The 109,957-nt window shown below is 40.4% G+C and overlaps 1 protein-coding gene and 1 pseudogene across 1 annotated transcript; one reads left to right on the plus strand and one right to left on the minus strand.

Annotated features, from left to right (window-relative positions):
- Positions 1 to 5,811: 5,811 nt before the first annotated feature.
- Positions 5,812 to 10,322, minus strand: LOC138609719 (piggyBac transposable element-derived protein 4-like; annotated as a pseudogene).
- Positions 10,323 to 22,815: 12,493 nt separating this feature from the next.
- Positions 22,816 to 64,402, plus strand: nsmfb (NMDA receptor synaptonuclear signaling and neuronal migration factor b). Its single transcript, XM_069683587.1, has 16 exons — positions 22,816 to 22,893; positions 37,108 to 37,169; positions 37,703 to 38,467; positions 39,326 to 39,398; positions 41,355 to 41,360; positions 44,177 to 44,245; positions 47,437 to 47,489; positions 50,055 to 50,144; positions 51,548 to 51,675; positions 51,799 to 51,882; positions 53,285 to 53,318; positions 53,646 to 53,716; positions 54,095 to 54,174; positions 54,903 to 55,005; positions 62,977 to 63,052; positions 64,305 to 64,402. Exons 1-16 carry the CDS (start codon positions 22,823 to 22,825, stop codon positions 64,400 to 64,402), a joined length of 1,863 nt encoding a protein of 620 aa, XP_069539688.1. The 5' UTR covers positions 22,816 to 22,822.
- The last annotated feature ends 45,555 nt before the right edge of the window (positions 64,403 to 109,957 follow it).

Below are 109,957 nucleotides of genomic sequence, written 5' to 3' on the forward strand. Positions count from 1 at the left end.
GGATATCACAGGCCCCTGCTCAACCCTGTGCAGTTAGCCTACTGGACAAACAGGTCGGCGGACTCGGTACATCCTGCAAGGCTGTTGCTCTCCAGAGTCCTATGCAGGGATCCTTTTTGTGGACCTCAGCTCAGTGTTCAACACCATCGTCCCTGCAATCCACCACTGTAAACTCGCACAGTTCACTCTGCTCACTCTGACCGGCACATGCCACTAGGGGGCCAGTGGCATGTGCCGGTCCCTGGACTGGTATGCCAAGCTTGTTCGTGGCATATCAGTCATTTTTTAACAGAAGGTGGCACTCGAAAGCGATATGCTATTATTAGACTGTCACACCAGTACCGCCCATGTTCCACCCCCATATCAAAGTACTGCACTCAAGAAACTCACTGGCAACTGGATCTCACCCATCTTCCAAGTGGGAACTGTGTACAGATCCATGATGTGGACATCCATTCCCTAATTTTTATTATAAGTCAGTATTTTAAAAATTTTAAAAGTACATGAAACCCCAAAAAATAATATTGTATGGGAAAGTAGGATTGACATACGTGTCTTTGGGCAGCTTCCTCGATGATCTTGAAACGAGCATTCCCAATCTAAAAGTACAGAATGCAAAGGATTACAAAATCCAATAAGCTATAAAGCCACCCAATGAAAATACAAAATGCCATAAAGAAAAAAGTAACAATAACTTCCAAGCATAGCAAATATCAACTTACATTGCATTCCATTTTCTGATTTAAGCCTAAGCTCCAAAAGTCCTCCCTCGTCAGGCAGATGGGGCCATCCCGCACAATCAGCTCTTGTGCTGGACATGTTTCATCCAGCACATAGTTCAGCTAAGAATAAAAATGAATGACTATGTGATTATGACAACACTTATGTAATCATGCATTGTGTCCTTAAAGCAGGCCAACATACTGCACATTACAAGTCACTCTATGGAATTAGCACTCACCAGTTCATTCTGGAGAGGCCCCAAATCGTTGAGCCACAGTGGCCCATAGCTTGGATACTGGTGGTCTGTCAGCCTGTCACTTGCTGCATAACCATGGTCCCCCACTTGTGCTTTGCCGTGACCTTGGACAACATAAAGTGCTTTTAAACTGTTACTTGCTTAAATAGTATATATACCTCCTCAGAATACAATTACATAAATGTGATTAATCTAACCTTTCAACCAATAGTATGGCCTCAGTCGCGACACATTCAGTGTCAGGAGTTTGCCATTGCCTTTCTTCACAGTTGCCACACCTTTAGTTGTCACTGAGGTCAGGGTTAACGGTCCTTGATGCCGGTTCTGGAGAGTGTCTCCCACTCTGCGTTTCTTGGAGTTCTCACCAATCAGCACCTCATCACCAGCCTCCAGGGAACATTGTTGGACCAGCTTTCTTTTCCTTTCTGAGTAGCTTTTTTTCTGCTGACTCTGTGCCCTCTCGAAGTTGCTAAGAACCTAAAAGATCAGTACGTAGAACTTATACTACACTCTTACTACAACACATGCAGTTGCTGGTGTCTTCTACAATAGACCCAACCTTTTAGTACAGACTGTATTTTTTAGATCTCTAATTTTTAAGAAAGTTTTTGAAATGCATGAAGATTTCACTTTTAAAATGCATGAAGATTTCACTTTTAAAATGCATGAAGATTTCACTTTTAAAATGCATGAAGATTTCACTCACTATACAACGCTTATGGTAATGTTAGGAAAATTGAGTTGAACTGAAATGTTACATGCAAAAAACAAAAAGCTATCCCACTAAAATGTGTTATCAATAACTGGTTTCCCTTTATATACACAAAAAAGCACCTGTTTTGCTGTGTTGATCCCGTGTACAATGGCTTGCAGATGCACGTCCCAATCATCATGTTCCTCGTTAACATATTTCTTCAGGGCCCGCTTTATGTTTTGGTTGGTGCGCTCATCCTTCACCATAAAAATACTCAAGGAAATAAGTAAACACACATTCCAAGCCCACAAAACATTAGACTGTTTGAAAAATTATGACTTTCTTATTATTTTTTTCTTCATGCCAGTGTCCCAGCACAGTGAAAGAAATGCATGTATGCGATAACACAATTACATGAAAATATTTCCCATCAGGCATAGCGCACCCTACTGTAAACAGGAAATTACATGTTTTACTCTACAAGCCCCTCCTCCAAGGTGTTAAGACACATCAACATCAAACTTGGGCCAAGAAAGCCTTAAGACCTCGATCAAGGTTTGTAAAAAATACAAACAGAGGGCGTGACCTTGGCAGCGCAGCAAATATAACCTTTGCCTTGATGACTCGCCATAACATTTAGGCTGTGATAACTCGGCTGTACTTCATCATATCTGTACCAAAGTGTACCGAAGTACTTTTAATGCAAACAGGTTGCTACACCGGAAGCTCCAGCAAGTTGTCCGTCACTCACAGAGGCTATAATGTCGTAAGATGATGGTTGCTGCTCTTCCTCTAACTGACTAAGATGTGGAGAAGAAGCCAACTTTCAATGTTGTATTTACAAACAGCAACCAACAAATCCTAGTCTTTGTATAGTTAAGTCAGGGTGGAAGCAAGATAGATCGACTAACGCTTTCCGCAGTGGTTGTCCCAGAGAGGTGGCGAGGAATTTTGCCAAGGAATCGTTTGAGCGCTGTAGCCTCACAGCTGCGTTCCTGGTTCGGATCCTGGTTCAGACATAGGGGGCCTTTCTGTGTGGAGTCTGCATGTTCCCTGCGGGTACTCCAGATTCCTCCCACATACCGAAGACATGCTTGATAGGTTAAGTGGTGATTCTAAAATTGCCCGTAGGTGTAAATGTGAGCATGAAGGTTGTCTGTCTCTATTTGTCCTCCCTGTAATTGACTGACAACCAGTCCATGGTGTAGCCTGCCTCTTGCCCAATGACAGCTGGGATAGGCTCCAGTCCCCTGTGACCTTCATCAGGATAAGCGATATAGATGATGGATGTATGGATAATTTTTTTGAGCGATTCCAGAATTTTTTTTTAACTCAAAAGCATCTTAGATCTTGCCAGGATAAGCAGCCACACTGAGCTGTTAGATGAAGAGCTGCAGGTGACAGGCTCTAACTTATCAGCAAGGGGACCAACAGTGTAGAAATTAAATTAGCAGTGACTGAATTCTTTATTTAAACAGTATTAATTAGTTTGCACTGTAATTAGATACACCAGTTGCTCCCTACTTACATTTAAGCCAAAGTAGCTGCTATGGAGGCTTTACTGAAGTACAACAGTTCACTTGCTGCTACCATGGTAACCATGAATATTGCCTTAATATTCAGGCCTGAAATCTTCAGGTTTACAACTTTTAGCGAAGGGTCCCAAAACAAATACCACTTAGAAGCTAAGAAGAATAAACCCTTGTTTTCTTGGCTGACTTTTGGAATGCATTAAAAGGATAGCAAAGTGGATGAACATCGTATAAATCTGTAAATGAAAACTCAGAGTTCAGGGAATATTGCACTGGGAATGCACATTAGGTTGAATGTATAGTATTACAGCTGGTTCTCACTTCAAAGTTGTCAAACACTTTAAAAATGTGACATTTGATATAAACATAACTAAAGTTATATGAATACCAAGAATTTCCTATTTTGAAGCAAAGGGCAACTGACCAAGCTACCAAATTTGGAAGTTGGAAATGAGAATGTGTTTATTATTCAACACAGGAAATGTCCTCTATTGTTACCAACTGGGTTGGTATCTGTTGGTGCAGGCCACATTTAATGTAATTGCTTCTTGAAAAAAGTTGTCTAAATCTCTATTTGTGCATTTCTAACCATTTCTAATGGTAAAATCAGAGCAAGATATTACTGAATGCATATTGCATCTGTAGATAACTATTACATTGATTAGGAATTAAAGAATCAGAAGTAATAACAAGTAAAAAATCTTATCTTTCTTGATAAAATACATACAGGACACACATTGCCTCTGTTTGCTGGTAGCTGCAGTGGGAAATATAGGTCAGGATGATCTAGTGCGTGCCTCTTGAGGCAGGCAGGAGGAGACTGAGCTCTTGCTAATAGGAGGCCTGCCTAATTCTCTTGGCAAGCATCAGTTAACAGGGATGATTGACTGAAAATGTAGGAATACTGCTTGTTATAGCCAGTTTTTAGGTTCACTATGAAACACAAATTTAATTTAAATTAACATCACCAAATATTACTTCTTTTGATATTATACCTGTATGATATTATTTTTGAAGCAGGGCCTTTAATTTGATCTGCATATGATTCAGCATCTCCACCCACCTTCACCTTCTATGAAACATCTCTACTATCCACTAGCATCAACAACAAAGGCACCACATCCTTAAAGTTATTTCTACCATACAGAGCCCCGAAATGATCAATATTTAATGAATATAAGTAATTGCATCAATAAGTTGTAAACATGTATAAATGAAACAATGATTTTGAAGTACTTGTTACTATTATTTTAGAATTCTTTGTTTCATGATACAGGACTTAATACAATTTCAAATTATTATTATTTGGCATTTTATCACAGTTACACTTTATTGTAGAAGGAAGAGACAGAAACAGAGAGGCATTTTGAATCCATTTTGACATTTCATAGTAATCAATTGAGCTGTAATAATAACAATAATTACAAAATAATTTTTGTACAAATTATAAGTTCATTGATAGATTTTGTGCTTAGTCATTTGATTAATCATGTGATTATTTGATGATGACTTCTATCAATACTGAACACTTTGGGGTTCCACATCATCCAGATAAATGTGACAGTTACCATGGTTTGGATTGCTGGTGATATGATCCAGCCCTAAACTTAAGGGCCAATATCATGATTGTAATGCTTTATTCTTTTATTCTTGTATTTGTGTACAGCCTTCGGTTAACACAGGTGAAGTATGGTTTAGTATGGCACTGTACTTGTAAACTCGGACTTTGTAAAAGCTTCAACTAAATTTCACAACAGACTCTACAGGTGGGCATTACGAGGCCAGACCCACCCTGGATGACTTAAGCCTGGTTGTTTTGGTTCTTTTAGACGGGGCATTTTGTTTGCAGACGAAAATCTGTGTGGATTAAATTCCAAAATTGCAGCTACTATTCATTATAGTCATTATGATCTTTCCAAATGTTTTCAATGTAGCCCAAGCATCTTGGAAATTGTAGAATGTTTCCTCTTCATTCCTTTTTACTTTTATTAGTTTCATGATTCCACCACATGGCCACCACTGGAAATCTAATGCCCCCCCCCCCCCCCCCCCCCTCCAAATGATCTTGGCTCTGGCCTTGCCCCACTAACCAGTTCGAACCAAGTTTCAGCCTCAGGCATCTGAGAAAACTTGTCTGAGTGTTTGTTAGCATGAACAACAGTGAAGAGGTACGAATGATTGACAGTGAGATGTGTCCATGAGTGTGAGACTACAGCTAATGGGTGTTTGAGAGGGAGAGAGAGAGAGAGAGGGAGAGGGAGAGGGAGAGGGAGAGGGAGAGAGAGAGAGAGAGAGAGAGAGAGAGAGAGAGAAGTGGATTTGATTGGTGCATTGACATTGATGGCCCACTGACTTCCAGGCCTGCCAGAGGGCTTAACCAATTATCCAGACCACACTAAACATGATAAGCACCCACTGGTTGGGTAGCATCCTGCATCTCAGATCTGTTTATGCATATGTATTTTCTTGTACGATTCTTCTCCCACCTACCCCCAGCTGTCCTCTGCAATCCCCTCTAATCTCACCATCCCCATCCTCCGATCCCATCCCTCGCTGTGGCAGTTAAATCAGGAGCGTCAGGAAAGTCAGTGGGGCCCAATCCATCACTAGGAGGTGTTGGCTCGATTGGGAGAAGAGATGGTGGAGGTTGTGGAGGAGGAGGAGGAGGAGGGGCTTTATGAGAATATGGGATAGGGGGAGTTGGAATGGCTGCTCATAATGTTCACCTCCAAGCACCTGACTCAGAGAGATTGGATTGGAAAGTGTCCTTGAAGAATGTCAGAATCGTAATGAGCCAGAATTGAAAATAACTTTAATGTGCAGATCAAAGACAGCCGGGCAGTGCTAACACAGATCCTTTAGCATGATGTGGAGACACTTTGTTCTTCTTCCTCAAATAGATGATTTTGCCTGGAGGACACACTTGGGGTGGGATCTAATAGACAGTTGCTTTGCAACTGGAAGGTCTACTAACTAAATGCAATGTAGTTTGCGATTTAGGGTAGTAGTGGGGTGTGCAGAGACACTCTCAAATGAATATAAAGCATTTCTTTAATGGATACTTTTTGACATTCAAAAGAGCAATTATAAATAATATCATAAAATATATAAAATACTGTGTTTAAGAAATTAATACACAAACAAAAAACTAACTAGATACAGATTAAGTGTATGTTTACCTCAAATGATACAGTACAAAGCAAGTTGTTTTTGTCTATGCATTCTGGACCAAGGCCTCTTTCAGTGAGGTAAATCCCTGCATGACTTACATGTGATTAATCTGCAATTACTTTTACTAATTAAATTACGTCACCAGGCTGCTGCAAAACAACCCCATGCACATGCATCAGAGTGGTTGGTAACACTTTCTTATATTACATCATTTTCTGTGGGAGATGGAAGATTACTGGAGCTCATTAACCCTGTGCATCATTGCCTGTCTTCTATCCAGCAGTAGTGGTGTTTCGTTCTTGCTATGTATTACAATCAATCCGTTACAATATGATGTGACCATTTACGATGTTAGCGCCGGTAGACTTATGACTGAAACTCTGTCAGATTGATGTGATCATAATAATTGTTCTGCCTCTGGCTGTAGAATTGTGGTGCAGTGTTCACATTTGTGTTTGTGTTTCAATTATTTTTCTAGAAGCTAATGTCAGTTGGTTGACAGAGAGCAGAAAGGGAAGGTCACTCCACTAACTAAACTTAATAAAATGGTGCAAAATGTCTTTTTTTTTAAGATAAGCTTTTAGGCCCTTTCCCAAGAGGGAAGGTTTCCCAAGTCCTACTCCAATATGTTCTGCTCTGATTTCCCATGTATGCAGCCGATACACTCACAAACATTTTCATTACTGTCCTATCTCCTGCGAGCATTGCTTTTTACAGCCATATATACCTCCCACAGCAGCATGGCATTACACAGCTATAAACTTGTTTTATTATAGGACAGAGTTGTTCATGGCCACACAGTATAACCCTGTCATTGTTGACTCCCCTGTGCTACACAAACCCATTTCCATGTATATTATTATTTTGCCAGGGTTAACCCATGTATTAATGGCTCGACTGGGATTTTAGATGAAGCTGTTATGAAAACTGATGTAAGAATGTATACAATGTTTGCACAGTAGGGAAAAGTGGAAAGCCGTTACTCTGACCTAAAAGTGTTTCATTCCATAAAGTAAATTAACACTTTAAGGCAGTGGTTCCCAACCTTTTTTCCTTTCCTTTCCTACCAAAACAAATGGTCGAACAAAGGAAAACCGTTGAACTGGCGACAGGGTCAGCACCCAAGGCTCATTTATGCATGTAGGTAGTGAAGGCTGGCCCGTGTGGTCCAATCTAACAGAAGAGCTACTGTAACTCAAATTTCTGAAAAAGTTAAAGCTTGTTCTAATAGAAAGGTGTCAGAACACACAGTGCATTGCAGTTTCTTGCGTTTCTTTGTGCTAGCACGGAAAGTAAAATAGAGAGAAAGACATACCTCAAATTCAGCTATAATATTATTATTTTTTTGGGCAGTGTTGCAAAGGTGCATTAACTCTTGTAGTTTACAGATTACTAGCAGCTGTTCAACCCTTCGTCTTAATTCCCATCATAATTGGTTGGTAAGGACAAAAATGTCCACCTCCATAAAACTACATAAAAAAATACAGATTCATATTTTTTTCTACTTTTTTCTGCATAAATCTCTCAAACAACTTCAGCCCTGCTCAAAACTAAAAATTTAATAATTTTGAGAAGTCTAACCCTTTAAATGCCTGTTTGATTACTCAATATCACTGTTATTATTTATGAAAAAAAGCAAAGAAATTAGATATTTTCCATCTAACAAATGTTGGGTGGCTGGGGCATTTTTTTTTATTTTTTATCAGTCTTGGATATGTCAAGGATTAACCAAAATATTGACTTTGATGCATTATTAGTTTTTGTGTAGTATCAGATTTAAAATGTACTACCCTATTTAGAAGTTAAGGACAAAAATGTCCCATTAACTCCAATTCATTCTGTAATGTTAGGGTTTCATCTTTGAGAAAAATAGTAAAATTTGTCATTTTTACTGTTCACCACTAAAATCAGCCATTTACTCATTATAGGCCTATGCATACAATTCTTGTTATTTCTTGGTGATAAAACATATGTAAAATACTGCAGTAATACTATTTCCACTTTTTTTCCACGTTTCCACTGAAATATTTTTTAAATCAGCATCAGATCTTTCAATTCTTATTTATTTAACATACTTGAACATTCAAATTGAACATTCAAAACAGAACAATGTGTTACAAAAAATATAATGGATGTACAAATGATGGAAACAAACTGTGTGTGCGTGTGTGCAGAAAAAAGATGGATGTGCAAATTATTTAAACAAACTACATACATTTTAACTTTTAGAACAATTTATAAAACAAAAAGTGTGTGTGTGCATGTGGAGGCAAGATTAGTCCATCCAGCAGAACTTGCAGCATGAGACTGTGTGCTCTTTGCACGCAAAGTTGTCACACCTGATGCAACAGGTGTAGAATTTTTTTTTTTTTCCTGTGCAAATTGAGCACGGCCCCCTCTTTTTGGAGTTGCTGGAGCTGCTGGCGGTGCTCGCGGTGTCAGGGGCCTCTGTGGGAGCAGCTGCTGTGGCCCGTGACTCCTGCACCAGAGCAGCAGCAGGCAGTGTGCGGGGGAGGCGATCTCTCCTCGCCATTTGCGGAGCGACCAGGCTTTTCCCCAACGCCTCCAAGAAGAGTCTCCTCTTGTGGGTCTTTCCACTCTCCCAGGAGGGATCCACGGTCGTGAACAGGACGAAGGCATTGAAAGCCGACACATCAACCACATTGAAAAAGAGGACCTGTGGCCACCGACTGGTCTTTCTTCAGCTATAGGTGCCGATAACCTACAAAGGACCAAAATAACAAATGAGCCTATTGAATGCTAAAAAAGTAAAATCCCGAAATACAGTATCTCTCAGACAAACCCATTGTTTCAGTAAAAATATTCGGTAGGATAGAGTCCTGGTCTTTGCGTCACGATGCTTGCTGCTTAGGAGAAGGACATTTTTCCCCCGTTTGGGAACGTAGCTCACTGAAGTCATCGTTGTGGTGAATGCAAATTTCGAGGAGAGGACAGGTCTCCCTCTCAGCTGCAGGAGTTTGGGTGGAAGCTCAGGCTTGTTCTTTCTGATGGTGCCAACCAGGGCCACTTTCCTTTTCAACAGTTCCTGCACCAGTGAATACGTAGTAAAAAAATTGTCACAGGTGACTGTGACCCCAGGGAGATTTTCGGACATCTGGAGGACAATTCTTTTACCCTGGCCGACCTCCGCAGCGTCACCAGCAGCTTTCCCTGGGTATACTTGGCACTTCCAAGCATATGAAGTGGAAACATCCGCAGTCACCCAAACCTTTAGGCCGTATTTTGCCGGCTTGCTTGGCATGTACTGCCTAAACTTGCATCTGCCTTTGAATGGGACAAGTTGCTCGTCGACACACACATCTCTCCCAGGGTTGAACAGCATGGGGAGGCAATGTGTCCACATCTCCCAGATGGCACGGATGGGGGCAAGGTTATCTTCCCTGAGACGGGCAGGTCGGTTCTGCTGGTCATCAAACCGGAGCACTGAGTTGATAAGCTTGAACTTACTGTGGCTCATGGTGGCCCGGAAGATTGCGCGACCACTGTGGCAATCCCACATGCAGGCAGTGGATTCCCCCTTAGACTTGAACACCCCAGCCAGAATCAGGACACCAATATAGGCCCTCACCTCTGTACTGTCAACATTGATCCAGTTGCGAAGGTTTGTCATGCTGACAATTGTGTTGATGACCTCTGCAGTAAAAAATAATTCAAAAGAAGATACCAGGCTGGAAATCCTGCTGACTGCGTACCGTGTCGGTCCAGGAATTAAACCTCCAGCAGCTGGCACATAGTGGGTGGTCTCCTCATTAGTCGGCAGCCAGATTTGACCACTTTTCGAGGTCCACTCAGATGCAGAATTCTCCTCTTCACTCTCAGTGGAAAGGTCAGGACAAGCAGAAGAGGAAACACCATCTGACTCCACCACAAAATCCACGTCAGACTCTCCTGACGTGTCAGATGTCGATAACTCGCTCTCCTGCATCTCGCCTGGAGATACAGGCTGCATAATTTGATGCAGAGCCTTGCTCACTGAGAAGTGCCTCTTCATCCTGCTCTTTCGTTGTCCAGGAATGAAATGAGCAGAGATGCGAGCTACACCCAGTTTGTAACAGGTGCAGAAATGTACTGGCCGTTGTTTTTGTTTTCTCCACAGTGACCTCTTTGAAGTGTAAGAGAAGGGGGCCCATGTTTTATTTACTTGAAAGAGAGCATGTATGACTGTGTATGACAAGTTCTACAATAAGGTCAAATTAAGGTCAATCTGTCTACTTCAAAGAAACATGAAACAGCACACACACACAAACCACACACGTTCTCTATAGGCCTATAATGAGTAAATGGCTGATTTTAGTGGTGAACAGTAAAAATGACAAATGTTACTATTTTCTCAAACATGAAACCCTAACATTAAAGAATGCATGATTACAATCAGTAATGGCATTGAGATCATAAAATGTGGTTTGAATTGGAGTTAATGGGACATTTGTGTCCTTAACTTCTAAATAGGGTAGTACATTTTAAATCTGATACTACACAAAAACTAATAATGCATCAAAGTCAATATTTTGGTTAATCCTTGACATATCCAAGACTGATAAAAAAAAAGAGGCCCCCGCCACCCAACATTTGTTAGATGGAAAGTAGCTCATTTTTTGTGTGTTTTTTCAAGAAATATGATTTTCATGTTTTCAAACTGGCATTTAAAGGGTTAAAATCCTGATAATTATTCAATATTTGATATTTTTAATTTTATAAAATATTAATCCGTACTATTTTTATAGCAGTTCTTGTAAGTGGACATTTTTGTCCTTAACTTCTAAATAGGGTAATAAATTCGTATCACAGTGTTCTATTGGTCTATAGAAAATGTATATTTGAATTCCAAAATTCCATACTTCCAAAATTTTGTCACAAAAAATTGTGCCATATGCATTAACACAGGCAAAATGGTGGCGAGACGACAAAAAAAAACGTCCTAAGAGCCACAGAGGGTTAAATATGTCACAAATAAGGAAACTGGTCAATAAAGGTATCAATTCATGAAAACATAAACAAGCTTTACACTTGTTTAGACCTCGTAATTTGTCAAAAACAAAGAGTGGCCTACAGGCCAAACCCAAAGCCTGAAACAAAGGAAAACCACATGAAAAACACCAAAAGCGCGCCGAAATCAGGCCCTGCCAATATGTGAAAAAAAAGTTTGAGACCTAGTTGAATTCTTGAATTTTCATTGTGGCACCGTTTGCTTTATATGCCTCGTCACAGTTCCCAACATGCACAGACATTAAAGGCCGTGGAAACTCGGCTTCAAATAGCAAAAATGCATATATGATATCAGAGCTGAGTGTGTCATGAAGCATCCACAAAAATCTGAATGAAAATAAATGTTCAGAACCACGAGAAAACCTTGTTGAAAAACAGCTCATTAAGCTCTTCAGACCATTTCTCAGGACTGTGTAGGCGTGGCAGATCCCATGGTGATTGACACCTGCCGGGGTCCGCCTGTCCGAGTTCTCATGGCAACTGTCAACACAACAATGCGCATGGGAAAGCAGTGTTTCCTCTAGGATTTTTTTCAGCAGGAGGGTAGAGGGTGTTGTACCACCCAGGTATGTGCGCATGTGCACATCATATCAAAACTATTGCTGTCAGGTGATTAAAAAAAGGAATCTAATTAATTACAGGCTTTGTAATCAATTGATTTCAATTAATCTCATATATCAATGATTTCTGTGAGAAGCACATCACATGTAGACTGACCCTCTTTCTAGATGGTTATTTCTTACTTAGAAACATTAATTGTTCTCTCTTCACCTCTGAACATTTTACCCCACCCACTCCTAACCCAATTCAGCTCTCACAGCACGTGAGCCGCGTGTGCACGAGGGACGTTATTAATGACGTAGCGTTTAAAACGATCGATCATTACCAAATGACATCACCTTTTATAAGCTTTATAAAACGCGACAATCAATGTATTTACAGTAGGGACGTACGGAGTTCGATAGACAATATCTCCTCATTTCAGTATAATATTGTGCAGCTTGCTGGAGGGAGATTGACAGGGAGCTGAGAGTTTGATACTGAGCACACAGCTGATGTAGGCACGTGGATTGTTCACACTGCGTATTAGAACTGCATATGTATGCTGATGTCAGCGATGCGGAGCGGACCCTCTTTTGCCGTTAGAAGTAAACTGGTCCCGCTGTTGTTTATTTGGTTGCCAAGACTTTGTGAGTTCACTGTTTCAGTGCTCTTCCTCAATGAGGAGAGGATGGACGATCGTTGATTTGAAGCTGAAATATCCAAAGTGTGGTCAGGCAAACAGGTGGTGCGTTGCTATCTTGATAATGCAGAAAGCGACCGCACCATAGACCACTAAAAACCTGGTCTACAGTCTAAAGTCTAAGGCACAATGTGTTCCTAGTATTTAAAGGGCACATTAGGGGCATAAATCGGCAAGTTCACAACACGAGTCTCTGTTTGTCACTCACATGGGGACACACAGAAGCGCTGAAACGCAGTGTATTTACAGATGAAGTAACACTGTTTATGGGACAGACCGCAAGCTTTTGTTTCCCTCGTTTGTTACCGATCTGGTGAGAAGTGCCGGAAGATGTTGACAGGCTCACCACTGCCTCCACACACACCTGCTTCACCTAAGGGAGATTCCTGCTCGAGCCACACACAAGCCAAAAATTGCAGAGACACCGAGCTCTCCATCATGCGCCTTCATTCTGATGCACGCTCTCTCTAATAATAATAACTTTATTGATATAGCACTTTTCAAAAACAAGTTACAAAGTGCTTTACAATTAAAACAAAGCAAATAGTAAAAGCAAATACACAAATAAATACCGGTAAGATCCCATACATCAATAAAAAAATGTAAAACAAAGGTTAAGAAAAAGCCATTACACATCATATGAAAGTAAAGTGCAAATATCCTGGATGTGTCTCTATACTCAACTGTTTATGCCATAAACATAAAAATAAAATGTGTAGTGTTCTGTGTCACTAAAGAAAGACAGGGAACTAAAATGAAAATAATATAACATCATGTCAAAATAAAGTGCATATTAAAAGTATTCTGATGTGCCACTGAACTGAAATAAATATGGCTGCTTTGTTATCACAGTGTTTCCCACACAGATGATACCAGGGCAGGTTGCCCAGGTATATTATTGTTCCTTATTTTATCTGTCCGAGATCTTTATCCACAATTGATTAATACTCAACATAATAATCCATTGGTGCTGTGCCCCTCCTGTACCCGTTGCGTGCAGCGCCTTCACGCATGCTCCTCAGACAAACACACACACACATACAAAGACAACCCTTAGGCAGGTTGCCCAGGTATGTTTGCCGACCAATTCTGCCATGTTTCTTTTTTTATCTGTCCAAGATCAACATCAACATCAACAATTGATTAATTACTGAACATCCTCCCTGCTGTGCCCTTTCCACACCTGATCCGAGCAGCGTACATGCTCGTCAGACAAACACACATAGACACATACAGAGAGAGACCTCTGCCATTACATCCCTCCTGTCTTCTGTTAAATATGGACCTTGTTATTGCGCTGTTTTAAAGCTTTAAAGTGCCGTGGCGTTGTGCCGATGTCATACGGCAGAACTGCATAGACTTTATATATATATATATATATAGACTATATAAAAACATAGTGTTTTTAAAGAGCCTCCCTCACAAAACAGAGTCGCGGTGAAAAATGCAAAACTTTTTTGGGCTACTTTGCAAAACGTAACTTGTGATAATGCAAACAGAGCAGACATATTGTGATCGAGACACAGGAAGAGGGACATGCCGCTGTGCAACAACAACAGTCACAGCAGAGCTGCAAGTGTGTGGAAACAAAGAGTTATCCGCACGGTGTCTTGTTTGTGCAATCGCAGGTTGATTATCTACATCATTTGTCTCTGTTTTGGTTGCTAAACCGAAGTACGGTCCGACGTCTGCTTTGATTTTTCACCCCTGGTCTTCTGCAGTAATGCTGGCAGTGACTGATGCAGGGAAGAAACCAGCGTTACAGCGACATCTACAAGAGCGGAGGTCATTATAATCACAGGAATTGGATGGAAATATGAGGGCGTCTTAAAACCATTAAATGTATCGATATGAGGGTCAGGAATATCGATCGTGAAAATGAAATATCACGATACTTTGAAGCATCGATATTTTTGCACAGCCCTAGAAAAAAGGATAAGTAATTACCAGAATACATTACGTATTGTATTTATCATAATGGATTTATGGTACAAAGTTTAAAGAGAAAAAAAAGCAAGCAAGAAAGAAAAAACAGTTTGTGGTCAAATTATTAATACAATGCTTTCAAAAGAGAGACCAACTGTCCTGAGTTATTCTAGTTTAGTTATGGTTTTGATTTGTATTCTGGTGTTCAGATATTATTTCCTGATTTCCTTGTCACTTTGTCTCTTGTTGTCATGAGTTCTTATTGTTTAGTTTGTATTTAGTTTATTCCATGTTCTTGTCACAATTTAGTCTTCTTTAGTTAAGTATTTCATTTGTGTTTCATTGGTTAGATCATTTCCTATTATTTTGTCACTGTGTCTCTCGTGTTGATCCACTTCCTGCCTTGTGTGTTTCATGCTTGTTTGAGTATGTGCCCTGTCCTTATTGTTTTCACCTGCCCCTTGATTGTCTCACCTGTGTCTTATTAGCCTCACCTCATAGTTTAGTTAGTCTCTGTGCGCCCCTGTCTCATTGTCAGTTTGTCGTTTGTCATATATCTTTCATGTCATCCTTCTACCCGAAACCTTGTTCCCAGTTTGGATTTTCTGTGTGGATGTATTTTTTTTTTGTTTCCCAGGACACTTAGTAAGCCTTTGCTTGTTGCCTTGTTTTGTATTTTTTTGTTATGAAATAAAGAATTTGACTGCATCTGGGTCCTCTACCTTTTAGTTTGAACTGAACTGTGACAGTACGAACTGAACAAGCATGGACCCGGCAGACCCTTTTTATTTAGTTGAACTGCATGAGGTGGAATATAACCGACTGTGTATGCATATTGACTTTAAACATGCCTGTAGTGTTAAAGACAAGGATAAAGTCCTCTCTATGGCACGCCAGAAGGTTTTTTCTAGGCCTTGGCTAAGGACACCGCTACCTCAGTGGGTGACTGACTCAGGTTTCCAGGCCTACTATCCTTCAGCCTTTTTCTGCGCCTGCTCTCCAGTTGTCTGCCTGTGCTGATATGCTGTTCCGGCCCTGCCAGAGGTTCCATCTGGTTCAGATCCTCTTCCTCCTGGTTCTCCGTCGGCATCCCGACCAACATCTTCTCTGGCCCAGCTGGAGGATTCCCCTCCTGGTTCTCCGTCGGCGTCCCGGCCAACACCTCCCCTAATCCAGCCTGAGGATTCCCCTCCTGGCTCTCCATCAGCGTCCTGGCCGACATTTCCTCTGGTCCAGCTGGAGAGTGGCCCCCTTGGCTCTCTGTCGTCGACCCGGCCAACACCTGCTCCTGGTTCCAGGACGAAAAAGGATTGACTTAGAAATTATTTATTTAGTTAAGAAATGATTATATTTCCATTTAAAAATAGTGCGTTACACTCACAGTGAGAGCTGCGTCCACAGCAATGGTTAACTCTGTAGCCTTCTTAAAATGAGCTAACCAAGATGTTATCACTCATATTAAATGGAAGCACTTCCACTAATTGTGAAATAAGACAATGTGAACGGGACTGCAGAAAGCAGCACAGCACCTGATTGAGGTATTCTGTCTTGTCACTGTCAGAGATGTTGACAGACATGTTTACTTCATGTGCCGTCTTCAATTCTGTAGATCTCTGTCGTAGCTTTCAGTTTTTGTATCTTTTAACCTCTATTGCTTTCTCGCTGCTGTTTTTGTCTCTTTTCTGTGATTAGATTCCAATCCCTAGCAAGAGTCTGTTCTTTATAGTAACGGTCTGCTATCGAGAAATAGCAGACCTCGGGATGCCATTATAAACCAATCAGAATCAAGTATTTGACACAGCAATGTAATAAGTAATATTCACACACTTTTGTGTTCCCCTCTAAATGAGAGATCAGATAATCCCTTCTGATCACTCATTTATTTAGTGCAACCTAATTTTTATGTATCCAATGCTGGGTTATGACTAAATACTGCAGAACGTGTGACATTCCCCTCAGCCACACCTGTACTTTATGTTAAGAGCTAACAAGCAAATTAGCAACATTACCATTACATAACTCATTAAACTGTAAGTGCAGCCTCATTGCGCTGCTAGCATGGCTGCAACATGCAGTCTTGTTTCTTTGTCTTTGGTAGCCAATTGCATGAAAAAATCTGAAAGATCAAACTGGGACACTACTTGGCTAATGAATTGAATATTGAATAACTTACCCTGCCCAACTGATACCCATAGCATGAAATACTTAAAGCCGGAATTTTACTAGTGCAATGAATTCACTTAAGGCCTATGTCATAGCCTATAGTATAGAGAGCACTGGTTGCTGCTCTGCAGTTACACCAGCTAAACCCAGGTTGGCGGTGGTGTTTCTGCGCCACTGTGTCATACTCATTCTGCGGTTATTTGTGTACTTCAAACGACAGTTTCTTTTACTATAATCACAGCAACTTCGCAAACATGCACACACAATATGCCTATTGAAATTGCAACTGGCAATCGCAATTCAAGTTTTTGCTTTATGTGGAAACTAACTACAAACAAGCCTTGAGCACATTGTCCTACGGCATAGATGAAACACTGAAGTATAAATCAGGCTTAACGTGTACCTCTGTGCTGCTGTTTACATTAATGTACATTTCAGGTTATCTGGCTTGGTAATGGCAGACACAGGCACAACAACCAAAAAACACTGGACTGAATTTGTTGATATTTAGGAGTATGTTTATCATCAGTCATGTTTCATTGATGTTGATTTCATACATTATGTAATGTTTCTTATAGCACAGTGTATAGTGTGTGGCCCTGTGATTGAATGACAACCTCTACAGGCTACTCTGCTGTTCTCACTCAAAGGCATACAATTATTTTAATAGCAGAGATGAATATAGATTCAAAGCTCAGATGTGGCAGGCAGAGGCTGCATGAAGACACTTAGGAAACCTGGCTTAAGGCTACACTGCTTTTTTTTAACCTGAACTCAGCCTTCCAGGCAGGACTTTCTCCTGGCTGTTTACTGCCCCCTTCATAACCTCAAGCTACAACGTGCTGCTGGCTCTTTTTTTTCGCCCCCTCCCCCCCATGTTTGGATGTCTGCGTTGCTCTACATAAGGTGTCTTCTGAGCCAGACTGTCTGCCTCACTTCTCTTTCCTCATTACTCTATCTGCACGTGGATGGTGATCCTCAGTGATACGCTACCATTTAACAAAGTTGAGCTTTGGAGTGCTGTGAAATTCAAGGTTCAATCAAAATTGCCACTCACTTGCATTCTATCCAAAAAAACACTACCATTTTGAGATTTCAAAGTCTGACTTTGTGCAGTCACATGTCTCGGATCAGAGTTGTTTTTATTCATATATAACTAACCTGCATTTGTTTATCAGCTATACTCACACACATCAGCCAAAATCCTGTACTGTGTCCTCTGACTTTCCTTTACATGAGGCAGACTGCTAAAGCAACATAGAAGATTTTATGTGTGTTTGTGTGTGATTGCTTGCGCATGGGTAGTGAAGAACTCTTACTGTGGATGGGCGTGGGAGCTGCAAACTAGCAGCAAAAAAACAGATGGATGCTTAAATATTCATGCAGTCGATTTGTAAACGTGCTCCGCTCAACGCTGCCTGACCGATCTCACGTGCTGGAGGAGGAAGAGGAGGAGGAGGAGGAGGAGCCAAGAGGAGTAAGAAGGCGAGAAAACAAAGAGGGAGGGCAGAGGAAAGTAGGAGCAAGGAGGAGTGATGGATGGGGGATTGACGGTTATGGGATCTCACATGCATACATCCATACAGTGAGGACTTGAAATGACCCTGCTTCATGGAGGTCAGGTTTGATGCTTTGTCAAATTCCTCATTCTGGGATCCTCCCAGCTCATTAGGATGAAGACACATTGATATTTCTGTCATTTCTTCTAACCAAAGCCAGGGCAGCAGACAGAACATCATGCAAGGCTTTAAAGTCTAGCCACAGAAGGGAGCTTCCTTTGTCTGCTCATCAGTCAGCATCTGAATCTTTTGCAGGGGTGTAAAACCTCTCTCCCACTTGACTTTATGTTTTTGGGCTTCAAATGTATATCTGGTTTGATTTTTAGCGGCAACATGTCTTATTCAGTGGTGCCTGCTGCTGTCTGACCTCCTCAGCTGTGACTAGAAATCCGATGAAGAAAATTCAGGCACTACACCTAATGATTTATCACTCTGATAAAAAAAAGAGAACTTTATGCAGCAGCCTCTCAAAGAGTTACAAAATCTTTTCTGGATATGAATAAAGCCATATTGGTAGTTTTATTTATTGCTGTCATTATTTCATAGTTTCATTGTTTTTCTTATGAGACCATTTTCATGATAGAGTGACTTTGGTGTCTCAAAGGACAAGGCGGAAGTGATCTAACTTTATAAAGCCCCTCTTAACAATGGAGATCCACTGAACGCTGTGTGGATTGTTCAATTTGCCTGAAAGTTGTGTGGTGGTTTCCAGCAAAACCTACAAAAGATATGATGCATAAGTGGAAAAGTAAGATTAAGTAGGTGAAAAACTTTTACTCACAGACGATCAATTTGCCAGCTCAAAAGTGTTAACTTCTGTATACTGCTGCTATTTTTGCCCATGGAACTTCTCATTTATTTCGGTGAAATTGTCATAGCTTGTATCGCCAACACTACTTGCATAGGTTCAGGAAAGTTCATAGTTTGTACTAAAATAGTTGAGACGATTGCTAAGATTTTAGGGCGCCCCTGACACTACAGTCATGCAATGACCTGATAGTCTTGATAGATAGTTGAGCTGAAAAATGGGTCAGTGACCCTCAAATTCCACAGGATCCGTCTCTGTTGCGTTCCGTGTACTTGAATGGGTTTCCATTCAAGTTGATGCTCGTGATTCCACAGCACGCGCCACGGTCCGTCTCTGGTGCGTCCCAGAAGCGTCTCTCCACTCTGCTCCGCCAAAGATACGCGCCGGGTCTATTTTTGATGGAGGCCGCTTGTCAAGCTGAACAGAGCAGATTGTTCCAAACAGGAAATCACACGAAGACAGCATACAGCATCCGGTCATTTCAAAATAAAACACCATGTTCAGACCAGTACAGACTCCCGTTTTTTTCCATTTTCATAACAACAACACATCTTTATTCAAGTAGTGTACTCCTTCATGGTAGAAGCACAAAAATCACAGAATGATCTCCAAATGAGCAGATAATCAACCTCGGAGGTGCAAACTGAACTGTTGTTTGTGTGTTGCTCTGTTTAACATTGATGTTATTGCGTGATTTCGCAATTCTCGCTCGAACCCAGCTGCTTGGGCCAGCGCTCCACTGCGGATCAGACATGCTTCCTGTGGGTGAGGGCTCGTGCCCTCTGACGGACCAGAACCCGGCGCAGACGGAACATGTGGCATCCAGGCGTAATACATTTTTGAAACTGTGACTTGAGGGATTCCCTATTTTTTATACATTACTGAGCTAATGTGGAAATATTTGGATCTTTGAAAATGTGACCTATTTAATTTGAGTGTTCATTGCCATTTACCCCCATATCCTGTACATCTGCCATAATGAAGCAGGGAAAAAGTCTCTAAAGTCTAATCCAGTGAGACAGATCCATGGTACCCACCCCTGTTCTATTCTTAACCCAGCGTCATTATAGCTTGCTGCTATTGAAATCATGCTGAAGGATGTTAATGACTGCTTTCTTTGGGATCAAGGAAGACCTTGCTTTTTCGTTTGTGGAGATGAGGTTTTTCAGCTGGAAGCTCACCCCATTTGTCTGGTTTTTAAGATACCATTTTTGCCCTGTTGCAAATCTCTTCTGGGTCTGTTTTTCAGAAACTGGTACCACTATCCTGTCTTATACTGGCAAGACTGACCCTGTCATTATATGCTGACTTGGTATATGTTGAAGAAGAAGGAGGTTTTCACACTGCCAGTCTCGTCCAAGTGCAGGGTTTTCTTCCTATTAAAGTTAGGGCTACAGAGCCTCAATGTCGGACTTGGGTGATTATGACGGGCTAAGTGTCAGACTGGAGCTGAACAGTGTCTGTCACAGACACTGCCTGCACCTGCAGTGAGGGGTAGACAGATTCTGTGTGAGTTCCTGATATGTTAAACGTGATGAGTATTATACTGTATATGTAGTTTGCTCTGTGTGCATGCTTTCATAATCACAATGGTTACAATGAGTCTCAAAGGACAAGTTGCTTGTATTCATTTCCCATGATTGAGTATTGACATATATTGATTTTTTTTCCCCTGGAGAAGAACAAATATTTTGCATAATTCAAAGTCAATAAACCCCTTCTTCGGAATTGGAAATGAAAGTCAAATGATCCACTTCATTTTTTACCATGCTCTGCATTGTGAATCTGCAATGAGATCCCTGAGTTATCTACTATTCTTTCACTGGACTGATCCACGAATGGACTCTCAACCTTTTTCAAGAAGCCAGTTAGCAGTATAATGGTTTGCAAGCCCAAACAAAAAGTGGAGCAGGATTAAAGACAGAAGGATGTGCGAAGCTAACGTAATAAAATGAGATTCTTTATCTGATACTAGCAATGTAACCATGCAGATGGAGAATAGCTTTAGCTCGTCATTGCATCTGACTCCTAGCCAAAGCATCAGTAGCCAAAGGCTCAGAAGTTGGATGTGGCTGTGCCTGCAGTTTGTCCTGCAACGATTCCCTCCACAGATGGCATTTTCTTTTACTTTGGCCACAGGAGTTTGAGACTGAAGATATTTGTTTGTGAATCACATGCACAATCTCCAGTTCATGCAGTGGAAGAGAAACGGGAGAATTCATGAAGAGAGGTATTTGAGCAAGTTGTAAATATTCTAATGATACTGATCACTTGTAACTTGTCCTGGGGAGATGGGAAATGAACCAAACCACCGTTTGTTTTTCTGTTGTTATGGACACAAATAAAGATTGTTCCAAAAGAGACCACCTGAGCCAGGTGTGTAGATGTGTTACCATACATAGAGGGGAGAAACATGACTAATGATATCCTAAAAGACTTTCTTGGTTAAACAATATCCCCTGAGCTACAAAAGGAAAATCCCGGACAGTTACAGATTTGACCTGAGCAACTGTTGGGGGCAGGGATATGATTTTGTGGCCAACTTGAGTGGGTTAATTCCGTTGTTCAGCCCAGGATCATGGGGATGGAACTGCTTGCCAGAAATGCACACTTTGCTGTACACAACCCAAATCTGACACTCAATGTATAGAATATAGCAGAGCACCTTTTTTTGGTAAGATTGAGGCTATCATTATTTTATTCAGCCAGAGTATCAAGAGAGTTGCTCCCTTCTGGTTTAGTTTCATCTCAGAGCATGGTATCATTATCCAAACATACTGACTGCACTGTTTCCTTTGGTCTCTGCTGAGGTATAAACCATTTATAAAGCCGAACAAACAAAAGAAAAGATTGCGACTACCATGAGATCTTAAACAACAAGTGAAAATACAAAGACAAAGAAACAATGCTATCTGATCTCTGGTAGAGAGAGGAACAAAAACACATCTGCATTTGCAGCTTACAGCCATGATGCACATCTCCACAGAGAAATGTCTCTACAGTGAGTAAATGATATAAACGGTGATGTTGCTATCAATGACAAACAATGCACTGTATTGCATGTTAGTAGAATCGATTAACAACACAGAATTATGCCTCCACATTGTGTTTTTTTATTTAAAGTGGCCGTTTTTTTCTACTCATACATGATGTGACCAATAGAATGCTACTGCAGAAAATAAAAGTTGACGTTAAATTACAACTTTGAGATACAATTTTACCTGTATATTTACAAAGCAAGCCCACAACATACAAACTGCATGATAGGGGATTAGGTGCAGGCTTATTCATGGACTTAAGTGGCCACATCTCTTTACATCCAGTTTACACCCTTGTAGCCTTTTAAACATTTGTATATTCGCCTGTCTTTGCCCACCCCTCACCTGTCCGGGCCGTGCACGCGGAAGGCGGGCTGCTCTTCCTTTTATGGTCTCCGCTTCCTCCCAGGAAGCGTCACTTGGATGAGGAGTGAAGAGGAGAGCAGAGCACAGCGCACCACACTACGTTTATCTCCAAGCAGTGCTGCGCTCAGCCTGCATCCTTCTGGAACATTTTGTTTTTTTTATTCATGAGTAATGATAGCGAAAACTATGAAATAAATAGGCTATAGTCGCCGATGGTTGAGTCCATATGATTATTACTTCCCCGTGGTGTTTTTTTTTTCTCTCTTGTTTGTTTTTCTCGCCGATCAGTCTGTGGCATGGTCTGCGTTTTCTCTCCGGGGTCGTTTCCACTTCAGCATGGGAACTGCGGTGTCCAAAAGGAAGAATCTGAGGAGTGATGCGATATCTTCCGTGGCCGCAAAAGTTCGGTGAGTGTGTCCGGAGATGTGTTCACGGGGGAAGCGGACGCTTTCAAGCACTGGTGAGGAGATGTGCACCGCGGAGCGCAGATGAGACGAGTCTAAAGAAGCCGGTAGCCTACTCTAAGATGGCTTTAGACAAATTGCACTTTTATATAAATCGTTTATTGATGTGAAGTAACAAGGGAAGTTTCCAATTAGCTTCAAACACCGAGAAAAGAATGCTATAAAGGCAATGCTTCCACATGGAGAATAAAATGCTCCTCTTTAGGAGACGAGCAATCTTTGCAGTCCAGGTTTGTCCAGGTTTTTTAAAGTTTGACTTTACTTCTGTTATTCTCAATGCTTGTTGTGTAAACTATGAAGACAATATGAGTATAAAAAACATCTCTCTCAGGTTTCAGCTGCTTTTTCTGCTAAATTATCAGTCTCAGAAAATGAAAAGCACTTCAGTCAGATCGTATATATTAATATTAAATATCAAAGAAAGCACTTATATTTAGCATTTATAAAGGTGAACGGTAAAATCCAGAATAGGTTGCTACATCATTTTAGCCTGTAAAAATAACTAAAAAGAAGAAGAAGATAATCCTTTATTGATCCCAGGCAGCAGTACAAAAACAAGATAGCAAGTAAATACAGTATAACAATAAGAATAGATAAATAGATAATACGAGGTATATACAGCTGTTATACAGTAGGAGTAAGTGACAAGATGAAGTGACAGTTATGGGATAAAGTAACATGGTATGCAGGAGTTAATACAGTAAGGTATGAGGTCTAAGGTTTATAATATGGTACAGTACAAGGTGCAGTATATAAGTATGTAATATAATGGTAAAAGAAAAATACAAGTATATACTATAATATAGTATAATGTACACAAGTATACAGTATGGTATGGTAACAATATCGTAATAATGTACATTAAGAACATATACATATAGAAGAATATAATACTCTATATAATATGCTATGCTATATAATAGTGTTGGTTATGATGTCAAAAAAATAGATTGTGGCCACTGAACATGTTAAAAATGCCAAGGCATGAACGTTTCGTTGCATGCAGAGGTCATTTAACCATTCCCCCCCCTGAATTGTGATGTACATAAAGATTTCAGTTTCGAAACACTTTGCAGAGTCGAATCTTTTTATCATTATAACATAAGAAAGAGCTTCGATTTGAAACTGCTTTTCTCTCCTTGATATCTTTGTAAATATTTTGTTTGAGCTTTTTGTCAGGCAGATAAAGACCCGTGAAGATGGTCACACTGGCCTCTTGGGGTATTTGATAATATAAGATAAGCCTTTATTGATTGATTATAATTTTTAGACAAAACAATGTACTGCTTTAATTAATTGAGATATATATGTACAGATAAATAAATATCTACACATAACCCTGACATTTGAAGCCTTTGTGGCTGTTTAACACAGTCCATAGTGTAAGGACCGCACGTCAGTTTGAAAAATGTAGCAATATTTATCTTTTGTGTCTGAGCTAATTCAGCTCTGTTTTTGAAGATGTCCCTCTACATAGTTAAACATTTGAAAAGCACTTCAGCTGGATCTGTGTGTGCTTTTGTTGTAAGCCGTGTAACAGAGTGTGTACTTCCTTTGCTTTAGTGACATCCACAAACTTCCAGCTGGATTCACTGGACTGGTGATTTATTGTAATGACATTTAACTCTAGATGTATGAGTCATGCCATGAAAGGTCTCTGTGTCATGGGTGTCAGAGCAGTGTGTTCTCGGTCTGAGGGCTGCGGGGTGACTAATGTTCAGTGGTAGGAGCTTCAGTCTGTATCGCCCACTTGCTGACCTGAGAAGGCAGAATGCAGACGAATGAAGCACTTCTGCTCTCGGTTGTGTGCTTACACCCACTTTCTTCCCCAAATGCATGATCTCGTGCACAGTAAAACAAACACACACATGCTTAAACGCACAATTTATAACCTTTAGAACTACTTGCACAGTCACAGCCACACTCCGTTATGCACACATTCTCCAACTCTATTTGTCTCTGTCTTCCTTTCTCTGTTTATCTGCTTATCGCCTACTTCTTCGCCTTGCTTGCTTTTTCACACCTCACGTTTAACTCTCCATAAATCGTGCTGATTGCAGCCAGCATCCCAAACACGCGAGAACTGCAGCCAAGGCGACTGTGCTTGTACATACTTCCCTCTTTATCATCGATGGTGGGCCGCAGTCCAGTTGACAAGAAATTTAATAGCTTGCAGTAAAAAAATAGCACTTCCCCTGAATCCCAGGCGGGCTGGGATTAGTTGAGTCTCCATCCTGCTGATGATCAGAGTTCATATGTTGTGCAGTAAATGAGCAGGGGCAAAGCTGTTTCACCTCTCTTTAACACGTCTAATCCCACGTCTTTGTCTTTGGGTGAGTGTGATTAGCAATGCAGTGGAGGAGCTATAATAAGCATGTTTTATAGCATCCTTTTCTCAGCACTCTCCTTTTGACACTGTGCTTCACACATTCATACCAGTCTAAAGTGTTACTGCAAAGGTAACTAATAACTATAACAAAGCTGATACTTTGGTTGGCAGGTATTATCAAGCTGGACCCATCTTAAATATCTTTTGCAAATGGTGTATATATTTCAGGATGCATGATATCATTTTTTTCAGAAAACAGAGCTTGGGGTGTTTGGAAATGCTGTCATCAAGTAGTCGTTTTCTGTACCCTCAGGACTGTCACAGCTAAACAGACAGTGGTCTGCTCTGAAATTGGTTGATAGTGTACAATAATGCATTTATAATGATAACAATAATTACATTTGAATACAGTTATATCTTTATAAAAGCAGCATTCTCAGTACCTTTGTGTAGTCATATTGGTGCAAAATTGGTTTATCATTTTATATCAACTATTTAACGGTTATTGTTCAATTTCTCCATATCAGTGTTGGTCTCCAAAATACTAAATCTGTGGCCATATAAGGTACTATATAACATTTGATATCATTATATGTAACTTGTCAACAATATTTAGTACAGACCACTATCTGCTCAGTTATGTTACAATGTTACAATTTCATTTAGCAGATGCTTTTGTCCAAAGCGATGTACATCTGAGAGTTAATACAACACGAGCAACGATCAGGACAGGAGGGGGCGGAGTCAGTGAGAGCCAATGAACAGCTTCAAGTGCGATCGGACACTGGTGCTGAAAGGCAGTGTATAGGCTGTTTTTTTAAAATAATTATAATCATCATCAGCAACATCAGCAAGATCAGTATAGTCATCATTATCATCATGAAAATCCTAGTAGCATAAACTACATCCTCGATGTCATCACCATCAATAGCATCAGTATCATTAAGGTCAGAGGTCATAAAGAGCTGGGTCTTTAGCTTCTTCTTAAAGGTGCAAGCGAGCAACAGGGTTTGAATTTGATGCGAGCTGGGACTGGGAGTCAGTGGAGGGATATGAGCAGTGGAGGGATATGTGCCGTTTGGGGTTGACTGAAGATCAGTCGTGCTACTTCATTCTGGATCATCTGCAGAGGTTTGAATGTGCATGCAGGAAGGCCTGCCAGTAGGGAGTTGCAGTAATCAATGTGTGATATCACGAGAGCCTGTACCAGCAGGTGTGTTGCATGCTCTGACAGGTAGGGTCTCATCTTCCTGATGTTGTACAGGACAAATCGGCATGACCGAGCAATCAAGGCCACATGAACCTCAAAGGTTAGCTGGTTGTCAATTGTGATGCCCAGGTTCCGGGCAGACTTTGTCCAAGCTGGATATTGATCAGTGGTTGCATAGAGTGACTGGCTGGGATGATGTTACATTGTAACATTGTACTGCTACATGTGCTGCAGACAGTGCTGAGAGGATTGTTAACTATGGAGTCTGTGCACCCTCTGCTGGACAAAATATGTCATATTCATCTAGAATTTGATATATATGTGTAAGACCCACATTGGCCTGATATAATCAAGCAACTGATATCGGCTGTATTATAAACACATCCCTTTCACTTGACAGACACAGGCTTAGAACTGTAAGCCTTCTGGGCTTCTGAGGGATGTGAAACAGGCAACAATGACCAGTTCTACCGTTTCCTCTCTTACCCTTGGCCTTGACTAATGACACCAAACGTGGTGTTGCGTAACTTTATACTGTTGTAAAAAAGCATGTCCTTTGAGGGTCTACCAGAACCAATAGTCACCAGTTAGTAATGGATCAATCACAATTATCAAAAAACCCATGAACAATTCATTTGAATTTCTGTTTGTAAAAAAACAATGAAAAAATACATTGGAAATCATAAACATAAAATATAAACCCAGAATGGAAATTCAACATATAGTACACACTTCCATATGATCCTGTTCGTCCATATGAGATATATATGTGTTAGTCTGTGTGTTTCCGTAAGAGCAGAGAGAAAGCTTAGCCTCTTTCAATCCTTTCATTCATTTTCTGATGAGTGTGCTGTGAAGAGTTTACAGACAACGCTTTAGAGGATTTCAGTGTATTTATCAAGATATTCTGGTTTGGAATATTCAGATAAATACCTGAGGCTGTTTGACGTCTGCACCTGGAACGCACTCATATAATCAGAAATCAGGTGTGTATCACGCCAGCCTTGCTGTTGTTTGTCCAACCTCATTGGTCTCTGGCTAATGGCCTTCTCACCTGACATCCAGTGGCAGCCAAAGAACATTGCAGAGAAATTTTAAGAGAATGATTTTACAGGTTTCACACGCCAGGTGGTGCTAATCTTATTTTAGCAGCAGCTCAGCTCGCAGCTCCTCTGCATCTTTTAAGTATCTTTATATTGTGAAATTCCTTTATTTACTGTTTTAACAGGTTTAATTACACGGTCCGTCTGTTTTGAAGAGAAGTCCGCTGCGGATAATTTTGCTCCTTGTGAAAAATATTGTAAATGATCAACACTGCAGGAATCCTAACCAAAAAACAAGCTGAGGTAATGTTAACATCTGCTCAGCTCACAGCCCCCAGACATGCTATGTTCACCAAAGAGCCTCAGGAAGAAACAAATGTGTAATATGAAACTGTTTTACTCAGTGTTTCTTCCAGTTTACCAACTATTTTGACTTAAAAAGAAAAATATGCAGCCTTAAAAAAGCATGTTATCACAATATCTAATTAAAAAAGATAGTACCCCATGACGGCCATTTTACAAATGTGATTATTTACAAGTTTAACAAATTAAGTCTCAGGTTTATTTGAGGCTCCATCAAATTGAGGATAATCCCAACAGGCAGCTTTTACTAATCATATAAATGTTAAAGTCGAGCTGAAACGGCATTTCGAGAGTATCTAGCTTCCGTATCGTGACGCTTTTCCGAGTGAAACAGGACGTGCAGGCGGGACATATCATTAGAGGGATTTGATTTGATCGTTGAGAAGTGGGCGTAGACAGACGTTCTCCACAGCGCAGTAGCTAGCTAACTGACCGAGCGTTCTTGGTGCTCTGCCGCTAAATGTTGCAGATTGATTGGTTGAAATTGTTTGGTGCTAACTTAGGTAAGCACACGTAAAGATTTAGTTTTACCGGAAGAAAAAATGATCGGATTTTGATATAAGAATAAGAAGAAATTGATTTTCTGTTTTTTTTTTGGCCTATATTGTCAAATAGATGCACAATATTACCGGGGATGTGATCTAAAAGGATTAAAATGACATTTTTCATTTCACCTCGACTTTAATCACGTTTTTGCAATATTACAAAGCCTTTAGCTGGAGTTGATCAGAGTGGAAGAAAAGGTCTCTGTCTCTAGATAAAAGATTAGGAGAAGAACAATGACACTGACAAAATCAATCTGCTTTAAAGGAGGCTGTCCCTTTTCTTTTTGGTGCATTGTAGTGGAAAGGCTTGAGCTGTTTTGACACAGGTTCTTTTACACCAAGAGGATCTTGCAATAAAAGACATAGAACTTTCAGTTTATGAACGTCCTAGAAGTTGTGTGGTCACTGCGTGCTCACTTGTGGGAGGGAAATTGAGTGTTTCTTTGTGCACTTACTGATGGCTCAAACTGCCTCAATGTTCATATTCTGACTGATTCTGATATTCTGATATTCTGACTATAAACTTTGTAGGAAAGCAGGCTTTCAGCAGTCACTCGATGGAAAACATTACTAGCACTTCAGAGCTTACGCCGCCTCACGTTTAGAATGATTTGCACAGCACAACAGTTTTCAGGCAGTAATAGTAAGTGCAAATATGATTTCATGGCCTCTTTCCCACAAGACTGTGTGACCAGCGGCTCTGTCCTCATCACTGCACAGATTACCTCCAGCCATGGTCCAGTGCTGCTATTAGCTATGAAACATCTTGGCCCCCTCTCCAAAACATCGTCGGAATCACTGATTGAAAACTGTATCTGAGCTTTGAAGGCCACATTTGATGCAAATTGCTAAGCTGGTACGTATGATGAGTATTTGTATGAAGTTATGTTTTCTTTATTACAGCTTAAATAATGAGAAAGAGGGATATCAAAGATCGCTTACCAAACCCAGTGAATACAGCAGGCAGGATATCACAAACAAGTAAGTTGGCCAGCCCAGTATCCCCCTGGGATTTACTGATTCAGTTACCTGTGTGAGGGGAAGGACTCGTGTCAGGGTAGTCCACATATTTTCAGGAGGTTGGAATTTAGAAAAGTTTTTTTTCTTTTTAAATTAGTGTAGCCATCCTGAAAACATCTTTAATGTGTGTTTAGGGTCCTGGACCTGAAGAAGCAATCTTTGCTCTTTACTCGGTGAACTCTGTGCAACGCTGGCAGCACAGCACAGTTGCTCAGCCCCGTGACAGTATGTTTAGATAGTCTGAGTCAGATCAGAGGAGTAAGCAGAGGCTCCGCCATCCGAACACTATGTATTTCTCAAAAATAATAGTATTCCTAATTATTATTATACAAGTATAGATATTTTTTATTTGCCTGGAGTTTAGTTAAATATTTCACTTGTGTCTCATTGGTTGGATCATTTCCTGTTTTACTTTGTCACCTTGTCTCTCGTGTTGGTCCACTTCCTGCCTTTGTGTTTCTGCTTGTTTGATTATGTGCCCTGCCCTGATTGTTTTCACCTGCCCCTTGATTGTCTCACCTGTGTCTGATTAGCCTCAGTTTAAACCTTAGTTTATTTAGTCTCTGTGCTCCCTTGTCTCAATGCTTGTTCGTTGTCATTGTCTTGTGTAACCAACGTTCTTCTACCCTTGTATTACCTGCTCCTAGTTTCCCCATGGCTCCTCGTGTTACTGTTGTTTTTTCCCTTGGATTATCAGTTACCTGGATTTTGTTTGAAGTAAGTTTTTACTCTGCCTTTTAGTTTTCCTTTTTGTCTTTTGTTGGATTTTTAGATTTTGTTTTCACCTTTTGTGAATTAAATCATATATGTGTATATATAGCTGTGTGCCAGCTGATGAGTAGGACATGAAGGTAGTTTAAATGATGAAATCACACCATCACCTTAGGTGTTTAAACTGTCAGACAAAGCGGCTGTGAGGGACTCTTTGTAAGGCTCTTTGTCAGCGTGCTGTAAATCACTTTGTCACAACATTTGCTCATTGAGGACTTTTGTTACCCCAATTCATGGCAAATGTATAGTATGTTATACAAAGTTAATGAGACGCCCTTTACACACGTGTAATATATGATTCACAACCAATTTTTGTTTTACGTGCACCAATTAGATTTTCCCAAACGTATAGAATATAACTCCTTTGATTCTTTTATTTAATCATCTGTCCTTTTGTTCCTCCTCTCCTGCTCCTGCTTTACTGGGTACTCCTTTGCTCTTCATAAGCGATCCAAAGTTTGATTTCATGAAAGATGGCCATCTAGGATATGACTATTCATTCATGATAAAGCAGGCAGGTGAGAAGTAAGATGGCTGGAAGTCCCCTCATTGATCTCACTAATTATGGTCTGTATCATTGATCAGCTCCCAGAGAGCGGATGGAACATGGAGGGCACAGCAGGGTCAAAACTTAGCCTCACCATCTCCGTCAGTTGGAGCCGGATGTGGTGGCCCGTCTCAATACAACACATATTATGACACAGTCTGACTTTAAAGAAATACTAGCTAGGGAAAGAAGTAAAATTTTACTAAAGCAATTGAACTATAAAGGTTGTTACAGCACAAGTGTTGCAAATCACTTCCCATATGACCTCGTGTTTCTATGTTTCACATTGCATATATGACAAAAAATAGACTCCAGGGAACATGAAGCAAAACCACTTAGTCTTTCAGAAGACACCTTTATTGTTGTGTGTGCATCACTGTGGCTCTTCTGTTTCATCCTCCAGCTCTGTAGCTTTCACTATGGTCTAACTGTGTCCCCAGGCATCTATTCCCTGTACCATCCCTATGTGCCTCATGTATACTGAAAACTCATCCCACTCTTTCACACATATGGAGAGGGGGAAGAAGGAGAAGCCTGGCATATGACCAGCTCATAAGAGCATAATATCATCTCCTTTCTGGATCATATGTCTTCTCTCTGTCTCCCCTCCACTCCTAATTTAATATTCTTTCCTTAGTTATTATGCCTCCCTTCCTCATCCCGCTTTACACTCCTTTCCTACTTTCTATTTTGGTCTTATAAACACATCTCCCTCTTGTCGCTTTGCGTTTTCCTCCCCCTCCTCCCCATCCTCATGTCACATGGCTGAAAACATGCTGTATGATAAATCTTCCAAAACACAGGGAAAAGCTGCTGGCACAGCGGCTGTATGGGGCTGAGGCGAGATGAGGCACAACACCGGACAGTGCTCAGCAGGAACAAGCTGTGATGTATAATTAATGTGTTAAAACTCTCAGACACACAAGTGTTATATGTTTTGTGTTTCAGAGTCTTCTGGGGTAAAACATAAATGAATGCATTTAAAAACTGAGCCATGACAAAGCTTACCAGATAACCACTTTGGCCTGAGGAGCAGGTAGAGCCTTTGCTGTGGCTATGGAGAAACTTAGAGAGTAACAGAAGGAGAATGTGTGTGTGTACAAGAGGTGCTTGGGTTTGTGGGTTTTTCTTTGTGAGGACTCTCTACTAAAAGATAACAAAGAGAAGTTCTCCACATTGCAGATATATATTGTGCTGATTGTATGTATATGCTCTGGTGACAGCTAGGGCTGCATGAAATATTGTTTAACAACTGCAATTGCGATGTGCGCATGTGCAACATTTACAGAGCAGGACTTGTGATATTGAAGCAAATTAAGTGAAATATGTCATGCTGTTACTTTTGTGTTGCTCGGTGCACAACAAGAACTCGCCAGTTTCTCATTCTCAATGACTAATTCAAAAATCTGTTTGATAACACATTAGTGCTGCTTCCTGTCAGCTCACACAACCTCATTCAACACGCATGCGCATAAACCATGGTCACACGCACGGAAATACAGACAGATTGTTTCTGTATTTATTCAGTGAGGAGACTGCATCCAAGTTTTTAATATGGGACGAGCCGATGAGAGGGACGGCGCGGGTCAGAGACAGATGATCCATAGTGTGATCTTACCAGTTCATCTGAATGTATAATGTGATCCAGCAGTGAGCAGTTTATAATCATGCAGCGCAGCGATGAAACCGATCTGTGTGTTTCTCAGACTCTGCCCCTGACTTCATAGGGTCGCGATCGGTAATGCATAAAATACGTCTTCACACGCTGTGACTGAGATGAGCCGGAGGTGATCCACCCGTAGTTTATCAGAGTTATCATGACGCGCTGGTAGGGGACAGATGTTAGGAGAGGAGCAGATATGACGCAGACCTGTGTGTGTTTTGATGCTCATACCTGAATCAATAACGGTGCTATCCGTCCGTATTTCTGCACACAGTTAAAGTATAAACTTCCACAGGCTGTCATATGCCCGTATGCTGTGTAGTTCATATATTTCACTGATAAACCCAGAGCTTTAGAGGGGCATCAGGCTTCATGATCAAAGTCTCATGGGATGCAAAGCCAGGGTTGCCACGTCCACGTTTTTCCAGCTGAATTGTGTTTTGTGTCTTTAGAGGCGCGAGGCCCTGTGTGGTTGCACACTTCACACAGCCCATTCGACGGTTCTGACTCTTCGTATGTTTGGAACGTCACAGACACCTATTGGGTTTCGCAGCCCGGGGGTTGGGAACCCCTGCTATGTACTGCATACAGCATACTGCGTTCGGCGGTAGTCTGTAGTATGGAGGAGCTTTTCAAATTAATTTTGCAGTATGCTACGCCAGGCGGAAGTAAACAATAACCGCCGCGTCTTTAGCTATAGCGCCCCCTTCTGATGGAATGCTGCTGCTGTCCATCATTTCACCTGCCGCTGTGAGGTTCCAGCGCTTTGCATTGTGGGATACAGGAGGCAAGGTAGACTGGTCTGATGCATACTGGAGATTTTCTCAGAATCAGTATGACTTCCGGGTATTTTTGGCATACTGCACATTGAGCTTTTGTTTGCATGCTACATTCTACATTTTGGCCAAATCAGTACATGCTGTTCGTATAGTATAGCATTTCAAACACAGCGTCACTTATAAGCCTCCCTGCATAAGGGAGCCCTGATCATCCTGTCGACTTGATCTGTGACGTCAACAGCTCCGGTTGTTTGTGCCGACAGGAACAACAGGAAGCAGGAGACATGATTTTTTATTTCACAAAGTGACCGTCACGGGGCTGATCACGCTGATTAAACATACATTTGATCATCATTAGCGATGGTTGATGACATATCGTTTTATAACACAACATCAGCCCACAAGTCTGTTATTGTTTTATAAAAACGTGTCGCTCCAGCTGTGCTCTCTACTTTTTTATCCTGGTGTCAGAGTCTGAACCAAGACTGATAAAGTAGGAGGGGTTTTGTTTTATTATCAGCAAATAGACTTAACAATCCCAAATAATACAAAGTATGACTGTTAATTGTTTGACTGTTAATTTTGTACTTCAAATGTGGCACAAATGTCCAAATCAAACATGAAGTAATTTGATTTGATGGTTACAGATCGGTCGCTGAGACCTCACCTCCATCCATTTCTCCTGAATATAATATCACAACAAAGTCTGGAGCAATCCAAGCGAATATGTGGTGTACTTTTTTTTATCCATTTACTAGACAATATTCCTTCACTCTTACATACCTGTTCACTCTGCCATCTTGAGGAGCTGCATAAAGCTGCTCTGCAGAGAAACACTGAGACATGTTCTCTGGTATTGAGAAACAGGGCAAACTGAAACATTATCCGTACCTGACACTCTAACTAGCCTAATCAGTTCTGATACTTTAAATTAGATAATTCAGTATTAATATATTATTTTTTAAAGATAATATTTTTGGCATTTTGCCTTTATTAGATGTGATAGTGAAGAGTGACAGGAAATATGGGAAAGAGTGTCATGGTTGGAGTTCAAACAAAAAGGTAGAGGACCCAGGTGCAGACGATGGTATTTAATTTAACGAAAAAGAAAAAAGGCAGAACAAAGAAACTTACAAAGTCCATGGGGGAATACGCAGCAGCGTCCAAAAATTATGTAAAGTCCAAATAACAGAAAAACACAAGAAATCCCACAAGTAAAATATCCACGAGGAACAAGGGTACGACTAATGACAAACAGAGCAAGATGTGAAAGACAGACGACGGACTGACCAGGAAACACAGAGACTAAATAAACTTGGGAGGTGAGGCTAATGGGGCACAGGTGAGACAATCAAGGGAGCAGGTGAAAACAATAAGGGCAGGGCACATAATCAAACAAGCAGGAAACACACAAAGGCAGGAAGTGGAAGATCACGGGAGACAAGGTGACAGGAAGTGATCTAAACAAACACCACTGAAATACTTAACCAGGCTAAATCAAGACAACAACGCAGAATAAATGAAATACAAAAATAAACTTGATAAGTCATGACAATGCTCTGCCAACTGAGCTAAACTGGCACCCCATCCAGAATTAATTTATCTACCATTTAGAATAATTAACCAACTTCACAAAATGTACTGCACGGATATCAATAAAAACCTCAAAAAGTTCATTTTTAAGGTTTTTTTAAGCCAGTGTGACATGTGATGAACTGTATTGCTCTAAACATAAGTTACGCAGCAATGCAGTTGAAGATTTGTGCCGAAAGCAAGAATAGTTCAGTCAGTGTAAGCTTGGGAGGCTGCTGTGCTTTGTCCTCTGTAAGCTGCAACGTGTTTTGGCATCCCTTTCTCTCAGCATAGCATATGGAATTTTTATTGGAAGGAGTGCACAGAGTCAAGCAGAAAGATCAGAGATGATTGCATTTTTTTCCTTTTTCTCTCCTCCTTCTCTCGTGTTTCAGGCTGGGAGGGGAGATTTCACGGGGAGCGCCGCGGCTGCACGTGCCGCCTCATATTTAATTACTTAGAGTGTCGTAGCAGGGTGGCATGTATGCTACAGCAACAACACAGCAATTCCATTTCACTGCAGTCCTCCTGAGATTTAGCCCTGTGTGCATGTAGAAGAGGTATTGTGTGTATGTATGTGTGCAGCCGGTTTATTTTTCTACATGCTGCTCCACATGCACACTCTGATGATGACGAATGCCAGGTCGGAGTGAGTGGGAGGAGAGTGATGATAGGCTTTACTGTTTCTCTATAGGTGTGTGAGGCCTATATTTTTTATGTATTTGTATGTGGGTGTTTGAGCAGAAGAACTCTATATCTGACTATAAAACAAACGATTAGACATGATAGGAGACGATAAACTAGTAAAAAAAACTACATTTTAATGACACTGCAGTAATTTTAAATGTTGAAAAGGTTTTTGGAGCAAACCCTACCAAACATTAGGGATGTACTTGACTCAGAGTTTAGTAGGTCAAATCAGATCAAGCTGTAAACTATCGGTACCTTTGTTTTTCAGTTCAGCACCACATAAAACCTAATGAGCCTGGTTTTACGTAAGAATCATCGTGGCTGTCGGTGGGATGGCCAGATTAAATGTTTCTTGGTGGTTCGAGTCACATCATCTTGTTTCTCAATTTAACCAGATGAAGGGCATCCGGGTCTCAATCAGAGAAACAGCCTGAGTTAAAGTTAGTGTCTGCTCAGTTCACAGCACTTGAAGCAATGAGAAATGCAAATTTTAACATAAAAGTGTTTTTTGTCATGTGTTTTAATCGAAGGAGAACTTTGCATGTGATTTACCTACTTCTATCTTGCAATCACTGAAAGATGAAGAAATCCTCACATAAAGACAAGTTAATCCCCTTGACACAAGATGAGCTAGCCCTGGCTGCAGCTCAGCTTGTAGCTCCTCCTGATATCCATACACTGATATTTATTGTGAAACTTTATATTTGTTGTTTTCTCTGGTTCAATAACTGCGTCACTTTTTCATGGAATGGAGGGTGCCTATCTGGATATTTGAAGTAAAAACCTTGTGAACGATGAAAGCTGAATTCATCGTTGTTATGTAAATGCTTCTAATGCTATTGTTAATTTCTCCATTTCCAATGATACAGCTAAAACATTGAAAGGGCAGATTTTTGGACTTTGGGTATTCTTGTTTGATGATTCAAGTTATCAGGTTTAGTGGGCAGACCTACAAACATCAATACTAGGCAACCTCACGACCCACATGGAGGTCAATGGCTTTGTTTTTGTGCTTAGCTGCCGAGCTATACTGAAAGCCATGTCGACGACTTCAGCCTGGAGCTCAGCAGTAAATGATTTTTATGTTTCAGAAATCTGGTGATAGCTAAAACCTGAGAGCAGTAGTGCTTCGAGAATTAGCTAATAGATATTCTGCCAGTTCCTCGATGCTCCTGTTGATGTATCATGTATACATGCCTGCATTTATTTCCTGGCTTTATGGCACACGCAATGTCACGGTCCCTGTGGGGCCTATCAGCTGAGCAGGGGAGACAAGCTGTAGATGCAAGCTGTTTACAAGTCCTCCAGTCACTATATAAGAACATGTTGTTACTTTGGTGAGAGACGGCTGTTACTGAGAATGGATTCAGGACACAAACAACAAAATCTCCTTTTTACAGCCTCTCTAGTGGTATAATGTACTTGACTGGAGGCACGTAATGACTGTCACCTATGACGAGGCCTCACAGACAAAATAAAGCTCAGTTTATTGAGAGAGAATCTTTTAAAACCTTGACTGTTTTCAGTCAAGGTTTTCACTGTTTGTGAGTCACATTTGTGTGTTTCACATAAGCAGTTGTGCTGTTGGCTCTTGGTTAACTGCTATACTTGTTGTGTCTCTACAGAGCAGCCAGAGCATTCGGAGACTACCTGTCCAATACCAATACAGAGAACCGCAACGGAGCAGGTAGGTGACGCACAGAGAGAAAATCACCAAATCCGACTGTTGTCAGTGCCGTACACTGCTGAAGGTATCTTCCTCAGAAGCAGCCCGTAGGATAGAAAATACCAGGAATGTGTACCAAGTGATGGTTAGAAACTTGTAGATTAGAGCGCTGTAGAGAAGGACTAGCCTGTTTGCGCCTTTATAGCATTGACTGTATATACGTAGTGGACGTAGCTATTGTGATTTCACAAGTTTGACATTTTGGCCACTGCTATCTTGTATTTTTGGAGCCAGTAGTCAACATATTTGGAGGAAAGGGTGGATAAGGATTGGTACTCCTCTATCCTGGTGGACAGTTTGTGTCATAGTGACGTGTCAATCACAGGTTGCCACATACCATACATTATTGTCTATTTTCCTTTAAATGGGACACTTAAAAAAAGAATTTTATATTAAAGACAACAGGTATATATTACAGACAAGATGATTTATCTGTGTCTATGCATTCTAATCACTCTGCCATCTTCTCTATTTTTCTTTTTGTATATCTGTAGATCATCTATTGTCCGACTCCTTCCCTGGCCAGGACTGCGACTCTCCAGACATCAGCCACTTGCACAAAAACAACCTGCCACCACAGAGCCGCTGTTTGCCCATAGCTAAGTCCAATCAGTCCTGCCAATCCAATCCCAGTGCTAACCCACAGTCTCAGCCTCAAGTCACCCTCCAGGCCGAAGCACCTGTGGGCCCCTCTAAACGGCGACTCTCTGCTGAGCGCAGCCTATCCACAGAGGAAACACCAAGTGCCAGAGGCCCAGAAGGCAGCAAGGTGGTTAAGCCAGCCAAGGTGTACACAATCACCAGGGAAGGAGGGATGACCCTTGGGGGGCGTGGTAGTGAGGAGAGCCTGGAGCTGGAGGTGCTGAAGGGCTCCAGGGAGCAGCCTCTGTCTCAGGCCCCTACCTCTGCCACCCACAACCCCTCCTGTACCAGCCAGCCATCCGCAACAGCACACGGTAGCCATCACCGTAGCAGCCATCACCGCAGCAACCATCACCACAACCACCAACACCAAGGAGGTGCGGCATCATCATCTCAGCCACTTCAGAGCTCTGGGAGTGCCAACAACATCCGGGACTGGGGGATGAGGAGAGGAGGGTCACGGGAAGACTACACCCCAGACTGCGTGGCCTGCATTCGGGCTCCGTGTCAAAGCCAGCGCTCCCTGGACCTGGATACCTCACCGCGTGATGGAGGGAAGCCCCGCAAGAAGCTGGAGAGGATGTACAGCGAGGACAGAGGATCTACTGATGACAGGGGTAAAAAGAGATAGATGGGAAAATGGGTGGGCATTTAAATTGACATGGAAGAAAGAAGGGAATTGTAGATATATACATTTGTCAAGTCAAAAGCCTTCATGTTTTCACCTACAAGTACCAGGTGTAAACATATTATTGATACCTAAATATACCCTAAATTGTACACACTCCATTCACCCTTAGGCCATGTCTTCACGTACATCTATAGTATTTTTCAAAACTTAGCTTTTTCTCTGTGCTTTGGCCTTTAGTCCACACACAAACATCAAAGGTCACTGAAAATGGATCTTTTGTAAAATTCTAGCCAGGGTCTTTTACGAACTCTGTTTCCGTGGAGACGTGTAGACATGCGCCGTTATCTCATTCCTTGCAAAATAACGGACGTGACAAAAGCTGTGATGCTTCTCACCTTGCTAACAGGACTTTTTACATGTTTACACATATATGTACAGTTACTCGTCCACTATATTGAGGAACAGAGGCGTTGGGATGCACTGAAGCCCACCAAATAGACTTCCAGCAATTGATTTTTTCAGACATTTGATTGGCCGCAATTCTTCTTCTTCTTTGCATGACTGGGTTATATCGCCGCCTGTTGGTGTGGCGTTCTCATGACAGCGTTTTTGTTGTGTTTTTTGTTTTCGTTTGGACAGGGATTTTTTTTATGACCGTGCCTGTGTGGATGGGGTTTATTTGGAAATGAAGGAGGGAAAAACTGGTGTACGTGTAGACATGGCCTTGGATGTTTCACTTCACACTCCTGTCATCATGCATTCATTAGCATCTTCCACTTAAGGCCCGTTTTTGAATTGTCTGCTTGCTGATTCCACGCCTTCCTTTTGTTTTCTGTGTTTGCAGAGGACAATCCTAATAGCTGGTTCCCCAAAGAGAATATGTTCAGCTTTCAGACAGCCACCACCACCATGCAGGCGTGAGTATGACATGGAAATCCGCCTTCACTCCCACTCTGTACATCACACAGTGTCTTATTGCAGCACCACCGTGTTGGCAGGATATGGTTTAGCCTTTTCTTTCCAAGACGTCCAGCTCAGTGTTCTAATAGGTCTGAATGAGCTTTCCCACATTTTAAGCCAGCACAAGTTGTTATTATAAACTAGCTGAGCATTGATAGTTGTCCACTATGTTGGTCTATTAGGTTCCTTTCTGACTTGTGGAAATCAGTGGCTATATTTTAATCTTGTATTAAACCAAATTAAAATTTCCATTTGATGAAGTGCAGTATATAAAAAAGAAAAATATTTTACTACTATATTTAATGCTTTGTTTTTATGTTTCAAAATACTTAATATTGAAAATGTTCATACTCTTTTGAACCATCACTTTCATTGTATTCAGTGTACAACAAAGGGGGAAAAAAATGAATCTTGATTTGACATTTGCATATTAATTGGAATCCTGTCCATATTTCAGAACACTGATAATAAAGTGTGGTGTGTCCATATAATTGATTTTTCATTTTTATTTGGAAAATCGTAAATAGAAATATATGTTTAAAATCAAATGCAAAAGTGCATTTTCTAGTTTAATGTCTTAATTTAAACACACTCTGCATTCAGTGTCTTTGTATTGTAAGGCTTTGTACTGCACAGAAAATGATGTGACCACTTAATGATCACCTCTCACCCAGATCTTTTAATTATGACCCTCAGACAGACAAAGCTCATCCCCCATGATCTCTCCCCTCATCTCTCCCACGCTCCCACTTCTCCCCCCATAAATTTCAGCATCTTTCCTCCCTTTTTCTATCTGTTTCCATCTGCCTCTGTCTCTATCACGACTATCCGACTGATAAATGGGCCTGACACTGGCCCCTTGATTAAAATAACAGGCCAGTTAGTACTTTGCATCTCTATTATTGTAGATTTATTGCAGTTTGATTAGTTACATGTTGATTATAGAATGCATCAAAACTGTTCAGATAGGTATGTTTATCATGATCTGTCCTGTACCATTCCTCACCTCCAGGGCCGGCTCAAGACATAGGCCAAATAAGTGGTCGCCTAGGGCGCCACAGTCTTGGGTGCGCTAGCTTGAGCCTCAAACATTTTGAATGTAGCCCCAGGTACGAGCCTACTAACACCTTCACTCCCATCCTTTCCCTCTGCTCTGCTCCAATTCACCGTCACTCTGCTGCTCTCTCTCTCTCTCTCTCTCGCTTGCTTGACCACTCACTCACTGCGCACTGCCCGACATAAGTTACAACCTTACAACGAGAGGAGAGATGTGTTCAGGTCCAGGTGGAAAAATTCAAACTCAATCTATTAATAGAGAGGGCAGAAATTGGCCTCTAAACCTTCTCAATAATTTCAGTTGATTGACTTATGATTCGATGTACAAAGTGAACGTTCTGGGGGACGAATCTGCCAGAACCCCCAACTGGGGTCTAAGGCCCCACAATAACCTCATATCCTAACACATCGTAACCTCAGTCTTCATTAAAATATCAAATCCAATAATCAGGTCTCGTCTCGAGAACTGTGTTGCAGAATGGTATGCAATATACTGTATATAAAGAAGAGATTGTGTGGCAGGTAAACTGATATACCATTTGGGGTGTGGGGTACCAAATCCTAAAATCGCCTAGGGCACCAAAATGGTCACTTCTTTTCTTATTGATATCCAATGTGTATGTCTGACTAGGATTCTGTCCTTGCTTACTGACAGTTTGAGTTTATAGTCAGGACTTTTCAACTAGAGGTGAGTTTTTTGGCTCACTGTATCCTCAGTGGAAGTGAGAGCTACAACATAAAGCAGTCTCTGATGTGTTTGAGTGGAGTATTTGGCTGGCCCTCTTGCTAACTTCTCTTTTATTTTCTTCTCTCTTCTTCTCCTCTGTATGTGGCGGCTTTCCAAACCACGACTGTAGAATATCGTGAGTAACTCTTTCAACCACCCCCACTGTTCTTCCTCGTTGCTCTTCTTTTCTCACTGTATCAGTTAGGTAACATGTCTCAAACCCTTATCCTTATGTGGCTCTGTGCTATGCCGTCTGCTGTGTCCTTAACCCCCTCAACCTCAGTGTCTGCTGGACTGGTTGTTTGAAGTTACAAATTTGGTCAATGTTAAACTGAAGTGCAAGACAGGTAACTTACTGTTGGAATTCAGTGAAACTCAGCAATACTGAATACCAGATTGCACAGAAGAACAGGATTTGGTTAAGCTTAAACATAAAATATGGTTGAACAACTCATTTTAAAATTCAGTGTGCAGTTTGAATAAGTGCAACTTTCAAATCACAAGAGTTGTAATGTAAATAAAATCATATTTGTCCAAAACAAGCTGCAACTGGTGGAAGTTTTAGTTTGTGTCTGTGAGCATTTCGCTAGCTGACAGGAAAATGCTTACAAGCTGCACACACAGTTAACTAAGTGTGTAGTATAAACATTAAATATGTAGCTTGACACTTTTATTAAATTAAAAAACTAAAAATATATACAGTATATATATATATATATATATATATTTTAATAAATTAAGTAAAAAGTAAAGTAATGTAATATGCCGTAGTTTGGCCCCTTTATATCATTCATTTTGAGATCAATAAGTAATTGTCTTTAATGTCGATCATAAAAACTAGCAAACAACTTGTTATGTTGAACACAATGTTGACAATGAAAGTGGCCTGTAGATCAATTTACAGAAAATACTGGAAGTTCAAATTATATCAAAATTGTCTGTGAGTCAGACAAAATGTTAATCGATGTAGCGCTGAGCTGTAAAACTCATATTTGATGTGGCAATGAATTCTGGTAAATTTCATGATACATGAAGTTCTTTTCATAGTTACTTCATATAAAACGAAGTATGATCTGAAACTAAGATGGTTAAAGGCCATAAGCAATGTGGGTTATTACCTAAAGGTTGTAATTGTGATATATATTTATTTTTTTTCTGGGTGAATTTGGCGGGAAATCTGCTTGGTTGAGCTCTCAGAGTTTGTGGTGATGGCAGATGGTGGAAGGTCTGACAGGCTGAGTCACTTCAAACATGTTCATCTTTTTCTGGGAGAAGGAACAGAAAGTGATGGAGTTCATCAGAGAAAAAAAACGATGTAGCCAGATAGCACTGCAGAGGCAGAGCTATAAAGGCTTTGGATCCTAAGCACTGCACAGACTCGAGTGACTTCAGCCCTTGGTGTGTCATCACAGAGCTCATCAGCTGTCTGTCTGTTTGTCAGTCAAAACCAGACTGCCGGACATGACTTCATTTCTGACATACGTTGTCACAGATGATTCTTATTATGTCTGACATCCTGTCAGAACCATTACCGTCCCCTATGGGAAAGACACACCCACGCTGACCAACTTATACACTGGCAGATTTACAAATAATGGACATCGAGATAGGCACACACAATAAATTGTACTTTAGACTTATTTTTTTTAATGAGATTTCATTCCAAACTCAGATTGACTGTCCATCATTAGTAGGAATAGGTTGGCTCACACTAAAGACGGTATGAAGTAGTAAACCCATATTGGCTAGAGTTGAGGGGCAGTTTCCTTGTTACACCTCAGTGTCTGTTCTTGTTGTTGATCCCTGTATTACTTTGTTCCGTGCGTGTGTGTGGGTGTGTGATTGTGTGCGTAATCTACTCTAGAATATCCACAATGTCTTCTACCACTGGTGGCTATAACGTCCCTGTGCTGCTAAGTCTAACCGCTCAGCAAAGCTAACCGAACCCCCTAACTAACCCCTGTGAACTTAAACCCCTCAACGTAAACCTCTCTATTGTTGCCCCATCCAACCCAGACTGAAGGTTTATAAACATGCCCGAACCCAACTGCACCCAAAGAGGAATACGTTTGGTCAGTTTATCTTAACTTCATGGCCTAGTTTTAAAAAAATATAGCTCAAGACCAAAAATATAACGCTGTGTTCAAACCAAAAGCGATTTAAAGTTTCACCTTGAGTTACTCACACATGCTTGACTTCTGGATCTTTTGTGTTAATTGGTTAAACACATTATGTAAATATACCCCATGCCCGATATGTCAGACAACCAAACACTGTTGTTTCTTTTACTACTTCCAACATGTATTGCCCATTCCAGCTACTTGACGCTGACCAGCTCAGTCTGATGAACTGTGAGCTGGGTCAGGCTCTGCTCGGCTTGATGGACACCATCAAAACAGATTCCTTTTCAGATGCTAAGGGTCTATGGCAGTCACACTGTATTCAGCAAGTCACTTGTCGGCTGCAATCTGGCTTACCACAGAGGTATGAACCCATAATAAACACATTTTGCTCTGCTTTAATTGCAATAAACAAGTTGACAGGATGCCAAAATGAATACATCATAATGCAGAAAAATGGAAGCTTTGTCAGGTCTGTCTCACTGACAAAACAAGCAATCGAGTTTGGATCGACCATTTCAGATGCCACGTCAGGGTAATCTTAAGACGTATAGGCTTTCACAACACAGTATTAGTCTGTCTGAAATTTACGCTTTGCATCGACTTTGTATGCAATCAACCACAAGAAAAATTTGCTTCGCTTTGGGTTTGAAAACATCTTTAGTACCATTGTGGAAAAAAATCCTCAGGTTTATCAGAAAAGTTCTCTAAGGTTATTTACCCCTTGGGTCAGTTTGGGTTCAGACAAAAGCTTTGTGTGTTAGGGGAGGCGCCGCTCATGAAAAAAATCTCTTTGCGCACAAAACCATTAAACGCTTTGACGTCCTGGCAGGGCTTTTCGAGGCATTGCTGAAAGAAAGAGACGGAAAAGAGAGCAGGAGGCAGCCACCATGATGGAGAGGTACCGTTTCCTGGCTGTCCTGTACTGTCCTGTCTTGTGTGGTGCTAAACCCTTCCTGATACACTTTAATCATTACAACGCAAAGAAACACCTCTGACAACTAACGCTGTCTTTGCACTGCTGTGACACTGCATCATGGTGAATTTATCCTGTGTGTGGCAGTACAGGTATTTTCACCCCTTCTAAATGCTTCCTAGCTGCACTTTATCAGCAACCTAGTTATTACTTGCACAACATCCTCAGATACAACATTTCTAAGGCCTATACTGTGCATTTACCACAGTACATGGCCTTGGAAAGAACTCATTTCTGACTCTTGTTTTGTTTTTGCTAACTGTTTCATTACTACTACGGGAGCCATCAGAGGCAAGTGAGAAAACAAATCTGTTGATCCGTTTCTTCAGTCTGATGTTAATCATTTTTTCTTCTGTGTTTATGACTTGAATACAGCTTGGTGGGGGCAAAAAAATTGCCAACATATTGGTTTAAGTTCCTTATTTTTTTTTTTATTTGTGAAATGGGTTGGGGAAAAAAGTTTTGCCAGGTGGTAAAAAACAGCTTTTTTTAAAATGTGTGTTTCATCTGGGGCGTCTGTGGCTCAGTGGTAGAGTCGGTCGTCTTTCAATTGGAAGCTTGGAGGTTCGATCCCCAGCTCCCTCAGGCTACATGTCGAAGTGTCCTTGGGTAAGACACTGAACCCCAAATTGCTCCGGTGTGAATGGGAAGAATGATTGACAGTTGGGCACTTTAGGTAGCAGCCTCTGCCATCAGTGTATGAATGTGTGTGTGAATGGGTGAATGTGACATGTAGTGTAAAAGCAGCTTTGAATGGTCGTAAAGACTAGAAAAGTGCTATATAAGTGCAGACCATTTACCATTTACCATCTGCAAATACAGGTGGACATCAAGGTTGCCAGGATAAACTTTTTTAGGTAACCTTTTTTCTACTATAAAAACATGAAAAGTAACTGAGAAAAGAGATCCTGGCAAACTTTTTTTTCTCACCTGCTCAAACTTTATTTCCACCTGTTTTCCCAGGTGAAAAATTAGCAACTCAAAACATTTTTTTCCCCATCTTGTAATACTTTTTTGCAGTACTTTTTTTCCCTACCTGGGCATGGATTGAAAAACAAATGACCCATTTGCCTCTCAGTGCTTCTGTGGCGAGCGCAGAATTGGTAACTAGTTCTGTAGTCTAGTTAACACTCATGCTGCGGTAACTGCTGTTAATAGGGCTGTCACAATCCTTCTACAGTTTGATAAGGCGTGTGTTTGTGTGTGACATGATGATTTCTGGAGGCCGTGGGCTACAGGTTTTTTCATGTGTAATACTGTCCTCTATCAATACATGGTCGTATCACAACGCTCTGTGGGTGCCATTCAAACTCAGCAAGCTTATCAATTTTTGGCGCTAGACCTCACATCCACCAGGGCTCAGGCATGCCATTTGTTGTTTGGAATAGTGTGTTAATGTGTGTATATTTTAGTGTGAATGTGTGTGAGTGTGTTTGCGCACATAGGTCAGTGTCACATACTTTTAGAATGCAAGCCTTTGATAGAAAGGTACACCTCAGCTAGTTTCACAAATCGAATTATGCATGTTTGAATGAGCGAGACATTTCTTTTGCGAACAGTTTGGAAAGGTCACAGCTGGATAGAGAGGGTTGGGTGAGATAGCTGCAGAAGTACGTATTCATGCACACACCAACACAATTTGATTCAGCATCCTTTATGCGTGGGTGTTAGAGAATTTAAAAGCTCTTGTCACTCAGTATGAAAATACAAGCCGGCTAACTGATGGATCCTCCTCTCCTCTGAGTCATCCTTCTATTTATGGCTCTGCCTTCACCAATTCTGCAATCAATGCTGACATGTCAACATTGCTTTTTTAAATTCCTGAGACAGTGCTCTGGATAAAAAATAGCTTGAGATTAAAAAATAAAATGAAATACTCATGGATGTAACACGCTTTGAATTTTACTGTGACACTTTGACGAACCTCTGCTGTGGTTTATAGAGTGATACAAACAGGATAGCTGTTAAGGGTTGTCATGTTTCCTTTAATGAAGGAAAAGGGGAAATTACTTTAAAGTGACCATCTTTAATAGCTAATTATTATTCTTATTCCGGTACCTGAGCACGTAGCAAAGCACACATTAGCGGATATCCCAACACTCTAACTTGACTGTCATAATGCTAGGTAGCTTCACTGACGTAGAAACATGAAGTGAGTTTTCATAGAGCACGAGAACACACTCGTGTATCGAAGACACAGTGGTGTATGTAGTCAACTTATTTGGATATTTCTCCAAGGCTTACTCTCTGAGCCAGACAGAAAAAGAGGTCTGTTCTCTAGCTTGCTTCACAGGAAATTGGCGTTCTCAAAAATGTATGATAGAACCTGAGCAGTTCTCTAAACAACATGAGAACAATGAGAACATTTAAAAGAACTGAAATAGGCTACATTCCACTTTATTATGAAAGAGAATATTTGAACAGAATTAAAAAATTACAACAACAATATTATTATTATTATTGTTCTTGTTGTTTATTATTGTTTTTATTATTATTATACACCCTGTGTATAAGTAATGCAGGCACCAAACTAAGCAGGGACGGAAAGCGAATATGAATAATGATAATGGGACATATATTTAATAGTATGTCTTCGTTAGCTATTTAAATGAGTTTTATTTATTTTAAAGATTTGTTCTCTTAGGATTTATGTTTTTTTTGTAACTTCAAACACTCATTGTTGATAACATCAGTTAACAGTTGGCCAGTTTTGTTCAATTCAAAAATGTAAAGGCTCAGTAAACCCAGAAAGTTGCACAGCAAAACGGCACACGACACATGGACCACTCCCTGGGCTAGTTTGTGTCAGACTGTTAAAAGGGAACTGGGAGCACTCTGCAACTAGTCAGTAAGTCATTCAGCAACCGATCCCAGAGCTAGCAAGGCTTGCAACGACCCTGCGGTAGTGCACAAACCAATGGGTGATGTCACACGTGCTGTGGTTATTCTTCTATGATTGCCTCAGTTTGTACATCACACAAGACTCACCTCTAACAATCTCATTGAAAAAAATACTTGCCTTTTATTCATGTCTCTGATGAATTTTGTTCCCTGACTCTGTTTTGTTCCTCATTCTTGATATCTCTATCTCCTTCTTCTCTTCCCTAAAATGGTAGAAACTTTCGCAAGCACCTTCGGATGGTGGGCAGCCGCAGGGTGAAGGTCCAGAGTAAGTCTTTCCACGTGTTTGTACGCATGTGTCCGTATCTCAGTGTGTTTTCATGCATTCGTGCTCTGCAGTGTATACTGTCATAACATTGGAATTCAGGTTCATCAGAATTGACATGTGCTTTATGCATGGGGCTACAGTACTCTGCATGTTAGCTGGAAGACTGTTTTAGAATATGTTTATGAATCATACACATCAAATGTTTTTTCCTCAGAAAACATGTTTATTTTGACTGAGGCAGTTTTCACCGAGGTTTTTGGACTGGTACATGTATGTCACTGTGTGTGTCTCTAGCTGAGCTGTGACTTTACACATTTGCTTTACAACAAGAATTGTGTCATTTTTATTGACAAATTCAGCGACCAATTTGTGCGGTTACCGGTGTTACTGCGGTTACTGAGGTGGCAGCTCAGTGTCTGCTGCTGCCTGCTGACTGTGACAGCAGCACAAGATAGTAAAGATGTTAGACAGCTGCCTCCAGTAACAGATGACGGTACCTTAATCAGTCAATCTTAACATTATTTAGAGTTTACATATTAGAAATAGGTTACAACAACAGCCTGATTATATGAGAAATAGAGGGACAAATCGACCATCCGCCACATGTGGTGAAGTGCTATGTAATATAACATTATTCTACTAGCTAGTGAGCTTAATCAATTAACAGCTGCATTTAATCATCACAGAGTAGTTGGCGAATTCGTTTTTTATAGACTTTCAATAAGCACGCATTTTCTATTTATTTGCTAGTGCAGCTACTCTGTAATGATTACATGCAGCTCTTACTTGATGAGGCTAACTAGCTAGCTGGTAGAGGAACGTTATATACGCGATCATTTCTTTACTCACCTGGCGATGAACAACAAAATGCTGTTTACAGGTCACTCAGAGAGGGACAACATGACTGTAATAATAATTGATAATTGATCGGTAGTAGATTCATTATAATATACTTGATCTGCTTCTAAAGAATATCTTCATGACTCTTCATGACATAAAGGCTTGTGTATTGTGCACTTTTTTCCAAAGTTAAAGTTTGTCACGATTGTAGGGCAGTTGATGAACTCCACATGTCCTTTACATCATTGTCTAAAGTAAAGTTACATAGAAAGTAAGGGTAAAAGTAGAAATGTTACAACAGCTTGCAGACTCGGATTCATGTAAACTACTGAATGTGTACTGAAAAATCCATTCATATCAAACTCTGATAATTTGAGTGTCATAAAGCTCAGCACTGCCATGTATTTGTGTGTGTGTGTGCTGTAACTCAGACACCTCTGAGTGAAATCTATGGATTCATTCCTGTCATTGTAGTCCACCTTTTTTTAGTACTTCACAGATCATGTTTGGCTGACAGTACCTCTCTATCTAACATTAAGATTGTCCCATTTGGGTAGAGGGTATGATCATCATATTTTGACCAAATGGGGAACCATCCGAAAGAATTAATTGAAAATAAATAATGAATCAGCTGAATTAGTTTGATGCCAGAAGCAGTAAGATCTCACATCTGTACACTTACAAATAATTTAGTAAATGATGATTAATAAAGTTTATATATGAGGAAGGAAAAAAAAGAAAAGAAAAGAGAAAGTTTGCCGTTTTGGCCCAAGGCAGTTCAAATCTAGTGGCTACAGATGGCTACCTCTTTGAGAGTAACTTACGTGACTGCGATGCATTGGCTTAAGATTGGGCAGGTTTCTACTTGGATTAGTTCAACTTTCTACAAACAAAAACTTGTGGCAACAGTATGATTTGAAAGATGCTATGTTCACATAGAAATTTGACATATCAGTGTCTTTAAGTCATATAAATATATAATGTGAGTCGAAAGTTGGAGGGAAATTTGATGATCTGAATGAAATCAATAATAATCATAAGATTGTTATATCTGGAAATATATCTCATTAATTATGCCATAATAAATAAATGCATATTAATATAAAATCTGTCTATAAATGGTTTGATGTCTTAGTAGCACTTCTTTTGAGTCTTTTGATTTGAGGATGCAAAGAGAATTCATTGGTTTCATTCCCTTTTTTTTCCTCTGTAAAAGCAAAGACAATCTCTCTGGACTGTCGGTTAGATCACAGGAGCATTTGGAGTCACCTTGCTCCTGAGGAAATTGTAGGGATTTTTTTTAACAACTTTGGTTCAGTGGTTCAGTTGATAAGCTGAGTTCTGATCCACAGCGTGCTCTGTTTCTAATTTAAGTGGGAAGTTTGACCACTGGTAGCAAAGATCGGATATTTCTCTGCTGTGATTTTTTATCAAGATTAGCTCGGATTCAATCAATTGGACAATTGAATGATGTCAAATGATAAAACAATATAAAACCTTCAAGAAATTAGAAAAATTATATACTTTTATTCAACTTTTATTCAAATTGAATCTAACCCTATGGTAGCATAAGACCACAAAGGGATACATGAATCCCTTTAGTGTGTGTAATCTTCACACATATAGGTCAATAAGGCAGAACCCTTGTTTTATGGGGTTGATAAAAGTTAGGAGAGAGTGTATGTGTGTGTGTTAGTGACTCTCTTTCCCCCCTAACTCCATCAGCCTTCGCCGACCGTCGAGCAAAGAGTTTCAGCCGCTCATGGAGTGACCCCACACCCGTCAAGCCTGATTCACTGCATGACTCCAGAGACAGTGAGTTGATGCTCTCAATCCTCGTGCACACAAACAAACACACAATTATTCTATGTTGTACCTACTCATAACACTCATAACCATGACAGTGGACTGTTGCTTTTTGCTTACAAACACAATATGAGAATAAGAATATATATCTATGTGTTCTATACATACACAAAGCACAGCATGCATACACACTAATCAAGCACTAAGAACTTGCAGACACATCAAAGCTAAAGAAGACAAACTGACAGACCTGCATGTGCCTCAGGAGCGATGTAAACACTGGGAGCTGAATTTCAATGGAATGAACTCCGTTTGTGGCTGTTAAAACTGTGCAAATGAGACAAAAGAAACCGTCTTCTTCGGAAATTTCCACAAAGATTGAAATGCACCTTGAACTGCTTTGCCGAGCCAATAGGCCCTTTGTTATCAGGTGCTGATTACACATATTTAAATGAGATAATATGCAGACATTTGCTGCAAGAATGTTACCCGCTTAGCCCCATATAGTAATAGAGTTGCTGATAACTGGAGCATAGTATTTATTATAATCATGTCATCATTTCCACCTTTATGTGACTAACAAATACAATTATCTGATATTCTGTAAGTAATTTAAATTGAATCCGGGGCTAGAACACTTTTCTGGTGCTGTTACAATGGCCAGGGATAAAAAGCTTCTTTTCTCTGAACAACCCGCTCTTGCTGGCTCACTCCTGGGAGAAAGCTGGTATCACATCTGTGAAGTCTGGGTTTCACAATAAACCGTAAAATGAGCTGCTTCCTCCCCTCTCGACTTATAATCTATGTGGGGATGGAATTGACCTCATTCAGCATGAGGCACAGTTCTCTCCACAGAGAGTGGAGTGACTGACAGTTCTTTTCCACAATCAGACATAAAACAAGAGCAAATTGCCCTTAAATATCATTTGGACAATTTTTATTGTGCAATTAAGTGTGTATCAATGGCCGCAATCCATTCTTTGTGAATTCACCCCAAAGACACAAACAGACCAATCACTTAGAGACACACACCAAGTACATGCACTCTCGTGTTGTTTCAGCTCGTGTTTGTATCTGTTTCCCGTACGTGCTGCCTGTGTATCCACTCCTGTTCTATGTTTCTCTTCCTGACTGTTTCCCTCCATCCACACAGAACATCCTCATTGTCCCACCTGTTGTTCATCTGCTTTGCGTGGTCGCTGTGTCTGTGTGGCTGGGCAGATAAGGAGAGCGTTATTGTGTGTTATCGTTTTGTGTTGTCTGATTTTAACTCCTTTCTCCCCCCTTGTACTGGAAAATAAAGTAACAGGTGCACCGCTTTTAAATGGAGCACCCTCCTCTCTAATCTTGTTTGTGGGTTATCCTTTCATCTCGCCTTTGTTCTTCTGTGTGTGTGTGTGTGTGTGAGCCAGGTGGGGAGCTTCAGTCCTCCTCAGGGACACTAGATGAAGGGCTGAATGAGGACGCCGACTGGGAGGATGAGAGGGAGATGGAGAGAGTGGCTTGTGAAGGAGAGGACTTCATCCCTCCTAAAATCATGGTCAGGATCTGAGCAATCAACTTTCTAATTGACTTGAACAAATTCACAACATATGCATCGATTTCTTGAAACTGATGAAACCAAGGGGATTGACACACGCTTTGTGTTTCTGATATTTCACAGCTGATATCCTCCAAAGTCCCAAAGGCCGAATATGTTCCCAACATCATCCGTAGAGACGACCCCTCTATCATCCCCATCCTTTATGTGAGTAGGAGCTGACATGCTCCACCTTTTCGTTTAAGCTTAAGACAATGTGTGCTTTATTTGTACAAATGTTGCAGTAGTTGCAAAGAAACAAAAATAAAGACTTTTCAATGTTTAAACGCTTTTTAAAAGAAAACACAACACTGCCATTTTTTACCTCGTAACAGTGCACATGTAGCAAGGCTTAGGGCATTGGTTGTCGCCCATCAAATGACGGCGATACATGACTGAGCCTATGTATGTTAGACTGACAATCAGACATTATTAGTCAATATGTTGTCATGTCAATTAGGCTTGCCGCAGTAGTTGGTCTCACCAGGTGGTTGAGCATGCGTGGATTACATACCTTTCTCACTACCCCACTGTCATTTAGATTTCTTTTATTTTTTTTGTCATTATAGGACCCATTTAGTAAAGTTTTGCTAGTTAGCAACAAGAAAAAAAACACAGCATTGTGTTCTGCATTTTGTGTTGTGTGAAAAAGTTTTCATTTTGGCACACACTGGAAAACGTGTATGCTAATACCTGTATTTGGTCCATATTGTTGTGATAGTATCAGCAGAGTGATATATCAGTTGAGATTTTATGTCAAAAATGTATTTATTTTATTCAATTTTAGTTTGTAAACCTTTTAGTATGTACTTTAAAGACAGTAGCTCAGTCTGTAGGGACTTGGCTTGGTACAGACCAAGCATGGAAATTGCCTGGGCTCCGTCGAGGTGTCCTTAGGCTAGGCATTGAATCCCCCGCTGCTCGGGGCGCATGTCCATGTGCAGCCCCCCTACTCTGACATCTCTCCATTAGCGCATGTGTGTACTTCAGGCCTTTGTGTGTGTAGCATGTTTGTAAAAAACAGTGAAAAGATTGAATTTCCCCTCTGGGATTAACACAGTATATTTTCTTTCTTCTAAAAATCACAATTATTGCAACGGCTATATAACGATTAATGGCTCGGACTAAAGACTGCTAGTCCATTAGGAAAATCTGTTTCCCGGGGCCACTTGAGCATACAAAGCATGAACCAGTTTGCAAAGACCAGCTACACCCTAATTTATGATGGATTCATGCTGTCAAGTGTGCAGGGTTCATTTTTCTGTCAATCATCCACTTGAAATCATGTTTCTCCGAAACAGGCAGACTCCTTGCAGCTGAGCTTTAATGGTCTGTAGAGTGGTGTTCTGTTCTTTGTGTTCAGATAAAAACATTAAAGGCTGGGGCTGAGAACAGCTGCCCTGGTGAAAAGAGATGTAATGTTGATGATTTATTGTTGACTGTTACTGTGAAGAGTAACATCAGCGCTCCTAAAACGATGTCTAACAATATCTGATTCCACTAATGACTTAATCTCTGATGTTGTGTGTCCAAAATCCTAAATAATGCTGTTTCAATCTTTCATGTAAAGGACCATGAGCACGCCACGTTCGATGACATACTTGGTGAGTGTGACATTTGTGTGTTTTTTTTTTCTAACTTTAGATCTCAAGTGAAAATAACTCCCTTGGTGTAAATGTGGAAAAGATGAGGGTGGAATAAGTTAGAGCTTGCTGGAGAGCAGAGATGACTCATTGTTTTTGTACTCATGTGTTTGTGTGTGTGTGTGTGTGTGTGTGTGTGTGTGTGTGTGTGTGTCTCTGGAGGGACAGCCAATTTATGTGTCTCAATATTACAGCTGAGTGGGAAAGTGACACCTCTCTCTCTCTCTCTCTCTCTCTCTCTCTCTCTCTCTCTCTCTCTCCCTCTCTCTATGACTGTCTCTCACCCAGAGGAGATAGAGAAAAAGCTGACTGCTTACAGAAAAGGATGTAAAATCTGGAACATGCTCATTTTTTGCCAGGTGAGTGACAGAGTGACATTATTGTGTCATATTTTCCTTTTAATTGGTGTTGCGTTACAATTATTTTTGTTTTTTAACGCCCAAAAATTGACATATATAAAGTTTAATACATAGAGATAAATATCGTCTTGCAGCGAAAACAAATAAGCTAGAACATTTTTTTGGCTGCTGAGCCATGGCGGTAAAAAAACAAAACATATGACACAAATGAGACATTTAAAAAAAAGCACATTGTTATTCTTATGCTCTCACACAAAGTTTTGACCCTGCTTGTTTGCATACCATTATCAGTTCTTCTGAGCATTTGAATTCTGAGGCATGTGACAGGATGAGATGACCTTTAGCAGAATCTACAGTAACACAAGCTCCTCCTCACAGGGAGGTCCAGGACATCTGTACCTGCTGAAGAATAAAGTCGCCACGTTTGCGAAGGTGGAGAAAGAGGACGACATGATACAGTAAGCCTCACTTCATTATGCAGGTGTAGCCAACAATGATTTATACAGATTAGGTAACATAACAAACCACAGAGGTAAAGTTCCTGTAATGCTAGCAGTGTGCTATTTCATTCCACATATGAACATGTTCCCTTTAAAAACAGGAGATGCAGATTTTGCTTGCTGTTTACAGTAGCCAAAAGCACTGCATATGACCACATATGAGCACAAACACAGTAATGACCCACAACTGCTCACTAGTTCATATGTCCGGTGTGTCCTAGTGGAGGGATGTAACATTTAAGGGTTACTTTGAAAACAACATTAATATACACCCCTGAGTGCAGCATGACTGATCAATATGTTAATGTTTTCAGGAAATGACCAACAGCAACATATCATTAGGAACACGTAAAACAACTTTTCTCTCATTGTTTGGCCAAATTCAGGCATATTTGTGATGATCAGTGAAATAGTTATTTTGTTGTCAAGGGAACATTTATGAAAAAAAAAAGGTAAATGTCTCAAAGGTATGAATTGCATTTAAATAATTGCTTGTTGCATAAAAGCATTGGACAGAAATCTCCACCCAAAGTACCTTCATTGTTTTAAATCATGACTTCCATGCGGTAACTCATATTTACTCTTGTCATACAATCATTCAGTTTTAACCTTAACCCTCTTTCTTACTCACTTCTTACCCAATAGTTGAGGGTGTTCTTAACCTCTTGCCTCTCATGTGTGTGAAGGTTCTGGCAACGGCTCAGCAGGCTGATGAGTAAACTAAACCCTGAACCCAACCTCATCCACATCATGGGCTGCTATGTGCTGGGAAGCGCTAATGGTGAAAAGGTAGTTGTCTTTGTATTCTGAGTCATCCCAAGCCTTAAAATCAAATAACACTCCCACGCGCCACTAATTAGTGCAAATGCTTAATTAAAATGTCTGCATGTTTAAGCAGCATACTAACTCATAACCACAAATACGCACACAGATGCTCAAAGCCATATGCTACCATAGCACCATGCAGACAAATCATTAGGACAATCTGTTGGCTTTGTCTTTCACTATCATAGTCTTGCAGTGTCTTAGGAGGTGATGCAGGATGACTTTTTGCATATGCATTGCATAGCAATGCAAAAACTGGCAGGTTTTGTGCTATGAAAGATAAAATAGTGTACATTCTCATTCACTGTCACTTTCTCGAGTTCTCCTGCCACGACCCCTCCACCCCCGCAGAGACAGATGCTCTCTTGCTATATGCAGACACACTCACACACAGCATATGCACATGAACATGCCCACACACTAAAATGTTCAAACTCTCACATGCAGCCCCTTCTAGAACCACTGTACTGTATAACAAGTGCTTGTTATCATTGCTCAAAGCAATCTTTGGTGGTAAAGAATCATAAAGTGCTGCTTCTGCCCACTGCTCAAAGATATCTGAGTTTGAAATAAATAATAACCATGAAATATCAGAACTGTGTGCAGGGTCGAAGCTTTTTCATGTGTATTGTATGCTTGTGTACCTCTTGACCTCAGTACTTACAGATGAAGTGTTAAATGCAGTATGAAGCTTTGAGGACAGTAAGGACATAAGCCTTATTTACATTGCGATTCTGCAACAGTGCTGTAATAAAGCTCTTTGCCTTTGCCATTGAACAAAGCAACATCGGAATGAAGCCGCCCCAGAGTGTGTTTTTACATAGCATTGCGAAAGCACACACAGCGCTGTTCAGTCCTGCGGGCTATGGTGTTTACACTGACACCGCCTCTGTTACTGCCTCCGATGCTGGCTCAGAGACGGAACAACTTCCTTTCACCATTCTGCTCCATGCCTTTTACATTCAGACGAGATGTAACGGTACCGCCATGAACTGGCAATGTAAAAGGAGCTACTGACAAGAGAATTAGATGTTTTCGATAGGAACTTTATAATGTTGCCATACGAAGTATATGGAACAGAAACAACTTGTAGAAAATGAGATTAACATGATATAACATGATGACAAAGAAATATCTGAGTCCAGCAGGCTGATGTAAAAATAGTTGTATCTATTTGTACCTGGTAGGCATAAAGAGGTCCTAGCATTGCACTGTGCCTGTCACTATGACATTTGGCATCTTCTCCTCGGTGATTCAGTCACACAAGGAGGGTGGTGAACAGAGAAGGGCTTATCCACTGCATTTAACAAATATCCCTCTGCTGCTGCCTGTGTGCGCTCCTGCAAACTCAGCTGGAGTGCCACTATTAATAGACTGACTGACTGAGCAGCCTTCAGATGATGCTCCATTCCACCCAGCATCACTGCTTACAGCACGCTGTCAGCCTAACATTGCTGAAGTCAAACACAGGTGAAGAGGTTGTTTTCTTTAAGAGGACCAGAATCTACAATAGATTTTTGTTCTCTGTAGTAAATCAGGCCGGTGTTAGCAGTGCTCTGGAGTCACATCTTGTGATATGTCGATGGCTGATAGAGGTCACAGTTACTCACTCCCACTAAATCTTGACTTGTGATTTTTGAACTTTTTTAAGCATGAATGGCTGTACCAGTGAAAACATTTAATTGCACACACATTTTCCATTATTATTGATGATATTCAGAATTTAATGTGTGTCAGTTCAGTCAGTTATTTCTCACAAAGGGAGCCTATGATAGACATCACTGTGAATATGCCAACATTAACCAGAAGGCTGGTTTTCAGGAAACGATGTCTAATTAATAAACAGGATGAAAAGCATGTCGATACACTGTGCAGAACACAGACATAGGCAACAAAAAGCAGAGCAGCAAACAGCATATCCAGTTTGAATATCTTGAATCAGGGCTTATTTATGTAGCCTTTTCTTATTCAGACGTGGGATATGCTAATATTATTGAGGATATTGATATTGTTTTTGGAGCATCCTTTGACACCCTATAACTAACTAACGAGGAAATAGTTTTGAGGGTTAGGGATTGATCACTGGAATATTTACAGTATTTTAGAGGGTTTTTTATACTGATTTTCACAGTTGTTCTTCCACTGGCTTGCTCTGGCCTTTATCAGCCAAATAAATGTTGTATCTGTTTTTCCCCAAGAGCTGTAATCAGGAAAACACACTGCAGGTGTGATAACAGACTGATAAGAAGACTGCGACAGAAAAGACTAAACAATATCAGATATTTCTCAGACATGTGCATGAATGCAGTGGTGGACTGAACTACTGACTAAAAGTACATGCGTTGCAACGAGAAGATGACTCTGCTGTTGTATCAGCTGATCCAACATAAGTATCCAGTCCACAGTTCTGTGAATCAGGGTTCATTAATGAGTGAATCCACTTTAAAAAAGAAGTGCATCTCGCACACAATCACATACTCAGTCTGTAGCCCTTTGATAAAACTCTGCAAACTACAATCAAATCAATTTAACTCAAACCAGCATCATTTATGAATTTTCATTTCATAGGTGTGATCATACTTCTAATCACAGCATGCTCACTTGTTTTACTTGTGCTACTGTCCACCACTTTCAAATGATATGAACCCCATACATGCACTGAGAAATCAACTTCAGAGCAAAACATTTGGGATTTAGCTACACGCTGACGCTCAGCATCATTCTTCTGACCCCTTAATCAGGTTTCTCTGTTGGTACTAACACAGTTTAAAGCCAGTGGAAACCCAGATCCACAACAGCCTTCTATATGCAATTTAGGTTCTTATGTACATACCATAGTAAGCATTCAATAAGTCTTAGAAATAAGCTTCAATCAATAATGAAATCTTTTCATTAAAATTTCTATAAACTTTACTTCTATTTGGTGGTGGTAGTTGTCGTTGATAGTTGTCTTTTTGTTTGCTGCGGGAGTTTAGTGTGAGCCGTTGATGATCTTTTTTCAGCAGTAGGTTAAAGGCATCAGCTGGGGGACTTCAGCTCCATAAAAATATAGCACTAGTTAAAGCGGCAGAGACATTATTTAGCGACCTTGAAATTATACGACAGGCTTCTGCTTTCCCCTCTGATAGTGACAATTCAAACATAGCGTTAAACACCGTATGCTGGTTGTCACATCATGCACCATTGCTGTGTAGATGAGCCAGGCAGATGTCGGTTGAAATACGATCTGCCACGCCTCCAATGTCTTGAGAAATAACCTATTCAGCATAAGGAGCTGTTTTTTTTATCTAGGTTACTCAATTGTTGAATCTGAATTTTTGATCCCAATTGAGTGGATGCTTCGTGAGAGTCTCTGTTCAGGCAATGTTTTTTTCTATTTTAAGCCAAACTTCCTTTAACAATAGAACAGTAGGAAAAATAGTCAGACTCACTGCTCCGGTGAAACATTATTACTTGCTAACAGCTAATTTGCATTAGCATTTGCTAAGCTGACTCCATCTTAAAAAGTCATGCTCCATCGATGGCCTGCCACTGTTAGCTTCAGGGAAATGTTCAGGTTAAGCACCAAAGCAGGTCGGATTAGCAGCACATGTAGTCTACTGTCAGGTGTGTGACTTTTCACCTTAAACTACCGACTGCATTCAGTACTGCCATTATCCTCTATCATACAACTGAAACACACTTTAGCAGAAACGGACACTGCCTCCCTCTTTCTTTCTTGCTACTTGTTTATTTATGGCTGCAACATCTTTCATGTTCCTTATGAGATGCAAAATTAAAACACACAGGCACCCGCTTGGTTGTCTAGCAACCTTGCAATGACACAAGACTCCAGGAAGTGAATGTGCTCAGCAAAGATATAGTCTGCGTCACAGACCCCTCATTCATTCAACCTTTATTTATGTGCACCTCAAGGAATCATTGAGGCCGTGCTCTCATTTTCAATGATGTCGAGAGTTCAACAAAACAAAATCAATATGCACAAATAGAAACACATACAAAAACAATGGCAACAACACAATTACAATTACATACAAAGGCAGAGTAGTTTGTTATCATTGTTTTAAATTGACCCACAGGTACACATGTGAGACGTTTTAAAGTATGTTGCAGAGTGTTCCATGGGAATGCAGCAGAGAAGCTATAAGCAGTCTTTCCAAAGACAGTGTCTGCCTGTGGGACTTCAAGCATCAGCCAATTACTGGAACGTGTTGAGTACTGACTATGAGACCAGTTTAGTAAGGAGGTGAGATATGGTGGCATGTTGCCAGTTAAAGCTTTATAAATAAATAAAAAACAATATCTGTCAGGTCCCAACCAACCTTTACATACAGAATGCAGTGATGAGTGGAGTAACTTATCAGTGATGAATCTGAGTGGGGGTGGGGGGTAAATGGAATCTAGAGGTGTAAGAGTGGAGGCAGAGGCGTGTCCATAGATAACGTCACCATAATCTAGAACAGATAAAAAGACCCTGCTTTGTGCCGGGTCCTGCATCACCCTGTCACCCTGTTGCTTTTCATTTCTTCTACTGATCTAACACTTGAAAAGAAGGTGAAGTATATCGCCCAAAATGTTGGCCTTTAAAGAGAGAATTAAGAACTGATAAAACATGATCACATAAAAAGTACAAGTCCTAAAAAGAATGTAAACTATTTTGTACCGTCGGAAAAGCAATTCAGCTTTCCATCTGTATTTAGAGACATAACGGGTCCTCAAAGCTGAAAATGTTTCAAACGTAGCGACTTTTAACGGCAAATGTTCCATCCCTGCTTTTATTGAGGCAATATTGGGAATCATCTTTTTGGTTTTAATGAAACCGTAAAGGAGTGAGGAAAAAAAAAAATGATTTAATTTAGTTACTTTTAAATCAAACAGATTATGCAGGACCATGTATCTTTATCTGAGATCATGCCTGGATCCATCCTGCTCATTTGAGTTGGTCATTAAATGATCACATTTTGTAATGAATGTGAACTTTTTTTGGACTCATTATATCTTTAAAGCAAACTAACCCAAAAACAACAAAAACCATTCATCTTTGAACTGACGCAAAGCCTTTTAGAAATCAACCCTGTGAATGTGACTCGGCTGCTCGGCTCTATGTGAGATAGCACACCAGCTGGCACTGGACCAGACCCCAGGGAGTGAGAGGAGGGACGGGGAGGGCGAGCTGGAAAAAGGAGGGAGTAAATGTGTGGACGGTGCCAAAGGCAGGAGTGTCATCTGGTCTGACAGCCCTCCAGATTCACAAATGAACACGTGTTGTAGATACACGCAATAGGTGTAGCTGTCAAAGGACAGGTTGATGTTTTTATCTGGTCAGGCCATTTTCCACATCAGATCTTACAAAGTCACCCTTAAATCCTGAATAGAAGATTAAAATAAACACTGACGTTCGGTGACATCAGACATTTCAAAGGCTTCTTAAAGGCAGCCAAGAGAAGCTCCATCAGTATCCTGGACCCATCGTAAGACAGCTTTAGTGTTTGAGAGCTGAGAGAGCTACCAATAAGCATCTGTAAATCCTCTGAAAACCTGTGCCACAACTTAACTGAGACTTCCACAATCACAGGTAGCCACTCCCTAAAGCATACTCTGCCCTTTAGTCTAGTTTTCTCTTAATTGGACAATAATTAAAGAAATCACAGGTATTCAAGTTTTCGGGCGCTACTCTGCATTTCCATCAATTAAACAACGTTATTGAAATCCAGAGGCCCCGTATACGTTCTGTGCCGATCCGACGGGTGAGAAAATGGCAGTGGGAAGGTGATGATATAAAGTTACCTAAAAAACACTTATTAATGTCCAAGAAGTCATTAATGCGAGTCATGTAGCAAAGTGTAGTATTTGATATCTGTGACATTTGTATGATCCAAACTAAGCTTTGATCTTGTCTGCTGCATTAGGCTCTGGAAATCCTCTATTTTCCTATGCGAATAGTAAGCTTTTAATTTGTAAGGGAACATTACCGTGCATTGCTTTTGTCATGTTTGGAAACTACAGAGCGCTATGTTGTGCCATTAACAGCAATTACACCAGAATTATCCCCGTGGCATTCCAGAGTTTGCCGTGAATCCAGCTGGAGCAGATATAACGTAACCACGGAGCACTGCTTACACTGTCCGACGGTGAACTCTCTTCGACATAACAGGTGCTTACCGTACAGTAGCCACTGCCTTACAGAGTAAGGCAACATAAATAACACTGCAGACTGTAAGAGCCAGCCCTCTTATTAGCTAAACTAGCCAGCATGAGCACAGTGATGTAAAGTAATGGATGAGGATACATTTTCTCAAGTTCTGAACTTTTGTGTAGCCAATTAGAGGTTCTTGTAATTTACTCAGGAATTCCTGTTTTCTTCTTCTTCATAACGTAACTCAATTACATTTTGACCATTTACCAAACTACACTTATATTACTCCTTGTAGGCTTACTATATTAAAGAGATAAACTTTAATAGATAAGTTTAAGTACTTTTATATCAAAACTAGATGTAGTTTTAACTCAAAAACTCCAAAAGGCTTCATTTGCAGATAGTTTTGCAGAAAATGGCTAGTGTTTGGACCTTCCCCAAACAATCGGTATATTTCAGTCAAAAGATTTTTTCTTGCTTTAATCCCTGAAATCATGATTTATCAACACCATGCTGATAAAAGACTTGAAAATAGTGACTATATAACAATATAAACTCATATTCTGTCACAGTCTTTTACAATCTGGCTTCTTTCTCCAACCAGCAGAGTTGCCCCCTTCTGGCCATCAGAAGGGAGCAGGTTTAAGGCACCCCTACATTAGAATTGACTTTTAATTTGACCTTTGACTTTTAAATCTAAGAGGTTAAGTCCACTTGTACATGCAGTCTATGGTTTCAGCCTGCTACGCCTTTGAATACCTTTGTAGACCCTATAAAACACGGGGTATAATAAACTGTGCATAGTTGTTGTAGACTGATGATATGCTTGTTTTACCTTTCAGAGTTTGCACTTGAGCTCACATCTGTTTATTTTTCGAAGCAGTTCCACACAGAACTCTTTGACTACTGAAGAAGTCTCTGAATTAAATGGCACCACACGGTTTCACCGGCATCTGGCTGATTTCTTCTTCTTATTTAATGGCAGTTAGCACAGCTTTCAGATGCACTACACAAACTGTCTGATGGTACCACAGAACAACATTTGCTGGTTTTCAAGATGAGAGAGATGAAAATTTTTGAGATGAGATAATAGTTGCATAAAGTTTTCGATTTCTTTGTAAATTAATGACTTTTTGAATATTCAAAATACATCCCTAATTCATACCATAAAGCTATTATAGTAAGTTCTAAGGAGCTACAAACATGGTAAGAAAAACACTAGAATTGATTTTCTCACTTGCCTCTCAGGGCGTTTGCACCATACCTTTTACTTTAATTTTTCTAATTATGAAATTACAGGAAAAAAGACATTCAAGTAGAGCCCAACAGCAAACAACAGTTACAACTTGTCATTCAATGCTTTTTGTATGGTCAGCATTACATGATAGGCAGCAGTAACTGTAGGCTCAAAAGAGAAATACGTTTTAAAATCCACAACTCATGCAGGTATAGTGAGTTAAGGTGTGTTTGTCCCCCGCAGCTTTGAATGTAGTCCTGCTCTTCCAGGCCTGTAGCTCACTGCAGATACACTCTGACAGATGTGTCTACATGGACAGAAAACTTTACCAGAAGCGCTTTTCACTTACTCAGCTATTGCAGATTGTAATCGGCACATTGACCTTTTCACATGTCACATACAGTCAGCTGCAGGGCCTCCTTCTGCTCTTTGCATGCAGTCATATCCCTGCATCAATACTGGTTTGTTTGTTTTCATTTTGAAACGCCTGATGGCATTTGGAATGAAGTATTATTTATCTCTAACTCTATCCTTCTGTGTCTCTCTCCCTCTTTCCCTTCAGCTGATTCAGACTCTGAAGAGGCTGATGAGGCCCTCCTCAGTTGAATTCAAGTCCCCACTTGAGCTGTCTGCACAGGGTGAGAACACTACACACACACAAACACACACACACACACACACACACACACACACACATATGCAAATAGCTTCTAACTCACACGTGCGTCATTTCTGGACTTTTTGTCTTATAATGGATAACACATGTGTATTCCACCTGTGCCAGAAGTGTTGCATGCACCACAGCACATTGTATTGATTGCATTATCAGCCTCACTGGCACACTCACTGAACGTTAATAGTGGGCATTAATCAATGCCAGTGAGCTGCTCAGCAATGAAGAAAGCACATTAGGGAGTATGAGCAAACATACAGCTGAGCTCTTAAGGCCTCCCTCATCAGTCAGTTTTCTGACATCTATTGATGCCATGCTAATTATATTCCTATTAAAATGTCATCACTTTTTTCCATTGATACTTTTTTGAATGATTCGTTTTCTCCATATATGCAGCCCAGTGCTGTGGTGAAGCATTAGTTTGACTGGATTGTCTTATACTACAGGTCAACCCTTAAACCTCACTTTGTGATGGACCAGAGGTTGAGATGAAAGAGATGATCAAAGAACTTTTCATCCTGAGGGAAATTACTGCGCAGCAGTTGTTGTAGAAAGTACAAAAGAGTGCAAATATCTTTTCCCCAAATACTTAAACAGATCTAAACAACACTGAAAACAGGTTAATCAAAAAATGGAACTAAAACATGTTTCTTGTCACTTTTTAACTGCACTGAGAAGTGACTGTTAATCAGCAGCTCAGTGGATGACTATATTGAAACATCTAAACTAGGGCTGCAACTAACAATTATTTTATTATAGAATGGACTGTTGATTATTTTCACAATCAATTTTTAGTCTTTAAATTGTATTAAAAAATTCTTATAAATGCTCATCACAATTTCTTCAGCCCAAAGTGACATTCAAATTTCTTCTCTCATCCAGGCAACAGTTAAAAGATTGTTTATCGACGATAAAGAAACACAACAAAGAGTAGCAGCAAATCCTGCAATTTAAGAAACTGGAAGGAAAACGTGACATTTTTTTGCTTGAAAAATGACTGAAATCATGATCACTTATTAAAGTATATGGCAATTATTAATTAATCAGGTATTTTTTGTTTTGACCATTTGGCTTTATTTAATAAAGTCGAGCACGCCACTGAAGCATGGAGGACTTTGTCTCTGTATATGGGTGCTTGCTCCACCGACTGAGCTAAACCAGCACTTGTACTTTTGTAATCTTAAACTTGTTCTCTTTGTGTTGTGTTCTGGCTGCAGGCAAAGAGATGATCGAGATGTACTTCGACTTCCGTCTGTTCCGCCTGTGGAAAAGCCGTCAGCACTCCAAGATGCTGGACTACGATGACCTCTTGTGACTTGGCCAACCTTCTTTTGGTGTTGGCCAGTTATCTCTCGTCTGAGCCTGCTGTTCAGTTGAAGGAGCCCCTGAGAGGCTCCTAGACTGGCTCTGCGTCAGAGCTGGAGCAGCAGCGCAGCTGGGTCTTTTTTCCCCGTTCTGATGTGACAGGGTGGCCCTGTAGATTCAGCCAGTGGTGTACTTGTTCTCCCTTATCCATTTTCACTTTCTGCCTATCTCTCAGAGAATAGAGAAAGAGAGGGACAAGAAAAAGGAGGAGAAGCAAGGGACTCGTCATCCTAGCCTAAATGTGTCAGAAGACACTAGTTGGATTGCTGAGTACAGAGAGGATGTTAGATAAAAGAGTGACAGCAGAGAACAGAAAGAACTACTCCGAGTTTAGAGGTTGATGGATTTTTTTTTTCTTTGATGAAGGCTTACAAAGATAGAAGTATTTTCTTTGTCAGGTGTGGAAGTTATCTGTAAAGGAAGTAGAGCTTATATGTAAATAAAAATAGTGCTTCATGGAGCATTAGAGAACAGATTTCCAGCTCTTCATGCTATCATGTGAAAATCCAGATATTTAATTAGTCTTAATAAGAATTAGAGTTTCCTATTTAACACAGCTTTTTTAACTTAAAGTAAATGCATTAGTATTTCGTATGGACTGTTGTATTAACTCAGGTTGAATCCATCCATCATTTAATACTATTGTACTCAGTGTTGGCAACATACTGTAGATCAGAGTACAAGGCCTTCATACCCCAAACAGAGTCATTTTCATGTCATGACCGTCAGGGATGTCATATCTCAACATGTGTGTGAAGAGCAGAAGTTTCCTACATTGTCTTTCAAGTCAACCGTAGCTGAACAGACAGATGTACCTGTGCATGTTTCATAACCTTTCAGCTCTTCATTTGACCTTGATGAGCCAATGAGCTATTCTTTCTTGAGCTTTTGGTTCGCGGGTGCTGATCCTTTATAGAGTGTTTATAGAGTGCGTGTATGTTTAGTTTAACACTTAATTTACTCACATATAAAAGAGTAAGTTAGACTTTCCTATTTAAGACTTAACTTGAATCACTCAAAGTAGCAATGGAGTGGTAGAGGTGAGTTATTTTTGTTTCTCCTCACCACTAAATTGTTGTTTCTGTGTTATATACTCTTACGACCATTGCTTTAGTGAAGTTGTTCAGTGAATATCACAATATAAAGGTGTGTGTGTGTGTGTGTCTTAGAATACATTCTTTGCCATTTCTGGCATGAAAATAGACTGGAGAACATCTGGACATTTTTACTAGAGTCGAAATGATGTTTATTTTACATTAACATAATAAAATGTTCAGCAAATTAGTGTTTTGCATCCACAGAGTTTGGATTCAGAATTGTTAAAATCTTTGCAGTAGAGGCCAAGGTACTCTGATTTTTAATTAGAACTACAGATGACATTTCCCATAAGACAACTGGATAGTTTTGTTTTTTTGCATTACTCCTCTTGGGAGGTGAATGCAAATGTTCTTCGAACTACACACACCCTAACTTTTGGGACTTTGGTCATAATTTTTAAGTCTGAAATCCAAGCTGAGAAACCCTGATGACATCATCTGACACCATGACATCATCAGCTGTGTTTTCTTCAACTTTAAAATGAAAAGATTGTTTAGTGTTCTAAAAAAATGACCCCTTGTCCCTTTGAAAATTCACCAGGCTGATATCATAACAAGTTTTAAATACTGTCCTCCATTATATCACAAACGGCTATTGTCACCTACTTTATTACACAGACTGATGCTGCAATATCGACCTAACCTGTATTTTTAAAAAGTAATTCTATTTTTTTAAAGCTAGGCCTTACCCTTGTGCTGAATACTAAAAACAACTAACTCTCTCATAAGGTTACTTCAAACTAACAGTCAGAGTTTTACGAAAGAGTACTGTTTTACAACTTTTAAGAATTTGGAAGTGTGTAATTGCTTGTATTTGTACTTAATAAGTGTAATATCAGATAGGATGTGCCATATACATTGCTTTATCTCAAGCCTTTGCTGAGGTGGCCGTGTCCTCCAATATATTTCCCACGCAGTTCCATGATTTGATAAAACTCTCTGAATGCCTGTTCTTGAACTTGCATCTTTCTGCTGACGATATGTCCTCACAAAGAGGAAAGAATGGAAGAATCCAAAGTGACAGCTTTCTGCTACTCATTTCTATAATAACATGGTTGCAGGATCAAAGTAAGAACTTAGTTTAGGAATGTTTCAGGAGATGGATTTATAGTAACACTGTATGTGAAAATTCATCCACATATGCTTCCTAACTAGTGTGTGCATGATGACCATGGGTGACTGAGCCCTTGCACTGCTAAATGTGAACATACATGTCTTGTGTTGTTGCTGCTTGCTGATCCATGAAAGTCAGCTGAGCTGGAAGAAGTGTGCAGTGCATTGGAGTGTTTGAATAGCTCTTAGCTTGAGGGATGAAGATGGGGTATTCAGATGCCAACATCATAATGCATCCATGAGGACACGGGGGCTCTAAAAGGAGAGCCTTGGTCACCTGGGACATTACAGCATTTGTAATCTTGCCAGTGAGGATGTGAAACGTTCTTTTAAATATCAGAGAAGGTACTGATACTGTTTTACAGTATGAATGCTTATTAAGATGCGTCTGCTTTGGAGACGTGTCCAATAAGAACATTAACTGCTTTGTCCAAAATTACTTCAAACATTTTGGACTTTTCATTTTCCTTAGAACACTGATACTGTCCTTAGTACCAGCTGCTTTCTATCCCAGGTGGATTGATGAGTTGTTGCAGTATTTAGATTATTGATATATTACCGTAAACTCTGATTCATGTCTGTGTCATGTAAAAAATGGTTAAACATTCATGCTGCAGTTAATTCATCATTAAGCCACAATGTAGCGTGTCTCATTAGATCACTGTCAAATGATGTGCAATCATTTAGTGTTAATACTGTAAACAACTATGACCACTTGTGTAAACAATATATCAGACCAGATCAACTTTCTGTTGATACTGCTGCCAAGGTAAAACATGTGTTAAAGCAAACCAACATTCACTGTTTGGATTGTGGTTAAGCTGCAGATCAGTGATAGTTCACATTAAAAACTTTTCCAGCAGCTCCAAGGAATGTTCTTAGTAGCTTTGTCATTTTGTAACATCTACAAGAAGTGCTAAGTTTAACTGATAACAACTAAACAACAGCGAAGAAAAAAACAGCAAAGTAAAAGACAAGGCATGTCATCTTTGTGCTGTTAAGCCATGCTGTGGGAAGTGAACTTGTAAATGTTCTAAGCCTCAATGTTTCAACGGCCATTTATTAGTTTGGCCACACAGGACGCTGTTATTTAAGACTCAGCCATAATTTGAAAACCAGCTTTTAAAATGTACACTCATTTATTTAATTTCGTACTGTCATGTGTGGCCATACCTTGGTTGTTTACAGTATTTACACAAATCTCAAAAATTAATGTATGTTGCTTTGAGTGAAAATCTTGAAACATTGAAGGATTCTTTTTTCTTTGCTTGTGCACTGTAGCTGAGCAATAATATGTTTGTCAAACACTATATCCATACTGCTTTACATAATCACGTGAGAGTGAGCCATATGGACTTTGCTGTCTTGTGTGTGCAGTCATCTTTTTGCTCAGAGGGAGGATCTGACCATTCTTTTGCATCATGATGATTTGTATTTGTTTCAACATCACCTGTTATTCTGACCTTTCTCCTGTAGCAATATTCTGTGTTAGAATATTCCTGTATTGTCACTTAAATATGTATAATGTACAAGATAGGAGACGTTGTTCAAGGTATTGTATAAGTCAATGGACCTTAATGACTATTCAGTTACTGTACTGTTGAGAACCACGCAGACAATATGTGGAAACTGCGGTCTAGCACTGATCCTGCTCATATAGGACTCCTCTGCTTTCTCCTCTGCCCTGAGTTTAAGTAAAGGCCAAATCCCAGAGTAATTATACCTGCTCAATTGTGGTAACTGCAACTTAAGTCAATATGTTTAATCCCCCTGCTGTGTTGGGTTAATACGCAGGTTGAGGTACACCCAGAATTAACATGAGCTTGATAGTTTTATATTGATTTTTCTGACCACAAAGAAAATGAGGACTTAGCTTGAGATCCATTATCGAGCGATGAGCCCAGCAGATTGTCCCTGAGGCTGTCTCAGAGTAGACACTAGCTCTCATGCTGGAACACACAGCATCACCATGAACATGCAGCAAGGTATTAGTACTTGCTAGCTACTACTAACAGGAGTGTGTGGACCAGACATTATTTATCTCAGTTCAAAAAAAAAATCTGATAACTATGTCAACCAATACAGTCTGCCTACACATCACATCCTACAGGTGCATTTTTATTTAACCCTTCAGTTTGACAAAATGCCTATGGATGGAGCACTTCCTGATGCTGGACCTAAATGCACGTGTACTTCTTCATCACAATTCCTCTCCCTCTATTGTTATGGATATGTTTTGCAGTTGGTCTCATATATTACCACATCATTACCACTACTATTTTTGCTAAAATGTGGATTGAGGTCACATTGCATTAACAAATGAATACATATTTGCTCCATTGTTAATGCTTTATATTTTTTATCTTCATTTTGTGCAGTGTTATGTGTGTGTGCAAATAAATAAAACTTTAATACTTTATTACTTGAGCTTTAAGATACAAACTACAACTGTAGATACAACTGTACAAAAATATGAGCATTGGAGAAAGCAGGAGACCTAACTAACAAAACTCATTATACAAAGACAGTCTTGGCAATCTTTTCTGGGAAGTGGCCAGTTTGAGCAGACCAACCTGAGTGAGGAAGAGATAACTTAGATTTCAGAGGTAACGACACTCTCTAATAAAAACTCATTCAAATTACTGCAATTCCATTACACCGGAGTTCAGCAGGCGAGCCATGCACACAGTTTGACTTGTGCCAGCTCACTGAAGCAGACATTTCCTGAGAACATAATTACACAAATCATGAGATTGATATTTGAACGGCTCCCCTCACCTGTTATTTTTCAAATGGAACAATGTGTCACGATTAGAATGAAGACATCTCCTGCCGTACTATTTATTAATAAGCATTGTTGTGCCCTCCCCGCTGCTCTTGCTGGTCTCCATGAAGATTGTCAGGGCTCAGTCGGGAGTGTGATTGAGTTTGATGAGAATGATGGATTGATGCGGCTCTGATTGCCCTGACACCTCCAGTCGGGCTGTGATTGTATTTTGGGAAGAGTGAAAAATAATGTGTTTATGTAACGTCTGTTTCACTTTGTAAAACTTCTAAGTCGTCTCACTGAGAATAACATTTTGGAATAGCTTTCTTAGACTAACACACAGTAGAGACTGTAGGATTTATAGATGTCACAATAAGACTCAGAAAACATGTATATCATCCTTATGTCATGTGAAAGAAAGCCCTGTTTATTCTGAAAGTAATAATAGCAATTAACATTATTGTGTATCTTGTGATTTTGATACTAGTAAAAGTGAAGAATATATCTGGGTAGCTTGTCGGAGCTTTGGGTTCTGCCTTAGAATGCATACTACGGCTGAAACTTTAATCCAAGGAAGCGACTGTGGCCTTGTTCAGACTGCAAGCCCCAATATGTTGTTTGGTCTTCAGACTGTAACCAAATTGATTGAAAAGTAAGTCTGTGCTGTAAAACACAAAATTATTTACTAATCTTGTCCAATCATTTAGAGATGCAAAGCACATACGCGTTGTCATAGCCATTGCATCTGAGTGGCTGAGCAGAACAGAGAAGAATCCACACAGAACAGATAATACAGAGAAGTATTTAGTATATTACCACACCAATTATTTTAATTAATTACATTTATTAAACTAATCAATTAAATGAATATTCATTAAATTAAATTGATATTTGGTTCATTACCACACCAACGGCTTTTAGGTTGGTGCCACCATATCTAAATAACAACAAAAACAAACCTGTCCTCAAGATGTGATGTGAGAAAAAAAACCGATTTGCCTGCAGTCAGAACAAAGCCTCATTGTTTTTGAACTAGCATCAGGTTTCTGGTACATTGTGCAATGTCTGTAAAGACCTGTGAAAAAAAAAGTGTTTTTAAAGCTTTTTTCAGTAAAATGTAGTTGTACACAGCCTCTCGTTGTCTTCATATTGATTCAGTGATGACGATATGGTAGGGGTCTGGAGTGGGTCTGCAGTGGGTAGCAGGCAAAATCACAAGCTGTTTTTTCTATGTGCTTGGATAAAAGTTTCCCATAAATGATCCAACTTTTAATGTTCACTTTGTGTGCAAGTTGCATGAAATTTCCCCTGACTTTTCATGCAGTGGATTACATTATATGAATCTTAATTCAGTCCTGGATTTATGCAGCGATGTTCTTTGAATAAGATAATGTAGATTATTGGATAAGACTAAAATTGAAAGAGTTAACCATACAACACTTGTTGAACAATTAATTGAATAAATGATTATTAAATGAATGTAATTGTTAATAATAGTTCAGTAATCCAAACAAACTACATCTACAGGTACGTCTACAAAGATGAAATCAGTGGCACAACAAACGTCTTTGTAATAAAACTTTACATACAAAAGCAAAAAGATAAAAAGCAAATACAAACAGCTGCTCTTGACAATGCTAACACGCTGATGTTGAGCAGGGAGTGTTTTGCATTTTCTCTCTGCATAGATGATGATGAAAATTGAGCCTATGGCACACTAACCACTGTGGCCTCAATATCACGTGCTCGGAGAAACTGCTGTCAGTGACTCAGTAGAAAGAAAGAGAGAGTCCAGTTGGGGTGGTGGTCAGGCTGATCAATTGTTCAAACAACACAAGACTTTTACCCAGGAGACTGGGGTTTAAGTCCAGTGTGAAACCAGGAGTCAACATGGAGTGATTGAACCCAAACAAACAGGTCCCCATGCTGGACAGGAAGTAAATAGGCGCTTCCTTGTGTCTGTAAGAGAAGCAAAAGACTTAACTATGACACGCCACAGAGGCTCATCATGTCACATGTGCTCCCTCTGGCATCTAAATGAGAAGCCAAAGGGTTGGTGTCAAAGCGCCAGACCTGGGATTAGAGTGAACACACCAAGCTGCATTGTTAGCTCTTAGCTGACTCAGGAAAATCATACTAACATACAGAACTGGGTACACACAGGTCTCCAGTTTAAGGCCATACTCTGTTCTCTGGTTTCTGCTACAAAAGCTCTTTGGGTCAAGTTAGGGAAATGTTCATTACAATTCTTATGTCTCAAGTCACTGCAGAATGTATCAAACATAAACATAACATTTTTTACTTGTGTAATGCACAATTAACTACTTTGGGCAAAGAAATAATTACATTTGTCAGTAAACGAAATAGAAAGACATTCAACATTTACATTTTTTGGAAGTTAACTTGTGTTGTTTCTATTAACATCAACATGTCCCATGAAATGTATTTGCTGCAGCAAATTAGTTGTATAAGAATGTCATTTCTAGGTGACAGTGCTGCTTCAAGATTCAGCTTTTAATTTATAAGTCACTTCCATAATACACACTCAGCATACATGGGAGCGAAATGCTGTTCTCTGATCAGGCACACTTAAAAACAGAGACACACATTTTAGAAAACAAGACAGACACATGACAGGAAGCACAGACGTGTGATACTTCAAGATGTACTACACCACACACACCCAACACACACACACACAGATATACAGTGGCACAGTAGCCAACAGGAGATGGCCGACTTACAGTAACCAGCATGTGATGAATAATTGAGGAGAGGATGAAGCAAACCAGAGCACCCTAGCACAGGAACAAAGTTTGTTCTCACTGCTCCAAGGACAAACTTCAGTTAGTAGGACCAGCAGATGTTTGAGCGAGCAGCACAAACAGGGAAACAAGAAATTGTGAAAATTCGTTGTTCAGCCTCTAAGTTTCCCAAAAACGTTCACAATGACTGAAACACTCACTTAAAGTATCATATAATATTTTAATGAGCATGATGCAGATCTTTTGGTGGATTATTACATTTTCGTTATCTTTAAAGTGCCATAAGCATGAAGTTACATTTGTATCGACCATTCTTGATGAAAATGGGGTCAGAAATCAGGTAGTCTTGGTTTGTTGATCTTTTACAGCGAGACTTACCCCTCGATCCCACAGGATCCGTCTCCCGCGCGTTATGACTGCGCCGTGTTTCTGGTCCGTCAGCGGCGCGAGCCCTCGCCCACAGGAAGCGTGTTTGGTCCGCAGCGCAGCGGAGCGCTGGCCCAAGCAGCTGGATTCGCGAGATCACAAGATCGCAGGAGAACTACAGAATCGCGCGAGAAATGAGAAATCACGTGATAACATCAATGTTAGCAGAGCAACACACAAACTACAGTTTAGTTTGCACATTCGATGTTGATTATCTGCTCATTTGGAAATCATTGAGTGATTTTTGTGCTTCTACCATGGAGGAGTACACTACTTAATTGAAAATGTTCTTTTTTCGAGATTTCAGTGTGCTGACCTTAAAATAAACGGGAAAAAACGGGAGTCTGTACCGGTCTGATCATGGTGTTTATTTCAAAATGACCAGATGCTGTATGCTGCTGTCGTGTGTGACTTCCTGTTTGGAACGATCTGCTCTGTTCAGCTTGACGCGTGTTTGAAGCGGCCTCCATCAAAAATAGACACGGAGACGGACCGCAACGCGTGCTGTGGAATCACGATCATTGACTTGAATGGGCGTGATCGAATCCGGAGGTTGCGGCGCGCACGGAACGCGCTGGAGACGGATCCTGTGGAATCGAAGGGTTACAGACTTACAGTACAGAACATAAAATGGAAATCAAAAATTTCCAGACATACAAATCATGTATGAACAGAAAGAACAAAGCCATGCATTACAAAGAACATAACTAGACATAACAGAAGTATTTATAGAAAGAACATAACAAGAAAAAGTCAACTTTTGTCAATTTGCGCCAAATAGTGCACAAGTTATTTAAGTGCAGTGAGTAAGTATTCAGGCACCTACGTCAGAAGCTGGCTTTACATGCAAACCTTTTGTCAGTCTGATTGAAATCATTCCAGTTAAAGATTTCAGGTCAACTGTTTACATGAGGTGTGATCCATTACGATCTGGTGTGTACATGCGCCGACACATTTAATTTGAACAACTGTGTGACATGTGCACATTGTGCATTCAGTTCAGCACGTGTGTAACGACACTGTGTAACTACACAGCTGCACTTAAAAGCTTTTTAAAAAGTGCCATAAGAAGGTCCAAATTTAACACGGACGTATATAATCTGAATATTAGGATCCATGTAAACCCAGCTATTTTCCCTTTTAACAAGCAAAAATACCAGACCAGGCTCTGGTTGGACTGCCGACAGCTCTTCAATGTAAGAAAACAAAAAAGGGTCAGAAAGAGATTATGGGAAGGAAGGAAGTGGATTTTTATTCCAGGTGGGAAAACACAAAAGCATGTGGAAAGTACTAGAAGACATTAAACGTCCAACCCGTTCGAGCAAGGGAGCTCAACAAATTTGATCCTCTCACTGAAGCCACTGGAAGCCAGCAAGCAAAAACAGCTGAAGCAGAGGTTAATGGAGGCGATGGTGCTCCTGCCCATCACCCTTTGAGAGTATTACATAAGAAGTGGTTTCAATGTATGAAAACCAAGAAGCAGCAAGACCGGACAGTATCACTAAAGGTCCTGAACTAAATTCTCACCAACTAGCCGAATGGTTTCAACAATATTCAACCTTTACAAAGCCTCTCTAAAACAACCTGCCCAAATGACTTAGTGGCACTCACCTCTGCAGGGACAAAGTGCTCTGACAGCTGGTCCAGCATCATATCTGCTCCTCATTTCACTATACACCATTCTACCATTACAAAGACTATGGTCTGCTTTATAATGTGTCATGAGAAAACTTTTATTAGGATTTGGTGCTAGACAAATAGAAATGTATCGATTCGCTTGTCACACTTGCCTCCAACTTCAGAAATACACTGCAGTGTGAGCTCTGGGAAATAAAGATTAGAAATACTGAGAGAATCATCAATCCTCCTTATTTGATGATTACATTTAAAGCCCAATTTGATTTCTAATCCAAATAGTGACACTTGATGAGGGTCATCTTAATTTTGCTGACTGGGGAGTTGACAACTGGTTGCAGATGGGTGTCAAGGGCTGTTGTAGAATACCTTACACTTAAAAGGCTGACCTTCAACCCCTCTGCAGCCCCTCCTCTTCACTGACGGTTCTCATTCCTGGAAGCTGGTCACAGAGCAGATTTTATGGATTCTATAAAAGGTCTTTACAATGACACAGGCTTTAAATCCTGCTGGTGTTTGACCTTTCTTAAATGGTACTACCATTGTCTGGATAAGGCAGTGATACCCCACCAATTCTAATCCAATCTTTTAGAAAAGATTATTTTATGTTGTCCATGAAACAGAACTCTTCAAATTCGTGGTCTTATGAGCAATAACCATCAAAAGCGTGTATTCTTCCAATGCCATAGAATGATACTATCATTAAGATATTCTGCTCTCAATATGAATTTGTATGGAGGAATAAAATCAATTCAATAAAGCAATTCTATCATGGGTAGTTTGTCCAGAGGCTAGGCATTGATTTGAGGAAAGGACCAGGAAAATCATGATCATTTGTCAATGTTACAGTTCAATAACTTGTGAATCAATATCAGGGCTGGACCTCAACTAAAAAATGGCCCCACCACAAGCAACACCCGTTATAATCCAGTGTTTGTGGATACCTTAGGCCCTTTAATTCAGAGACATTTTAAGAGCCAATGAATGGTTTGTTGCCATTTACTGCATATTTGCCATCTGCTGAGGTAGACACTGTTACCTCTGTTGGCCAAAGCAGTCCTTCACTGAACAGGAGAGTTCAAAACACCATAATTTCCAGGAGGAACATAATACTAGACTGCTCGCATTCTTGGGGTTTCTCAGCAGCATGTGATTGTAGTAGAGCCTTCTTGAGACAACAAAACGAACAGGTGCACAAGGTGTAGAGGGAGGGGAGTATAATCCACTCATCGATCTTGAGTGGTGTCGCTTTCCTACACAGGTTAAAATGTATCAAAATATAATGAAATTCCCTGCAGGCATTGATGAAATATCTCATTAACCAGAGTGGGGAGGTCACAGTGACTTGACCTTTGACACCCAGTTAATTCTTTTGTTCAAGTGGACAATTGTAAATATTTCCTCCAGGCATTCTGGAGATATTGCCTTTAGAAGAATAGTGACGTGTGTAATGGACAGAAAATTGCCTTTCCAAGACAGACAACAAAGGCATGGATACCATCGGGGCGGAAAAGGGTTTGGCATTTCCAAGTAAATTTCAGACATATGAAAACTGAAAACAACTCACACAGTGTTTGTGTGGTGGGACAGGTCAGCTAGTAAAGATGAGTCTACCTTGGGCCACAAGGGAGTTCAAGAGTTTACCAAGCAGGCCATGGCACAAGTGTGAAGAGCAGTAGGGAGCGGCATTGTAAGAGGAGTGCTGACATATGACATATTGAGGAGTGACCGGAGGTCACAGTGAGTTGAGGGATCCACAGGACGACCAGGGATGCAGATCAGGAGGTGGCTCGGCAGCCTGAAGAGAGAAATCCTGAAGATCCGGGATGTCATATGTTTTATCCAGCTGGATGCGGAGCTGCATGAGAGCTGGATATTGAAATGTGGAGCTGCATGAGAGGGGAGCTCCCTCTCCTGCCACAAGCAGCGACCAGGGACCAGGTAGCAGTGAAGGGGAACCTGGGCTTTCCGTCTAGCTCCAAGTCGTATCCAGGGGTCATTAGTGGTGGTGACCAAAGGAGCATCAACAGCTGGACATTCAGCAGCGTCAAGGATGGGGGATGAGACAGCTCCAGCGGTTCCATCAGCAGCAGGGGAATGGACTTAGGCATCATGCACTCAGGCAGAGCTAGTGTCAGGTTTTGCTGGGCTGAAGATAATAGTGTCCATGGACACTACTCTACTGGAAGAGAGTGGATGTTTCCAACGCAACTATTTTATTGACCCGGCAAGCAAAGCTGACACAGCCTGACAGGGAGGTAAGTGGAGCCATAGATTTAAAGCCCCTGGAAACCCAAATCCACAAAATCCTTCTAACTATGTAATTTAGGGTCTTATGTACATACTAATACACATCGAAAAAGTTTTAGAAATTACTTTTAATCCAAATTCAATTGCCATTCTTTCTTTTTTAACTTTAAATTGGGCGTGGTTATGTTAGATATTTATTACGTCATACATTTCCAATCAACCGCAGTTGTCCCGCCCTCACAGGTGGCCACATACCCTGAACGTCTCTGCACATACCTGTTGCAATTAGCCACCTAACGATCACCTTTCTCCCCATCATGCCTTTGTGTGCTGTCCCCGACTGCATTCTTTTATTTTCCAGCTGCGGTGGACTAGGAGAAGCAGCAGTGTTTCCGCTACATACATTTAGTGAATTGTTGCCGCTGCTGCTTCAGATTTCTGTGAAGTTTTAAATAACGACTCTTTGGAGATTTCCGCTCCAAAGCAACGGTCGTCCATCCTCCCCTTATTGAGGAAGAGCACTGAAACAGTGACCGGAGTGACCGGACATCAATCACACCTGAAGTCTTGGCAACCAAATAAACAGCGGGACCAGTTTACTTCTAACTGCGCATCGCTGACATCAGCATAAATATGCAGTTCTAATACGCAGTGTAAACAATCCACGTGCCTACATCAGCTGTGTGCTCAGTATCAAACTCTCAGCTCCCTGTCAATCTCCCTCCAGCAAGCTGCACAATATTATACTGAAATGAGGAGATATTGTCTATCGAACTCCGTACGTCCCTACTGTAAATACATTGATTGTCGCTGTTTATAAAGATTATAAAAGGTGATGTCATTTTGTGACGATCGATCATTTTGATCGCTACGTCATTAATAACGTCCCTCGTGCACACGCGGCTCACGTGCTGTGAGAGCTGAATTGCGAGAGAAAATATGTAACTTTTGTGACTTAATTAAACAGACTGCTGATGAAGACAGTCAACACAGCAGACAGAGAGACAGACATTTTTTTAAACACCTGACAGCAATAGTTTTGATATGATGTGCACATGCGCACATACCTGGGTGGTACAACAAACCCTCTACCCTGCTGCTGAAAGTCCTAGAGGAAACACTGCTTTCCCATGCGCCATTGTTGTGTTGACAGTTGCCATGAGAACGCGGACAGGCGGACCCCGGCAGCTGTCAATCAGCACTGGATCTGCCACGCCTACACAGTCCTGAGAAATGGTCTGAAGAGCCAAATGAGCTGTTTTTCAACAAGGTTTTCTCGTGGTTCTGAATGTTTATTTTCACTCAGATTTTGTGGATACTTTATGACACACTCAACTCTGATATCATATATGCATTTTTGCTATTTAAAGCTGAGTTTCCACGGCCTTTAAGGTGTAGGGAACAAGGGTCCAACAAGTGGGTCGACCAAAAATAGACTTTAGTCAGCAGCATGTAGCGTGCCGCGATCCAGAGAACGTTCTGCAGTCCTCATTGCATTGGTTTGCACCTTCAACTTAAAACAAGCCGGTTGTGCCACGGCGAGCTCTCTAGACTGGCAGACATGAAATCTTGATGGCTTAAACCCACCAATAGTTTTTTGCTGGTTATGAAACAAGCGAAAATTAATTCTGGTTACCATCAGCGACAACATTTATTATAATTTCTATGTACTGTAGTTATTTCTAATGCCTGAAACCGGCTGGTGGGGGGTAGGTGTCAGACGCAACCATTGACTGCACGCTGCCTTTGTTTAATTTCCAGGGCAAAAATTTTAAGTGAGGGATACATATGACTGTTACAGAAAGCAGGATGACATTAGTAAAAACCACCACTTAAGCATGTACAGGACAAAATCAGCAAAGAGATAAGAGGTAGAACTTTGTCCACAGGGGGCGCCAAAATCACACAGATGGAAAGTCCCTCATAGGAGCTTTAAATCTTCCACTTTCTCAAAGCATGCAGATAAAGGGAAACAAGAACTAATAGTATTGCGTAGAATAGGACTTGAATGTAACGGGTGGGGTTTGGACTTAAATGCAGCACACTGGAGAGCAGGGATCGTAGGTGATTTAGGTGAAGCAGGCAATTAAACAGTTCAGTACAGGACAAAGCTTAGAGCTGTCATACTCTATGGAGTGGGCTCAGGCTCAAGGTGGGTGAGCCAAACTAAGAAAAAGGTGAGTGCGGTGAGGTGGTGGCTCTCAAACAATCACACAACAGTTCATGCATGGCGACAGTACCATGGAGGGGCAACTGACAACACATCATGTAAAGGAGACATCACCAGAGTCATTTGTACTCCCTGGAACTTGAATACATGTTCTAAATCTCAAGGCATCCATCCATTAGCTCCTAAGATAGGCCAACTTTTGTTTAGACCAAGATGGTGGGCTGACTTATAGCAATTGACAGGATAAGTGATATTATTCCATTCCATTCCTGGAACTTTCTACTTTGTAAACATATAAGAGACTAAGTTTAGATAGCTATGTTTGTATTCATTTATGCACACTCACAAACCTTGACATCTCTGAGCATGGAACACGTTTTTCCAACTCGTCAGCTTAGCCTAGGCAGGATCTAATGCAGACGGCAAAAGAGACGACCTAAAATCGGAGATTTTGCCAATAAAAAAGCTTAGAAAATCTTCACACAATTTAAGTGAAGGAACAACACCATTGTGGTCACAGGGGTTTAAAAGAGTATTCAAGGTATTGAAAAGAAACTGGGGTTTATGGCTATTGACTGACACAAGATTAGATAAAAACTGACTCTTGGCAGCTTTAACAGCTTTCTCCAAAGAAACGTGTAGATGATCTTTCTTCCACTTCCTCTCGGCGCGTCTACATACACGCCTAGGCTTACAAAACATGTTTGCACACACAACAATGTCGTTCTAATGTTTTGACTAATTGTTATGACTGTGAGTCATATTATGGGTCTAGCTTTTGTATTGTTAATGTGTGTGTGTTGGTGATTGGGGGAGAACTGAAGGCTGTGGAAGTAGACTTGGCCCCGCCTTCTTCAGGGTAGACTAACCTTTACTTATGATCCATCCCTTTTCTCCTGTATTTCTGTTAAGGCTGCCCACACTAAAAGATTTTTAATGCCTTAACAAATGTTTTAAATGTGAGAGAGCCCACACATAACAACAAATAATGATAGATTTAATTGTTTGTTCCTATAGTGTGTGGAGAGCAGCAATATGACCAAAACAGCACACCACACACTAACAGATTCCATTCAACAACAGAGTCCGACTCTCAGAACTGGAAATCTCCAAAAATCTCTCACGGTCAAATGTAACTTTAGAGTAAACACACAAGTGGACATCGGGCAGGAAGAATTGCTTCTTCAGCTTCGTCAGCTTGCTTCCCAATTGGCTATCAATTCGTTCCATGTGACAATCCACAGAGTGCGTGCTCGGCTGTCCTCGGGGTTCCCCCCACACAACAGGAATCCGATTGTAAATACTGAACATGTTTAATATTTACAATTTGAAAGCAGTAGAACCACTACGTTCTTCTGAGCAGATCAGGGGAAGTAAAATCACTCTCAACATACCTCACAACACGGGAGAATCTGGCAAGATAATCTTGAAAATGGTGTTTTAGATCAGGAGATACTCCTTTATGCTTGAGAAAATATCTCTGGCTTTGGATTATTAAAATCTACATCGTCACAGAGCTTTAAACAACACTGTTGTTTTGAGTTTATACAAAGTTGAGATTTGACGATACATGGTGTTAATAAGATTGTTTCAGCACTCGTCAGCTCCTCTGCACTGTCAGCGCTCCACCTGTGTTCGCAGTGAAACCTGCGTTGGTAGCACTCTACCTCACTCAACCCTGGGGAGCAAAGAGGGAAACTAAAGAGATGGTGGAAAGTCAGCTGAACTCGTGCACCTGCTTGTGTGTCACACCTCTCTGACTATGTTGTTATTCTTCTCACCTTTTCTCTTAAATCCTCTGTTCTCCACGGTTAATTTTAAATCATGACTCACATTATTCTTTCCCTTAAATGTTTAGGATGCAGTTCTACTGTTTCTGATACACAAAGCTGGTTTACTTGGAAACAATATTAGTCATCACCACATATTACAGTAGATAAAGAACAGATCCTTTTTCAAACTCACATAAAACTAAAACATAAATGGTCATGATAGGGCCAGGTGGTATCTCAGGATTTTTTCTTAACCTCCTGACCATCTTAAAGTATTTCAAATCAGCCTGGAAAGAGCCACCTGGAGAGTAATAAAATGATACTTAACATTGATGCACACCATCTGCAGTAGTAAGTAAAAGATTGTGTTATTTCAATCACAGCGATAAACAAGTGATAGGATAAAATATGCAGCCAGAATATGTTATTTAAAAGGATTGGAAAGAAACACATTTTTGTGTTCCAGAATGCAGAGTTGTGTTAAATCAAATCAAATAACTGTCTACACTCATGTAGACATTCATTCAACATGGACTGCGGTTATTTCACAGGCTTTTTCCAGGTAAGTAAATAAGCTAACTTTCTGCACTCATATTGAGAGTGATTTCTATGTGAACAAGCTAGCTAACAAATCTGCACAAACTTGTCAATAAACTTGAACAAATAAAATCATTCTTACACATAACTGTAGTCATACAATATTACACTTATATACACTTATTAACATATTTCACAAATAAAATTAATGAATGGCAAATCTAAATCATTTTAAATATATTCCTGAGAGGGCGATTTTTAACTTCCTATCTTCCAGAATGCAAACAGAGTTGTGACCCAATATGGCCGAAACCAACCAAAAAGGTCAAGCAGGATAGGAGCACCGAAACAGAAACAGCGAAAAACATAGGAGTGCCCTCTGTTGGCATGTCTAATAAAAGCACCTCCTTACTAGAACAACCATACTAATGCAGCAGCCATTTTTCTCTGACATCTTGCACAAGCTCAGTTGCTGTTGTAATGCTATAAGGTTGTGTTTGTATGAATTTAGGGCATATGACTAATGATGTTACTGCTTCTTGATTGTTCAGCAGCTGATAAGATAATAAACAGTGAAAATGTGCAGGGTAACCGAACCATCGTTCAAGTTAAAACTATACTATACATATTTGATAACCCAATTGCTACGCTCTCATAGCTGCTAACGTTAGCAATAAGCCTCCTACTAGATAAAATTACTGTTTGGAAGTGGCTGAAAGCTAATATTACCACTTGGTAGGGTTAATACAATAGGATACGTACAAGTTAATTGTAATGTAATGCAGTTGTTAAATGTAATGTGTAACGGTAGCTAATGTGTAGCTAAATATGTTGTTAACTGTGAAATCTGGCAAGATATCCATCTGGATTTTCACAACCAATTGCGTTTTCAGTTGCTCATTATTGAGTGGTGAAACAAATGTCAGACACTCTACCCTTGCAGACTTACAACCTACAATAGTTCAACGTTATAACAGCATTTTAGCTTCCCACCCTGAGCATGGCACCAAATAAAAAATGCAATGAGAATATGGTAAATAGCTTGATTGGAATAACAAAGGTATGTATGCTAACATTAATATTGGCCTAATAATTAAAAATACACAAATGATCATGACCTATATGGAGCTTGCATAAAGTCCCCCTCATGGGGTATAATTGGAGCAACCTCTCCTGTGCCTCTTCCAGCTGAGTCCAGCCGCTAACTCACACTCTTGATTGCATTGCTCATTTGCCTAATCAGGCTGTTTGTAATTGCGGCAGGCAGTGGGGGTGTGACGGGCCAGCAGGGCAGAGAGAGAGAGAGCACGGTGTGGGGGACAGGATAGCCTCATGGGGCTGCCAGGTTTAGCCCTGCAGCAGAGGGATCAGGCTGGGTTTTTTCACATCCACAGTGCCAGCAGAGAGGACTGGAAAGTTGTCATATCCTCAGAGGCAGCAGAAGTGCAGACCCAAACTGGCACTTGATAAGAAACTCAAAGTTTTACCACAAAATGATGGGAGGTCAAAATGTTTGTCAGTTTATAAAGTGTCAGTAGATCATTAATGCAACTTTGGTTAGAACATATGGAGAACTGAATGAGAGATACATTTGTCAGATGGTAATTTTGCTAATAAAACAGGATTTAATTTGTTTTTTCTTCCCTGACTAACTCTGAGCCAGTGTGACGGATCCCAGGCATGAGTACCATGGCAACAAAAATGTACCCTGTATCAAGCAGGTAGAAACGGGAGCATTGAGGACACAGTGTGTCTTGTTTTCTTTCAGATTGCTTCTCTGGTTGTTTCATTAAAGTCGAGCTGAAACAGCATTTCGAGAGTATCTAGCTTCTGTATCGTGACATATTTCCGAGTGAAACAGGACGTGCAGGCGGGACATATCATTAGAGGGATTAGATTTTATCGTTGAGAAGTGGGCGTAGACAGACGTTCTCCACAGCGCAGTAGCTAGCTAACTGACAGAGCATTCTTGGTGCTCTGCGGCTAAATGTTGCAGATTGATTGACAGGTGGATGTCATGATATGATTGGTTGAAATTGTTTGGTGCAAACTTATGTAAGCACACGTGAAATTTAGTTTTACTGGAAGAAAAATGATCGGATTTGATATAAGAATACGAAGAAATTGATTTTCTGTATTTCTTTTGGCCTGTATTGTCAAATAGATGCACAATATTACCGGGGATGTGATCTAAAAGGATTACAATGACATTCATTTCATTTCACCTCCACTTTAAAAAACTAATTTCAACACATTTGTGTCCTGGAAATCACAGTTCAAAGTATTCATTCATTTTAATTCAAGAGTTTCATTCATTTCATTTATTTCATTGTTCTCAGTTTCCATGAAACATACATCCTTTTACCTTGTGTGATAAACACATTCCCATTCATTTCATAACCAATACACATCCTTAGTTATTAAATTACATTTACCACAGTACACAAAAATATTGACATCTATAGCAAAATTCAGTAGTAATATACAACATCTCTTTACACTTGTGTTATAATTACTGGTACAGAAAATACTTTTCAGTTGCCAAAGGTGTCACTAACAACAAATATCAATTATTTACATTTAGGGGCAAATTGACAGAAATTGGCCCCAAGTAGCATAATGAATTGTGTCTCACTTGCAACCAGTATTGAGGGTAACACGTAACAAAGTAATCCATTAGAGTACTCTGATTACTTTTGTGTTGTATCGAGTAATGTAACACATTAACACAGTCGTGTCAGTGCACATGCGTAGCTAGCTAATTCAATTAGCGTGACAGCAGAGACGACAGCCTTTACTTTGTGGAAATATTCACATGTAATTGTATGTTTGGGTGAGCGGGACGAGAACAACATGACGGTGAAATGTAAGCTGTGTCTGGAGGATAAGTGCTCGTCAGCTGTGAAGAACTCGACTTCAAATGTGAAGAAGCATCTACAGCTCCACAACACTGGTGGGACTAAGAGCCGGAGTTGTTTTCATAGAAACGGCTGTGGCTAATACTGTATGCCTCTGCCCCGTTCACTGTCAGATTGTTAGCATAATAAGAGCTGTAAAGGTTATACTGCGTCTGTCATTCCTGTTATTAGGCTGCAGAGTTACAGATTATGGGCCGTAAACGAGGCTAAGCAATGACGACACGTTAGTTTCAAAAGTAATCCCAACACTGCTTGCCACTGCTGTCTGCCCCATCCCAAGGTCCAATTAACAAATATGATGGCGTCAATGATATTCCAGCATGAATACCCAGATGTTTTGCAGCTCCATGTAATTTGTAATTTGCTCTCCAGATGCATCTGACTGTCGAGAGGAGCTTTCAGATACCCTATCTGAGGTAGAACAAAGCATGTTTCTTCATAACTTTAACATGTCTAGTTCATGGAATGGATTATTGGATAAAAATATTTTACTGCAAAGATTATTATTTTTTTAATTGTTTTTCTTACCAAAAACTAAATAGTAGTGAAATAGTGAAAATTAAGGCTTTTTCAAAAGGGACTAAATCTGCCTTATAAAAATGTGGACTGGATCTATAAATACAGTTCCTATTTATCTGCAGTTGCTGTCCCTCTATCAAGATAGATGAACTTTTCTTCAGTCTTTTAAGTGTGTGTAAATCACTACAAACACCTTAAACATTAAATTAAAAGACGATGAGGAAACTGAGGCAGCAGGTGCATCCTTATTGTCACCCACAGCTCTTTAACACAAACATTGGAAATGACAATGATCTTTTACCTCAGTATGATCACTGAATAAATGTTTTTTTTAATTACTAAATACAAATGTGTATACACATTTACACTAATGCAAAATTATTAGCACAATAATTTCACAGATTTTTTCATGAAATATTCTACTGTATGCAGCTCCTTCATCTTCCAATACATCCATTACCAATGCGTACAAAATACTATATCAAGTAAACACGCAGCAGTAGTCAATATAATTCTAATCACTAATTGAGTGTAATTTCAAAATGTTCTGTATTAGCTGTATAAAGCTTCACTGTGTGGTTTTACAGAGTCATTACTCAGCCTTAATCATATTTTCTTGGCCCCTACACCAAGATAAGATGAATAAAAAGGGCCCTATTGTCACAGCAGAAGGCGCACAGTCTGAAGGGCACGGCGCTAAGTGATTTAGGGCGTGTGTTACGTGTGTTAGCGTGTCTGACGCAGTTTTGCTAGTTACACGGGGCACAATCTGGGCGCAAAACGAGGCGCAAGGCACCAAGAGGTTGGTTTAAGTCCCTGGATTATTCATAGGCGTGTTTTCGGCATACAACCCCTGGCAAAAATTATGGAATCACCAGTCTCGGAGGATGTTCATTCAGTTGTTTAATTTTGTAGAAAAAAAGCAGATCACAGACATGACACAAAACTAAAGTCATTTCAAATGGCAACTCTCTGGCTTGAAGAAACACTAAAAGAAATCAAGAAAAAAAAATGCGGTAGTCAGTAACAGTTACTTTTTTAGACCAAGCAGAGGGAAAAAATTATGGAATCACTCAATTCTGAGGAAAAATTATGGAATCATGAAAAAAACAAAACAACAAAAGAACACTTCAACACACCACTAGTACTTTGTTGCACCACCTCTGGCTTTTATAACAGCTCGCAGTCTCAGAGGCATGGACTTAATGAGTGACAAACAGTACTCTTCATCAATCTGGCTCCAACTTTCTCTGATTGCTTTTGCCAGATCAGCTTTGCAGGTTGGTGCCTTGTCATGGACCATTTTCTTCAACTTCCACCACAGATTTTCAATTGGATTGAGATCCGGACTATTTGCAGGCCATGACATTGACCTTATGTGTCTTTCTTCAATGAATGTTTTCACAGTTTTTGCTCTATGGCAAGATGCATTATCATCCTGAAAAATGATTTCATCATCCCCAAACGCCCTTTCAATTGATGGGATAAGAAAAGTGTCCAAAATGTCAACGTAAACTTGTGCATTTATTGAAGATGTCATGACAGCCATCTCCCCAGTGCCTTTACCTGACATGCAGCCCCATATCATCAATGACTGTGGAAATTTGCATGTTTTCTTCAGGCAGTCGTCTTCATAAATCTCATTGGAACGGCACCAAACAAAAGTTCCAGCATCATCACCTTGCCCAATGCAGATTCGCAATTCATCACTGAATATGACTTTCATCCAGTCATCCACAGTCCACGATTGCCTTTCCTTAGCCCATTGTAACCTTGTTTTTTTCTGTTTAGGTGTTAATGATGGCTTTCGTTTAGCTTTCCTGTATGTAAATCCCATTTCCTTTAGGCGGTTTCTTACAGTTCGGTCACAGACGTTGACTCCAGTTTCCTCCCATTTGTTCCTCATTTGTTTTGCTGTGCATTTTCTGTTTTCAAGACATATTGCTTTAAGTTTTCTGTCTTGACGCTTTGATGTCTTCCTTGGTCTACCAGTATGCTTGCCTTTAACAACCTTCCCATGTTGTTTGTACTTGGTCCAGATTTTAGACACAGCTGACTGTGAACAACCAACATCTTTTGCAACATTGCGTGATGATTTACCTTCTTTAAGAAGTTTGATAATCCTCTCCTTTGTTTCAATTGACATCTCTTGTGTTGGAGCCATGATTCATGTCAGTCCACTTGGTGCAACAGCTCTCCAAGGTGTGATCACTCCTGTTTAACTGCAGAATAATGAGCAGATCTAATCTGATGCAGGTGTTAGTTTTGGGAATGGAAATTTACAGGGTGATTCCATAATTTTTTCCTCAGAATTGAGTGATTCCATAATTTTTTCCCTCTGCTTGGTCTAAAGAAGTAACTGTTACTGACTACCGCATTTTTTTTTCTTGATTTCTTTTAGTGTTTCTTAAAGCCAGAGAGTTGCCATTTGAAATGACTTTAGTTTTGTGTCATGTCTGTGATCTGCTTTTTTTCTACAAAATTAAACAACTGAATGAACATCCTCCGAGACTGGTGATTCCATAATTTTTGCCAGGGGTTGTAACATGAATCAAAGTGTGTCAGCTCTCATTCCCTTTAAGAGCCCGGTGCGCCTGCAGGCAGGTGTGTTGACCGGCTTACTTAACTTAATTTCTTCCCACTGTGTCCTTGAACACGCAGAAAAAACACAGGTTACTGTACGATACATTGTGCAAAAAACACAGGTTACTGTCGAAGCACGGATTGATGTTAAAGTCACTGAAGCGATCCCACTGCCCAGCAGAGTGAAAATGAAAAGAGTCATGCTGTGTACATTTACGCACGAGGCACAGCATTAATAATTTAAGTCTCCAGACGGACAGGATCTGTTTATTAAAGTTCTGCATGCTGACCATCTAAGAAAGGACTGCTGTAAATGTTTATTTCCTTATTGTTGCTGCTGGATCACATGGCTGTATTCTCGTGCGTAATGGAGACTGGACAGTGCATTATTAAATGTGGGCACAATTGTCGGTGTCACAGGTAGTTATATTTGAGTATGGTGATGAATTTACCTCCTAGTTGCATGTGTGAGTGTGTCTCGGCTTCTGCTGTATTATAGAGAGCGTGCAGATCGTTTTTTTCACTGTATCTGCAAATACACAGTTTTTTACTTAGGAGTAGAAGCGCTGCTGTGCATCCCCGTGTGAGTGACAAGCAGAGACTCGTGTTGTGAACTCTCCAATGTATGTCCATAATGCACCATCTAAATAGCAAACACAAACCAGGTTTTTGTTGGTCAAAGGCGCAGTTGCTTTCTGCGTCCTCTAGATAGCAATGCGCCACCCGTTTGCCTGACCACAACTCATTTCAAAACCAACATGCCCATGGGCGCTAGCGGTGGCGCAAGATCACTTGCTATTTACACAATGTGGGCGCTGGGCGTGAAAATGACGACTGTGGTGGGTGGAAGATAGCAATGACACTTGCACTGTGTGCTTTGGCGCTTTGCGCCGGGTGGACGATGGGGCCCAAAATCTCTATTCACTAATCACATCTAAATAACTGTAATGATGGTGGCTCACAGAATTTTTCCGAACTTGGAAATAATGGTTTTAAATATTCTTTCATCAAATACAATCACAGTGAGCTAACACATTTCAAATTAAACAAGAATTTAATGTTTATTTTTGTTGTGAATTGTATGTGAATTTAGTTTTTGGTGTGAATTTCTGTGTCTTCATCCACGCTCCTGTTGTATGTAACCTTATCTCATGATACTATTTTAAATCACTAGCTATCCTGACTTCACAAACAAACAAAAAAAGACCATCTCTGCTTGGAATCAAACACCAAGCTAAACATGGTGGCATTGAACAGCTGCTGCTATGGATCCTTTCTGCCAAGCGTCTTGCCGCCCTACAGGTGTTGGATGGTGGAAGCGACAGCCTTGATGCTCACAAAGGTTTGTAGCAGTAATTTGAGAGCTCTGAAGTCCTTGGTTTCACCAAAACTTGGCTGTATCCTGGAGTGCCACACTGCTCCACACTGATGCTGGGAACCTATATGTGGCGAGGTGGTGCAGGGGTGTGTGATCTGTCAAAATACCAGAGCTAACTCACCCGGCAACGCCACCCGGGGAGTTTTACCCCAGGAATTATATTACATGTAAACTTTGGTTATACACAGGCAACACAGATTCAATAACTGAAGCAAGAAAAGAGACGTGGTTCAAAAAGTGATAAATCAAATGTATTTGTATAGCGCCAAATCATAACAAGAGACACTTTACAAAAAAAGCAGGTCTAGACCGACTCTTTATTATGTTATTTAAAGAGAGGCCCAACATGAATCACCATGAGTAGCACTTAGCAATATTCGGCACATTGGCAGAAAAACTTCCTTTTAACAGGCAGAAACCTCGAGCAGAACCAGACTCATGTTGAACAGCCATCTGCCTCGACTGGATGGGCCGAAAAGAGAGAGAGACAGAGAGGAAGAGAGAGAGAGAGAGAGAGGAGCTTGGTGTGTCAGATCCCCCCGGCAGTCTAAACCTATAGCAGCATAACTATGGGCTAGTCCAAGCCTGAGCCAGCCCTAACTATAAGCTTTATCAAAGAGGAAAGTTTTAAGTCTACTCTTAAAAGAAGAGAGGGTGTCTGCCTCCCGGACCCTGACTGGTAGATTGTTCCAGAGGAGGGGGGCCTGGTAATTGAAGGCTCTACCTCCAACACTACTCTTAGAGACTTTAGGTACCACAAGCAGGCCTGCATCCTGGGAGCGCAATGTTCTAGAGGGGTAATATGGCACTATGAGCTCTTTAAGATATGATGGTGCCTGACTATTAAGAGCTTTGTAAGTAAGAAGAAGGATTTTAAATTCTATTCTAGATTTAACAGGAAGCCAGTGCAGAGAGGCTAATACAGGAGAGATGTGCTCTCTCTTCCTAGTTCTTGTCAGCACACATGCTGCAGCATTTTGGGAAAATGGGAGCAAGACCTTCAAATCATCCCCGATGCCGACTTCTGGACCCAAATATGCAAAACATCTTCTCGGTATCCACCAACACAAGCATACAACTTATTCAATACAAAATTATTCATAGAGTACACTACACAGGGAAAAGAATGTTTAAAATGTTTTTTATAGATTCAGAAATTTGTTCACAATGCACACACAACACCATAGATAGTTATTTGCATGCAACATGGGATTGCACACCAATTAAACAATTCTGGCAGGATATCACTGACAACCTTTCTCTCCTCTTGGGCTGCCACATCCCGCTCTCCCCTCAACTCTGCTTACTTGGCGACATATCTGATATCATCCTAAACAACACATCTACCAGAATACTCTCGATAGCACTAACCATCGGCAAGAAAACTATCCTCATGAACTGGAAAAAAAGAATCAAAATCAATATTACACTCTGGAAAAATCTACTAATCGAATACATATCAATGGAAAAACTATCTGCCTCCATTAAAAATCAAACAGCTGAATTTGATATAACCTGGAATTCATTCATCACCACCCTTGATTGCTAACTGCCTTAACGACCTCGTTCACCGCCTCCTTTTTGCCTGTCCACCATCCACATTAGACATGCACACTATCATTCATCCTCACAAATTATTACTTACACACTTCAAACATCACTTTGCAAGTTTGAACTGGTCTATTTATTTAATACTTAATCACGACCGGAAGCTAAAATTTATATTAATTTAGGAGCAATCCAGCGGGAGACAAACGTACATGGAAGCACTTCAATCATATTTTAAATATTAAACTAATGAAACATCATTCAGTGGCTGTTTTAATGTGCATTAGCTTTATCCTTAACATGATGCTGACTTCACATACATTATAATTTATGTTTATTAAACTGAATGTGTTAGTTTAAATAAATAAATAAAATTCCAATAATTTAAGGTGTCTTATCTGAGTGCTCTCGGCAGTGGCGGTGGAAAATCTAAAAATGATGACTTTGACACAGATTTGTCTTTTGATTTTTTTTATCATAATTATAAAAGACTTTTGCAAAGCGGTCAGAGCAGCACAGAGACGCAATGTTTCTTCTTTTAATTCGGTAACCGCTCAAACACACGCGTGAGACGGGCTGAATGAATGAGGAAGTTGAATGAGGGTTTTATATTCTAGAGGGAGGAGACGGAGCGAAACTCTGAGGTTCCTGAAGAAAACCTGCTCGCGACCAGGTTAGGTTCATAGAGTCTGTTACTACAGTAACTGACCGAGAGCTTAAGTTACCTCTCTCTGTGAAACAGGCTAGAGTTACCCCTCTTTCTCTGGTTTGAGTTACCTCCCTTTGTGAAACGGAAAACTCAGAGTTTCCCTCATTTCAGGGTTAACAGACTCAGAGTTTTCAATAAACCTGCTTTGTGAAACGGACCCCTGGTCTAAACAACTTGCAAATGGTCATTATTACTACATGTTTATTTATTTAATCTTTTATTTATTTTAGGTGTGTGTATATGTATTTTTTCTCCTCCTCTTTTTCTCCTCTCCTCTTACTTAGTCAAGTATATTGTTACAATAATTATTTTCATCAATAAGGTCTTTACTTATTAGTATTATTATCTCCATTATTGTGTTTATGTTTTGTTTTTGTTTGCCTCCCAATTTCCCTCTAATCTGCTAGTGAGTTATTATTACAGTTATAATCAATTGTTATTATCATTATTATTATTATCATTATTATAAATACCTTCATAATTAGTTATTCATCATAATTAATACTATTATTATTGTTATTATTATTATTACTAATTATTTTTATTATTATTATGATAATTGGTTATATGTTGACTTTTTTTTTTTGACTTGGTTGTCACTCATGCTCTAAACTGCTTGCAAATGATCACTATTACCTTATTTATAATGATTACTTTACAGTATTATTTTTTAAAGTTCATATTGGGTCACAAGACTATATCAAGATATATCAGCTTTTTCAGTTCAGGTACCAAAAGCGCAGCAATACACAACTTGAATATACAATCACACTAAACCTCACCACTCAACGTCCTAATCAAGTCATATATATACATATATATATTTTTTCCCCCTTTTATTATTTATTCATTCATTATTATTATTATTATTATTGTTAGTATTGTATTGTATTTTTTATTTTTTTATTTATTTAGCTGCAGAGTTTTTAGTGACTTATTAGGGCAGCCTGATAATAACGAGTTACAATAATCCAACCTGGAAGTAACGAATGCATGGACTAGTTTTTCTGCATCGTTTTCAGACTAGATGTGTCTGATGTTTGTTGCGAAGATGAAAGAAGGCTGTCCTTGATATTTGTTTTATGTGGGAGATGAAGGACATATCCTGATCAAATAGAACTCCCAGATTCCTAACAGTAGTGCTGGATGCCAGGCTGATGCCATCTAGGGCAGCTATATCATTAGAGAAAGAGTCTCTAAGGTGTTTTGGGCCGAGCACAATAACTTCAGTGTTGTCTGAAGTAAAGAGTCTGCAGAGATAGTAGGATTAGTAATGGATGGAATCAATTGAATGTTTTGTGTTAAGTGCAACCTCACTTGTGAATGCACTGCAATCGCAATCATGGCAAACAGGTGTAAAAAACTGTGTCTGGTGCTCTTACCACTACAAGAGGTGAAGGGGAACCAGCTAGAGTGCCAAGCCTCCACCACACGCCGGAAACCAGCTTCACTAAAAGAAATAATCTAAAGTATTACTAAAGTAAACAAAACAAAACAATAACTACAAAATAACCAGTTGGCTCAATTTAAAATACAACCTGGTCTCAGGCAATTACTACGTTAGTACTAGTACTACTACGTTTAAATTGAGGAAACTGACAGGATGACATGTCAATGTCATTCTATTTTATATGATTTGTATTAACTGCTTAGTTGACTGATGATTTCAAATTTGTTTGGATCAACGCTCAACCAACCCAACAACTGCTCTGACCAATGCTCTCCTATGCTGAAATATTAAAATGCTTAACTTTATAAAGACTCCAGAGCTGCCTGCAGAAAACTATTTCTGACAAAGTAACTGAGGCTAAAAATGGATTCACTTGGTGAATCCTGCTTGATTTAGCTCTTAGGTGAGTGCTGTATACAAGGTTCAAGAGTTTAGACTCTATGATTTGTTACTCAGCTCATACTCACTCAGGCAAATCTTCTCATTGTCGTCATGTAAACCACTACACATTTGACTGCTTCTTGTTTTCTGTTAAAGATATTTATGTAGTACGTCCAACAGCCATGAAGAGTTTTAGTTTTAGTTTTAGTTTAGTTTTAGTCATGCACCTTCCAGGCATAAGAAGACGGTGGGCTGTCCTTTTACCCCTCTTTAACCCCACCGTCTGTCTTTGCTGAATTGTATTACCCTCTGCCCTGATGCAGACCTCTCCCAGTGCCAAATCATCAAATGTGAGCGGATTTGTCAGAGAGAGGTTTGGCAGAAAGGTTAAAACTGGTTTTGTTAAAGGCTATTGGATTGGTATTTGACAGGTTGATGATATTTCTTGATGTGAGTTGACCTGGTAGAGCTCAACTCTACCAGCTGGTAACACAGGTGTTTTATATTACAGCTACAGCTCTTTTTTATTGACAGACTTTTAGTCTTATGCCTTATACTGTTCCAGGGACATGAAAAAAATGTGATTTATCAAGAAGCTTGGGGATGTTATTGAGAAGTATTGCTTTGATGGATGCAAGACCACCGTCCAGACACCTGACCAGGTAGTTGCACACTGTGGACTGAAGCAGCTTGGATCAATGGCTTCTGCTAAGTGAGGTGCCTTGATTTCAGTAGCATGTGTAGTACAAGCACTGGGAAATTCACCCAACCCTTCTTCGTTTTCCCACGCAAGAGGTACAAGGATTTCTTTGTGCACCTTGGGCTGAATGCAGGAAGCTGATTTTCTCTTGTTCCTGGAGCACTTTTCCAAGCATACGAAGGTCAGTCCAGAGAAGAAAGTGTTGCTGCTTGAACATCATATTCTCACATGCTCACATATTTCAGTGAAACCAGTTAATTACTGCAAGGCAAATGGGATGGTGCTACTCTATCTACCACCACATTGCTCACACAAACTTCAACCGCTAGATCAAAGTGTATATGGTCCATTGAAGAAGAAGATGAACTCAGGGATGCCTGGATTAGGACGAATCCTGCCAAGACAATGACCATTTATGATGTGCCATCTCTTGTGAGGACAGCTCTGTCCACAGTTGCATCATCCAGGAACATACAGGCTGGGTTCAGATCTACAGGCATTTGACCATTTAATCCAGATGTGTTTCAGGAGCATCACTTTGCACCTTCCAAAGTCATCGATTGTCCAGACCGAGCTTCTTCGATGGCATCTGCAGCTTCCCAGCAAGACTCCACCCTGCCTCAGATGTCCTCTGCAGCCACTGCAGCCCCCACCCTGCCTCAGATGTTCTCTGCAGCCAATGTAGCCTCCACCCTGCCTCAGATGTCCTCTGCAGCCACTGCAGCCCCCACCCTGCCTCAGATGTCCTCTGCAGCCACTGCAGCCCCCACCCTGCCTCAGATGTCCTCTGCAGCCAATGCAGCCTCCACCCTGCCTCAGATGTCCTCTGCAGCCAATGCAGCCTCCACCCTGCCTCAGATGTCCTCTGCAGCCACTGCAGCCTCCACCCTGCCTCAGATGTTATCTGCAGCCAATGCAGCCTCCACCCTGCCTCAGATGTCCTCTGCAGCCAATGCAGCCTCCACCCTGCCTCAGATGTTCTCTGCAGCCACTGCAGCCTCCACCCTGCCTCAGATGTTATCTGCAGCCAATGCAGCCTCCACCCTGCCTCAGATGTTCTCTGCAGCCAATGCAGCCTCCACCCTGCCTCAGATGTTCTCTGCAGCCACTGAAGCCTCCACCCTGCCTTTAAAGTCAAGTTTACCCCAGGTTGTGTCACAACTTACCCTGGTAGATGGGTAGGGTAACAACGGAACTCCATGTATTTGACATCAATTAATGGATTCTGAGATATAGTTGGAGAAGTTGGATCCATCGCTATTTGTAGTAGACAAACTTTGTATCAAAATTTGAGAGCTCTAACACAAGAGTCCTGCGAGGCATGGGTGCTGAGACAAAAAGTGTTAAAACCGTCCCATACCCTTTACCATCCATTCCGAGGTACCCTAGCAGCTGTTCTCAGGTCTGTTTTCTTCAGCCTCAACTATAAGGAACCTATAAACTAATGTATCATAGTATCATAATGTATCATTACTTTAATTCAGAGAAAAACTTTAAATGTGATGACTAAATCTATTTTTATTGCTGTCCGTGTTTGCTGTCTTCCTCACAGGTTTTTCATAGAGATAAAGAAATACACTTCCTATACTTATGCATTAATTGGCTACTGTCAAGAATAATCAGAAAAGGGATGTAACAACAAAAACACTTTCTACCAGTTTCTTCTTGCAAACTGGAATCACCGGGGACATGTGCGTTTAAATGGCAGGGCAATCTGGGGACATGAAAATGATATCTAGTGAGTAATCCAACGTGTTTTCATACACTTATCCAAAATGTGTTGAAACTATTGGTATGGTATGGTTTTAGTGTCTTTATGGGTTTATAAAAAACTATATACCATTTTAGGTTGATTAGTGTTAGGTCACATTTCCTCTTAGGCAGTTAAAGTCTTTTGTGGCTCAGAGGAAGAGCGGGTTCTCTTATTTGAGGATTACTGAGGTAAGAATTTTGAGTTGTCCGAAGATTAGAAAAGCACTACATAAGTGCAGTCCATTTACCATTTCTATTTGAAACTATATGGACTTGCCAGAGAAACAGGAGTGTAACAAATACTGACTTAAATATGAAGGATGTTGCTTGAAGTGATGAACACTAACAGAGATATGAGTGTTTTTACTGCCTTCGGGTCATTGATGTGGTTTGACAGTCCAAAACTGGACTGCTTTGGTTCATTCTCACCACTCTCATTATATCTAATATGTTAAGAATTTACCCCTTGGGACATTTAATATCTTCCACGAAGCCACCGTGTGATGTGTTTGTCATGTCTTCTATCAGGTCCAACGTCTCAGTTGACATGAGATAACACTCATATGGGTTCATAGGTTGAAAAACTTCATCTGTAGACGGTGCATTATGGTTGCATATGACAATCACTAATAATCTCTCTACTTTACACAAAATGATATGAAAATTACTTTATGACAATACAACAGTTACTATTTGCTGTATGAAAAGAGAAACTTGAGAAAGGTGAATGTTCTCACTCCACTGCCTTTCTTGTCTGTCTTTGCTGCTGCTTTTTTCCCCCATGCCTTTCATTGTAAGCAAACAGCTAGAATCTCCAGCAGATCTGACACAATCAGTCCAACAACAGTCACAAACTCAGGACTTATGTCTCTTTGAACAGAACTTTCAGTTTCCATAACTGCAAATTGTACAGTAAGACAGGCATCAATATAAATAACCCAAATCAGACACAGAGGCAGCATAGATCATGGAAAAGCACTTATGACCATACAGTCCAAACATCCCAAACAAAAAAAAAAATCCAGAGAGTCAAGGTAAGCAAGTAAGTTGGTAGGTGGGGATGATTGGCAAAGATTGGGCAAATAAAACCAATACAGAAAAAAAAAGATCATCCAACCTGAGAAAAATGCTTCACTCGTGCTGATCTCCATTTTTTATGCCTCACATGTGAAGTCAGAATTCAGATCCTTAACTTTACAGTATGTACAGGAAGCAGTGCCACACATTTTGAACTGAAAATGTAACTGAAATTAAAATTTGTATTTTTGGCAAAAGCACTTCCAGTCGTTGCTAAAACAGAAAACTCTCCCAGTGTCCGCCTTACTATGCTCTACAACATTAATAATACATCTTAAATTTAAGTTTTCTTTAAAAAGAAATTATAGTATTTTATAACCTTTGGATGTTTGTTTGGAAATCCCTGTTTCACCCTGATATGGCCCATAACAGTGTGCTGTGATATGGTTTTACAGGGCGTATCAGTGCATGCTTTGACATCACACTTTGACAAAAGTGCAAAAGTATGCTTAGTATGTAGGAAAAAAACATAACCATGGCAGCTTAACATTTCATTTTCAACATTTTATGTCTCTGTACGTTCCTATATTGTCATCATGTCTTTGTGTGTGTGGATATGTGTGTTAAGTAAACCCAGGGGACTTCCATGTCCTCTCCCTGACATTCCTTTGAGACAACCTGTCACATTTTCTCAGAGCGGTAGCAGTAATTAATCTAGTTTTGTTCTCTTCCTGCTGAGAATGCCGAGATTAGCTTTGTGCTCCATTAAATACAATTTAACACTTTGATGTCATAATAGCAATATAAACAGCACCAGCTGTGCTTGAAACTCAGAAAAGAGTGAACTAGAATTACAATATTTAGAGTAATCCAAAGGTTTGTCTTCTCAGAGAGACCAGTATACTGTTGTATGTAACAGTAGAGGGGAATAGGTAGAGTATGGAGGCGTTTCGGATATCATTTCACACATTCTGCAGACTGGAGGGGTCATGGATCAAACCACTCATCTTCCGATAACTGGATGACTTTACCTTATGAGGACTGTAAATTAAGTCAGAACAAGTGATCTTATTTGGTTCTTCCTCCAGTACCAACCAAAATTAACATGACATGAAAATGAAATTATGCATGAATTCATGAATGGTTGCACCATGCACAGGCATTTGACACACACTGATGCTGCATGTTATATTCATTCACCTGCAAAACTCTTTTGTATGAATGGACTGTAATTATATAGCGCTTATCTAGTCTTTGCGACCACTCAAAGCTGCTTTTACGCTACATATCACATTCACCCATTCACACACACATTCATACACTGATGGCAGAGGCTGCTACGTAAAGTGCTCAACTGTCAATCAGTTATCACATTCATACCTGTTGGCTATGCCACCGGGAGCAATTTGGGGTTCAGTGTCTTGCCCAAGGACACTTCGACATGTAGCCTGACGGAGCTGGGGATCGAACATCCAACCTTCCGCCCCTTTTGTATATTTGGCCCAACAATGTGCAATATGCAGTTTAGTGAAAATAAGATGGTTATGTTGCGTAGTAAATGTGCAACATTTCATAACTTTCAATAATAATTTGAAAAAGTTTTATGAGTATTTAATTCTGGCACACCACAAGTTGGCTCCCTGACCAACTAGTACGAGTCAGAGGGCAGTGCAGCCGAGAGCCCTCCCTAATGTCCCAGCCGTGAACATAGTCAGTAGGTTCTACTGACCCACTGAACCCCCTAGTGGCTGGAGACAAAAGTATTTGAATAACAATTTTCTAACACAGAACTAATCCTTTATTGTAATGCTTTGCTCTACAATAGAGGGCTAGGGTTAGCCTAAATACAAATAACTCTTTGAATGAAAAACCCTAACCCTTAAAACAAATAGTAATCTAACTGTATGACTGTGATTATTTTTCATAAAGCTGTGGTACGGTAGCCTGCAGGGACACTCTCACACACGCACCCAGACAGGCAAAGAAGGAGAGGTTAGTGCTCAACATTCTGTCAACACTTATTAAAATCAGTGGGGTTAATCTCAAGGCCACTACTGCCTTAAAAAAAGAGAAAGGATAAACACTGTTTCTTCACTATAAAACAACAGCAGCTCGGCCCAGAGAAGAGGCTGACAAAGACTGAGCCAAGCGGCTTTGGTGGGAAAGTCAACGGCGGCCACATTGTTTTGGCAACAGCTGAAGTTGCACTGTCTCCTGTTGGCAACCGTGCCACAGTCACCCTGGTTCACTGTGAGGCTACTGGATGTAATGGCCTGGCTGTTTCCAGAGCCCCAGCGATCTAAGCAATAAACATTTGGTCTCCAAGCAAACGGTGCTTCCCGTTATTTTGTCCAAACATGTCATTGGGGGGGCGGCTGTGGCTAAGTGGTAGAGTAAATCATCATTCAATCGGAAGGTCGGAGGTTTGATCCCCAGCTCCGTCAGGCTACATGTCGAAGTGTCCTTGGGCAAGACACTGAACCCCAAATTGCTCCTGGTGGCATAGCCAACGGGTATGAATGTGATAACTGATTGACAGTTGGGCACTTTACGTAGCAGCCTCTGCCATCAGTGTGTGAATGTGTGTGTGAATGGGTGAATGTGATATGTAGTGTAAAAGCAGCTTTGAGTGGTCGCAAAGACTAGATAAGCGCTATATAAGTACAGTCTATTTACCATTTACCATTGGCAACACTTATCGTGCCTTTTCTACATTCTACTATTCTAAGCATCCATGGCTCTAGTATTCTATATCACGCTGTGTTTTGTTGTCTCTAAGGAAAGTGGGGAAAAATTACTTACGAAGAGAAGATCGGTGTGCCATACTGGAGTAAATTATCTGAGAGGTTTATAAAGCATAGAACATCACAGGCACACATAACTTGCATGTGTTTTGACATAAATGCTAAGGTCTTTATAAGACGCCTCAAGGTCGGTCTATGAACGAGCCCGCAAGGTTCATCTCTGGAGAATCACCAACAGCTGAGGATCTGTGTCAGCTTTACTATCAGATTTGTGCGAGTTCAGTTTGGTAAGTGGACTGTACTTATAAAGTGCTTTTCAAGTCTAGTCTGTTGGCTATGCCACCGGGAGCAATTTGGGGTTCAGTGTCTTGCCCAAGGACACTTCCACATGTAGCCTGAGGGAGCTGGTGATCGAACCTCCAACCTACCTATTAAAAGACGACTGACTCTACCACTGAGCCACAGCCGTCTATGCTAGGTCTTATTATTTTGCAATATTTCATCACTCTGCGTCTGTTGTACGCATTGCAATTCCTCTTTTTCTGTGAACACCCAAACTTTAAGTTCAAACTACGCCCATGCAGAGGATTTTGCAAAATTGTCTAATTGCACCTTTCTATTCTGGTGATCACAAGATTTTACTGGAACTTAAAACTGAATTTACCCTGTGCTCTTCCAATGATAATATGAGAAAACAAATCATACCTCTATCAAGTGTTTTTAAGTGTGTTCCTGAGTTAGTGACTGAATCAGACAATGTCCCTGTGTCCTCATAAAATCACTTCAGCTGCTGTCCCCGTGTCCCTTGAGTCATCCTGTTATTCACTATCTGTGGAACCCTTTCACCCTTTCAGGAATTGTCTCTGGGTGACATCATCATCATAAAGTCTCACTTTGCTGTTTAGTTTAAGGAGAGCTTTCTTCAGACCCACAAGTAAAAACTGAACTGCAACAATTAAAACAACATGCATAAAACACATTTTCGTGAAATAACTTTTTTTTTGTTTGTAAATGTCAGTTTAAGCAAAAAATGACTTAGTTTGTAATAAATGACACGAAGAAGCTGAGTTCTTCTGTTCAAGGACCATTGCCTACATGGACCAGGATGCAACAACTGCACACAGTTTTCAGACTAACTCGGAAAAAAAGAGTTGAAAATCTGCAAAATTTCCCATCAAAGCCTGAACTTTCACTCTAAATAATAAAAATGTACATATTTTATATTAACGTTGAGAGTTTTTAAAGCATCCACAAAAATCTGAGGGGAAATACACCCTCATGAAAAAACCTAGTTCAACACCAATTTATTAGTCAATTTATAATGACTGTGAAGGCATCTGACTGGCTCATGTGCACAGCAATGCCACATGTTGCAATCAACGTAGCAACAAAATACTTTTTTCCAACATACACGTGCAAAGCTAAAAGACAAAATTAGAAGACTGTTTTGACACTGGCCACCTGCCACCATCAATAATCATCTAGACACAACAGTAATGCTGTCAAATAGCAGCCGTGTGACTTTTGATATCACAAAAAAATGGAATTAGTAAGTATCCAAGCATAAGCACCACCAATACAAATCCAAAATCAGGAATGTTTACAATACTTCAATGACAATATTTTAACTTATTTCTAATACTTTTTAGATGATTAGGATTATGCATGAGATCCTATGTTCAGAAGGCTGTTGTGGATTAAGAGTCAATCTCTCCTTTAATAACAGCCCCAAGATGGTTTTTTTGTGTGTGTTTCTATGTGCAGTGTATGAGCATTCACAAGCCCTAACCATAACTGATGAACACCCTTCAAACAACTCTTTCTTTTCATCAGTCTCCCTCCCCCACCATCTTCTCCCTGCCGCGGCCACGTTTAATTCCTTCTTCCTGCTGTTCATCACTGTTGGCTGACATTCGCTGGAGTCCTCCTACTGGCAGCGAGCCAGCTTTGGCTAGTGGTCAGTGGATAACAAACTGCTCTGTCACCGAGGCACAACAACAATTTGCTGCCGTTCTGCCAGCCCTGATCAATCTTCAGTCATCCGCTATCGGCATAACAGTAAATCCTCCGTTAGCGGGCGCACTCCAATTACAGAAAACTACAGTCATGTACAACCCTGTTTACACCTACTGAAAGCAGAAGGAGAGCTTTCCTAGAATACTGATGAAGCTCTTGTGGTTGGGGTGGGGTAAGTGGGGGTGTTATCTCTACTGTACAACCTCCAGGATTGGCCAGACTCCCTCTTCGCCCTCCCCGTCCTCCATCCCTAACACTATCGTACACTTTATAGATATCTCCTTCCAACTATCCATTAACGGCATGCATTCACAGTCAGGCGATTGCTCTGCCTTCCAGCTCTCTCAGCACTTTAAGGGTCAGTCATTTGCTAGGAGACAAATGAATAGTCCAGGTCCTCATGGGGCCCTGAGCCATTAATTGAATGACTGGACTGCTGAGGGCACAGCATACATGATTCTCCCTGAGCATGTTGCTCAGTTCCTGGAAGAAATCTCACTTTTGGGATTTCAAGCACAACTAACCTCTGATGGAGCTGACGGTTGATGATGACAGGCATTTGCAATGAGAAGTGGTTGAAATTAGTTGTATGTAATGCTGACAAATGCATGGTCACATTTGGTTTGTTCAAAAATGTATTTCATATTATTTAAACTTCAATACACAAAAATTTTTTTTAAAAAAAAGTATTTTTTGATACTGAACACCAATCTTACACAAACGTACTCTTTCCAAAACTCTATCTAACCCCTGTCATTATGATTTATGTCAGCTATTGTGTGACGTGAAATTCTCCAAAGTGAAAACATTCATACACCGTAATACTTTCTATTCTTGGGAACATTTGATTGATACGGTTAAGAAGGTTAGACACTGTACAAGCAACCTCAACAGAGTCTTGCTTGCTATTGGGGGGTAAACTATTTTAAAAAATGACGGCCTTAAAGGGATACTTTGGATTTTTGGACACAAAGTTATATGAAATACTTGCTAATAGTGTAGTGGATGATGCCAGGGTCCTACAAAAACAACACACAGGCAATTGTGATCCATTTTCAACACAAAATCATCATCTTAGCATTTCATATACTGTGCCTTTTTTTGGCACCATTTTCTCACTTGAACAATTCAGTATCACTACGCCTGCTGCAGGCCAGTTTCTCAGGTAAGCGGACCTAGTAGCTGTTTCACGTTGATTCTGACTGATTCACGTCATCGTTGAAGTAAACATGTCGGACTATGAAAGTGACGATGAAGATTTTCCTTTTACAACAGATCCAGCGGCCTATCTGTGTTAAGTGATTCTGAATTAGTGATTCGTATCAGGAGAGGGCGCCTCTGGTCACTAATTGTTTGTGTGTCATTGTGGGTGCCTGTCAGGAGCTCCGTTTTAACTCGACATTTTGCAGAGTTTGTACCTAACTTCTAAGACACATTTTACATCGCACCTCTAGATCCTGACTGTTTTTACTAGATGTAGTTGTTTTAGTAATCACTCACTTCAATTTTCTAACTTTTACGTTCGCCAGTCCGGACAGCCTGGCGAGGCTAGCATTGCCATTGTTTTTAGCCTTTAGCTTTGGAAGCTAACACCACGGGTACTTCAGACACCGTTGCCTCGACGAGCAACTATCTGCACACTGAAGCAACATCTCTGCAGGAGGTCCACTTGTTGGACCTGTGTCGGTAAGTTTTTCTGCTTGCTGTTTGCTGACCTATCTGTGGTTCACCCCGGCTCAAGCCATATCAACGCTGTGGGTTCTGATTAGGAGCCCCTGCGTGTAAGTGCCTGCAACCTCCCTGTCCGCGGCTTCTACCCTCTACTGGTCGCTACTATAACTGTAAGCTCAGTGCTGCCTTTGACACCATCAATCACTCCATCCTCCTCAACCGCCTAGAGTCATCCTTCAGCATCACTGGCACCACCCTCTCCTGGTTCAAATCTTACCTCTCCAGCCGCCACCAGTTTTTTGGTATCAATAATTCAAATTCAAACACAGCCCCTCTCTCTCAAGGCGTCCCTCAAGGTTTGGTGCTTGGCCCCCTCCTCTTCATCCTCTACATGCTTCCCCTTGGTCACACTATCCGCCTTCATGGCCTCCATTTCCACTGCTATGCTGACGACACCCAGCTCTACATCTTCACCAAATCCATCACTGCTGCCACACATTCCACCATTACTAACTGTCTCACAGAAATTAAAAACTGGATGCATGCAAATTTCCTTCAACTCAACAGCAACAAATCTGAAATCCTCATCATCGGCCCCAAATCACTCACCTCATCCTGCCCCGACTTCTGCCTCTGCATTGATGGCTTCACTGTTCCCACTTCCACACACGTCCGTAACCTTGGTATCATCTTTGATCAATCCTTCTCATTTCAACATCATGTCAACCACATCTCAAAAACTGCCTTTTTCCATCTCATCTTCGCCCCTCCCTCTTGTTCTCAGCAGCCAAAACACTGAATTCATCACCTCACGACTGGACTACTGCACCAGCATCCTCTACGGCACTTCCTCCAAAATCCTCAACAAACTACAATACATTCAAAACTCTGCCGCCCGTCTTCTCACCCACACCCTCGTCTGGGATCATATCACCCCTGTCTTTCAGAACCTCTACTGGCTCCCCATCCAACAAAGAATCCAATTTAAAATCATCCTCATCACCTACAAGGCCCCCCACAACTTAGCCCCCCCCACCTCACTGACCTCCTTCACCAATACTCTCCCACCTGCAACCTCAGATCCGCCAACGGCAACCTCCTCACCCCTCTCCCCCGATCCAAGCACCGGACCTGGGGGGACAGAGCCTTCTCTATTGCTGCCCCATCGCTCTAGAACTCCTTCCCCCTTCACCTCAGACACTCTCCCTCACTCCCCTCTTTCAAAACTGGACTCAAAACCCACCTTTTCAAATCAGCTTTTAATCTGTGACCGATCATCATCTCACTGTTGTCACTGTTTTTCTTTTATGTACACATTTTAACTGTATTTTCTGCACCTTGATTGTTTTATACTGTATATTGCTTTTACTGGCTTTGGCTATTTTGTGTGTCTTTGATTTAGAGATCTTCACGGGTCTACCGGAACCCAAGGACCCGGGACCCGGGACCCGGACGGGTTCGGGTTATATGCACCGCCAGGCTCAAAGGAGAAGGCTGCATCACACAGGTAGGACAAAAAGGTTTGTTTTGACAGCTGACTAACGGTAACTTGTTAATATTAATCAGCTGTGAAGTTGGTGCTGATTGGGTCTGTTTCGTCCGGCTGGGGTCGGGTCCAACATAACTCTGTCCGGGCCCCAGCTTTGAAATAATAGACGGGTCCGAGTTCGGCATTTCTCGGTTCTTCAAGGGTCCGGGTCCCAACTTTCAAATAATAGACGGTTCCGGTTTGGGGCCGGCATTTCTCGGTTATGCACAGGTACAGGTCCCAGCTTTCAAACAATGGACAGGTCCGGTTCGGTTCCGGATCGCACAATAGTTCGGGGTTTGGGCACGACATTTTGGACCCGTGAAGACCTCTACTTTGACTACCTTTTAAAGCGCTATATAAATAAAATGTATTATTATTATTATTATACTGATGCTGAACTTTGGCAGACGGACATAGAATGGGCAGAGAGAGAAAGAAGAGAGAGAGATTCTATGCAAGCAGAAGATGGGCCTGCAGCTGCTGGGAGGAGAGATGGACTGCATGAAAACTGGTGGTGCAAGCCAATGCCCACAGAGTTGGAGAGCTACTGCTGTCACCTGAGAAACCGGCCTGTCGTAGGCGTAGTGATACTGGATGGTTCAAGTGAGAAAATAGGGCCAAAACAAGGCGAAGTATATAAAATCCTAGGATGATGATTTTGTGTCGAAAATGTTGCCTGCGTGTTGTTTTTGTAGGGGAAAAGATTTTGGTTTCATTACCCTGGCATCTTACCACAACAACTTATTCTACGCTCGGAACTGACCAGAACTCTGACCACAGGTCTCAGTGCGTAAGCTAATAGCTTTGCATCCACTACACTACTAGCAAGTATTTCGTACAACTTGGTGTCCAAAAATCCCAAATATCCCTTTAATGTGCGTTTTTTTCTAGAGCATCTGTGCCTTATTGTAATTGTTGAGGGGAATTAAATGCAATGTGGGAAAATATTTAATTACAAAATCAGGAGATGAAGGTGAACTCCAGTCACCTCTCAATTAGCTCCCCTTGACTTAGCTTATACTGGTTTTACTATTGTTAATAATATTTGACAAAGATGACATGCGATGAACATAAAACACCTATCGGCATCTGTAAACAGACAGCTCACCACTTCTACTCCTCCTCATTCTTCTGTGGTGTTCATAAACATCAAAGAAAGCATCGTCAAAAAAATGGACAGAATAGAATTCAGTTACATTCATGACCAGACGGACTGCCTCTCTGCCTCCATCTCAGCATTGGAGTCAACACAATATTATGAAGAAGTGGACCTGATGTCTTGGTTTTAATGGAAAAGCCAATGGCTTTAACTTGCATTCTTTCTAGCAGGGGGTGTTTAGCTGGTTGTGGAAAGAGGTCCGTTTGTATGAAATAAGATGACCAATTAACCTCGCTACTTAATTGATTTAGTTTAACTTTTTCTAATGTGTTCAATGTGTTTGAATCTTCTTCAGTTAAAAAATGCTGTTCATTTTGTAAATTAGGGTCCCATTTAAAGTAAGCTGATGAAGCAGGTATGCTTCAGGATGTATGCTACCTGTGATTGACAAGACGTTACCAAAGCAGTCTCTCATCCAGGGCAGAAGTGTAGCAGCGTGTATCCTCTTGTCCAGAAATGGTCACTTCTGGGCTTGCTCCTAAAAATATCATGGTAACTGACACTGCACACCAAATCTGCTCCAGAGAAGGTTATGTTTAGAGCACTGTTCACAGTCTTTCACTTATTCCCAGGACGATTTTCTAATTGATCGATATAGATTATCAGCTGAGGGAATACGTACAATAACCAAACATGTTGAACCAGAGGTTATGAATGCCACAAAAGGAAGCTGTGCAGTTACAGCAGGAGAAACCGTACATGTTGTGTTGTGGTTATTTGCTACGAGGAACTGCATGAAGTCAGTTGGTGATAAATTCACACAGCACATAATCTCAAAGATTCTTTTTCCCAAATATGGCTGCAGCTTATAGAAAAGTGATGAATCTATTTATATTTACCACAGATCATTTTCAATCAATGAATTCAGATTAGATTTAGATTTGGCCTTAGAAGTACTCAGATTACTTTTTTCTTGTAAAGAAAAGTGTTGATTTGAGTAATCATTTAATTATTATTTGTAACTGACATTTTTTTTCGTATTTCCCTTTGCCTTTTGTCGTCTGTCATTCCTGTCATTAGGCTGCAGAGTTACAGATTATGGGCTTTAAACGAGGCTCTGCAATGACCATGGAGATCCTTCCTTTTTTTCCAAAGATAGACAGAGGTCTAGGTTTTTTACTAATTTTCCAGAGCAGAGAAAAAATCAGCTGCACAGCCCTTTCAAGCATTGAACGGCTCACAGACCACTAATCCAGTTGCTATAGTCATTGCTGTTGTCACATCAGTTAAAGGAATGAAAATGATGACATTTCACCTTAATACTATTTCATATGATAACATGAAAAATTCTGAATTGACTGGGTTTAGCCACGGTTTGAAAATGAGTTGCAACTACATGTTTTGCAATGCAGAGCTGCTTTTTGATTTTTAAAGCTTAAAGCAGAAACACCTGTTATGTACATGACTTGTATAAGTTGTGAGGTGCATCACTATTCTGAACATTAAGCATTTATGAATCAAGTAGAAAAAACAAGAAGGGAGATTCTGAGAGACAATGGTGGTAGCATTTTACATTTCTTCCTGGCAGTTTGTCGAGATTCCAATCAGGTCTTGTACCCCTGTGGAGCAATGTTCACATGTCTGGACGTTGGGGATCACATGTCTCTCTACTTGGCACTTGCCAATTTAGATGGATATATTGTTGGCCCACATGGTAGACTGCATCTTTTTCTAGGGGGGTTTCTGCTTGCACAAAACACACTGCTGGCCTGTTGACACTAACGTCCTTCCAAAATCCATCCAGCAAAATCAATTTGTGCTTTATTTTTTGATATTAGGTCACCTTTGCCGGTCAAACCTCTCTGCAGACTAGAGAGTCTCTTCCTGGCCTACTTCCGTCACACACACACACACACACACACACACACACACACACACACACACACACACGCACACACATGCACACACACACGCACACACACACACGCACACACACACACACACACACAAAATGAAAACTATTGAAAAACCTGTTGTGAAACAAACTTTGCGCTCTGGGCTGTTTAATACAAACATGAAATAAAGTGTGGAAGGTTCCTGCATGTGTCTGCTCTCATAAACCACTAAAATAGTTCCAACAAATTGTGACGAGTTTAACCAAAAGTCGACGCTGTACGATCTTACAATTGAAAGCATAAGTGTCTCAATTTTAACAGAGTGGATTAAACAAATGGCTTTTCATGAAAAAATCAACAATATTTCAGTCAAGGCAAGGGAGCTATATTTGCGTAGCACATTTAAAAAAAAAAAAAAAAAAATCAAAGCGCCAAATCATAACTAAAGTTATCTCAAGACATTTAAAAAAAAAAAAACAGGTCTTATATTAGTCAGAGAGAGACCCAACATGAATACATTCACACACTGAGGTAATTCAAAGTGCTTTACAAAGTAATAAAACAGAATTAAAGACAGATTTACAATCAAAGATCATCAAAGACCTACATCAGACTTAAACTTACATCAAAGATTTAAAACTCATACAAATGATAATTATCTGGGAGATTATTACAGGACAGGTAGCGAGTATGAGTTATGTGCTCATATTTCTTAGTGTTCATCACGACTCTTGCAGATGCATTTTGAATACATTAAAGTCAAGCAACTGTTTGACAATTATCAAAACTTACCAGTTGTACCAATCGGCACATTCTTTTCCTTTTTTAAGAATTCATTTCTACACCTGAATGGTATATATTAAACAACAGATTGAATATTTGAATCTGACTGAACACAGTGCTTTATTATTCCCTAAAGACCAGAACTAGCATGCATGACAAGAAAAATGATGCTTACTGTTGAAGAACAAATGCAGCATGGAGACAACCATGTGGATTTTACTCCACAACATACAAACACAACTACATGTTTGAAAAATAGTTCTTGATCATAAGTTATACTTACTATGTACGAATACATCTTTCCAGCTTCCATTCACTGCAGAGCCAAAGTGTTCTGTCAATATTTGTCAGCGATGTGGAGCACTACACTGGCAACAGGCTGATGAGATGAAGTCATGATTGCATCAACAATTGTAAATGGTTGCATTTCAGGTGTCTCTGTCCTACATAAGAAGGAAACACACAGAAAAAAAGCCCCCGACACAAGACGTTCTAATCAGTCTGTGACTTATCGGTCACGCTGCATACATCAGTGACATAACCCTCTTTTTACCGCAAACGATTGAACTAAAACCCCATTTCCTTTGACACACCTTCATGCACTATTTCACAGACATCCCGTCTCACTGAATCATGCCGGCCATTCATTGTGAATCCGCAAGGACTGATCTGAGGCCATGCAGAATCCCCCTGTATCCCGCTGGCCTGATTTTTCCATGCCTGAGGACTGACATTTCCTGGCTGTTCATCAATCAGAGACACCATGTGTTTGTTGATAAGTAAAAAGAACCAGTCACGTACTGGCAGGCTACTAAAATATGAAAGGTGAGGTATTTACTTTATAGAATTGATCATGTTAAAGGCTGAAAGAGAATACGGTGAAAATGATGTTATAGACTACAGGAATGTGTGGCCTTCAGCAGCAGAATACTCGACTATGTCCACCAGCCAGTAGCCAACTTAGTCATTCTGAAGATTGGTGCTGAGTAGGTACTGGTTATCCTGGTTCCTATTGTAATATAAATATATAATATAAAATATGGTTTGAAATTTACCATTGAACATACATTTTTGACAAACAGCAAATAACTTAAAACCATCCTTCACAAGGAATGCAGGCAAGCTGTAAAGTCATTGTATGTTCTATAAATTGTTCTATAAACAATTCAAATCAAAATGATAGTTATATGCTTTTACCAGGCTCATCCTTGACATCTTTCATTCCTATAACAAAATGCTTTTAAGAAGAAAATGAAAGTGATATTTATTATATATTATTGTTTCACATCTTTTCAGCTTCCGCTTTTTATGTTACTCAGATACACAGCTGGAAACATGTCAGCTCTGATTGTTTGTATTCTGCTCCACCTCCATGAAGGGCTTCCGTCTCTCTGCACCTTGTGGCACAGGGGGATAGTGTGTATCCGATATACAAGGTACAATGCTTAAGGTTATATACAGTATCTGGAACTTCTGAGTTGGGACTAAACTTTTGGACAACATGGGAGAAAAAGATGAGCTACTATCAATGCTTACTTAACTCTTCAAAGAGAGAAGACAGAATTTATTTTATCATACCTTTATATGTGAATTGAGTTTACCATGAGCAGCTGTTGTAATAGTTGTATGTCAGGTCTGTGATGTTATGGTGGTGTTTTTTTTAAGGTTTGTTTTTGCTTCATTCTGTTTTTAATCTAAAGTAGAGCTAATAACTAGCTAAATTATTGTACAGAAATAGCAAAGGTAGCCATCCATCCATCCATTTTCTATGCTGCTTATTCTGTTCTGGGTCACAGGGCTGGAGCCGATCCCAGCTGTCATCATAGGCACCTCAACTGGCGGGGTTAATCACAGGGATGACACATACAATAGAGACAGAGGACTATTCAAGCATTCACACGTACGGCCTATCTTAGAGTCACTAATTACCCTAACGAGCATGTCCACATGTCTCCAGGAGAGCTAACAAAATACCTGTATAGCTAAAAATAGATTTAAAAAGAATTTCAGCCTATTAAAAGATTCTATGAGAGCTCTATGTCTACCAGAGAGGAAAAGATGTGTGTTATATATCTCAGTCTTCCTTCCCCTTACACTACTTTTGTTGGAGAAGTGATCATGGCCAGAAGTCACACACAATACCACTATACTACTACTATAATCCCTTCAGCGGGTCTCCTCCCGGGTGGACAAGCGTGGACAACCTCCACAGGGAGGCACCTAGAAGGCATCCTAATCAGATGCCCGAAATAGACACCTCAACTGGCTGCTTTTGATGC

This window comes from Semicossyphus pulcher, unplaced genomic scaffold (assembly GCF_022749685.1).
Source record: "Semicossyphus pulcher isolate SPU_LCO1_2020_fin unplaced genomic scaffold, fSemPul1.0.p SCAF_6, whole genome shotgun sequence".
Taxonomy (NCBI): domain Eukaryota; kingdom Metazoa; phylum Chordata; class Actinopteri; order Labriformes; family Labridae; genus Semicossyphus; species Semicossyphus pulcher.

Coding starts and splice junctions, on each gene's coding strand:
- nsmfb (XM_069683587.1), top strand. CDS start 22,823: ATGGGAACTGCGGTGTCCAAAAGGAAGAATCTGAGGAGTGATGCGATA. Junction 38,468..39,325: donor AGGATCTACTGATGACAGGG/GTAAAAAGAGAT, acceptor CTGTGTTTGCAG/AGGACAATCCTAATAGCTGG. Junction 51,676..51,798: donor TCATCCCTCCTAAAATCATG/GTCAGGATCTGA, acceptor GATATTTCACAG/CTGATATCCTCCAAAGTCCC.